The 138,776-nt window shown below is 52.8% G+C and overlaps 4 protein-coding genes across 7 annotated transcripts; 2 read left to right on the forward strand and 2 right to left on the reverse strand.

Moving 5' to 3' along the window:
- Positions 1-9,848: 9,848 nt before the first annotated feature.
- On the reverse strand, positions 9,849-14,900 carry Hrh3 (histamine receptor H3). 3 transcript variants are annotated; one of them, XM_032904931.1, is made up of 4 exons: positions 14,314-14,900; positions 13,149-13,315; positions 11,443-11,846; positions 9,849-11,298 (listed from the first exon to the last, which is right to left on the reverse strand). In XM_032904931.1, the coding sequence occupies exons 1-4, from the start codon at positions 14,561-14,563 to the stop codon at positions 10,926-10,928; spliced, it is 1,194 nt and encodes a 397-aa protein (XP_032760822.1). In that variant the 5' UTR covers positions 14,564-14,900; the 3' UTR covers positions 9,849-10,925. The 3 variants fall into 3 exon arrangements, with proteins under 3 accessions (XP_032760822.1, XP_032760821.1, XP_032760820.1); XM_032904930.1 differs by having other exon boundaries at positions 9,849-11,346; XM_032904929.1 differs by having other exon boundaries at positions 9,849-11,846.
- A 14,298-nt stretch (positions 14,901-29,198) lies between these two features.
- Positions 29,199-73,961, forward strand: Osbpl2 (oxysterol binding protein like 2). Of its 2 annotated transcripts, XM_032904932.1 has the most exons (14): positions 29,199-29,307; positions 47,578-47,711; positions 48,804-48,945; positions 51,590-51,665; positions 57,398-57,532; positions 57,942-58,039; positions 61,160-61,342; positions 62,893-63,000; positions 63,659-63,748; positions 65,863-65,986; positions 67,334-67,474; positions 69,525-69,648; positions 70,681-70,771; positions 72,748-73,961. In XM_032904932.1, exons 2-14 carry the CDS (start codon positions 47,675-47,677, stop codon positions 72,848-72,850), a joined length of 1,452 nt encoding a protein of 483 aa, XP_032760823.1. In that variant the 5' UTR covers positions 29,199-29,307; positions 47,578-47,674; the 3' UTR covers positions 72,851-73,961. The 2 variants fall into 2 exon arrangements, with proteins under 2 accessions (XP_032760823.1, XP_032760824.1); XM_032904933.1 differs by lacking the exons at positions 29,199-29,307; positions 47,578-47,711 and adding an exon at positions 48,457-48,672.
- Positions 73,962-83,063: 9,102 nt separating this feature from the next.
- Positions 83,064-87,765, forward strand: Adrm1 (adhesion regulating molecule 1). The gene is made up of 9 exons (XM_032904934.1): positions 83,064-83,178; positions 83,520-83,733; positions 84,358-84,474; positions 85,527-85,650; positions 85,932-86,018; positions 86,457-86,538; positions 86,721-86,953; positions 87,155-87,312; positions 87,418-87,765. The coding sequence occupies exons 2-9, from the start codon at positions 83,521-83,523 to the stop codon at positions 87,625-87,627; spliced, it is 1,224 nt and encodes a 407-aa protein (XP_032760825.1). The 5' UTR covers positions 83,064-83,178; position 83,520; the 3' UTR covers positions 87,628-87,765.
- A 98-nt stretch (positions 87,766-87,863) lies between these two features.
- On the reverse strand, positions 87,864-136,451 carry Lama5 (laminin subunit alpha 5). The gene is made up of 79 exons (XM_032904935.1): positions 136,140-136,451; positions 131,871-132,023; positions 121,071-121,188; positions 120,173-120,291; positions 119,918-120,088; positions 119,722-119,819; positions 114,856-114,971; positions 114,624-114,742; positions 114,439-114,529; positions 114,152-114,286; positions 113,929-113,991; positions 111,163-111,303; positions 110,944-111,081; positions 110,714-110,848; positions 110,493-110,627; positions 110,260-110,397; positions 109,741-109,793; positions 109,403-109,508; positions 109,255-109,304; positions 109,065-109,170; positions 108,454-108,553; positions 108,135-108,291; positions 107,847-107,985; positions 107,523-107,665; positions 107,339-107,445; positions 107,113-107,266; positions 106,644-106,804; positions 106,460-106,568; positions 105,946-106,043; positions 105,664-105,865; positions 105,394-105,520; positions 104,796-104,935; positions 104,280-104,395; positions 103,985-104,196; positions 103,437-103,641; positions 103,124-103,268; positions 102,796-102,936; positions 102,531-102,692; positions 102,193-102,294; positions 102,021-102,104; positions 100,563-100,793; positions 99,796-99,909; positions 99,499-99,626; positions 99,210-99,290; positions 98,912-99,126; positions 98,553-98,653; positions 98,029-98,209; positions 97,786-97,935; positions 97,108-97,259; positions 96,921-97,031; positions 96,622-96,733; positions 95,948-96,109; positions 95,555-95,751; positions 95,184-95,300; positions 94,871-95,025; positions 94,474-94,615; positions 94,262-94,364; positions 93,851-93,961; positions 93,780-93,790; positions 92,998-93,166; positions 92,765-92,913; positions 92,506-92,682; positions 92,270-92,406; positions 92,037-92,190; positions 91,779-91,912; positions 91,543-91,705; positions 91,304-91,426; positions 91,077-91,225; positions 90,724-91,000; positions 90,483-90,613; positions 90,192-90,362; positions 89,995-90,106; positions 89,751-89,896; positions 89,484-89,679; positions 89,210-89,374; positions 88,974-89,127; positions 88,757-88,890; positions 88,592-88,682; positions 87,864-88,498 (listed from the first exon to the last, which is right to left on the reverse strand). Exons 1-79 carry the CDS (start codon positions 136,449-136,451, stop codon positions 88,029-88,031), a joined length of 11,277 nt encoding a protein of 3,758 aa, XP_032760826.1. The 3' UTR covers positions 87,864-88,028.
- Between the last annotated feature and the right edge of the window lie 2,325 nt (positions 136,452-138,776).

Below are 138,776 nucleotides of genomic sequence, written 5' to 3' on the forward strand. Positions count from 1 at the left end.
AAGGTCCTGGCGTTCTGGAGGCCAGGGCGGGTCTCATGTCTGTGGCTTTTCTCTTTCAGGCCACCAAAGGGTTTTGTAGTCAGGCCAGGCCTGAGAGCATTAATTATCCACCACTGGCTTTCATCTTTGTGGCCGCTGTGCTCTGGAGACCTCAGAATGCCTCCCTAGGACCTGGAGACCTGGGGTGGGCTGGCTCTTCAGAACTGCCTTATGTCCTGGGAACCACCAGTAGTCCTTGGCTGGGACTGGGTCACACAGGCCGCTGAGGTCCAGTTTTGCTGACACCAGGGCCATGCTGCAGAGTGTCATCATCCTGGGACCACCCCCGGAGGGGTGTTTCTGAAGCTGGCTTCCCTCCCAGCTGGTGTTTTTGGACAAAAAGAAAAGTTGATTTGGTCTCTCCACAAAGCCACATGGTCCTGTCATTGGTTCAGGGATGAGTGTTTGCTCACTTAAGGTCGAGTTACTGCTGCCTGCATGTGGTGCACACATGTAGGGGAAACACCTATACACAAAGTAAGAAGGAGAGGGGGCTGGAGTGAGTGGCAGCTCAGCCGGCAAGAGCGCTAGCTGCCCTTTGAGAGGCCCTGATTTCAAATCCCATCACCCACATGGCAACCCACAGCAGTCTGTAATTCCAGTGTCAGGGGATCCAATGCCCTCTTCTGGCCTCTAAGGATACTGCATGCATATGGTACACAATCCTACATGTGCAGGCAAAATACCCATCCACATAAAATTAAAAACAAAAAACTGCTACTACAGGACAGGATGTGGCAGGGTGCCAAAGTGCTCACTTGTCATATGCAAGGCTCTAGGTTCCATCCTCAGCACGGCAACACACTGGTAATGAGGAGTGGTGCACACTGGTAGTATTTGGAAGGTGGAAACAAGCAGATCAGAAGTTCAAAGGTCGCATTCTCAATTACAGATACAGTATGAAGCCAACCAGAGCTACATGAAGGTCTCTTTCAATTTTTGAAAGAAAAACAAAGGAGAAAGAGCAATCATGTATATAAGGTTCCAGGGTTGTGCAACCATCACACAGACCTGCTTTGACCACGGTTCTATCTCCAGAATGGAATTCTGAAATATCAGTCTCCCTCCCCTGGTTGCTTACACCCCAGCCTCATAAACATGATCACCATGTAAGTACACCATCTGCTCCTACAGACTTACATCCTCCGGACTCCATACAAGTAGAAGCCAATAATGGCCAGGTATCTGTGCAGCACCCTTTTTGTGGGGAGTGGGGTTGAAACAGTTTCCGTGTAGCCCTGAATGTCCTGGGATACACTCTGTAGACCAGGCTGACTTCAATCTCAAGCGACCCACCTGCTTGAGTGCTGGGACTAAAGGTGTGAGCCCCGACACCCAGCTGTGCAGCAGCATCTTGATAGATAGGAGCTTACTGTACCGTTCCTAAGATAGCTACTGCTGCCTTAAGTCGCACAAGGGCCAAAGGCAGCATGGGACTGAGATTGCCTCCAGGGCAGGGCCTGTGATTATAAGCTATTCCCCAGCAACCTCAGTGGATCTGAGCCCAGCAAGGCACCTAGCTGAGTGCATGTGGATGTGGGATGAATGAGGGTGACCCGGCCTGGGTTCCTCTTCCCTTGAAAGACAGTAGCAGCCCTGCCCTAAGCTGGATTCCATGCATCTCTACTGGTCATTTCCGAAGCTGTGTCTGCTCCCAGTGACCTTCTAGGACATTGCTGGCCTTCCACCACAGTAGCCCATCATCCGAACAGGGAGCAGTGGAAGAGACTCAGTGCCAAGGCAGCTAAGCTGTCTTGAGCACACATCTGCCCTGTGTTGTTCCCCAATCACTTCTGTTTCTGGATTCCTCCCATCTTCCAACATCTGTCCCCACTGACTGGCGACATCTCCCAGACAGCACAGTCAGCCAGCTTCCTTCTGTTTCTGGGTGCTCTCTCTCCTGGCACATTTGCCTGTGGGGTCTAGCCTGCCCTTGCTGGGGCTCCACAATCTGCTTCCTGGTGACAGTCATCTAACAGTGACTGTGTATGGGCATCTGCTGCAGCTTGGCTACTCCCAGGCCTCTCTGGAGCTCAGGTCTGGGGATGGAGCCCAAGATTTGGGGTGCAGAGTTCCCCTAAGCTTCCCAGCTTTTGGCCTGCTCCCCACTCAGGAGGCCTGGCACACATTGATCCAGAGCTGTACTTTCATGTACTTGCTCCAGGAGTCGAGACTCCAGCTTTTTTAGGGTTTATCCTCACTGCTTCTACCAGGCCCTTCTTCCACTTGCCCTTCTCTGCACAGAGAGGTTCCCGTGCCCGATTTCTTTCCTGTTTTTGTTGAAGAAGACACTTGCCTTGTGCCCCAGGCAAACTAAAGGCTGGATGCTTCAGGCCTCCCAACCAGTTAGAACCTCAGCTTCCCTCCGTGGTGATTCGAGTCATGGGCCACAGCTGGATGGCAGGTGGCACAGAACTTTGGCTGCTGCTCCTGGTAAGTCTAGCTTGGCTCCCACCCTCCTTGTGTGGGTGCCTGTATCTACCCTGGCAACAAGAAGATACTGGCTGGGGGCTTCAGGGGCCTTTAGCTCACACTTTGCTATCTTGGTGCCACAGTGCCCAGCACATAGCCCATCCTGGGCTGCCTCTGATGGAGAAGCCTAGCAGTGGCAGAGACCCAAGAAGCAGGGTGGGGCAGAGACAAATTGTCTACACATAAAATGATACCAGAAATGTGGGATCCAGGTAGCACAGGACCTTGCTCTCTCAAGATACTGGAAAGGGTCTTTTCAGAGTTGGCTCCAACAGACCTTGGCTTATGCCTGCATTATACTAATCCCTGCTTCTGTTTTCATGGGAACATCTACCCACATGCTCCTCTATCCTACTCTCTCCCTGTTTTGTGGACAAGGTCTTACTATGTAGCATAGGCTAGCCCAAAATGCATAATCCTGCCTCAGTCTCCCAAGTATTCTAGATGTGGTATTCTAGATGTACTGGTATTCTAGATGTGGGGACCACATCTGACACTCTCTTTTTAAGGATAACCTCATCAGACTTAGGGCCCAGTCTGAATCCAGTTGTCCTCGAAATCCTAACTGAACATTGGAACTAGAGGAGCCCAGGTGGTGAAGGGCAGGCAGCAGGAGAGGTCCTCAGAGCCTATATGAGTGAAAAGCCACTTAGAGCCCCATGTTTGCCTAGTATTAGACACCAGTGAGGAAACCAGTATTCTCGAGAGCCAAGCACAGCAGAAACATACCTGCAGTCCCAGTGATTAGGAGGCTGAGGTAAGAAGATTAATCCTGGACTACATGCTGACCCCTGCCTAGAAATAAAACACGATCCCGAAGTGGACAGGGACAGCTGCACAGCATGAGTGCTCTTGACGCCACTGTGAGCAAACGGGGTTTTGTGTTGATACCGCACTACAGAGGGAGGTTAGCCAAGCGGAACACGCATGACCTGCACCTGCACAGAACGGGGTACATGTTAAACGAGGAAGCAGATTGATGTCAGTCTCCTAGCTTGACCCAGCAGCTGCTGGCCATTTGTCTGAGCCTCCACTAGGAACCAGGGAAAGGGCGCATGGACCTCTATATGTATCACGGTGGCATGTGGATCTGGAATGGATCTCAAACAGAACAGTTCAGTGAGGAGCTCTGGAAGAGGGCCCAGCTGCAGTGCTGTCACCGAGCCCTTAGCTATGCTTAGAGCTGTTTGCTGAGAGGGTGAGCCTGGGAGGGAGCCCAGGGGTAAAAGCTTCTTGCAATCAATTCCCTTCCCTGGCATCTGATGGGGTCCTCTACTAAGAGCCTGCCCTCAGGTTGGCACTCCTGGGTGAGGAGCCTCATGGGGACCATAGAGGAGCGGTTGGAGTTCACAGTGAATTGAGGGGTGTCTAGTTTATGGAACTGTAGAAAGTCTGTGGACTCCCCCCTCATCACTATTGTGTCTTTTATGATTTCAAGCAGTGGGGGACATTCAAAGTTATACTTGGTCCCTGTCTTCCTTTCTGTCTGCTTCCTGACTATAAATGACCCCCTTTGATGTCAGCCAAGGATAAGGTGAGAGAGAGACTGCACACTAAACTCCTAGAACTGAGACCTCTCTGTCCTTCCCTTGGGTGTTCTCTCATATTGACACAATGTAACTAATTTAAAAAAAAAAAAAAAAACAAAACAAAAACAAAACTGGAACCAGAGAAGTGAGGTCATTACCTTAACTAAACCTGCCCTGGAGCCTTCAAGCCTTCCGAGCAACTTTCTTGAGGAATAATTTACAAGATGTGTGCTAGAAAAGACCTAGATGCTGTAAGATGGGCTTATCTTGTTTCATTTTTTCAAGATGAGGTCTCAGTGGCTTTGTATCTCAACAAGCATCCTTCTCTTGCCTCTTCCTCCCAAGTGCTGCCCTTAGATGAGCCGTTGGGTCAGTAACCTCAGTTTTATCTGAGACAAGGTCTCACTAGATGGCCAGGAATTCACTATGTAGATAAAGCTGGCTTCAGACTTACAGAGATTCTTCTGTGTCTGTCTCATGAATGTGGATTAGATTATGGTTGTGCCGCAGTGTGCCCGGCTCTGAGTTCACCTCCCACTAGGCCTCCTGGTGAGAGTTCACTGGGGCAGAATGATGGTAGGAAGTGGGCAGAAAAGGCTGAACTGGTAATGTTTCAGGGAGAGATGAAGGCTACAGGGTCTGCACAAGGCATCATTCGTATGTGTCCCTGCTGTGCCCACAGACTTTATGTGAGGGTGAATTTAAAAATGAAGGGGTAGTTAATCAAGTCTCAACCCGAAAGGCAGCTCAGCCTTCGGGGTTGTGGCATGAGCATTGCTGGCTGCTTCTAGCCATGTTTACAGTGAGAATTTGGGGCTGGGGATGGTGACCTCAGCATTTGGGTGGCTGAGGCAGGAGGATTGTCATGGATTTGAGATAATCCTAAGCTCCAGAGGGAGACCCTGTCTAAAAGAGAAGAAAAACCTAAGACAACAAACATCCTACAAGAAGGCAATTGGGGAAGCCGCAAAGGTAGAACCCAAACTACTGAGGAAGCCCCAGGATTTGGGAGATGCCGGACATACGGACTGTCTGTCTGTCTGCTTGAAGAAAGGCACTGGCACTGTGTTGAGCCAGCCCAAGAGAGAGACCACGTAGGCTACAAACAGAGCCCAAGCAAAACTGCCCAAGTTTATTGTAGCTCATGTGAAGGCACCATGTGCCCCAGATGCCAGTGAAGCACTGGGAGTTAATGTTTTTTTAATGTTTGAGCTTCTGGGTTTAGGTCTTGTTTTATCCTCTCTTTGATTCCTTCCTTCTTTCTTTTTATCTTTTTTTTTTTTTTGAGACAGATAGCCCAGGCTGTCCTGAAACTCCCTATAGCCAAGGCTAGCCTCAAATCTTCCTTCTTCCTTTAGATTCCCAAGTGCTAGGATTATAGGCATAAGCCACACCTGGCTCCCCTTCCTCCATCTCAAGTGTAGTCAAAGATGACTCTGAATTTCTGCACCTCTGGCCTCTACCTCCCAAGTGGTGATTCAGGGGCCATCCCAAAGCAGAGTGACAAAGCAACATGAGGGAGGACCGGTTCTGTGGAGAGGAATGTGGCTCCTGAGCAGGACCTGTCAGGCTGGGCTCAAGAGGGATACAAGATGGTCCTGGGTAATAACAAACTGAGAAGTCACCACAGAAGGAGGCAGCTGCAGCCCAGCCTTTTACCAGCCGTGGGACGTTTTTGCCACCTAACCCCTCTTTCCCCCGCTTCGGCATCTGTAAAGCAAGAGTTACAGAAGCCACTGCATTTGAGAACTAGAGTTTAAGAAAGGGATGGACTGGGGGTTCTGTGCAATTGCCCAAAGCTGTCCTTGGTGTCATGCTCTAAGCGCAGTCCTTGAGCTGATACCATGGTCACTCTTCCCAGACAAGTACAGGGAACGTTCTGCTCAACCCTGTTTCTTCCCTAGCCTCTGTGCAGCCAAAGCCTTCTCCAGGGTCCCCACCTCAGCGTGTTATCATCCTAAGGCCTGGACTTCAGAACTGAGATGTCCTCTGTCCTCAACCCTGTCCTCATTGGACCCTAGGGAAGGAAGGGGCTCTTTGGTTCTGTGACTGAAGGACCTGCTAGGGCCACATAGCTAGAAAACAGCCGATCTCACCGTCCTGTCTCTCCTGTGCTTGCAGCACTGTGCAGGGACAGAGAGAAGCAGCAGGAAGGTGCCAGCTGTGGACCTTTCCCTGGCCAGTACCTACCCCCTGAAGCCTGCCTTCCTGCAGGGAGGTGAGACCCAGGCACTTAATGCCAGGTTAGCACAGCACTACCAATTGGCAGCAGGTGTGGGCACTGCCAACAGTGGAGCAATTGTGGTAATGACAGAAGGCCCACAGCGGCCCAAGTGCCATTTTCCGCCGGCGGGTGGGGTGGGGGTGGGGAGGAGCCCTGACACTCTCATTTAAATGATGCTGGCACCTGGCCGTCCCCAAGCCCAGCTGCGGAGCCTGCCGGGGAGCAAAGCTTAGGAATTCATGACACCCCTCCCCCACCTGGCTGTTCATGCAAACTGGCCTGGGACAGACACAGATGGTGTTCCCTTAAGGTGCCTGGGTTTTTACTCTCAACACAGACCAGTTGGGGAGGCTCGGACAAGTCTAGGTCTTCAAGTCACAGTGTTCTCTGAAGCACACTTTTGCCACTAGGGCAGCCTAGCCTCAAGTCCACGGTTCTGCTGGTCACAGTACTGACTTGGCAGCAGCTTAGGGAAGACAGGGACCGCTTTCCTGACTCCTTTTCTCAGCACAGTGGAGGGCATGCAGTGAGTGGCCAGCGGACTGCTGTTTTTCTTCTTTCTTTTTTTTGGTTGGGGAGTGGGTGGGATTCGAGACAGGGTTTCTGTGTGTAGTACTGGTCATCCTAAAACTCACTCTGTCGACAGGGCGGTCCTCTAACTCAGAAATTCACCTGCCTTCTGTTTCATGAGTGATGATATTAAAGGAATCGCCACACACTGTTTTGGTCTGGAGGGGGAACTCCGTTGTTGAGTGCTTGCTTGGTGTGCCTGAGACTCTGGGCTCCGCTCTTGCTTAGAATCCTATCGCTGGAAGGAAGGTAGAGGCGGGAACATGAGAAGTTCAGAGTCATCCTTGGCTACATAATAGATCTGAAGCCAGCCTGAGCTACGTAAAACCTCAACTCAAATTCTCCACAGCAAATGCTTTGTGTTAAGATCAACAGTACCAAACTGGGTGGTGATGGCACACACCTTTAATCTGAGCACTCAGGAGACGGATCTCTGAGTTCCAGGCCAGCCTGGTCTACAGAGTGAGGTCTAGGACAGCCAGGACTACACAGAGAAGCCCTGTCTCATGAAACAACAACAACAACAACAACAAAAAAACCAGTCAAAGAACAACAGAACTTGTCTCGGGCACCTTGCTTTCCTGCCCATTCGGGGGACCCCTCCCAGCCACCCTGTATGCAGGTGATAGGAGCTTGGATGCTGTTTTCCAGAAGGTCAGAGACCTGCAGAGGGACCAGCTCGGATATTGCTATCCGTGGTATGCAGAGTACAGTACTGCTCAGGAAAAGGAGATGGAGTGGAAGGGGCCTGGGCTCCACATCAGGCTTGGCTTCAAATGCTGGCCCCTTGCCTACCACCAGTGTATGATGTGGGGTGAGCCTGCAGAATGGAAATGTGAGACTATGCACAGTACCAGGGGGTTCGCTCTGAGGACATGGGGTGCTAACCTTGGCTCGAACCCAGCAAGAGCACTATTATTAACTCTTATTGACAGGTTCTGTACCCCCTGGAACCTATCCAGAAACTCTGGGATGGGACAGAGAACAGAGAAGATGACTCTCTTCTCCACGGTGCTCTGGAGGCCTTGCCAAAGAGACCCCAGCCAACCCCACTCACAGGCTTGACTCTGAATCATTTCTTCTTCTGTGGAGGAGGGGATTGGGTTTACCTGATGCCCCACCCCACCCCTGTAGCTTAGGTTCTTCCCTTAGGCTGTGGGGCATTCCCAGCTAGTATGTGTCAGGGCCTCTCCCCATGGGGCATCTTCAGACTCAATGCCAAGAGTTAAGAGATAACTGACTGACCCTGCAGCCAGGGTCAACACCTGAGGGAGGCCACTCCTCCGTGTGACCCTCAGCCTGGCCATAAACCTGACTTAGAATCCAAGTGGAAGTCTGTCCCTGTTGGTGGCCCCTGGCTTGTCCTTCTCCCAGGCCCAAGACAACCCTGATGGAGAACTGCTTATCACAGGGGTCCTTTTCCTGTCACCTCTGGCTCAGGGCCCACCTCTGTGCTGCTCTGCTGGCAACCCACCTCCCGGCACCAGTGCACAGTAGGTGCTCAGTAAACAACATCTGTGCCACTGAACCCCAGTACAGCTATGCCTCCTCCAGGCTGGGACTATGGGAGCGGCTGGCTGGAACTGCAGAAGGCCCCCTCCGCCTGTTTGTTTGCGGCAGACGCGGGGCCCAATAGACTCTTTCTTCTCTCTTCCTCCGTCCCCACACAGCGACTCCGGGAGCGGCAGTTTCCAGAGATTGAAGGCAAAATTGCTTGAAAGCCTGTGCTTTTATCCTCCAATTTGTAGCCATTTAGTAGGGCCGGGTGGAGGGGCAGCCTGGCCGCTGGCTATGCTGGAAGAGCCCGGTACTGGAGAGAGCAGTCCTTTGTCCTTTCCCAGATCACTCTGGGCTTTGGGGACAGATACCCACTGAGAAGGCAAGGCCTGGTGCAGGGTGAGGGAGCCAGTACCAGCCTGCTGGGGCAGCCACAAAACCTCCCAGCTCTCAGGGACAAGATGGGCAGGGGCGAGAGGATGGTGGGGGAGTGCTGAACAGAGGTGGCATCCACTCTCACCATTCCCGGCTGCTAGGAGAAGGCCCAGCTCAGGGCAGTGAGGCATTAGGAGCACTGACTGTGAAGGAAGACCCAGAATCCTCAGGTTCACTCCACAATCCAGTGACTGAGGAGGGGCCTGAGGGACTCGAGGGAGGAAAGTCCTGCTTGAGCCCAGAGGAAGCAGGACTCAAATCCAGGGAAGGACAGAAGTGGGGAGAGTCTCTGTCTTTTGGGGGTTGTCAAGTAGCTGGGAAAGACATGTGCTGGCACAGCTGCAGGGACTGCACATCTGGAGGAGGAAAGGCTGTGGGTTGCCTTCTCTGTGCAGCATGTGCGTGGTGTCCCTCACTGCAGTGAAGACCCCATGGTGCCTGGGTGTGGTGGCAACATCCCTCCCTGCTCAAGGGAGGAAAGGTGAAGTCTCTGAAGATCAAGGTCGTGGTAAGGTGACAGCCAGAGCCAGGCTGTTCTGTTCCAGGTGGCAAGGCTACCCATTAAGGCTGTCTGTCTGCTGAGGCTGGTAGCCAACCTTCCATTGGTCTTCTTCCTATACCATCCCCGACCTTCAACACAACCATTGCCAGACCTTGGCCTGTGCTGGTGACCCAGCATCTCTCAGCCCTCACAAGCTCAGCTGTAGTTCTCATAACTCCAGGGGCCCTTTGTGGCCCCACCAGCCCCTTCCTCGCCACTTTCCCAAGCTTCTCTCAAAGCATGAAGCATGGTTAAGGCCCTTCCTGGGGCTCATGTATTGGCAGCACATGGCTGGTTTCTCATGTGTAAGGTGAACCGTACAGTACCTGAAAGGGGATACAAGCTGGGCCTCCCCCTACAGGTCCTTGCGAGTCTTTTAACCGGGCACTGCTGGGAACAGTTCCATGTGGGAACTACACCCTGGCCTTTCTCCCATCTAGTCCCTCAGTTAGAATACCAAGGCCATACCCTCGACTCCACTGGACCTCCAATTAGAGCCCTGAACAATAGCTATACCCACAAAGTCCCCAAAAGTCAGCACCCGTAAAAAAATACACTTTATTGTGTTTTCACATTGGCAGAGGCAGCACACCAGGGCACAAGGGCAGCAGAGCATGCAGAAGCCTGAGGCGAGTATACAGGACGAGGCAAAGCATTCCTCCCAGGTGTCGCGGGCCTGCCTGCCCTCCTGCTGACTGTCCTATGAGCCTCAGGACCTTTAGGGCACAGTGAAGAGCCGCTCTACCCCACAACCACCCACCCCCAAATTCTGATTGTACAGACGGGGCAAGCAGGGCAGGGCCATCGTCCCAAGCCTGGGGGCAGGGCAGGCAGAAGCAGCTGGCGCGGCTCAGCCGGAAGCTGCAGCACTGAGGGAGGAGGGCGTGGGAGCCCACACCTGCCAATCCAGCCCCGAGCTCCTCGGCAATTTTGTCTCTCTTGATTAAACATCCAAGGAACATCAAGTTCACAGACGTGTTTTCTTCTCCTCCATCTTCCTGAAAACATCCAGAGTGGAAGGAGCAGAGAAGCTTCAAGTTTCCCGAGGCGCTCGACACTTTGTGGGGCAGAGTTGAAGGGAGAGTGGGGGATAAGGAGCCAGGCTCTGGGATTAAGCAAGAGACAGTGGCAGCAAAGGGCATCGTCCCCAGCTCTTCTGGGAGAGAGGAGGTGTTGCAAGTGTGTGGCGGGCGGGTGTTTGGCGGGTGTGAGCACATGCAGGGCGCACGCACGCATTGCCAGGACCGGAGCCGGGAGCACACACCGAGGTTTGCATTAGGGAGGACACCAACCACTAAGTATGCAAAAGGGGACATCACTGGCACTGCACTGTGGTGTGTGTGTGTGTGTGTGTGTGTGTGTAGGTGGAAGGCATGCCTGGGACTCCTGGATTGTCTCTTCTGTGGTGAAGGAGAATGTGGCGGCAGAGCTAACCAGCACACTCTAGCTCCACCAACTAGGGCTCTTGGCCCACCTGCCATGCTACCCCACTGCGGGGTTGATGATCTAAGAGGCCGCCATGGCATTTGGAGTGGAGCATGGACCAGGCCCCGCCCATGCTCGGGCTGCCCACTCAAACAAGTACAAGAGCCTGGCCTCAGAAGGGTGGGGCAGCTGCTCACTTCCAGCACTGCTCCAGGGAGCCGTGGGGCTGGACCTTGAGCTTCTGGGGGCAGAGGAGCTTGGTGAAGGCTCTGCGGAAGCTGTAGTGGCACAGTGGGTAGAGGACAGGGTTGACGGCCGAGTTGGCCCACAGAAGCCAGAAGGACGTCTCGTACCAGTAGTCGGGGATGCAGCGGCCATGGCAAGCAGCTCGGATGATCATTAGGAGCGTGTACGGCGCCCAGCAGAGCCCAAAGATGCTCACGATGATGGCCAGCGACTTGGCCACCTTCTTGTCCCGCGACAGCCGGAAGCGCTGGGTGATGCTCTGGGACACCATCTTCATGCGCTTCTCCAGGGATGCTGAAGATGCTGATGGCTTGGAGCCCCTTTTGAGTGAGCGTGGCCTCTCAGTGCCCCTTGAGGAGCTGCCAGAGCTGGAGGTGGGCGAGGCAGCAGCACCTCCACCACTGCCACCCCCGAGGGCAGCCTCCCCAGCCTCAACACCAGGGCCTGCCTCACCCACCCCATACCTGTGCAACGGCATAGCCTCGCCATGCCCTTTTGGCCAGCAGCCCCAGCAGCTGGGGGGAGCTGGAGGTGGCGAGGGCTGGGCATCTGGTGGGGGTTCTGGGCCAGCTTCACGGCCCCCATCAAGCCGAAGGCGGGTGCGCCTCTGGATGTTCAGGTAGATGCTGAGGTTGAAGAAGGTAACGCTGAGGAAGGGCGTGAAGAACTCGAGGGTGGAGGCCGTGATGAGAAAGTACCAGTTGTAGAAGAACTCAGCATAGCAGTGGCCCTCGGGGATGGAACTGCCACCAGACAGGTACTCCCAACTCAGGATGGCAGGCCCATACAGCAGGAAGGCCAGCACCCACACCAGTGCCATCTTCCGAACGGCCCGTCTCGTGTCCCCCTGCTGGGCCCTGTAGGAGACCTGCAGTGGGTTGTACAGATCAACAACAGGTCAGCAGCACTGGGCTGGAGGCTCAGAGAAGCCTCAGCTTCCAGGTCTGCCCAGGGTAAGGTGCCATATTCCTTCTCTCCCCTGCTTGTGTCCACTGCCTGCCTGATGCCCACGCACTCTTCCCAGAGCCTCGGAGCCTACCACGACCAGTCAGAATCCTGTCTCTTCACCATCCTCCACCAGCTCCATGGGGTCCCCCTGCCTTTGCTTGCACCACTGGCACTGGCCACACCCAGAGACCACACACAACTGTTTCTGATGTGAGGCTTCTTGCAAGGGCCAGAGAGCTGTCTTCAACGGTTTGCTGTGCTGAAAAGGAAGGGCTTTGTCCCGACTCTGCACCAGTATTTCCTTCCTCTCACTACTGGAGCTGAGAATACAGAAGGGAAACCTGCTGACCCATTGCTAGAGAGGCCCCCCCCCCCCGCACACACACACATGAGGGAATTAATGGCTAGAAAAGGTAGGGAGGTGGGGCTATCTAGTCTTTTCCAAGGAACAAACTAAGCTCCAAGTGCATCAAATAAGCAAGGGGCAGAGTGGCAGGAGGGGCCAAAAATCCTGCTGAGGGGCCTCAGAGGCACAGCTGAGACAAGTGTCCTTGACAGCCACCTTGGGAACCACAAGCTAACTACAGGTCTAGGGCACACCTGCCACATGCCAGCTTTGTACCGGGTGCCTCAGTCACAATAATAGCCCTGTGATTGTGTCACTGTCTTGCTGGTTCGCGGGGATGGTAGAAGGGACCTAGGGAAGCTCGAGAGGGCTCTGTGCTGGTGCTCTTTGCCACTGATCCTCAGGATACATTTGGACAAAGCCTGGAGTGAGTGAGCCACCGAGAAGAGTTGAAGAAGCGGCAGCTGAAGCCCCACTCCACGCCAGTGTCCGCTGACCCAGGGCTATCTTACAACAGCCATTTAAGGGAACTTGTGCAGCTAGGAGCTGTGGCTTCCTGGTGTTCTATGTGCACACCTTCATGTACACAAAAGTGGGAAGGATGAAGACCCTCCTTCAGTTCCAGGAACCCTGAACCTGCCCAGAATAGAGGTTGAACCCTTACACCTCTTCCTGCAGGAGTATGGAACTCCAAGCTGACCTCCTGTCTCATGCTAGCACTACTAGCTAGCAGTCAACAGTCACTGAAAAATGGCCCACATGTCAAAAGGGAGCAAACCCACCAGATATCTGCCTACGACCCAGGGGCAGCCATACCCTGTCCACTGCTCTCCAACACACAGAGTAAAACTCTAACGCCCACATCCCAGAACTCACAGCTCGAGTGACTGACAGGAATCGGTCATAGCTGATGAGTACGATGTTGAAGACCGAGGAGGCACACAGTAGGTAGTCTACCACCAGCCACAGCTTGCAGAGGCCCCGGCCGAAGGTCCAACGGCCGGTCAGCACATAGGGTACGTACAATGGGATGCAGAAGGCACCTATGGGAAAGCAGCTGTGGTGGGACCATGGCTCAGGATTCGGGATCAGACTGACCACATGGAGAGAGGGCAAAGCCTGGCCTTCATAGGGTAGCCACCTTTCTAGGATCAGTACTCTATCTCATTTATCCTCCTAGTCACCCTACAACCGGGCAGCTGCCAGCCTCCAGCCCACCAATGTCTTTCTGGACCTGGCGGCAGGAGGAAGGACCTCCATGCGGGGACTGCTGGGCACAGAACCTGGGCTTCTCCCAGCCCTACCAACCGCCAAAAGAGGGGAAAGGGATACATGTCCTCCCTGGCTTGACTGGCTCTGGAGCTGATCATCCAATCCCTACCCTTGCTGTTGGACAGCCTCCCTTCTCAGCTTAAAAACCGAGAAAGCTTTTCTCTTGGCTTAAAGGGTTCTTGGCTGCAGCCGCGCCAGCCGCTCTCACCGCCCAAACCGGCTTCCAGCGTCTGGTAGACGCAGCAGCTCGCAGCCCCAACAGGTGTCTGGCGCTCCGGCCCCCACCGCGCGCCCCGCCCCCCCTCCCCAGTTGGGAGCAGAGCTTGGACACGTGAGAACGAGCTCCTCGGAGCATTTCCCTCATCTCACCCCCGCCTTGCCCACGGTCCCCTTCCTCAGTACAGCTCCCCAAATCCCCTTTCCATGTCCCCTCCCCCCCAGCGTCCTCCCATCATCCTGAGTCCGGCGCCGCTGCCTTTGTTTGGTTCGGCGCAGGAGCCAGCGCTGCACCGGCGGTCGCTGCACCTTGCGCCTTGCTGAGCGCCCGCCGGCTGCGGCAGCCTCCCCGGGGACATCCCTACCCAGCCCCCGTCCTGCGGCCCAGGAGGCGAGGAACTTCGCCCGCGCCCACCATTCTAAGGTTTCTAGAGCTCCTCTCCCAAGGCCGAACCCCCGAGAAGCCACCCTAGGTCGAAGCGCTAAGCCCTATTGCCCAGCCCGGGCTCCGCGCCCCTGGACTCTGGCAGCGGACGGGGTCTGGGGGCTTTACCCACGAGGAAGTCGGAGATGGCGAGGTTGAGCAGAAAGAAGTTGTTCTGGGTGCGGAGGCTCGAATCCGCCACGAAGGCGAGCATGACCAGCGCGTTGCCCAGCACTGTGGCCACGATGAGCAGCGCCATGAGCGCAGCCAGGACAGCGGTCCAGGCAGCCGAGAAGCCGCGCGCCCCGCCTGCAGCCGCCGCCTCTCCGGCCAGAGTGCCCGACGCGTTCATCAGCCCGTCGGGCGGCGCGCGCTCCATGGCCCAGCAGGCTCACACGGCTGGGGGACACCGGGCAGGGCACGGGCGGAGAGCTGGGCGGCCGGGTGGGGCCCCCGCTCGTGAGCCTAATATTTGCCGGCTCTTCGCCCAGCCCGGTTTTCCGGGGGGCGCCCGGAGCATGGTCCGCGGGGCCGGAGCAAGAGCCGGGGCTGGAGTCTGGGAGGGCGATCCAGAGGGGGCTGGTGTCGGAATCTGAGCGGAGTGGGGCGGGCGGCGCGGCTGCTGCAGCGAGAGCAAAGCCGAGCTCCAGCCGCCCGCGGTGCGTCGGTGCACCCCTAGCTCAGCGCGCAACCGAGTGCGCCCCGCGATCTGCCCGCCGCCCCCCGCGCCCCGCGCAGAGCCCCCGCCATTGGCTGGCGCCCTCGCCCCGCCTCCGTCCCGCCTCCGCCCCGCCCGGCGCGGGCAGCACCACGGACAGCGCCGCGTGCCCGCCGGCCGACTAGAGCCCCTACCCGGGTGCGCACCGCGGCTGGCGGAGAGCCCGACTCGGGCAATAATCAGCTACAGGGTTGAGACCATGTCTAAGGTCGCACCTAGAAGCTGGTGTCTTGCCTATCCGTTTGCCCTCGTGCCCTCGCCCCTGGTGACCCTTACCCGACCCTTGTCCGTAGCTCCTAAGCTTGTGAGGACCTAGGACAGTGCCCGGGTGGGGTGAAGAATGGCTGCCTGCAGCTCTAGGGAACTTGCGCCCCAGGACTCCCTTTCGCATTTTGCTTTGTGCAAGTAGGTTTCTGGGGTAAAAGATGTCCAAAGAAGGATTGGGGAGGGGTCCCTGAAAGTGATGCCGGGAATAGGGGTTCTCTCCAGCCTTATATGCACAGAATCGTGGGTCTCAATCTCCACGTGGTTAGACAGAGCTCAAAACAGGGTCCAGGGTGACCTGCAAGGCACACACAGATGTGGAGTTACATAAGGGAAGAACGAGCCTGAGCGGACCCAGCCCAGAGCTGAGCACATTCACCCAGAACTCAGCAGCAGTGGGTGGAGGGGCGACCCACAAAGCAGCTTGGTTCAGGCCATGAGTGCTCCCTGAGATACCTCAGTGGGGTGGTCACTGCTGCAGGGGCCAGGTGAGGTCACTGAGTTCTAGGTGCAGCCAGGGTGGTGGCAGCTGCGTTAGTGCCTGTGGGAGGGGGAGGAGGAAAGCCGCCGGCCCCCCTCCTCTGACACAGATACTGGAGGTCAAGGACAGAGTCAGCAGCAAAGGCTCCCTGAAGACAGACAGACACACCTACGCTCTGACACACAGACATTCACAGTCACGGAAACAGTCACCCAGCATCATGCTGGGACCCACGAATAGTCAGACAGCAGACAGACAAGGAACAGTGCCCGAGGGAGAGGGAAGCAGTGACTGTCCTCTGTCACCAGCAGCACACATCAGTGGATACCTCAAAGTGGACAGAAATGTGGACTGTGTGGGTGTGGGGGGAGGGGGACCCCAGGCGTCACTCCAAGCACCCCATACTGACAGGCAGGGGCTGGTCACGTGAGGACCCGCCCCTCCCCCACCCCAAGTGGTTCTCTGAAAACTTTGGGCAGTGGGGACTGGCATTTCTCTGTTCCAGCCTTGGGGATGCTGGCAAAGAGGAGCCTCCACCCCATGCCCTCAGTCTCAGCCCCTCGAGGGCACCCCCCGAAGAATCTTCTATGGGGGAGGGGTGAATTCCAACATATCCTCTTCAGAAAACCTTTTCTGATCTGCTCTTACAAGCAAACCCTTAGGCTCTCCTCCACAGCACACGGACTTGTCCAGAAGCCGTGCTAGGTTCAGGCACTTAACTCCAGGGTGGCCACCGCACTGTGTGTGTCCTGGAACTGGACAGCAAGGTCCAACTGAGCTAGTGGGCACAATCAAGCTAGCCCTTTGAGTCTGCCTGTGGTCTGAAGTGCTTGGCAGGGCTCACTCTCCCAGCACTGTCCAGCACCTCCAAAATGCTTCTCTCCCAGCTGCTCTCTCTCATTCTTCCTGAGAAAGCGACATGTTGTTCGGAGCTCCCAGAGCCCTCAGGGAATGGGGTTGGGGGGGGATTTAAAGGGATCCTTAGATCTCATTAATGGCTGGAGCCTCAATGGTCCCATCTTGACACAGGATTGAGGGAAAGGGTCAATAAAAGTTTGTAAAAGTCCCTGTAAAGTCTCGGCCAGTCCTAGTCTAAACTGCCCTGGTATTGGTCATTACTCTGACCAGGTCTAGCAATGATGAGTGGAGGCTGTGACCCTATGAAGAGCTCAGGACTGTGTAACATGGAGGCCCACATGCTATGTCTCCCTTCCTTCCCCCAGACAGCCGCTCCTGGTGCTCTCTCACTATTCCAGCCACTGGGCGGACGCAAGTCAACCTCACTGCCCCACGGCTGTCTATGGTGCTGGTGTACTGTGTCATGGAATGCTCAAACATACATAAAACAAACATGCAAACCAGGCAGCATGCCCTTGTCCTACACGCCAGCTTCCTGCACTCTCGTAGGAATTCCGAAGCAGCCAAACTCCATAACGACACTCAGCTAGGGTCACTTCAGACTCTACCGCTGAAGGTTCGGCTGTGTGCTCTTGGAGGAAGCTACCCGAGCCTGGAAATCTCCCTCCACATATGCAGACCAGAAGAAGCAGGAAGGTTGAGTTAGCCCAGAGGTTTGATAAGGACAGCGGCTGGTGGTGATGAGTGCCCCCTCTAGGCCAGACTCACTGCTTGCAGGCATGACCTCATTAGGCCCCCCAGACACCCTATGTCAGTGTTTCTCAACCTAGGGGTTACGACCCCTCTTGGGGGAGGAGTCACATATCAGATATCCTGCATATCAGATGTTTACATTATGATTCGTTACAGTAGCAAAATTACACTTATGAAGTAGCAACAAGATAGTTTTATGGTTGGGGGTCACGGCAACATGATGGCATCATTAGGAAGGTTGAGAACCACTGCTCTATGTAGAGTCACTGGCATAGGGCCACACAGACCTAGAGTTCACCCTCTCAGGGGCCGTAGTCCTGGTTCAGCACTGAGACAGAGCTCCTGAGGCCAGCAGAAATACCAGTGTGGAAAGCATGCGGGCAGAGGGACTTGGCTGGCCAATTGGACCAAGGCAATGCATAAATAAGAAAGGTCATTATGAGGCAGCCTACCCTGGAGGATTTTCCCAAGAAGAGCTTTGTGTGGGAAAAGGGACACAAGGCCAGAGGTGATGACCACTGTCCTGGTGATCCAGGAGCTTTGGAGGGAAAGGCCTGTTGATGGAGATAGGGAACCCTGGCCCAGGATGATGTGGCGGCCATGCAGTATAAGCATGGCAATTTGTGTATCACACGTAGGCAGACGCCCACCAGAGTGTACCTTACAGACTGGCATGTTACCACAGTGCAGTGGCCACACTGGAGGCTCCTGTGGGCCCTAAGGCTGTGATCCCATATGCTAAACTCTTGTTTTTCTGAATGCCTGGCCATGGACCCATCCCAGAAACAAGCTCCAAGCCAATAGCCCTCATACCTGGTAATGAGCTAACTTTGTGGCCTCCTTCTCCTGGTTCAGGTCACCCTTGCTAAATCAGCCTATACCACCATGCAAGAGCTTGCAGAGTCCCCCACCCATGGGCACCGGTACTACATATGCAGCATCTAGCGGGGAGACCGGTTTCTGCAAAAGAGGCTAGGAGTGATCCCAGACCAGTTACCCACACCCCGAAGAGCAGCTGCATCCTAGGCTGCAGGGTCAGCCTCCTGTAGGCACAACAGGCTGGGGACAATGGCCTATAAAGGTACTTGCCTTCCTGTAGGATATATGGTATGGATCGGAGGCACTACTGTGGTACTGCACTTGCAGGGGACAGGCACAGTGTCTGGGAGCTGGAGTTGGTGACAAAACAATAGATAAAAAGCCACTCCTAAAATCCCTTCCATTGACCGACCCATCAGGGAATATGTTGTTCAGGGATCTTCTGGTATAGGAGTCCTCATCTCCGAAGCTCCTCAGGCCCAGGGACCAGCAGCTAAGGACATCAGGGAGTGGCTCTGGCCACCTGCCCAGGTCCTTTTCATAGGCCACTGTCTTCACCTCCAGCCCTGCCTTAGCTGGTGAGCCCCACTTCGACTGGGGCCAGATTCTGACTTTTAAAGGGATTCCCCAGTGATAAGAGGTCACTAGGTCACAAATGTAGAGAGGAGAGGAGAGGAAGGAAATAGAGGTTTGGGAGAGGGAATAGCGGCCAAAAAAAGGGTGGCCTAGTCTAACGCAGCCAGGCTGAAGCACAGAAAGGGGAGAGGCTTCTCATCTCATTCTGTGGACAGGATACTGATGTTTCCTTGGGGTGGGTGGGGAACTCCAAGAGGGTTCGAGAGGCATCTTAAAGGTCGTTGGCCACAGTGGGGTTAACTGGGCAGGTGGAGGGTAGATGCCCAGAGCCAGCTAGAGGCAGTTGTGTAATGAAGTCCAAGTGGGGACCTGAAGACTTTGGATGTCTTTCAAGCCTGGAATAAGCTGTGGGGGGGAAGGGGAAGAAAGGTGCAGCCTACCTCCAGAGTTCAGGGAGTGCAGTGTTTGCAGCCGTGAGCGGGGATCTGGGTGTTGGGTGTTACAAGACTGAGGTGCGGTCACACACAAAAGGATAGTTGGAACGCACACCTGGGGACCAGGGCCAGAGCAGCTCTGGGCTAAAGAAGCCAGTGCAGGTCACAGCCTCGGCTTGGCTAGCGCCATCCTCTGGCGCTGTCCCAAGTGGCTTTCTGCCTCTAGCTTTTTTCCTCATTGCCAGAAAAGACCTTTCTCCCTTGAACTAAGGGCGAGACCGGTGCTGCTGGCCGCGGAGCTCTCTGCCTGTGCTGTGTAGGAACACTGCTCACTAATGAGAAATAACGAGAGAACAGGAACCACCAAGGGCTGGTTGAAGGGCAATCGTCCGGCTTGTTGTGGGCAAGGCGCTTGCCAGGCCCTGGTCTCTAGCCGCTTCATTTCCTCAGTGGAACTGCTGTCTGCTGTCTCCTGCAGGAGCTTATTTGAATATGGGAATGCAGATTTTTCTTTTTTTGTTCCTTGTCGTCCCCCCCTTCCAACCCCCCATCCCGTGACATTCTGAGCCAGCTCCCGGTGCACCCTGATGAGCTCAGGACCCAAATGTGATTTAAAAAAAAAAAAAGGCATCTGAGGCCATGATTCAGAACAGACACAGGGGCTGGCCCTCTCCATGCCCCCTTTGGGGACCAGGTGTCAGGAAGGAAAAAGGAGATGGGAGATGGAGTTGCTGTTCAGTTGAACGTGGTGACAAAAGCCAACTGAAGAAGTCCTTCAAGAAAGACATGGCTGATGTTGCCTAGGGCTCAAAAGTCCAGGGAAGATGAGACGCTGGGTGCTCAAAGAACAACTTTCCTTTCCAGCCTGCTTCCCCCGTGTTTGCTTCCTTCTCAGACTGTCCCTGAGATCTCTCCCTGCGGCTCCCTGCAGTTCCTGTTCCCTTCTCCCTGTCTTAGAGTATGCCTCTGTGACAGCCATGGTGTGGGTGCACAATGGCCAGGGAAAGAACAGAGGAAGGGAGCGTTGGCAAACCCAGCTGCAGTCAGTCACCCTAGCATCTGCCCTCGGGATCACCATTCAACCAAGTACCCTGTGCCGGTGTCAGGAGCTCACACGCTGTCCCTCAGAGACAGGATCTCGACACAACAGGAACTGTAGTGGGGTTCTTGGGGGACAGCCGTGCCAAGTTTCCGAGAACCTGGGTCCACTCTGTCCATTGGGTAGAGTACGGAATAGGGTCATACAGAGAGTGTGACATCAGTCTCCTGATGTACCAGCGGACAGTGAGGCTGCTGGAGAGGCCGTGGTGGCAGGATGGTGGACTGTGTCTTGGAAGGCCACCTGTTCCCTGAGATGGGGCCACTGATGATGCTAGCTCTCATGGAGTCTGGGCAGGTGATGAGCATCTGTAGCCATTTGACCTCAGCTCTGGAACATGCAGACATCTTGTCCTTTGGGTGCTAAGTCCAAGGCAACCACAACAGGAAAGCCAGAGAGAAGTGGAGGCAGCCCTCTTCCAGAGACCCTTCAAGGCTCCCGGGCAGAGTGTGGGTTCCTGTGGGGCTCTACGATGGTATGGAGCCTAGTCCATGGCCAGAAGCCTCTACCCCTTTCCCCGGAGTGTTTGGTAGAGCCTCCCAGACTATGGCAACAGTATGCCAGTTCCCACCCTCCTTGTGCCAGTGCTCTTTTGGGGCCATTGGGCTATGGCTTGTTCTAGGCAGCTGTGAATGGTGAATGTCATGCAACGGAGGGGCACTGGCCAGCTCTCAGACTGCTTTGTCTCTAGAGATGGGGACAGGTGTTATGATGGAGGGCCTTGCTCTGGAGAGAGAGGAGGCGCAGCCCCTTGTGATCGTCTCAACTCTACCTGTCCTCACAGGGTCCTCTCCCAAAAGCCCAGATGGCACCCACACTAAACCCCTCCATGCCCTTGGCCTGGTTCCTGCTAGGTAGGTCTAAGTCGTTCCTCTATCTGGAGTCCTTGGGTGGTGAGAGGTTTGAGACAGGAGTTCCCTATATAGTTCTAGCTACCTGGAACTCATTCTGCAGACCCGATTGGTCTTAAACTGAGAGATCCACCTGTCTCTGCTTTCTCGGTGCTGGGATTAAAGGTGTGTACCATTATGTCCAGCCTCTGTCTGGACTCTTGATCTGTGGCTGACTGTGGCTGCTCACCTGCTGTCTGGGCTCCATACTCTGTACATCTGACTACCATCATAACCTTGTGTGGCCTGAATGTTACGTCACCTGATATCTCTGGGTTCCTGCCCTCTGTTTGACCATCTTCTGGACCCCACCGCAGTCACTCCACATATGACGGCACCATGACAAAGTGACTCTTGCCTCTGTCGTAGACCCCAGTCTAATGGTGCAAGACTAGATGGTCAAGTCGGGGGCTATCAATACCAGGCTACTCCATGTAGCCAACCGGTGCCTTCCATGTAGCACCTAAGATCATGGGAGGACCAGGCATCCCCTGTCCGTTCTTCCTCTGCTCTGGGTGTGGGAGAGTCTGCTGAACTGGCTCGCTGGCCTTGTCCTGGACTCTAACCTGGGCCAAAGAGCACTCCACCCCACTGGAGCATGGATGCTAGTGGGGGCAGGTGCTTATCTCTTCCCACACCCCATAGGAAATCCCCTCCCAGTCACATACCTTCAGGGTCAGCCCATCAGCACCCCAGAGGGTGCCCTCAGGCTTTTTCCAGGGTTCCCCATTGTGCCCTGTGATTAGAGTGGTGGCCGTACTTCTGTGAATATGCCCAGCCCCCAACATCCACCCCAGAGTTATGTGGACTCCCCCACTTCTCTTAGAGCCTTGAGACCTCTCCACAGCCCTCAGTCACACAATAAAACAACAACAACAAGAAAGGAAGAAAGGAAGAAAGAAAAGAAAGAAAAGAAAAGAAAGAGAAAAAGAAAGAAAGAAAGAAAGAAAGGGAAGAAGGAAGAAAGAAAAGAAGTTGAGTGAACGTCGGCTTAGGGCTGCTTGGAAGACCCAGCCCTCATGGAAGACCCAGCCCTCTGTAAGGTGGCTCTGTTTACTCGTGATGTCCCCTGGGAATCCAGGCAGCTCCTCAGGGGGAAGATAAAGATGAGACAAACTGCACAGGGTAGGGCTGTGAATGCAATCAATGCAGGCGAGTCCTTGGACCCTAGAGAGGGAAAGGATGGGGCCTCAGAAGCTCCCGAGGGGGTCGGGGGAGAACGTGTGTCTGGGTGTGGAAGCTGACCAGAGCTGTAGAAACAGGAACATGTGCTATTTCCACAGAGCCCTAGGAAGAAGGCTGGGTGGGTGTCTGAGATCCTTGTTGATACCTGCATCCCACACACACAATCGTCTATTTACCTGACAGGCTCACAGCCCACAGAGCCAGAACACAACAGGAGAACATAAGAGGATTCCTCTAAGGCCCCAGACTTGTCAGAGACAGCAGGGCTGAGGTGCTGGTGGTGGGCTTCAGAGTGGGGACACCTAGGAGGGCTTGCACCGGGTGCTGACAGGTGAAGCTGTAGTTCCACAGAACTCAGCCGGGTGGAGCTAGCGCTTACCTGTTCCGGCTGGGACACGGGTGTGGGTCACGTGGCAGTGCAGAACCTGAGAACTGAGGAGGCTAGACTCTGTCTTTTGGTTGGTTGGTTGGTTGGTTGGAGACAGGGTCTCTCTGTGTAGACCAGGCTGGCTTTTAACTCACAGAGATCCACCTGCCTCTACCTCCCTAAGTGCCAAGACTAAAGGTGTGCCTTACCATTCCTGACATTTTGAAGGAGGATCCCGGCCGAGCGTGCCCAGTGGAGAAAGTTAGCCATTTCATTCACCTTGTAAGAGTGGCTGGTTTTAGGAGCCTAACTGCTACCTGTGTCCCCTTGGTTCTGCTCTCCTGGTGAACCTCTCCCTCGAGTGTGGCACCTTTAGGCCCGTATCTCAATTCACAGTCCAAGGGTAGGTAGTGGGCTCTGTATTCAAACCCTGTTTCTGGCTGTCAAGCGTTTCTGTCTGAGGTCAGCCTGCTGGTGGGGAGGAGTGAAGGTAGCTCCTAGATGGATCCTGTGCAGATGACCAGGTGCCCTCTGAAGGGGTTTCACACACCTTCCAAGCCCCAGGAAAATGAAGGAGCACGGGCAGATGGCAGGTGAAAACCCGTGTGACCTCTGGGCTCTGTCCTACCTGGTTGTGTGGGTTCTACCTGCACCATCTCCTACTGCCAAGGGCTCAGAAGGCCAAGCTGCTCTTGAGGCAAGGGTACTGGGGAAGCCCTGGGCTAACTCTATCTTCCAGGGATGTTCCAGGTCTTCCCCACTGACCTGGGCTACTACCAGAAAGAAGGGCCCTTAGAGCCATGACTAAGGATGTCTTGGGTTTCCTGACCTCTCCCAGCCCTGGCGAAGAGCCCAGCACGAGGCTCTTTATCATCCCCTCCATCTCTTCCCCAAACAACCCCAGCCTGATGGCCTGGCCCATCCCCATATCTGGAGTGGATAAGTCACTGAGCTGGTTGAGGCATGAGCTGTCTGCCCAGCCTGCTCCTTCTATAGGGTGGCTGTAGAGTTTGCTAAACCTGCTATGGGAAGAAGACGTGGCCTAAGATTTTTAAGACGTCAATATCAATGCAGTAAATCCAGCTTGCGTCTCACACACCGGCATAGGTTTGTGCCCAGCGAGAGTATAACATGGTGAGAGACCGCCTCATCCTCTCCACCACAGGTCAGGGGCCAGGCAGGGCTCCTGACCTCTGTGGTACCCCAGCCTGGCACACAGGCAGTGGACACTAGGTCCTTGGCTGTGTCTTTCTCGACCACCTCCCACAAGGTGCGGTAAGGGTGCATACCCCCCAGAAGGACTCCTTTCCCCTATGTCCTTAGCTCCACCTTATGGAGGAAGTGTGCTGGTGCCAAGAAGGGGTGGGGGTGGGGGTGGCCTTGGCTAGCCTTCTCCACTGGCCTGGGACACTACCAGAAGGAAGAAACCTCCATTCTTTGTCCTGAACCTCATCTCTGCTATCCCTCCCAGCTCCCCAGGCATGTTTAACCTGCCCCTCCCATCCGGTGTGCAGCTTCCCTGGCACCGAGGCCCAGCCAGCGGCTCCGGCCAACGCATTTGGCTCTCACCAAGCTAAATCTAACCCAGCCCAGCTGTCGTTCCTCCAGTTCTCCCCCGCCCTGCCAGTTCCCTGCACGAGGATGTGCGTATATCCTTGCCACCCAACGTGGGCCCCTGGGAATGGTGGATCGGGGCCAGGATCCGGGACCTCTTTTTGTTCAGGTGTACCCTGCATCTGGGCTCCACTCATGCTGGGCCCCAAGGTCCAGGCCAGGGTCAGTGTGTGGCAGGTGCTCGGGGGTTACTGGGAGGAAAGAAAGACAGGATCCATATTGTATCGGTTCGGGTACAGCCAGGAAGAAGGAACTAAAGTTCCCTGGGCCAGTTTCTTGCTGGGCATGGAGTTGCCCTAAAGACTATGAGATGGAGTCCAGCTGCCAACCAGCCCACGCTGCCCTTGGCTCCATAAGGGTTATTGTGGAGTTCCATTGTTATGGGCTGAGGTGTGCGTGCGTGCGTGGGTGCGTGCCTGCGTGCATGCCTGCGTGTGAAGTCCCAGCCCCTGGGGCCTGGGTGGGTAGGCCTATCAGACAATCAACCACTGTAACAATCCCTCCTGAGTCTGTTTTATTTAGGCCAGTGATGCCCTCAGCTAGAATGCTTCAGCCTGGTCAAAGTAGCAGGGGATCGTGTCCTGGCCAGTGAGATGTGAGCGGAGAAGTGGATGCTGGGAAAAGAGAGAGAGAGAGAGAGAGACCCACTTTCCACCAGCCAGGGCACAGCTGGGAAAAGGGACACACTGGTTCATTGGCCGGGCATTCATCTTGGGGACAGGGGCAGCATTGCCATCCCTCCTCCCTCCTTTTGTCCTTCCTTTCTGGTTAGAGATGTATGTGGTGGCTAGAGAGAGCACCAGCCACTGTTTTTGTGCCATGATGTGACATGAGACTGGAAGGAACCCTAGCTGAGTGATACAGCAAGGCAGGAGCCAGACAGGGCTGCTTGGGCTCCTGTCACATGGGAGACAAGCACACTTCTATTTTGCTGAAGCCTTTGTTATTCTGGGCTTCCTCAGAAACAGAGTGCTTGCTAACCAATCCTGAAGGGCAGGCAGCCAAGTCGGCTCAAATGTTTCCTTCAGCAAGGCAGGATGCCATTCTAGTGTCCTGTCAGAAAATCTCAGCGTCCGTAACGTGCTAGGTCCACACACTCTGGTCAGCCTTGTGGGGGAGGAAGAAGCGTGCTGGCTTTGACCGGCTTTTCACACATCCCTCTGATCTCAGGAAGCAGTAGATAGCTGAGCAGCGAGGCCTCCTGACTTCAGGTAGGCAGGGTTCCTTGTGATCACTCATCTTGAGTAGCTGGGCATTTACCTGACCCAATCCACTCTAGGGCACTCAGCCTACAGCTGGGCACACGGCACTAGGAATTGAGAAATGGCCCAGTAACTTCCTTGGTGCTTGGAAGGGAATCTGTAGGGCCTCCTTTCCCACCTCCTCTGGATCCTCACTCCTTGACCTCTGCAGGGCCTGTCACCTGTCACTGGGTAGGTGGATAGGGTAGCTTTCCTGAAGAGGAAGGACTGCTGGGGTTGGCCTGGGACGACTTGGACCTTGCTGTCGAATGGAGAGAACTTTTGGGGTGAAAAGTTTATTGGGGAATGCCGCGTTTCCTGCTTCCTCTTGGCAGAGTTTAATGGGTGCAGCTTGTTCGTGTCCCAAAGCCACAGGGGGAAGAAGAATAAGAAAAAGCCCTTTTCTGCTGCTATTGATAACTTGTCTCTTCACGAGGCGGGTTCAACCTAAAAATACCCACCCTCCCCGACAGGGAAGCCAGCGTCGTCACGTTGCAGAGGAGACTTGAAAGTTGGCTGGGAAGAATCAGCCGAGCCACGTGAGCTGGTCCAGGCCTCTGTGGCCAGGCTGCCCACTGGCAGCCTACTTCCTGTCCCCACGGAAGATTCCATGGCATGGCTGAGAAGGGAGCTGGAAGTGTGCTCTGCCAGGGGCCTGGGGATGTGGGGAGGAGATGGCCTCGGGCTGGCTTCAGCAGCAGGGGCCAGGTGGGGCCACATGCAAGGCACCCCAGTTCCTGGATGCCGTGCCCTGGCCCAGCTGGCCTACAAACTGGCTGAGATGAAGAGATAGCACTCTGGCAAAGAGGTAAGAGTGAAGTGGGTGAAGGGCAGAGGGTGGGTGGCTGGCAGCCTGGCCCTGGGCGAGCTGCTGCTACTCTTAAGCCTTAGTTTCCCTTCTGGAATGGGGAACGATAACCTCTGCTATGTGTCCTTCAGGGGTGAGGATGGGGAACAGGATGGTGGGGTCTGTGTTGCTATCTGGCTGTGACCACCCACAGCACCAGCTGTGGTCAAGGGAGGCCTTGCGTGGGCCTTGCGAGACACAGGCAGATGGCCTGCCCATGGGGAAGGGGTAGTAAAGACAGACAGAAGGATTCTGTCAGGGAGCCTCTGCCCTCCATTCTAAGCCCTCAGAGTTGGCTTGGTCCCCAGGATTTATCCTGTGATCCCCCACCTCCATTCAGTACTTGGGACTGGATGTATCTTTTACTTACACCATGTGGGGTGGGGCAGCACCTTCATGGCGTCCCATTGTGTCCCAGGAGCTGAGCAGGAAGGAACACACTCTCCAAACAGTCATTTGGCACTTCTCAGATGCTGAGAGCACTCAAAGCTGAAGCTACTCTGGGGTCCTGTGATGTGGAATCTGATCTTGTGACCCTCAGCCATAACCCCTTCGGGAAGCTCAGGACAGATCCTGGTCTGGGGTCTGGGCATGGCCAGACTGTTGACCCATCAGACCTCTCTGTGCCTTGTCCCCAGGAGGCATTAACTGGGTTGAGTTCCATGTCTGACATCTGTAATGTGGGAGCAATGACGCACATCTCCCTGGTCGGCTGCTGAAATGGGGGAACCGGAAGGGACATCATGGAACACGTGGGGGTCATTTCAACTATCACTATCTGTCATGGCAAGATGCAGAACCAACTCTGCCTCTTTCTACACCCTACTAGTCCGTCCTAGAGAACACTGCCCCTCGGTGAAGATGGAGGAAGCCCCCTCCCCTACTGATGGAGATGCTGAGCCACCCAGTCCTGCACCTGAGAAAGTCCTGCCACCTGCTGAAAGACATGGCAGCCCCTAAAAGGGGCAGAGAGCCAGGCGTGGTGCTGGGCATCTGTCAGCTCAGCACTGAGAGGTAAAAGCAGGAGGTGAGGAACTCAAGGCTATCCTCATCCCCATGACAGAGCTGGAAGACAGGAGGTTGGAATGCCACCCCAGCCCCAGGGACCACCCTAGGTTAGCCCACCTACTCCACTCAGCTTGGGTGGTTATCCTGCCCAGATGGCAGGGCTCTGTAGCTCAAAGTAAAAAAAAAAAAAAAACAGGTAGTAAGCTGTGTCCTTCTGAGGCTTGTCCCTTGCATAGGGGCTGATCTTGGAGATTTAGGTGAGGATGTGGGTGGTGGTGGGTTTGAGGGACTCTGAGCTGGTCTTGGCCAGGTCCCCAGAAAAACTGCTGAACCTGGTCAACCTGACTATCTCCGTGGCAACCGGCTAGCCGTCCTTGTCCTGGCTGGGGGGCCAGCTGCCGCACCCTTCCATCAGCCCTCAGCGGACTGGAGTTGCTTTCTTCAGAGGTAACCATGGCAACGCCTTTGTTTCGGAAGCCTGGCCCGCCTCCCTCTGTCTCTCTCTTTAGGAGCAGAGCATGCAGGGGGCTCTTTTCCAGTCCCAGCACGTCTCCCCTGCGCCATTGAGAAGGGGCCACCAGAAAGCCAGGCTGTCCCCGGGGTGGGAGCCAGAGAGGCAGACAGGGTCTGCTGGGCCACAGAAGCTCATGCACTCACTCCATGTTTGCAGAGGTCATGAGCATCTGCAGAGTGGGCCACAGAGGCAGCCGGGGGAACCTGTGTGTGAGCACCACCTTACTGGAGGAAGTAGTGTGGCCTTGGGGGCAGAATCCTTCATTATGTGCTGAAGGGTCATGGGTCATACGTTACCGATTTCAGAGATTCAGAACCCCTTTGCCAAAACCTCAGACTGGCTCAGCAAAAAACCCCAAGTAGTTACTCAAGTAACTGGAAAGCCTAGGACAGATGTCAGGTGCAGCTGGCTTTGAGTGGCCTGGGGGTCTTGCTTCCTCCTTGGTTTTCTGCCCTCAAAGGACCAGACACCTACAGTCCTCTCACTTCACTTGCTTCTGGGTAGGTTTGTAAAAGACAGGAGACATCTGACTTGCTTCCCTCTGGTTTGACATTGGGCTGAATCTCCTGTCTAGGACTGAACCACATGCCCCATACTTTTGAAATTCCTGTGTCCTGCAAAGTCTAATGCAAGTCAAGTAGCCATCTTGGTTCATGTCACTCAGCCTGTTTCAAACCAGACCCTCATTCAAATGTGATGAGGAGGCTGGGGAGCCCTGGCTACAGAGTAAACTGAGTGTTCAGAAAGGTCAATTAGCTTTCCTAAGGCCAAACAAGCTGCAGGGGTGTCGTGTCCCCAGCGATCCCCAGTTTAACCAGGAGCCACTGCAGACCACAGGGCGCCTAAGGGTGTTAAACAGGTTGAACCGGCCAGGGAGGCAACTGGAGGGGTAAACTAGCCCCAGGGTATATTAAAGCCAAGATTGGCGCGCAAAGGCCGGCGGCGACATTTGCCTTTTGTCCAAACCCCAGCAATCGTAAGAAGCGTCTGCAGGGTCCGGAGCCGAAGGACAGGTCTAGCCCAGCGCCAGCCTGGGATCGTCTACGCCCAGCCACCTGACTCACTGTTTGTAAACTAGCCTCTCCCAAGGTCACTCCCCTTCCTCCTGCCTCCCCTTCCTTCTAGCTATAGTATCTGCATAAACCCACCTTTTCCAAGCGGTGATTGGCTGGGTGCGCCGCCACTCCCCCGTGTGAGCCAGACTCTGATAGGGTGGAGGAAGAAGCTGTGCGGAGAACGTGATCCGCATGGCCCCGCCCCCGGCGCGGCCTGCGGGCCGAGCGCTGATTGGCGAGGCGGCGGCTGACGGACGGCGCGGGGCGCGGCGAGCGGCGCGGCGGGCTGTGGGTCGGAGAGGCGCGGGCCGCACTTCCGCTTGGGTGTCAGAGGGTTGCTGGCCGCAGGCGGGGGCGGGGCGGCCGTGGGGGTCGGTGGCGCCGCGGGGACCGCGTTCCGGTGAGTGGGCTGTGGCGGTGTGGGCGCGCGGGGACGGGTCTCGGGAAGGCCCGTGTGACACCTAGGCCGCGGCAGGGCCCGGGCTGGAGAGTCGTGGCGCTAGGCCGCCGGGAGTGTGGACGGCCGCGGGAGGGACTGGGCGCCTTGGGGCTCGAACGAGGTCCGCGGTCGCGCGCGAGGGACTCCGGCGTTCTCGCCTCGCTGGGCGAGCCGCGCATCCCTTCGGGGCGCGCGCGGAACTTGGTGCCCGCGTGGCCTCAGGTCCGAGGGCCTGTGTCTCCACAGCGGAGTCGGAGCGCGCCTTCTGATCGCTCGCGCCGGCGAGGCAACCAGGGAGGTCTGCGCTTAGTGCAGCCGGTGGGCCCCGGGGGGACGCGAGGGCGGTGGCACGCAGTCCCCCTTGCTCCTCCGAGAAGCTACGGCCGAGTGGGGCACCTCTTGAGAGTTGGACAAGCTTTTGGGTTATGCTCTTTTGGATTGGCCTTTGCACATCTGGTTCAGTGGTTCTGTGGGTCTCCGCACACACCTGGGGGACTAGGCTCCATATCGTCAGAGATGTTGAAGGGACAACTCCTGAATGGGTTCCTCAGGGATGGGGAACTGCTGACCGCTCCTGCGGAGAGCCTGATCCTTGCTGTCACCCATCCTCTCTCCCACCTTCATTTCTTGTTTGTGGCTTGTGGCATCTGCTATTTCAGTAAAAGAAACATATAAGGTCAGTTGTCTGCAGTGGGCTCTTACAAGCAACAGGTGCTCCAAAGTGTTAGTTCACTGCCGTTGAGTGAGTAAGGGGACATTTGAGTGGACATATTGTCTGTCGCCTCCCAGTGCCTCTGATGGTGCCATCTAAAGGGTGACAATGAGGAAATGGGTGGCTGCATGTCCTCCATAGAATCTACCTTCCTGTTTGCCCCAGGTACAGTCAGTCTGTCAATAACAACTCTTATCTCAGGGGATGATAATTTTGAGCAATTATTTGTTCTAGATCATTAGAAGCACGTACAGCAGTTAGCACTAACATTATCCTTATTCCTGAGGAATACAGAGCTCAAGGAACTTCAGATCACATAATAGTAAATTAAGTAGCAAAGGTGCTCTCTCTCTCTCTCTCTCTCTCTCTCTCTCTCTCTCTCTTTCGGGATGGATATTGCCTTATGCATGTCAAGACAAGTGAGTAGCCTCTGCACTATATCCCCCAGCTTTAGTTTTCTCTCTCTCTCTCTTTTTTTTTTTTTTTTTCGGAGCTGAGGACCGAACCCAGGGCCTTGCGCTTGGTAGGCAAGCGCTCTACCACTGAGCTAAATCCCCAGCCCCCCAGCTTTATTTTTTATATTATAATATAATTACATCATTTCCCCCCTCTAAGTCCCCTAGTAAGTACTCCCTTTGCTCTCTTCCATGGCCTCTACTTCTTGGATTGTTTTTGTGTGTGTGTGTGTGTGTGTGTGTGTGTGTGTGAGAGAGAGAGAGAGAGAGAGAGAGAGAGAGAGAGAGAGAGATGTATCCTTAAATACATAAAATACAACCTGCTCAGTTTGGGTAATGTTACTTGTATGCATTATGTTTCCAGGGCCGATCATTTGGTATTGGGCACCAGTTGGTGTGTTCTTTACATTTATTTTGTTACTTTTGAGGAGGATCTAATGTAACTGGGGTGGGCTCAAATGTAGTTGAGCATGACCTTGAACTTCTGACCCTTTCCGTGTTCTGGGATCGCAGGCATGCATGCCACATAGCACCTGTCAAGTTCCTATTTTTGTTTGTTTGTTTTTTGAGACAGGGTCCCACTGTGTAACATTGGCTGGCCTGAAACTTGATTTGTAGATCAGACTGACCTCCAACTCAAAGATCTGCCAGTCTCTGCCTTCCATTTGGTGGATGGTTCGAGGCCAGTTTGAGGCCAGTCTGTCTATATAGTGAGTTCCAGGACTGCCAGGGCTACATAGAACAACTCTGTCTTGAAAAACAAAAACAAACAAAAATACTAAGCGAAAATTCCACGAGGTTTTTTTTTTTTTTTTGGTTGTCGTTGTTGTTGTTTTCTGCTTTGACACATGACTTACTCTGTAGCCCAAACTACCTAGACCCACCCCACAGTCCACCTACCTTATCTGGGATTGTAAAAACCTTATGTGAAAGTTAGGCTGGAGGTGTGGAACCCACCTTTAATCCTAGCACTCAAGAGGAGCCAGGTGTATCTCTGCAAGTTTAAGGCTTGTCTGGTCTACATAGTTCCAGGACAGCCAGGGCCATGTGAGAGATCCTGCCTCAAAAGCACTCTCTCCCCAAAATATACAGACAGACACACATACAGACAGACACACATATATCTACACACATATACATAACATGTGTGTGTATATATTCATAAGTGTATATGTGTGTATATGTATATTTATGAAAGTCAGTATGGACTGTCTAAGCATGTGTGTTAAGCATTTAGCAGTGCATTGTGGCATATGCCCTTTAATGCTAGCACTCAAACAACAAATCACCCTCTCACAAAAAGGATGGGGGCTGGGGATTTAGCTCAGGGGTAGAGGGCTTACCTAGGAAGCGCAAGGCCCTGGGTTCGGTCCCCAGCTCCGAAAAAAAAAACCAAAAAAAAAAAAAAAAAAAAAAAAGGATGGAAATGTAGCTCACTGGGAAGAGGCATTTTCTGCTAAGCCTGATGACTTAAGGTGGATCCCGGGTGGATAAGGCAGAAATCTGAACTATAAGTTGTCCACTGACCTCAACATGTACACTATGACTCCTACATGAGCACATGCGTGTATATGCACACACACACACACACACACACACACACACACACACACACACTTAAATTCTGGATTCTTTTTGAGACAGGGTTTCTTTGTGTAGCCATAGCTATCCTGGAACTAGCTCTGTAGACCAGGTTAGCTTTAAACTCACAGAGATTGCCTGCCTTTGTCTCCCATGTGCTGGAATTAAAGGCCTGTGCCACCACTACCCAGCTAAAATAAAAAATTGAAGTATAAGTTTAATAAGAATCTGTAATAGGGGGCTGGAGAGATGGCTCAGTGGTTTAGAGCACTGTCTGCTCTTTCAGAGGTCTTGAGTTCAATTCCTAGCAACCACATGATGGCTCACAACCATCTCTGCCCTCTTCTGCTGTGTCTGAAGACAGCTACAGGGTACTCACATACATGAAATAAATAAATCTTTTTTTTTTTTTGGAGCTGGGGACCAAACCCAGGGCCTTGCACTTACTAGGCAAGTGCTCTACCACTGAGCTAAATCCCCAACCCCTGAAATAAATAAATCTTAAAAAAAAAAAAAAAAAAAAGAATCTATAATAAAAAGAGAATGACAAACTTGGGGAGGTAGGCAAGAGAGGGTAACAAGGGGGTGAATCTGATCAGATTACGTTATATAACGTGTATGAAGGTGTTGGTGAAACTCATCATTATGTATTATTAATATATGCTAATAAAAACTGGTTATTTTTTGAGATAGGTTCTTTTCTTTTTTTTCCCCAAGCTGAGGGTTGAACCCCAGGGCCTTGCACTTGCTAGGCAAGCGCTCTGCTACTGAGCTAAATCCCCAACCCCTTAAGATAGGTTCATACTATTGTAGCCCTAGCTGGCCTAGAACTCACTTTGTAGATCAGGCTGGCCTTGAATTCAGATATTTGCCTGCCTCAGAATGCCAGGATCAAAGGTACACACAGACACCCAGCTTTATTCTTTTTTAAATATGTTAATATTGCCAGGCATGGTGGTAAACACCCTTTTAATGCCAGCACGTGGGAGGCAGAGGCAAGTGGATCTTTGTGAGTTGGAGGCCAGCCTAGTCTACAGAGCAAGTTCCAGGACAGTCAGGACTACACAGAGAAACCCTGTCTCAAACAAACAAATAAAGCCATTGAAACTTTGGTCCTCCTGCCCAACACTTCTGGAGATGCTATGAGATCTCCTTGTTTATAAAGGTAATTGAAAATATAATACTTTTTTTTTTCTTTTTTCTTTTTTTCGGAGCTGGGGACCGAACCCAGGGCCTTGTGCTTCCTAGGCAAGCGCTCTACCACTGAGCTAAATCCCCAACCCCAATACTTTTTTTTTTTAAGGATTTAATGTGTATGTCTTTGCCTGTCTGTCTGTCTTATGTGTGTACCCATTTCCCCATTTAAGTACCAGTAGAAGACAGAAGAGGCATTTAATCCCCCTGGAGCTGCTAATGGTTGCTAGAAACAGAACTCTGGTCCTCTGTAACAACAGCAAGAACCCTTAACCACCACCATCTCTTTAGGCTCTGTCCTTCCTTTTTTTGATTAGAACATTTTTGACCCATTTCCTTCTCCTGTGCTACCTAAAATGGAGTTTACTGCATCTTGGAAATTATTTCTCTGATGTCTGTTTGGACAGACAGCCTGGCTGCTATGTTGTAGCCAGGTGCACGGTGTGCCTTTGGGTAGAAGCTGTGTGACAGCCCTCATGGTGGTTGACTGGTGGTGTGGGGTTAGTGGGAAGGCTGTGGTAGGTTCCTGGGTCCCCTGTCTGGGCTGTTTGACAGGAGCAGTCACCATTTCCTCTTGCCTTCTGTGCCTGCCTGAAACGTGTTACTGCGAGGAATGTAGGTAAAATAAAGCTATATGCATGTGGTGTGCTATGAGGCAGCCTTGACCCTTCCACCTTCAGGGTGAGACGGGCAACTAGGATAATGTCACACATGACACACTGCAGGCGGAGAGGTCAGAGAGCCTTGGCCAGGCAGGTCTGTGCTCTGCAATGCATTGCTGTGGAACGAAGGCCATCAAGTGGGTATCCTATACTTGTGAAAACATCCTGGACACCTCAGGGTATGGTTACGCCAGCTTGGTGCATACAAGTCAGTGTCTCCTGGTCATCACCTGATTCCATTTGCATGTGGATATTTGATGAACTGTTTTAGCACTAATTGGCCAGTGCAGGGTTTAGTCCTAAATTCAGTATAACACATAGGTTGGTTGAAACAGTCAGTATTTGAACACAACTGTTAAGTACTTCAATCATGGGACCAATGAAATGGCTTAGAGGGTAAAAGCATCTGCCAGAGAGGCTGAGGGCCTGAGTTCAATCCCAAAACCCATGTAACAGTGGATGGACTGAACCACAGAGCTGTCCTTGAGCCATTACATGTGCCCTGTTGCATGCATGTTCCCTCCATAATAATGAATAACTGAATTTTTAAAATACTTCAGAGAACTGGAGAGATGGCTGAGAGGTTGAGAGCACTGACTGCTCTTCCAGAAGTCATGAATGAGTTCAATTCCCAGCAGCCATATGGTGGCTCACAACTATCTGTAATGAGATCTGGTGTCCTCTTCTGGCATGCAGGTAGAACGCTCTGTACTTAATAAATAAATCTTTAAAAAAACAAAAACAACAAAAAAACCAACTTTAGGACTGGAGAGTTGGCTTAGCGGTTGAGTGCTGATTGCCCTTACAGAGGACCCAGGTTCAACTCCCAGCACCCATATGGATACTTATACCTGCCAGTAATTCACACCTGATGTACAGACAAAACATCAATACATATAAATATAATTTAAAAAATACTTCAATCATAAGAGTTAATAATAGTTCAGGCTTGAGTTTGATAATGGTTTTGGTGTCCAGGTTCAATCCTGAATTTGTATCTGATGTCTAAGCTTTTTGCCTTTTTGAAATGTTTTGTTAACACATTTCCACTGCTGGTATTATAGCCTCATAAGACTACTGGTTTAATTTGAACCTGCAACCCTTTATAAACATGATCATGGGGCTGGAGAGATGGCTCAGCGGTTAAGAGCACCCAACTGCTCTTCCAGAGGTCATGAGTTCAATTCCCAGCAACCACATGGTGGCTCACAACCATCTGTAAAGAGATCTGATGCCCTCTTCTGGTGTGTCTGAAGACAGCTACAGTGTACTTATATATAATAAATGAATAAATCTTTAAAAAAAAAATGATCATGTACTCACTGTGAGGTGTCCATGAGCTTTGTTGACGCTTTCTGTTCTTTCCAAATTCAGAAAACAAAGTGGGGGTCGCTTGGCAGACCCTCCAAACAGATGTCTTTCACTTGGTGCTTCTGGTGATCAAACTTCCACTGTCTCAGTGCAGTGATGGTAGTGAGCCTCTAGCTCCCAAGCTGTGAGCACTGTTGCTGGCGGCTACTATATGTCTCTTTCTTTCTTTGCTTTCCTGGTTAATTTTGAGAAACACATTCTGAGTTCTTGGTCTGTGCTGAGGAAGGATGGATGTGAGTGGGATGTGCCTGACCCTGGTCTGGGTACTGGCATGGTTTAGACTTGTGCTAAGGTACATCAGGTAGGTAGGGTCCCTAGGGCTCTTGGCTGGTGTCTGTACGTAACAGTTTTTCAGAAGGGCTGAACTACTTACTGGTTTGGAAAGATTCCTCATAAGTATCTGCATTGGTGAATGCTGGAGTTCTTCGTATAGGAGCAGTTATGCACAGAGAACAAGAGGTCTGTTGGGAGCATGTGCTGAGTCTGCCCTGGGACCTGTAGAGGTAGCTGTATGGAGGGGGTCACAGTGGATCACCTGGAAGATGAATTATCTGGCTAAAGGTTAGTTGTAGAAAGTGCCAGCTGCAACCTGGCACCTTGTGTACTTGCTCTTGACAGAAAATGACAGTGCTTTAAGATGAGCATAAGGGTGTGATCCTGTGTCTGAGAGAGGGGAAAAAAGCACTATTGTCATAAGTGAGGCCACCCCAGAAACTGTTAGAATCTGGGGTATATCTCACTCCCCTGAATGCTCGATCCTAGTGCTGGCCTCTCCCAGTGGCAAAGACAGCACTCTAGACTTACTAGTTACATGCAGCCAGGAGGGGTTAGGCATGGGCTTGGAAGGGCAGAGGGGAGTGGTCTCAGCTCATGGTCAGCAAAGGTGGAACACATGTGAGCACAGCTTCTGGTGCAGTTCAGACCTTCTGATACTCAGAGCCCATTTTTGGATCAAGGATCTTTATCACTTAATCAATAGCTGAGTCACCTTTCTTCAGACAAAATAAACACTGATTGAATTTAGCAGCTTTTCTCTTTTCACTCCTCTTTTGTCTTTTGTCAGGAGGAATCAGGGTTTATGGATTCTCTGACTTGGTCTAACAGCTGTTCACCCTTGGCCCCAGTGCTCAGACAAGATCGTGGGTGGATGTGATGGGGTAGGTTTGGTTTTATCACGACAAGTTTTTCAGCACAGTAAAACCAGTTCAGGGACTGCAGAGTGGTGTTGAGCAAGGTGATGAGGAAGAGCCTAGAGTGGGAGAAGAAGCCAACCAAATAAAATGTCAGAAGGGCTAGGAGCAGGCTGATTCCTTGAGGACGTCTCACTCACAGGTGATCGAGGCTCATCCATCGGTTCTGCAGCAGCTCCCCTTTTCTTGGCTCTTGCCAAAGCTGTGGTTTTGATCATCAGATGATCAGCAAAGTAGTGGTGGTGTTGGGGGAAAAGAAGCCGCATATAGCAGAGGATTGACCACTTGTCTGATTCTGCTGTTGTCTCCATGGCAGACAGACATAAGCGTGAGGAGACCCATCCACAGCTTCCCCTCCCACTCTTGAGCAGCTTTTGAACAGTTCTCTTCTGTTGCAACATAATGTTGACTAGAACAAACACTTTTGTACAAAAGCACTGGGCTCATCTTGTGTGTACTGGAAATCCTGGATTATAAGATAATGTTCTTGAAGTGTGTGGTATGTTTCTGGTGCTTTCTTGTTAAATGTGATCTAGTGAGGGAAGGAACCTGTCATGAATAATGGACTTCAGGCTTCCCTTAGAGGTGAGAGTGTCCCCCCCACCCCCCAAGTGGCTGCTGCTGTTAAGGTACCTGCTGAGCACCTTCTCGGCCTGCAATTGAGGGCCACCCTGCTGGTGTGGAGAATGGAAGCAGCAGGCGATTGGTGCTGTTGCTTTCCCTGTCTTTCTCTGGGCCTAGACACTTCCCATTTCCTGCATGAATTCCTAATAAACTTAGAGTCCTCTGTGGTAAAACTTGCTCAGCAGGTAGATACTAACAAGACTTGCTGTTGCTGAATGGAGACTGGAGGCTGAAATCCGCTGTTCACTTACACAGCTCTAAGCATGGCCAGCTTTTACTTTGGTATGGACTGTGTAGCTCCTGGCAGAAGCCACAAATCTTGGGAACCTAAAGAAAGCTGAGGCTCTGGGACAGCTGAGGAAAGGCCGTTTGTCTCACCTTTAATGGCACCTCTTGTACAGCTGGAGTTAACTGTGTTTGGCTAACAGATCGGGAACCAGTGTTTAGTAAAGGTCACTTGTGGTTCCTTCCCTGAGACTGCCTGCCTGTGCCTAAAGCAAAGCTTGCACGACCCCTGTGCTCTCATCTTGACAGCTGTAGGCCAGGCCAAAGCCAGCCAGTGCTCTCACTTCCTTCCTAAAAAAGCTTTGGTTGTGAAAGAGTAGGGATTGTTTTTGTGATTCTAAATTTATACAAAATTTGTAAAAATAACCATTGCATATCTACATGACGAGGCTCTGCAGACCTTTCATGAACGTTAGCAAAGGACATTGTCCAGTGACTGTGGACTGAGCTGCCAGGGGGGTTGGAATGAGAGTGGGATTGGTCTCTCATGCTTGTCTCATCCTAGCACAGGCCAGGATTTATTGGGCTAGAGAGTCCTGTTCATTTCTTCCTACCTTTTGGGAGCTGTCAATTCTAGGGTCAGCAGGTAATGGTTTAGCCTGTGAGTCCCATGGGTCAGGCTGCCTCACCAGGCTTTTTAGAGTAGGTGGTTCATGGAGTCATGTTGAGCACTCCTTCCTCTCTCACTACATTTCCTGTGGCACAATAGCATCCTGGGTATTGCAAGATGACACCCACGTGACAGATGAAGACAGGGACTGAAGACTTGGCCAAGAAGGCAATGCAGCCAAGAAGCATTGTCCACTCAAAGTAGCCTTGCTGCATGGAGTAGAATGAGGACTCTCACTAGGCCTGGGACTGGTGTCTCTAGCCGTTGGGGAAGGGGTGGGGAATAGAAGCCTGGGCTCCAGCTGCCTCTGTGCTGTACTCAGGTTGTGGAACCAACTTTGTCTTTGTGGCTTAGCTTTGTCATTTTCCATTTCAGTCTAGGAAAGTTGTTTTTAATTTCTGCAGAGCTATTCTGACCATTGCAGAACATGCTCTCTTCCCAGCATTTCTGAGTGACTCTTCTTTCACATCATGCTCTGATATGTGTCTGAGGTCTGACAGGCCCACCCAGGATATACACCGGATAGTGTCTGCTAGGTCTACATGTTGGGGAAAGATCAGCTCCACGAGAATATGGTGGTGCCCTTGGCTGGGCTTAATTAGTTCTGTTATGCCTTGTCCTTTGCATGAGTTTATCTGTCAAGTCTGTGGTAGCATTGGGATGAAAGGTGCTATCATGATACTCATGGCTGCCATGTGTCTGGTGTATTTCTGGAATTTCTTTAGACTGCCTACCTACCTGTGAGTGAGGGTGGAGTTGTACATTTGGCCTTAGTTTGGCCATTGGTCAATCTTTACTGTTTGAGGATTCTTGTTCTGTGATGCTGCTGTGTGATCTCTTGGGACAAGACAAAATCTCCAGGAACATCTATGAGCTTCCTGTCTGGCCAAGTAGGGATTTTGAGGATTGGAAACTAACATTTTCCCGCAGAAACTAAATGGAGAGTTTCTCTGTGTAGCTGTGACTGGAACTCACTCTGTAGACCAGGCTGGCCTCAAACTCAGAGACCCACCTGCTTTTGCCTCCCAAGTACTGGGATAAAAGGTATATATCACCACCGCCTGGCTACAAATACGGTTTTGTTTTGTTTTTTTTTTAATAGATAGGGTTTTAAATGCACAGGCTGGCCCTGAACTCCTGATCTTCCTGCCTCCACCTCTCAGACACTGAGATTACAGATATGTGAGAAACAATAGCTTTAGAATGTATTTGTATTCCTCATGCGTGCTGTGCTGTGTAGAGATCTAGCTTGCCCCTCCTGGTTTTAACAGCAGAGCTTCCCATGACTAGGTTTTTCAGCAAGCTGATAGTGCCATTCCCCTGTTGTTCATTGAATGACTCATTGTCCAAACTTTAGATCTCTTCCTCCCCTCTCCTTCTTCCCTATTTGGTTGAGACAGGCATCATGTATAGGCCAGGCCGTCCTGGAACTCCAGCTTCTCCTGCCTCAGCCCCATATGTTCTGGGATCATAGGTAGGTACCAGTGTATCTGGCTCTATATCTATTTTTATAAATAATCTAAAGATATGTTGTAAGAGTAAAGTAGGAGAGTTCATGGAAATAGTGGGACACTTTGGGGTAGTGGGACACCTGATTGGTTCAGGTCCTCATAAGATGGAAGACAGCACATAGAGGGAGGGAGGGACCTTCAGAAGAGCCTGAGGGGAGGGGGGCACCTTCAGAAGAGTATGGGAGGGCCCTTTTTGAAGCAGATGGGCATTTATTGGGTAGCAGGACAATTGATGAATGTTCCAGATTGGGGAGGGGCTATGGTGATGGTATGCTTGGGGATCTGATGGAAGGAGAGAGCCCTGCCCCCAGCCTAGAGTTATTTGTGGAGAAGGTGGAAGGCCAAGATGATACCTAGTCAGAACTAATTTCCTGAGTTTTCTCTGGACCTCAGAAAGGGAAATACCTGACTAGACAGCATTGATTAAAGAAACAAGAACCCCAGAGCCCTTCCTGAAGCAGTCCCTATGGGTTGATTTTGAGAGCAGGAGAACCTGTAGGTCCATTGCTCAGGAGGTAAGGTCTGTCTTTCTCTCTGCTTTGTGTGTGGTCTCAGCTTTCTCACACACAACATAGCTCTTAGGCCAGTGAATTGATCAGTAGCTAAAAGAACATGTTGCCAAGCCTGTTGAACTGAGTTCCACCCCACATGCTGGAAGCAAGAAACAGCTCTACAAGTCATCCTCTGACCTCTATGTTTGCCTGTGGCACACATATACCTTCACCCCTACATATATCACAAGAATAAATGAATGGAAAAGAAAATAACCCACAGCCTTGAGGATTCAGGTTGTCCCAAGTAAAATGTCCCAATATGGAGGCAGTGTCTGTCGTGAACTTTGTGTGGTTGCAGAATGAAAGACAGACAGGTCTTTTACAGAGGACATCAGTGGGAACATGAGGCAGGTGGCACAGCGTTCTGCCGTAGGTTGTAGATACGGTGTTGCTGTCTGATGATGCTCTGGGGTTTTGGTTGGTGGGAGCCTGCAGTCTGTTAAGAATACATCCCAGTGCTTTACCCGTCAGTCAAAGGGGTGTTAGGTCAAGCAACTAAGTGTGGGCAACACGTGGCTTTTAAGGGGAGAAAAGATAAGCTGGGATAGTTTGGCTCTGGGTCTGCAACACTTCAGTTCTCCACAGTGGGATGCTCTGTTCAGAAATCCAGACTTAGTTTCCCTTAACAGAAGAGGCTTATTTGCCAAATACAACTTTGCATTCTCTCAGGGTTTTCTGCTAAACAGAAAAAACAGTAGGTTACTTGGACTTGGGAACCATGGTCTGAACCAGGCTCTAGAGATGATGGGACAGACTTGTAGATAGTCTGAGGAGTGATAGGTACTGTTCCATCCTGTGGGCCTGGTGTGTGTAATGGCCATGCCAGCAGGACTTGCCCCATCTCTGTCTGAGGCCCAGCTTCTGGTGGCTTAGATCTGCTGAAAACTAGTGCAGTGGCACCAGGTTTGGCCTGCCAGGCCCTTGAGCAACTTCTGTCTCCTCCTGCAACCTGCAGCCATGCCTGGATTTAGAGGTTAATGATAGCACTTAACAGTTGTGAGACATCCTGAGGATATGGGAAGATTGGGTCCTTGACCTTGTGGGGTCTTGTGAGGAAGGCCTACCAAGATAGGTTCTTTTTTTGTTTGCTTTTGTTTTTTTCCGAGATAGGGTTTCTCTGTGTAGGGCTGGCTGTCCTGGAACTTGCTCTGTAGCTCAGGCTGGCCTTGAATTCATAGGGATCCACTTTGCTCTACCTCCTGAGTGCTGGGATCAAAGGTGTGTGCCACCATTGTCCAACTCCAAGATGGGTTCTTGGTCACAGTTGGACACTAAGGGATATATGGCAGAGACTTAGGCCACAGTGATCATAGCGTCCCAGTAGCTGGCAAGTTTGTGTCTGGCCTCACCTTTTATGCCCTAGTTACAATGATTTTTTGTAATTTACTTTTTAATATCAGGGGTTTTGCTTTAGATGAGAAAGCATGTAAAGAGAGCAGACATGCTTGTAGCATGTTTTCATGGACCTTTTACAAACATAGCAGGAAAGCCATATAAGAGTCTCTTGTTTACCTGTGTACAGCCCCAACATCCACTACCCACACCAGTCCTGCCATGGGTTCTCCCTGATTCTTCTGAAGAGACCCATATGCATGGCTGTGTACGGCTCTAGAACATGAGACCCCCACCTTGAAAAACGCTGTCAGGACACTTACACAGGCTCTGTCCTCCTGCTGCCCGAGGTCCAAGAATAACCATGTTTGAATTTGGCTTCAGGTGTGAAATTAGTATCTTTTTATAAAAAATATTTTATGTGTAAGTGCCTGTATGTATGTATGTATGTATGTATGTATGTATGTATTATGTATGTATGTATGTATGTACGTACGTATGTACATGCACCACATGCATGTAAGAGGCTGCAGAGGTCAGAAGAGGTCAGGGCCCTTGGAACTGGGGTTACAGACAGTTATGAGCTACCATTCCAGTGCCAAGAACTGAGCCCTGGTTGTCTGCAAGGGCAGTAAGTGCTGTTAACTGTAGAGCCATCTCTCCAGTCCCCCATTAATGCTGCTCTGTTTTTGAGACAGGGTCTCTCCAGTCTTGGCTGTCCTGGAACTCACTATGCAGACCTTTAGCTCATAGAGGTCTACCTGCCTCTGCCTCCTAAGTGCTGGAGTTAAAGGCATGTGGGGTTTTTTTGTTTGTTTGTTTTTTTTTTTTTTTTTTTTGCTCTGTTTTGTTTTTTTTTGATTTTTTCAAGACCGGGTTTTTCTGTGTAATGTTGGCTTTTGGAATTTGCTCTGTAGGGCAGGCTGGCCTCAAACTCAGAGATCTTTCTGCCTCTGCCTCCCCAATGGGATTAAAAGGTGTGTACAACTACCACCTGGGAGTCGTTTGTATCTTTGAAAGGTAGCTTTTTCTCCAGGTACTAGGAATTGATCTCAGGTTTTACAAATGCTAGGCAATGTTTTACCATACAAACCACACCCTTAGTCCTGCTGCAAGATCCCTTTTTTTTAACTTGTGTGTGGATTTCTTTGGAGACAAGTCTCTTGTACCCCAGCTGTACTCCAACTTGCTTTGCAGTCAGGGTAACCTTGATTTCCTAATCCTCCTGCTTGTACCTTGTAAGTGCTGCGATTGTAGGCTTCATGGTAGCTTTTAAAGGGGGTGATTCATGTGTAATAAAATGTACACATTTTAAGTGTAAGGTTAAGATTTGAATATGGCTTTCTGTAGCTCATCATGTATGTTGACTTGTGCCTTCCTGTGTGTATGTCATGTCCCACCACAGAAATACTGCTGTTGGGATAATGTCTGTCCTCTGCCACTCTGTCACTTTCTTTCCTTTGTGACTTGTTTACTGGAGAAGCTTTCTCTGGCTTGGAAGTTTCCGGAGTCTGGGAGTTGCTGTTTGGGCTCCCACAGTGTCTAGCACAATCCTTTTCTGAGTATTTTCTTAAGTTTGTAGATTACCAGATTCAGGGCTGCATTTTGGCATGATTTTCTCAGCAGGATGGCATTAGTTGGCCATGTGGTGTTTTTCCCAGAATGCACAGGCACTGTGCTGTTGCTTTGATGGTCACATTTGATCTTAGTTGAGGGCTGGGAAACAGTTTCACCCTTTTTGTTAGTTTGTTTTGAAACAGTGTCATACATCCTGGGCTGGCCTCACCATGTAGCCAAGGATGACCTTGAACTCCATCTCTAGAGTGCTGCGATTACAGGGTTTCCATGGTACTGGGGACCAAGCCCAGGCTTCCCTAGATGCTTGATAAGCACTTTATCAACTGAGCCACATCCTCAGCTCTTTCCTTCTTTCCAAGATAATTCACTGGCTACTGGTGCCCAGTCGCCTCCTTGTTCCTTAGGAACTTGGGCCATCCATGTCTTTGGCAGGTCTGTTATGTGCATTTCAATATTCCCGTTGTCTTATCTTTGCTGTGGGAGCTTTGGATTTGCCTCTTGGCTTTGCCCATTTTGTGCTATTGTAGCGATACTGCAGACTAGGCAGTTTATAGTGAACAGACACACTGGCACTCAATTTTGGATGCTGGAAAATGCAACAAATGGTACCAGTCAGTATCTGGTGAGGTTGTTCCTGTGGCATCACCACTGTAGAAGGAGGCTGTAATAGGGCAAAAGGAGAGATGGTGCATAGGCAAGTGTGACTATATAGGTGGGAGCTGACGTAGCTGTCACTGAGAATCCATGCCTTCAGGATGGCATTGATAATTTTTGTTGTCTAGGATGGGCCTTTGGCCCAGTCACCTTGTAGAGATCTATCTGGAGGGACAGGCATAGCACATTGGTAGCCATGGATGTCTTACTGCCTGTAGGACAGAACACTATTCACTCTGAGTTTAGCAGTTTCTTTTCCTGCAGCTGCAGGTGGTTGAGGGCCAGCCCCGCACTGCTAAGCTTTAGAAGTAAGCACACGTCCCTGCTCTGCACAGCTCGTCCACAGCAGACCATGCAGTGAAGTGGCTGCTCTGCACAGTCCACAGCGGACCATGCAGTGAAGTGGCTGCTCTGCACAGTCCACAGCAGACCATGACCATGCAGTGAAGTGGCTGCTCTGCACAGTCCACAGCAGACCATGACCATGCAGTGAAGTGGCTGCTCTGCACAGGCCACAGCAGACCATGACCATGCAGTGAAGTGGCTGCTCTGCACAGTCCACAGCAGACCGGACCATGTAGTGAAGTGGCTGCTCTGCACAGTCCACAGCAGACCGTGACTATGTAGTGAAGTGGTTGCTCTGCACAGTCCACAGCGGACTATGTAGTGAAGTGGCTGCTCTGCACAGTCCACAGCAGACCATGACCATGTAGTGAAGTGGCTGCTCTGCACAGTCCACAGCAGACCATGACCATGCAGTGAAGTGGCTGCTCTGCACAGTCCACAGTAGACCATGACCATGCAGTGAAGTGGCTGCTCTGCACAGTCCACAGCGGACCATGTAGTGAAGTGGCTGCTCTGCACAGTCCACAGCGGACCATGTAGTGAAGTGGCTGCTCTGCACAGTCCACAGCAGACCATGACCATGTAGTGAAGTGGCTGCTCTGTGCTGCTTCACAGGTATCTGGCTCCTCAGTTACGTGATGCACTAGGGATGGAGCAAAGAAAAAGGAAGTACCCAAAACTGAGGAAGGGCTTGGCTGATAACCACACGCTCAGACCCTTATTAGTAAGCAAGGATTCCGATAAGGTGGGTATTACCTCTAGTACTGTGTTGGTCACTCCAAGGGCAGAAGCCATATTTATCACCTATGATTTTGCTTGTCCCTCAGGGCTCACAGGCAAATGCTCAGAGACTTTGCAAGTTACACGTGGCACTCTACTTATTTTCAGGAAAAAAATCAAACCTTTTGAAACAATTTGAAGGTGTTTGTTGTTTTCCTTTTAGACAAAAGTTCACCATGTGGCTCTGGCTGGCCTCAAACTCACAGAGATCCTCTTGCCTCTGCCTCAGAAGTGCTGGGATTGAAGGCATGCGTGCCTGGTTATAGGTTGAATTTTTGCTTTACTATTTTAAAATCCTATTTTAAATGCATGGTGGTGCACTTAACCTCAGCCCTCCAGAGGCAGAGACTGGTGGATCTCTGTGAGTCCAAGGCCAGCCAAAGCTGCATTCGAGACCCTGTCCTGAACAAAACAAGTGTTCTTCTCAACAAGAGAAATTACTGTACAGGAGTTCTAAAATGCTAAGCTAATCACTAAATTACTAAAAGTAATTTTGGGGAAAATAAAGCTGCTCTTTGGTTACATGATAGAACTAAGTTGTATAGTTGTCTTAATTCTCTGGCTTCGAAAACTGGTCAGGGCTGGGATGTAACTCACAGTGCAGTGTTTGCCTAAGTGTGTGAGGCTCTGGGCTCCATCCGTAGCACCACGGAGGAAGAGAACAGTTGGCATGAGCTAGATGAAAGGCAAATATTTTGACACATCGTTCCACTTCCTTGTTATCCAGCTCCTCATGACTCACAGCAGAGCCTCCTGAGGTCTGCAGAGCCCCATCTTCATGTTAACTGCCTGTCGAAACTACTCTAACTGCCCACATGTCTTCCTAAATTAATATTTTATCATTTTCCTGAACAACTACAAGGGATTATTTTAAAATACAACTCTTAAAATAATGATTACTTATTGATGTATTAGTCATTGGTTGTTATTAAAATTTTCCTTTTTACACTACTCACTGAAGATCAACCCCAGAGCCTTGCACATGCTAGGTAAGTGCTCTACTGCTGAGCTGCCTTCTCCACCCCTCCTCTTTACTTCCCTACATTTGTGTATGGCTAAGTGCTATGGCATGCATAGATCTCTCAGAAGATGACTTGTGGGGGTCGTTTCCCTTTTTCTACTGCATGGGTTCCAGGATTAAGTTCAGCTTAAGCTTGGTAGCAAGCACTCCTACCTGCTGAGCTTGCTTGTTACGTGAGACGAAATCCCACCAAATTGCTCAGGCTGGCCTGGACTTGGTTTTTATTTTTGGGGAGCTGGATCTTATTTCTTTTTCTGTTTTGTGTGTGTGTGTGTGTGTGTGTGTGTGTGTGTGTGTGTGTGTGTGTGTGTGTGTATGCACATGTATACATCTTTTCATGTGTGCAGATACATGTATATGTATGTATGTGTGTGCATGATTGTGGAGTCTAGAGACTGATTCAGTCAGGGTCTTTCACAGTTCGTCCACCTTGAGGAATTTTTCATCAAACTCAGAACTTGCTAGTCAACTTGCTCCAGGTTCCCACCTTCAAAACTGTAGTTAAGGCAGACTGCCTTGACACGTTTACATATGTGGGTTCTGGGTATCTGAACTCCAGGCTTGTGTGCTAACCACTGAGCAATCTCTCTGGTCTTAGGCCTGCCCCCCCCATTTATTTATTTTGTGTTTTGTTTATCTATTCTTTTTTCTTTACTGTGTGGGGTGGGGAGAGGATAGGAATGTACAAGGTCAGAGGACAGCCTCCAGGAGTCAGTGTCAGTTTTTTCCATCATACCAATACTTATCTGTCTTTCATTTTTATTTATTTATTTATTTTTTAAAAGATTTATTTATTATATATGAGTACACTGTAGCTGTCTTCAGACACACCAGAAGAGGACATCAGATCCCATTACAAATGGTTGTGAACCACCATGTGGTTGCTGGGATTTGAACTCAGGACCTCTGGAAGAGCAGTCAGTGCTCTTAACCACTGAGCCATCTCTCCAGCCCGTCTTTCATCTTTATATTAGGTCTGCATGCATCTTTTGATTCCTGCTGCCCAAAGAAGGAATTTGTTTTAATTAACTTTTTTCATTACTTAGACATGAGGAGATCAATTTTTTCTTTTCTTTTTTGAATTTTTTTTAAAGATTTATTTATTTTATATGAGTACGCTGTTGTTCTCTTAGGACACACCAGATGAGAGCATCAGATCTCATTACAGATAGTTGTGAGCCACCATGTGGTTGCTGGGAATTGAACTCAGGATCTCTGGAAGAGCAGACAGTGCTCTTAACCACTGAGCCATCTCTCCAGCCCTTTTTCTCTTTTTTTATTTTCTTTCCTTTCTTTTTCTTCCTTCTCTTCCTCCTTCTTCTTCTTGTTTTATTTTTCTTCTTCTTCCTTCTCCTTTTCTTTCTTTTTAGATAGGGTCCCATCATGTAATATTGGCTGACCAACAACTCCTTTTGTAGACCAGGCAGACCTGAACTCAGAAATCTACTTGCCTCTGCCTGGGGAGCTAGGATTAAAGTCATGTGCCAATGCGCCTGGCCCTTATAGAGATTGATTAGATCAATTTCAAATATGAGTATTTGCTGGGCATGGTAACAATCCTAGCCCTTGAGTTGTAGACAGAAGGATGTTTGAATTCTAGATCAGTTTGGTCTACATGGCAAATTTCAGGCCAGCAAGAACTGCAGAGTGAGATCCTGTCTCAAACAAAAGCCAAAATTAAAAAATAGGGGAGGAGGGAGGGACTTATAAGCTGTTTCTAGACCATAGACTTTGTAGAAGCTGAGTTCATTTCAAAATATTTCTCCCCTCAGATTTCCAGGATCTACACAACTTCTACATAAATATAGATCAGAGATGATCCAGTAGGAGGACCAAACCCCAGGACGGTGACAGCCTTGTCACTGAAGGATGAACGGGGAGGAAGAGTTCTTTGATGCCGTCACAGGTGAGCAACTACAAGAGACATGGCCCAGAGACTGCATCTAGTATAGGACTCTGTGGGATGTGGATCATGGGGTTTGGCCTGTTAGATTAGACCTGACAATGATGGCTTCTCTCATGAGGTGAACCTTGACTGGATCTTAAGAGACAGCCTGAAAGGACAGTGTGTGGGGGAGGGGGAGGGAAAGTGGGGGGGGGGTTGGATGCTTGAAAGAGCCTGACTGTCTCCCGAGTGCTAGGATTAAAGGTCTGTACCACCACTTCCTGGCTATTACTTCCATTCTTCTAGAATATCTGAGCATGGAGTGTCTGTCAGCCATTCACTGCTCAGCCTTGCTGCTGGCTGATCAGATTTGTGGACTTACTGAAATCCCAAAAGGAGAGACACTGAGCTCCTTTCCTTTTCCAAGGCTCAGTGAAATAATTTTCATTGTTTCATGACTGAGACCCATTGATTCTGTTTCTCATTGGTGTGTGCCTACAAGTGGAGTGTGCAGAACAGCCTCAGTAGCCCTCAGAGGAGGAGTCTACAGACAGGCAGATCTCCAGCCATACTCAGAAGGCCATGCCTACAGGGAGAGACCACCTCAGATGCCTCCTCACCCACACATCCCCTAGAAGTTCTCTCAGCCAGGGACTCGGTGTAGCAGATTCTACTCCAAACACCCCGGAGCTTTTGAATAAGTTTGTCTTGATATTTCCTGAAGATTTCTTCAGCCTTATTGATGTTGATGATCTCTGCCATCCTAGCCGACTGCAGTAGGCTGCAGAGGTGCTGCTGCACACAGCCCTCTGTGTCCTGACACTGAGGCACACCGTCACTTTGACTGAGTTGGGAACAGAGACGATTATTCTAAGTGTACCACTTGAAGATAATCAGATGGAGATGGTGGCACATGATCCCAGCACTCAGGAGGCAGAAACTGGTGGATCACTGTGAGTTCCAGGCCAGACAAAGCTACAAAGTAAGGTCCTGCCTCAAAATCCAAACCCAGACCAAAGATTTACAGATCTTTTGTTTGTGTAGTCATTCTTCAAGTAGGCTTCTACATCTCCAAGTCTAGAGAAGGTGACCACCTTTGCTTCTTTGTTGCAGGCTTTGATTCTGATAATTCTACAGGGGAATTTTCAGAGGCAAATAAAATTACTGAGATGATTGACTTGGATACCAGCAAAAGTACTAGGAGTGGAAAACATGGGGAGAGATCACCACAAGAGAATGGAATTCAGAAGCACAGGTATGCTGTCTTACTGCTGTCTACACACACTGTATCAAGGATCACCCTAATGTCCTATAAAGTATTCTCTTCAGTCTCGTGACTTGAGCTGGAGCACCCCTAGTTCCAAGGCAACTCTTCCAGGCAGTCTAGCCACCAGATGTCCTGTGAGATGTGATGCCTGTCCACGGGGGCATGGAGGTCAGTGAAGGGCAGGGTTTGACCCATGACCCACAGCTCTCTTACACTGACCCACAGGTCCACCTCCACTCCACAGGCAGCAGGTTAATCCTGTTGTTCCTTGTGTGTATCACTGAGATACTCTGGACTGTTGGGCTAGCAGGACTACTGACAGTTCTCTTGTACCTTCTGCACCTCACCGAGAAATGATGACCACTGGCCCTGTAGGGACTGACAGGGTTTGATTAGTTGCTGCAGCAAAACCATGTTCATTTGTGTACCTAGACTATGTGGTCATCACAGAAGCTTCTCAATCTAGGAAAAAGTGCCCGTGGGACTTAGGCTTCCTGCTTATATTCTAAAAGTTGGTTTTGGCCTCAGTGGACCCTCAGCCTCACTGCTGACCTAAGGCATAGCCCACTTGCCTTCAGGGCAGGCTTCCTCTGTCCAAGGTGCTTAGCTGTCTCCTGTCCTACATTCATATGCAGGAGTATCTCACATGGGCTGTGAGAGCCTGTGTAAGGAGTGTGTTCACTCTGTTTCTCACCAGCTCCCTCCTCAGTGTGCATCACCTTGTGACCGAACATCACAGTGAGTGTGGGACCACTGCCTCATTCTGTCCCCTCACCCAGTACTTGGGCGTGTAGATATACCTGGATCTCGAGGTTCTCCCATGTCCACCCTGCATTGAGTGTGCAGCCTGCCCTCATTCTTCTTTCTAGGCACAGTGACACTTAGCATACTGTTTGTGTCACCTCTGTTCTCTGCTAAAGCTCCTGTAGCAGGGACTCATCCCTGTCCCATCCCTCTCGACCCAAGCAGCTCTGAGTGGTGCTCCATTTGCTCAGATAGGTGTGGGTGGCGTGGTGGACATTGATCTGCATGGTCACGTTGAAATGAGGGCTCACACCTCTTTATCCTTGCACTCAGATCTGTCTTCATTCACTGTCCTGGCTCTGCCTCCCCTGGGCCTCTTGTCTTGAGTTCTGCATCTAGACCTGTATGTACCAAAGGTCCTCCATACTGTTGTCTCAGCCTGGGGCCTTGCCATCCTCCTCCATGTCTTTTCCCCTGTTGACCCTTCACGTCTTCGTGCAGCAGTAGTTGGGTGTTAGTTATTTCCTATTGCTGTGATAAACACCACAGCCAAGACCAAACACATTCATGTGCTTGGGAATAAAGGGGTTTGTCTGGCTCCCAGGTTACAGTCCATCATCAGAGAAGCCGTGGGAGGAACTGAAGCAGAGACCATGGAGGAGTGCTGCTCAACTGTTTGCTTCCATGGCTTGTCCATTTGCATTCTTACGCAACCCAAGACTATCTGCTAAAGAGTGATGCTACCTTCAGCTTCACGTGGGCTTGACCTTCCACATCCATTATTATTCAAGAAAATACATATAGACTTGCCTATAAGCAATTAGATAGAATATTTTTCTCAGCAGAGGTTCTTCTTCTCAGGTAATCCTAGCTTTTGTCAAGTTGACAAAAACTAGCACAGGGTCCTTGGGGTCTGACCCTGACCTTATATGGAACTATATCCTTATTTCTTGTGGCTCTCATAGTTTACCATAGGCACAGCATTCCAGCTACTTTCGGCAGCCCTGGTACACAGTGCTCAGTAAGTGTTAGATTTCTTTCCTTTTCATTTTGCCTCAGAGTTTTTCTCCCTCTTGTCTTGACTTAATGAACCTTTTCTGAGGGCTTACAAGACCCCAGCTATTACTATTCCAGATGAAAATGCCCAGTCAGGTTCCACTTCAGAGAAGCGTCATTGGGAATTCTACCAGAAAAACTAGGTTGTCCTCTGAGGGCCCAGAGCAGTCATGTGTATCTGAGGGCGGGTTCACTCTGATACCTTCTCCGCACTCCTGTGATGGCCACATTCCTTCCTACAAGCGAGGCAGATCTCTACTGAGGCTTCTTCCCACACATGGAGACAGTGTTTACTGTAGCCCATGGTTCCTAAGGAAGCTCTAGTCTTTCCTCAGGTAGCCAGAGCAGGAGTGAGGTAAGGTGACTGCTGGGCCATCGTCGGGTGGAAGGTGGCTTGAGAAGGAATGCACCTTGGGAAGCTCTTGTCTCATCTCCCTCCTGTTGTCTCTGCTCTGCCCACCGTCTGAGGTTGAGCAGGAGACTCTATAGTAGGAAGTAGGGATGTAAGGAGAGGGATTCCCTTCTTTCTCATTGTCACCTTTGCCCTGAGCTCAAGGAAGGATAGCAATGGCCTGGCTGCTGCAGAGTTGGGTCAAGACTCCAAGGCTGTCACGGCCAATAACCATTTCTAGGAGGACTTAAAAGCAATGGTGCAGAAGCCCTGTAGTGTCAGCTGTGACCTCGCTTCTCTCCCAGCATGCCATTGTTTAGAGACTGATGTTTCAGTCTCAAGCTCAGAAGATGATGTTGAACAGTTCCTATGAGAAATACGCCCGACCCCCTATATATTCCATTGGATAATAAGTTCCTATTGCTCTCAAATTTCTTACAGGACAGCCCTGCCTGCTCCCATGTTCACCAGAAGTGACTTCAGCGTGTGGAGTATCCTGAAGAAGTGCATTGGCTTGGTGAGTGCGGATAGGTCGTGTGAAGCATGGCGTTTAGATATTGATTCCTGTGAGGTTTGTACTGTTGGTATCTGAGAAAGTGCATGCTGTATATTTATAATGATCATGGAATTACCATGACAAGGCAGGAAAGGAACAACGGCCTAAGGGAAACATTAGATAGGAACAGCCCAATAGCAGTTTTGCAGTTAAGCAGTTAGGCAGGAGACATCTCATAGGCCTTTTTCCTGGTGCTCTGAAGTGTGCACCTTGCTTGTGGCCTGAACACCAACCGCTTGAGACCAGGTGGGGCCCTCGCCATACACTAGGCCTAGATGGCCTTTGTTCAGTACTGCAGCTTTGTGTCATGGGGATGGAGTGTCCAGCAGCCATACACTTTCCCTGTGGTCTTCTTCGACTGTAAGAGGCTAGTATACTCGTGTGTTCTCTGACACATTTCATGCACAAACCAGCACTTGGCAACCAGAAACCCAAGTCCAAGAGTCGAGAAGTACCTGTTGTCGACCTGTGTTCTTTTAATGCCATCCTCTTGTTGCGATTGCTTCTTTCTACACTGTGTTCCCTGAGCAGACACTTTCTTTCAGCCTTTTATTTGAAGTCCCTGTAGACGGATTGAAGGTAGGTAGGTTGGTGTGGGTCTGGCTTTGGGAAGCTGGAAGAAGTTGTAACTAAAGGTTCTTTTTTGGGTAGGAATACCCAAAGCAGGGAGCTCATTCAGAATTGCGTAGCATCCATAGGTCTTCCTAGGATGCTACCTTACCTTGATTTCTTGATTGTGTATCTGTGTCTCAAAGTTTTCAAGTTTTTTGTTAAAGATTTTTTTTTTAAATGAGTTCGCTGTAGCTGTCTTCAGACACACCAGAAGAGGGCATTGGATCCCATTACAGATGGTTGTGAGCCACCATGTAGTTGCTGGGAATTGAACTCAGGACCTTGGGAAGAGCAGTCAGTGCTCTTTTTTTTTTTTCTTTTCTTTTCTTTTCTTTTTTTCAGAGCTGGGGACCGAACCCAGGGCCTTGCGCTTGCCCTGAGCTCTACCACTGAGCTAAATCCCTAACCCCGCAGTCAGTGCTCTTAACCGCTGAGCCAACTCTCCAGCCCCTCAAGTTTTTTCATGAGTGATTGTACACGGGCCTGGGAGAACCATGTGGGTTCATCAGTTTCATTTTTATGTTTACAGGTTCCTTTTATGATTTTACTTCAAAATATGAGTTCAAAGTCAAATTCATTAAATATATGTTAATCTGTTTTCTGTTGCCTGTACCACAATACCATAGACTGGGTAAACTGTAGAGGAGAAAGGCTTACTCTCTCTCCTGTGTCTGGAGTTATAAGGCCAAGGGCATGCGTGGTGGTGACTTCAATGCTGGCAGAGTCCTGAGGTAGCATCAGTCATACAGGGAAAGGCAGGGAAGGGGCGTGCACAGCTGCCTGCCTGTTGGTCTCTTTTCCTTTTTCTTCTGTTGTTGTTTACAGTTCTAGGGACTGAGTCCAGAGCCTCAGCAGCATTCTACCACTGAGCTGCTTCATGAACCCTTGCTCTGTTCTGTAATATTACTTACATTTAGTTATGTCCACACATGTGCACGAGGAGATCAGAGGCCGGGCTGCAGGAATCAGTTCCCTTGTACAGTTGTGTCCACACATGTGCACGAGATCAGAGGCCGGGCTGCAGGAATCAGTTCCCTTGTACAGTGCACCTGCTCTTTCTTTGCTACCCTAATCAACTCTGGAAGCTCGCTCCACCCAATGATTTTACCCAATACTGATGGCTTTACAGAAGATTGGCATTAACACCATAGAGGATTAAGTGTCATCCTCGAATTCTTCAGTTAATTTGTTGAACCCTTGGGATACTCTGACCACATCCAGAACATGGCAGTCTTGGAAGCTCACTTCCTGTGCTCATCCCTCCGTACAAGTAACTGTCACCCATCCTCATGGCACCTCACTCCATGCCCCACACTTGACTTACAGAAGTCCCCCATGCTGTCAGAGAGGCTTGTCTTTATCCCTCAGCTGCCAATATCTAAGTGATTCTGTGACTACTTCAACCCTCTTTCTTGGTGCTTTTTCAGTTTAGTGAGATGATGCCCTGGTTTAGACATTAGACCGTTTCACAGTGACTAGCCCTGCATGTATATTTGCTGAGGCTCAGAGATGGGTGCCAGACATGGCACTGCTGGATCAAAGGAGAAGTGTTGCTAGCCTTAGCCAAGTCTACTTTGTAGGCTATGGTACTTACCCAGCAGCAGAGGTGGAGCCTGGCCTATGGACCCCAAGGCTGAGGGTTTAGAGCAGGTGAGCAGTGAGTGTGCAAGTGCCTGTGAGCCAAGCTAGCCTCCCTCTTGCTGGGGCCTTCTGTGTTTCTTCCTGCCCACTGCTGACCTCTCTGACCTCTTGCACTGTAGGTTGTGAGCTCAACTTCCCTTGCTTTTACAGGTATGTAATGCACAGAAGGTAGAGGAAGTCTTATCTTTTCTTACCTTTCTGCTACAGAGGCATCCCTATATTCCCAATATCTGAATGTCTCTCAGCTTGGCATGTAGTGTCTGAGAAGCCTAACTGACTCTGACTCAGGATCTGTGAGTTCAGGCTTTCCGTGGGGTCTCCCTAGATCATCGGTATTGTAAGCAAGGCGCTACCCTTTCCCAGAATGTTGTCTTGCTGGTAAATATGCTGACTATGCTACCTCCCCAGGGCACTCGATCAATCTCTAGTGACATTTGGGGCTGGTGAGAGCAGAGGGCTCATTTTAGCCCCCAATGCAGAGGCCTGCAAATCATCCTGAGAGCCAAAGCTTGTAGTCTATCCTTGTTCCTGGAGTGCCTGAGCCCACTCTGTTACAACAGCTTCACCTTCTTCTGACAGTCTTTCTTTCCTTCTTTTTTATTGGATATTTTCTTTGTTTACATTTCAATGTTATCCCTTTTCCCAGTTTCCCCTCCAGAAACCCTCCATAATATCCCCTCATCCCCTGCCTCCATGAGGATGGTCCCCCACCCACCCACTTCCTCCCACCTCCCCACCCTGGCATTCCCCTACACTGGGCCATCGAGCCTTCACAGGGCCAAGGGCCTCTCTTCCCATTGATGCCCAACAAGGCCATCCTCTGCTACATATGCAGCTGGAGCCATGGGTCTATCCATGTGTATACTTTGGTTGGTGGTTTAGTCCCTGGGAGCTCTGGAAGGTCTGGTTCGTTGATATTGTTGTTCTTCCTATGGAGTTGCAAACCCCTTCAGCTCCTTCAGTCTTTTCTATGACTCCCCAGTTGACCCCATTCTCAGTCTAATGGTTGGCTGTGAGCATCCGCCTCTATATTTGTCAGGCTCTGGCAGAGCCTCTCAGGTGACAGCTATATCAGGCTCCTTTCAGCATGTACTTCTTAGCATCCGCAATAGTATCTGGTGATGTATATGAGATGAATCCCTAGGTAGGGCAGTCTCTGGAAGGTCTTTCCTTCAGACTCTGCTCCACACTTTGTCTCTGTATTTCCTCCTGTGAGTATTTTGTTCCCCTTTCTAAGAAGGACAGAAGCATCCACACTTTGGTCTTCTTTCTTCTTGAGCTTCATGTGGTCTGTAAAGTGTATCTTGGGTATTCTGAGCTTTTAGGCTAATATCCACTTATCAGTGAGTGCATATCATGTGTGTTTTTTGTGATTGGATTACCTCACTCAGGATATTTTCTAGTTCAATCCATTTGCCTATGAGTTTCATGAAGTCATTGTTTTTGATAGCTGAGTAGTACTCCATTGTGTAGATGTACCACATTTTCTGTATCCATTCCTCTGTTGAAGGGCATCTGGGTTCTTTCCAGCTTCTGGCTATGATAAATAAGGCTGCTATGAACATAGTAGAGCATGCGTCCTTGTTATATGTTGGAGCATCTTTTGGGTACATGCCCAGGAGTTAGGTATAGCCAGGTCCTCAAGTAGTACTATGTCCAATTTTCTGAGGAACCTCCAGACTGATTTCCAGAGTGGTTGTGCCAGCTTGGTAATCCCATAACAATGGAGGAGTGCCTCTTTCTCCACATCTTCACCAGCATCTGCTGTCATCTGAGTTTTTTTTTTTTTTTTTTTTTTTTTTTTTTTTTTTTCCGAGCTGGGGACCGAACCAGAGCCTTGCGCCCGCTAGGCAAGCTCTACCACCGCTGAGCTAAATCCCCAACCCCATCATCTGAGTTTTTGATCTTAGCCATTCTGACTGGTATGAGGTGGAATCTCAGGGTTGTTTTGATTTGCATTTCTCTGATGTCTAAGGATGTTGAATATTTTTTAGGTGTTTCATGGCCATTCGATATTCCTCAGTTGAGAATTCTTTGTTTAGCTCTGTGATACATTTTTAATAGGGTTATTTGATTATCTGGAGTCTAACTTATGATAGTCCTTCTATCTTTTCTGCTAATGCCTTTCTCAAAGCCCTTTCAGGAATAGCTTCTGAAGACCTTTGTTCTCTATTCATGAACTCTGTGGAGTCAGGAGTTCCAGCCTCACTTCTGTCCCTTGGCGCTTCTTTACAGACTCTGAAATGGCTTCCAGGCAAAGCCACACTGTAGAAGGGCTTGCCTGCGGGCACCACACTGTAGAAGGGCTTGCCTGCGGGCACCACACTGTAGACGGGCTTGCCTGCGGGCACCACACTGTAGAAGGGCTTGCCTGCGGGCACCACACTGTAGAAGGGCTTGCCTGCGGGCACCACACTGTAGACGGGCTTGCCTGCGGGCACCACACTGTAGAAGGGCTTGCCTGCGGGCACCACACTGTAGAAGGGCTTGCCTGCGGGCACCACCCTATAGAAGGGCTTGCCTGCGGGCGCCACACTGTAGAAGGGCTTGCCTGCGGGCACCACACTGTAGACGGGCTTGCCTGCGGGCACCACACTGTAGACGGGCTTGCCTGCGGGCACCACACTGTAGAAGGGCTTGCCTGCGGGCACCACACTGTAGACGGGCTTGCCTGCGGGCACCACACTGCACCACACTATAGACGGGCTTGCCTGCGGGCACCACACTGTAGACGGGCTTGAAGGGCTTGCCTGGGCACCACACTATAGACGGGCTTGCCTGCGGGCACCACACTGTAGACGGGCTTGCCTGCGGGCACCACACTGTAGAAGGGCTTGCCTGCGGGCACCACACTGTAGAAGGGCTTGCCTGCGGGCACCACAGGTGCTTCCGTGTCGCTCTGGAAGAGGCCATGGATGCTAAGGATAGGTTTGTTTTGTTTTCTTTCCAGACAGGTTTTCTCTGTGTACCCCTGGCTGTCCTGGAACTCGCTCCATGGACCAGACTGGCCTTTAATTTAGAGATCCCCCTCCCTCTGCCCTCAAGTGCTGGGGTTAAAGGCATGTGTTATTACTGCCTGCCCATCAAGGGCAAGTTTTAACAATGGGAAGCTTGGAGCTGATACCACTCATCTAGAATGGATGAAGGGAGGGGTGTGGCTGTCTTAGAGCTCCTGTGATCTCTATGTGTTATTCAGGTTGGGGTGGCTCCTAGAGAGCTGCCGTTGCTGCTATTCAGGAAGACATTCCAAGTTGGGTAAGGTAGAAACCAGGACTCACAACAGATAGCTTGCCCATAGCGAGTTTCTAAGACCATGTCTATATGGGAATTCGAGGCTCTGAGACGTGACCCTCAGACCACTAAAGTAAAGTGGGATGTTTGCATCGGGCCACACCCAGAAGCTTCAGAAGCCCAACCAGATGTCTCTCTGGCTCCTCAAGGAACTGTCAAAGATCACAATGCCGATTGCCTTCAATGAGCCCCTGAGCTTCCTGCAGCGGATTACGGAGTACATGGAGCATGTGTATCTCATTCACAGAGCCTCAAACCAGTCCCAGCCCCTGGAAAGGATGCAGGTGGGTATTCATGTGACCGTGAGGACAGTCCGATGCTTTAGCTGTTTGACCGACTGACCCCGTAGTTGTAGGAACCCAGGTATTCTGCTGGTGGGCTATCTGGAAGAATTGTGTCTCTTAGGTATCTGCCCAGTCTAAGAACTCCCGCTGTCAGTCAATTCACAGGGTTGACGTCTCTCTACTGTCTCACATGTGCGTGTGCTTATGTGGGGGGGGCATTTACCTGTGCATTTATGTGTACGTGTGTATGTGTGCCATCTTTAAAAAAACATTGTTAGTCGAAAACTGAGAAGTCAGCAGAGTGGGCAGTGCTAACTGAGTGCCCTGGATACCCTGTGGGATGCCCTTTGGGGAGCAGCTTGGCTGTCTGGGCTGAAGCTGTTCTGATCCACCTTTGGATTGTTTGCAGTCTGTAGCTGCCTTTGCGGTCTCGGCTGTGGCTTCCCAGTGGGAGAGAACTGGCAAACCCTTTAACCCGCTCTTGGGGGAGACATATGAGTTGATCAGGTAAGGAGAGTCAATAATGAATCTTTTGCAGAAGGGCTCTTGGATGGACAAGAAGAGCTCAATTTTCTCTTCAGCATTGATTCCTCAGATTAGGATAGGTGCTTGGAGTTAGGAGCTACTGAAGTATTTGGAATGCTATGGGTGAGAAATACTCACATGGAGTGCTGCGTTACTTATGGGATAGAACCCTGGCACTGCATGAAGGTCTGGCATAGAGTCTTAGTACAGTGGGCTCATGGATGGAGGTCGTGCAGTGTAGACCGCCGGTGGTGTATGTGCATTACATGGCAGAGACTGGGGTAACTAGTTTGGGACCAGACATGGAACCAGAACTGATGAGTACGACTGTGTTTGTTGTAGAAGCACTAATGAGAGAGCAGTAACCAACGAGAGGGAACACTGTCCAAGTCAGTGTCATTCTGTGCCTGTGTTGCAGGGTCTTAGGAAAGAGCTAGCCCCACCATGTCTAGTCGGCAAGTGTTTCTGAATTCCCTCTGAGTGATTTCTCCTGGGTGGTGTCATGTCTCTTGGGACCCTGTAGAGCGTGAGGCTGGCAGGGTAGGGTAGACAGGGCAGACAGTGGCCAACACACATGAGTAGTATGTACCCTCCATTCTCATCCTTGGACCTAGCAGACCTGAGCCTGGACACTGAGTCCTAGTTAGTATGAGCTGTGGTGAATCTCTAGACGGCTAGGCTGGAGATTGTTGCTACCTACTTTGCCAATTCTGGGTCTCCTGCAGTTATGCAGAAAACTGTCTTGGAGATGCTGCCATGGTAAATACTCCTGGTCACATGTTACAGACTCTGGTGCGTTTTTGCCTTAGCCTTGCCTGAACCTCCAGAGACTAGTCACTGAATCTGCACACTTCCTATGCTCTCATTTGTGCTCTTCAGGATCATTCATAGTCAGCCTCTCTGCGACCTGTTCTGTGCTGCATGCATGGCTGCTATGCTGTGCTTATGCCTCAGGAGTGCAGAGCACAGCAGTGTGGTTTAGTAAGGAGACCTTTTCTGATGGGGGAGGAAGTAACTAGAAGGATTTAGATGAGGTATTCTCATTGGCTGGCATCATGATCATTCGCCACAGACTGTGGGGCTGCAGGCAGGATGGCCAGCTCCTGCTACCCTGCTCTGAGATCCTTTCTGTAGAGAGGAGTTCTGCCATGACAGTGCACCACTGTCCTGCAGTCAGGGTCAGCCGGGATCCTGGGGATTCATTAAATGGAGCTGGAGCCTGCTAGTGTTTTAGCCACGACAGTGTTCTGTGTAGAACATGGCATGCTGGAAGTAGAAAGCAGATGCAGCCCACCAAAGAACATTGGCTTCAACATCGTAGTAGCTTTTCTTGTGTGTGAGGTGCTAATGATGTCTTTTGCAGTGCATCATAAACGTTTTCCTTAGCCAGGCATGGCGGCAGATGCCTTCACTATCAGCTCTTGAGAGGCAGAGGCAGGGGTCTCTCTATGCTCAAGAGCAAGTCTGCAATTCAAGAGCTACAGAGTGAGCTCCAGGGCAGCCAGAGCTACAGCTGGGGCTACACAGAGAAGCCCTGTCTCAAAAACCAAAAAGAAGGGGAAAAAGGAAGTGGAGGAATAGGAGGAAGAGGAAGAGAAGAGAAGTAAGGTAGAAGGAGAACATTTCTGGGTGATTAAAAAAAAAAAGTTGTGTGAGTTAGGCATGGTGGCTCATACCTCTAAATTCTATCACTCAGGAGCCTTAGGCAGGAGGCCAGCTTGGGTTACATACTGTGAACCTGTCTCAACAAAATGGACAAATTCCTGGCCAGCCTGGGTTCTGTAGTGTGAACCTGTCTCAGCAAAAAAGAGAAGCAGCAGCGGCTGCAGTCGTGTGGATGCGGGGAGAACAGGAGCAGCCTGAGTTGCGGACATCAGACAGAGGCTTAGCCTGACTTGGGATTTAATTCAGAGGCTGCCAGGAAAACTCCCTCACAATATGTTCCTCTCTGAACCTGCTCGTTGGTGTCTCCACACTGAGCTTCCCCGACACCAAGTGGCCCTACTCCACAGCACTGCGCAGATCAGGCTGTGTCTCCCGTCTTCATCCCTTCCTATCCCTCTTGAACAGCTAAAAATACACTTGCCTTTCTTAGACAAGTATTCATTTTGTAGATTACATACCTTGGCAGGCAACCTTTTAAAATCTAATTTTTCAACTTTCCTTCCTCTGTAATGATTGGGAATTCTGATTCCAGCTAAGTTAGTAATTATGTGGTTTAGCTTTTATAATTCCTAATGACTACAACTGTAGGTGTATTCATAGTTCCGGAACAATTAAAAACTGACATTTTTATTGAATAAGGGAGTCTGCTAAAATCCTATTTCCTGGCCAGGAATATTCTGGGATCCAAGACCTTTCATCATAGAAGTTTTGGGAGCCTGTACAAAAGGCTGGACAGAAACATCCATTCATAGGGTTCTGAGTCGTTGGGACTACTGGTGCTTAGAGTTCCTGGGATTGAGGTCCTGGTTGATGGCTCAGAGGTTGAGGTTGTTGGTATCAGGAATTGCCCCTAGCTGTGACACCTTTTGGCCACTGTTGCCATGGCAATGGCCATACATTCCCAGAAGACCTTTTGGCTCAATTCACACCTCCACCTGGGAACCTTTATGTCATATTCCAAATAAAAGGCAAATTCCCTGCCCTCCAGGCCTCTTTTTCTCTTCTTTCTCTCACCCCTTCCCTTTGTCTTCTTCCCCCATTAAAATCTCACCACATGGAACTGTGTTGGTGCTCGTCCCCACGGGTGCAGTCAATATTCTGACATTTTTAATAACTGATATCTGATATTTAAATAACAACAGAGGTATCAGTGGGATGAGCAGTAGGACAGACAGAGGCTCTCTGTCTTTCAGGAGAGCTTCTGTGGTAGTGGGTAGTGTACTCCAGAGTGATGGTACACAGCCAGACGGGCCATCTGAGAGGTTGTTGCTGGGTGTTTTTGCCTCCTGTCATAGCTGGAGGCTCCTGGGCCCAGATCCTGTATGAGTGGCTAGGGGAGAGCAGACCATGCCAACTGGTGGGTAAGCTGATGGCCCTTTGTTATGGCTATCATTAATGTGACTTTTTCTCTTCCCCTTTTCTCATTTTTGGATCTAGGGAAGACTTAGGGTTCAGATTTATATCTGAGCAGGTCAGTCACCACCCTCCTATAAGTGCATTTTATTCAGAAGGTCTCAATCAAGACTTCATGTTCCACGGTTCCATCTACCCAAAGCTGAAATTCTGGGGCAAGAGTGTGGAGGCTGAGCCCCGGGGGACCATCACACTGGAACTGCTCAAGTGAGTGACAGGGACAAGCAGGACCAGAGCGCCCTGCACTGATTGGGAGGACACTATGGCTTCCACTTCTCATAGGGCTTCTTTCTGGGGAGATCCCGACCTTGTGTGGGCTGAGAGCCTTTCTGCCAGTGGCATTTCTGCTAGGCTTCCTGGTGGGGTGAGTTCCTGTGTCCACCGAGGTGGCTGAGTCACATCCCCTCCCACACACCTTAACCATCAGTTACCGCTTTAGGACAACCCCAAACCAACTGCTTCGCTTAGCATTTTATTTCTAGGCTAAGAGAGGCTGGCTCCAAGTCAGCAGGAACTTCACTCTCAGCCATAGACTCCCTCTCCAGGGCTGTTCAGAGTCAGGTACTCTCCTTTCTTAGGCAGTGGAACCCATAGCTTCCCTGTAGCCACATATACCTGCTTGCTGATGCTCACCAAGGCATGTGTATTTGTACATACAAAGCCGAGTGCCTGCAGGTGAGGACCGCTAGAGGTCCCTCGTAGAGGCTGTCCAGCCCACCTGCCATCAGAGATGCGCAGTCAGTAGCAAATCTTGAAACGCATTGCAGCCCCCACAGCCCAGGGTTTCAATGGCTACTGTGGCTCTCTAATGGGAGCCTGTTGTGAGGGAGTGTCTGTGCAGTGTTTGATCTCCTTGGCCATTCACCAGGCAGTTTTAAGAACCTAGGGGCAGGCTGGGTGTAGTTGAACACATCTTCAATTCCAGCACTCAGGGAGACTGAGGCAGGGGGATCTCTCTGAGTTTGAGGCCAAGCTTGGTCTACATAGTGAGCTCTAGGATAATCAAACCACATAGTGAAACCCTGTCTCAAAAATCAACAAACACTAAGAGCCTAGAGGCTGAACCTGCACAGCTTGCCAGAGCCCAGAGGCAGGCTTGAGGGAAGCTCCTGTGGTGGGCACCCAGCGCTTGGCCAGTGTCCTGAGAGTCTTTGCCTTGGGAGTTGAGATGGGGGAGCTGGGGAGCTGCAAATGAGTTTGAGAAGCTTGGACTCCACCTGGGCCGTTCGAGAGAGTGCAGGCATTTTTCCTCAGCCACACTATGTCGAGCTGTTTTTGTTCTCACTCAGGCTTCTCTGATGCAGCCTCCCATAGGCAAGTCTCGGTGCCACTCCATGTACCCTATGAGGCTTGTCCTTATGGCAAGGTCATTTCAGAGGATGGACAGTGCTGTGTGTTGTTGACAACAGCAGCCCTCTCCTGCACTCCCCACAGCCAGGCTGGGGCCCAGGACTGTGGTTTTAGAGCATCTTCCCTCTTGGAAGCTTCACAGGAGAGCTGCCTCTCTTTTGTCTCAGTCTTCCTTTATTGCTTATTAACTTGTCTTGACATTTAAGTAGAAAGCTTTGTTGATGCTACAAAGGAAAGGAGAAATAAATTTCAGATGCACACTAACTAAATCGCCTGCACTGGAAAGACTTCAAAGCACTGTCTTGCTCCCAGGCATTTATGGTCTGGTTTTGCCTGGTCATGGCCTTCTGGGTACCCAAGTTCTGAGCTTCATTTCCCTGACGTTTGTGCTGTATGTGTTTTCACAGACATAATGAAGCCTACACCTGGACCAACCCCACCTGCTGTGTACACAATGTCATCCTGGGGCAGCTATGGATAGAACAGTATGGGATAGTGGAGATCCTAAATCACAGGTAGCAGGTCCATCTGTGTATGTGGGGTAGTGATTCTGAGCCGTAGATGTCAGACAAGCCAGACCGTCGAGCTGATGGATACGAAGGAAGCTGTCTGTCTGCACTCCTCCTGTCTAGCCCTGCCTTCCCGTTCCTCAGCTTGAGTCCTTCCTGTAGAAGGACCCCTAGGCATTGTGTCTGACTAGATTTAGTTCTGTCAAGTGTAGAGATAATCAGAAATGCCGATGTTGATCGATTGTTTTTTCATTACCACTGTTAATTTCTTTGAAACTGTAAAGTGCACCAAAGAAGTGTAGGTGCCTGGTGGGCATGTAGTGAGCATGTCTAAGCTCAGGGCATAGTCAGGGCCTCCATTTGCAACTGAAGCTCATGACTTACTGGCTTTGCTTGTGAACACCTTAGTGATAATATAGTTGATAAATCGTAAAATTCACCCATTTTCCAAATGGGCACTGAAGTAATATTTTAGTAAATCACCCAGTTGTGCAGACAATCACCACGAGTCAGTTACACAGCCTTTCTGTCACTGAGCAAAGCCTCCTTGCAATGTTAACTGTCACTCATGGCCTCTATTCTTAGATGGCGAGTCCTTCTCCTCTGTAGCCTGGTTGGTTCTCTAGACATCTCACATAGCTCATGCCTGTGTTTGCTCCCACAGAACTGGAGATAAGTGCATACTGCACTTCAAGCCTTGTGGACTGTTCGGGAAGGAGCTTCACAGAGTTGAAGGGTACATTCAGGACAAGAAGTAGGTCTACTCAGTGATGCCCACTGGGTGTGGGTCTGCAGCGCCTAGTGCTGTACCTACCTGTGCTTATACACTGATGTCTGCTCCTTTAAGAAGAAAAGATGAGTGTTGAGTGTGGCCTCTGGTGATAGGACAGTGGAGTTTGTCCCCCTGGAGGACGAAGAGAAGTGACCTTAAAGAACAAGACATTTTTGCTCAGGGATAATGTGGCTTTTTCTTTTCCATTTATTTTGTTTCTGAGATGGGCTTGCCATGCAGTGCAGGCTCCCCTCAGTCCTACAGTCCTGCATCCACCTCCTAAATGCTGGGTGACAGCCTAGACCGCCTGCCTGCCATGTAGGAAATGGCCAATAGCACTGTTTTGACATATTTTCTGGATTTTTCTCCCTGTGGTAAAATTATGTTCTAGATCTCAAGATTTTATTTTATTTTATTTTATTTTTAGAGTAAGCCTGGCTGAGAAAAACCCCAGACTTGTCTTCCTTCTTTTTTTTTAACATTTATTTATTTATTTATTTATTTATTTATTTATTAATTATGTATACATCATAAAGCTTTCTGCCTGCATGTATGCCTGCAGGCCAGAAGAGGGCACCAGACCTGATTACAGATGGTTGTGAGCCACCATGTGGTTGCTGGGAATTGAACTCAGGACCTCTGGAAGAGCAGACAGTGCTCTTAACCTCTGAGCCATCTCTCCAGCCCCTCAGGTTTTTATTTATAACTAGCCACCATTTAGTAGTACAATGCCAAGAGAGTCTTTCAAGCTATTGACATCTAGTTCTAAATGCTTTTGTTCTCTCTGCCTATCTCTAGGAAACTAGAAACTCATCTGTTCAAACAACCTGTGTATTAATGTCAGACTTTAGAGTGATGAGAAATGTCAGGACCTCATACGTGTGCTGTAAAGGACACAGGTCCTGTTATGGTCAAAGTGGTGACCAGGGCAACGAGGCATCTTTTGAGACTGGCCTGCCCGCCATGGGTAAAGCAGGATGATGATTTTGAGCTGATGGTCTTGACCTTTTGGTTTTGTATCCTGGGTCCAAGCATGCTTTCCTTTTCCCTTTTTGTTTTGCTTGTGTGTGCTGTGTGAGTGTGTATGTGTTGTGCATGTGTGCTGTGAACGTGTTGGTGAGCATGCATGTGGAAGCCGAGGTCAGTGTTGGCTGTCTTCTCCCTCTGTCACTTCTCACATGTTTGATCTCTGAACCTGGAGGTCACTGACCCATCACTGACTTGGCCTGGCTGGCTCTGTCCCTCCTGCCCCCCAGCACCCGGTGTTACTCTAGGGATCTGAATTTGGGTCCTTGTGCTTCGGTAACGAGCTCTCACTGAACCTTCGCCCCAGTCCCAAGCAAACATTTCTCATGGAGGTAGAGTTGCTTAAGGAGCTGGGCTGAGCTACTGAGTTCACCCACCTTGCAAGTGCCTGACATAGACGAGTCCTACCTCACTCACTGGCTTGCTTGCTCGCAGACTCCCCTGTCAGGGCACTGCCCAAGGAGCACAGCCAGTCTGTGTGCTTCCCAGACAGGCAAGAGAAAAAGACTGTCCTGAATGGGCTCTGTCCATTCTGATAGGAGGCAGAGTCTGACTCTGCTGCGGAGTTTTCCAGGGATGCGGTTAGAGGAAGAAAGCAGTGATAACCAAAGAGAAAGCGAATCATGGGACCCTGGGAGGCATTATGGGCAGATTTGATAGGAAAGGATCTGGAAGTCTCACGGTTACCTGAAAGCCCAGTGTAGGATTTAAAAAGCAGCAGGCTGTGGGGTGAGGCTCAGTGACAGAGCACGCACCCTAGTAAAGGGCCTGCACATACAGCACTAGATGTGCAGATGTGCTTGACATACAGCACTACATGTGCAGATGTGCTTGACATACAGCACTACATGTGCAGATGTGCTTGGCCTTGGCCTTTGTTTCCTAAGGCCCTGAGGACTCTCAGGCTTTTGTGCCTTCATTTCCTGTTTGGCATCAGGGAGAGGAATACCTTTTCCCCAGCAGCGTGAACAAGGCTCTGACACACGAAGTTCCTTTCTGCACTAAGGTGATGGATGCCCTGTTAACTATGGTGATGGTCGTTAACTGTGTTTTAAACTCCTTTACTGCAGTAGGAAGAAGCTCTTTATAATGTATGGCAAGTGGACAGAGTGCTTGTGGGGCATAGATCCTGCTTCATATGAATCCTTTAAGAAGCAAGAGAAGAGAGGTGACCATGCCAGGAAGGCCAAGTCGGTGAGTGCCAGCTGCAGCCGACCCTGCTCAAGGTGGATGCGCCCTCCAGGAGCACGTGCTTCTGTGGCCTTGGTCAGGAGGGGTATAGAGTGGGTGGAATATGTCTGTCCAGCCAAAGCTGTCTCTGTCTAGGGTCTGGTATCTGGACAGAGGTGTTTGACTTTGTTCTGCTCATGTTGAAGCTGCTGGAGTCTTCACATTTTTCTTTGTAATATGTCTCTCATTCTGCCTGAGTTAGCTCAGGCCTGCTTAAGAAGTCAAGTGAATCTCATTTCTGTTTTCTCAGCTCTTGAATTCTCAATAATATATTCAGCAGTCAGGAAGTACTGGCAAAGACGTTCCTCTAAGAATTTGGAATGCTGATGACTATAAGTTATTCTTAAGCAAAATTAGAATTAAAAGTGATAGTTCAAAAGAGGTGCCATGCTTTCTAGATTAAAAACAATCACCATGTTCTACAGCAGAGATGTTCAGTATTTATTTAGATGTTTGACCTCATCCAGGTATCTAGTTGGGTTTTTTTTTATGTTTTATATGTGCTACTGGACACCTTTTATAATAATTTGGTTTGTTTGTTTGTTTTGTTTTTCAAACCTGGATTTCTCTGTGTAGTCCTGGCTGTCCTGGAACCCACTCTGTAGGCCAGGCTGGCCTGAAACTCAGAGATCCGCTGGCCTCTGCCTCCAGAGTGCTGGGATTAGAGGTGTGAGCCATCACTGCCCGCGGTAATTTTATTTTTTTAAAAAAGGAAAATTTCATCATCAAGTGTGGTAGTGCACTTATGCAAACACGGGAGGATACGTGTGAGTTCCAGGGCAGCTTAATCTGTACAGCAAGTTCCCAGCTTCCCACAGACTACAGAATGTTCAGGTTCAGGCAGCTTTGCTGCAGGCAGGCAGAAGGGCCCAGACTTTGATCCTGTGTCCCTGGTGTTCTCACGCCACAGTTGTGTCCTGTGGCCAACTTTAAAGCAAATCAAACAGTTGCCCCTGTTAAAATGGGATGGGCTCATGAGCTTGCCCAGGAGAGCAGATGGCATCGGGAGGCCTTTTGTCTCAGGTGATTGGTTATGGGTCCAGAAGGAGGGCAGGCACATGGCCAGGCATTTGTCAGGGAGGACAGCGTTTGTACCTGCTGCTTTTCAACATGTGATTCCCTTCTCTGTGAGAGCGTAGAAGTCCACCCTGGCACACCTCTACAGAAAGCAAAGCCACAGACACAGTTTGAATTTTTGTCTCCTCAGTTAGAAAAGGCTTTGGCATTGCACAGGGCTTGGGTCTTGAGTCTTCAAGTGCTCTGGGGACCGGTCTTCTGGCCAGTGGTCATACTGAGGCATCTGTGTTTCAGGATGATGCCCCAGAGAAAGTTAACAGTGATGTGCCTGGCAGTATGGCGGATGATGTTCCTGTGGCTCAGGAGACTGTGCAAGTCATCCCTGGCAGTAAGCTACTCTGGAGGATCAACAGCCGGCCCCCCAACTCTGCTCAGGTTTGTTACCCCTCTCTGAGGCCAGGCCTGTCTGCTGCAGGCTATTCCTGTTTGTACCTTTCCAGTCATGCCCACAACTCTGTCTCCAAGCAGACAGGGAGGCTCCATCACATCCCTATAATCCTGAGGGCCCTTACTCCCTAGAGCTACCTTGAGACTTATGCTGTGGTCCAGCTTGAGAGTAACTTCTACCTACTGCTATGCCTATGTGGGACCTGGGAATAGGTGGGTAAGGCAATCCACCTAGCAGGTATATCTTGATGCAGAATTCACTAGTGCTTGGTTATGCCTTCCAGCCCTGTCCTGACCATGTCTCATCAAGAAAGCTCCAGGAGCTAGAGAGATAGCTTAGCCTTAGGCATGATTACTGCTATTCTAGGGAACCCAATTTCAGTTCTCAGCCAGCATCCATGTCAAGTAGTTCACAACTGACTGCAACCTGGGAGACCTAACACCACTTGCAAATTCCCATACATAGATATACACACATGCATATAACTAAAATATAAAAAAAATAGCCAAGGTGTGGTGATACATGCCTTTAATGACTGGGGAGTCAGAGTCAAGTGAATCCTTTTAAGCTATAAGTCTACAAAGTGAGTTTCAGGACATCCAGAGCTACATAGTGAGACCCTGTCTCAAAACAAGCAGATAGGATAAAATGAATGAACGAATGAGTCAGTCAGTCAGACCAGGCAGTCGGGGTGTGCACGCCTTTATTCCCGGCACTCAGGAGGCAGAGGCAGGTGGATCTCTGAGTTTGAGGACAGCCTGATGTACAAAGTTCCAGGACAACAAGGGCTACCCGGAAAAACCCTGTTCTCAAAAAAGGGGGTGTGGGGGTCTCAAGACTTGCGCTGTAACTTGGTGATAGAGCACCTAGCGTGCACAAGCAAGGCCCTGCATTCTGTCCCTAGCACTATGCCAGCATTTAGTTTTTGAGGGCAGGCAGTGACATGGCTTCAGTGGCTAAGAGTGCTTGCTACCTAGTCTGACAGCTTCACTTTGATCCTTTGAACACATATGGTAGAAGGAAGGAATCAACTCTTACAGATTGTCCTCTGGTCTACATGCATGTGCCCACACACATAATGGCACATGCCCAACCACACACGTACACAGAGTACATAAGTATAAAAAGAAGAAAGTCCTGCTTACCTGTAACCACGTTGCCTTACTGTATTAGTTTGCTTTTATTGCCGTGATAAAACATTGACCAAAACTAATGTGGGGAGAAGGCCTGCACTTCCAGGTAGTAGTCGGTTACTGAGGGGAGCCTAGGCACAACTGAAGCAGAGACAGTGGCAGAGTGCTGCTCATTCCCACAGACTTGCCTGAGGCCACCAAAGGAGGCAATGTCTCGGCTGAGTTCCCTTTCCCCAGAGCTCTAGCTTGTGCTGAAGTCACCAAAACAAAGCAAAGCAAATGAAACCTATCCGGCACTCTCGCTGTGCCGCCGTGCCTGGTGCAGCATGAGTGAATGGAACAGGATCCGTCCGGATCATTTTTGGAAGAATAAAGTCCAGGGGTATTTCTCTTAAGAGGAACTCTTGTTCCTTTTCGGTTCAGTGTGCATGAAGCCCTCGTGTGTCTTTGGGGTTTGGTGGATCTGGGGTATTGGAAATGGCCTGGAAAGACAGACTGCACACATGTGGGGGTGCTGGGCAACTGGTTCTAGGGCAGGGAGGCTGTGGTAATAAAGCAGGGTCTAAAAGGAGTTAGGTGTGACCTAAGGCTACCTGAGGACCATGTTGGGAAGCCAGATAGATTCTCTTAACACCCGATAGACCTCAGGTCGGGTCGTGGCAATATCTGCTGTTTTCTTTTCTTTTTTTTTTCTTTAGTGATGTCAGTATCCTAGGAGTCATTTAAGTCAGGATGACTAGAGAAAATTTACATTCCTTGTGGCCCTTGAACCACATGCTCAAGATGATATCAAGAAAGAAGAGAAGGCCACCTTGGGAGGCAGGATAAAGGTCATGGGTTTAGGGAACCAATGGGTCGTTTTCCTGCAGCCGTTTGCAATGATGTTTCTGTGCTTCTCCTGCAGATGTACAACTTCACCAGCTTCACTGTGAGTCTCAATGAGCTGGAGTCAGGAATGGAGAAGACCCTGCCACCCACAGATTGCCGCCTCCGTCCTGACATCCGTGGCATGGAGAACGGCAACATGGGTGAGTGCTGGCCCCTCAGAGGGCTCATGTGGGTAGGCTTAGGCTTGCTCTGTGAGAAGGATGCTCAGACCTTTCATCAAGGTGGCTTTATAGAGCAGCAAAAGGTGGTGAACAGCTTATCTTCCAGCTAGCCACAGACCAGTCCTTTGTAAATGTGAAAATTAAATTAAAATGAGTGATCCAGGCATGGTGAGACATACCTGTTATATCCCAGTACCTGGGAGACCGAGGCAAGAGGATCAAGACCGGCACCTGGCCAGTCCTAGCTGCTTATGAGTTCCAGGCCAGAGTGTGCTAACTAGTAAACAACACAACAAAAAGTAAATGAGTAGGGGGGAAAAAGAACAAAATACAAATCCCCAAACTTTATTGTTTAATCCAATGGGTGTTAAAATTGCATTTCAAAAGCTGGGTATGTAGCTCAGAGGTAGTGTTTGCATTTCGGGACAGACTTCCATCAGAAGTTATGAGCAGACACGGTACCAAGTGAGCGCTGTACTCGGGTTTTCAGTGTGGTTGCTTGCTCCTTGCTTACTAAGCTACATCAAAAACCAGCAGAGCTCCCTGTTAGGGAGGCCTGTGGAAAGAAAAGTGTGCTCAGCGGGAGGAAGAAAGACCTGAATGTCTTGAGGCCCACTCTCACCTGATCCATGCTGGGCAGGTGGTGCTCCTCCCTCCAAATTCACCCTTTCTCCTTCATCAGAAGCCACAGTTCAGTTCATCCTGCAAGTTCAGCAGATATGGGATTCTTATACCTTGGGGTTCTTGCTATTAAACTGCCCAGCACATCACAGAACACACTTGGAGGAATGCTATGGTCTACTGGGATGCCGCCCATCTGCGTGTCTTGGAGAAGGGGCCCTGACACATCTGGCAGAAACAACTCACCCTTAACAGGTGGCTGACTGGAGCCAGAGTTCACGCCCCACACTTTCTCATCAAAGTGGGACGAGTCCTCTAGGGTCAGGATGTGGGTCTGGCGTCTCTGACAAGCTGGAAGTTTCAAATGCTTGCTTACTTGCTTGGACCTAGATCTGGCCAGTCAGGAGAAGGAGCGACTAGAGGAAAAGCAGCGAGAGGCCAGAAAAGAACGTGCCAAAGAGGAAGCAGAGTGGCGGACCAGGTGAGTCGGAACAGTGAGCCTCCACGCACCTGGGCAGTGAAGAGACCACACCACGTCACAGGCAGTACTGTTTAACTCTGTCCTCCCTGCCTAGCTAGCCACTGTGGGCATAACGATCCCTACCCCACCACTGCTACCTAGTGCTGTGACTCAACTCTGTATTGAAGGCCAGAGTGTCTGGTTAGCACATATGCTGCTTAAAACCATTTACAGGGAGTTGCCTAAGACATGTCACCTGGGGGTGCCCAGGCTTTCTGTTCTACTTCACAGTCTATTTGACCCAAAATGGCTTTTCAAATATGGCCAGGTTAAAGGAAAAATGTAGCCTGAGTCTAACTGTTCATTTAAACAATTGGTGAGAATTTCGTGGTTCCCACATTTATCCACTGTGGTAAGGTGATGCATACACACACAGCACCTACCCCGTGCAGTGTGGTGCCAGGCTGAAGCCCAGGTCCTGCTGCTTGCCCACTGTGGCATCAGGAAAACCTCTATTGTGGGTGTGAAGATGTAGCCCTAAAGTGGGCCCTCTGCTGATATGGGGCCATATGGAGGATGTGTTGTGACTCGGGCCCACACCAGCCGCCAGCAGCTTTAGCCTTACTTCTGACTCGGGTTTCTTACACTGGTTGTGTTTTCTTCAGTAGTCAAACTAAGCATCAGCAAGACACACACCTGTATGAGTGCACACAGCATCTCTAGTCTTGTGTAAAAATGTCTCTATGTTTGAAACAGTTCAATTATCAGGTTGGTGATTGTTTTTTGGAGGGGGTTGTGTTTTTCAAGACAGGGTTTCTCTGTGTAGCCCTGGCTGTCCTGGAACTCATTCTGTAGCCCAGGCTGCCCACAAACTTAGCCTTTATATAACCCCCCACCCCTCCACCCCCACCCCATAGGGATTATAGGCCTGTGTGTCACTACTGTCCAGCAGGTCTGAGGTTTTGAAATAAGTTTTTCTTCACCACCCTCTCTGCGCCTTCCCTCCTGTGCTGTGATATGGAACCTGTTATGTGTGGCAGACACTTTATCAGTGTGCCATTGTGCCATTCTCTGGGGCAGTTGTTAATGCATGGGCTTCTGATGTAATACAGTGCTTTGAATGTACATGTCTTTATTCTAGAGAAACACTGGAAAATAATCTTCTTGCATTGGTCTTTTAAACAATTAAAAAACATAAGCCAGATATAGTGGCCTACATCTCTAATTCTAGCATTCTGGAAGCTGAGACAAGAGAATCTGAATTTGAGGCCAGCCAGGGTTTCAGGCAAGCCTGAACTATAAAATGAGACACTGTTTCAAGAACTAAGTAATTAAAAATAGATAATCCATGCTGGGCAGTGGTGGCACATGCATTTAATCCCAGCACTCAGGAAGCACAGACAGATGGATCTCTGAGTTTGAGACTAGCCTGGTCTACTGAGCTAGCTCCAGGACAGCTGGGACTACACAGAGAAACCCCGTCTCAGAAAAAAAACAAAACAAAACAAGCAAACAAACAAACATCAAAAAGATGATCCATTGTAAAAATGACACTTTTTCCTTGAAAGATAATTATTGCTACTTTTTTTCCCTTTGTGGTTCTGGGATGAAACTCGGGGCTTTGTGCCTGCCAGGCACACTACCTGACCACTGAGCTGTAAAACCAGCCATCACTCTTTTGGGAGTGCGCACATGTGCTTCCTGTGCACCCTGATGGCCTTAGCTGCTTCTGTTTGGTATTGTGCAGCTGCAAGAGTGCAGCCTGAACCCAGTGAGGTTTGACATCATGGGGACTCTCTCCTCTGAAAGTTGTCCTGAGGATTGAGTTTGTTGGGAAATAGTAAAGTTAGGTGTGTGAGTGAACCTGGCCACAGGGAAGTTGGTCAGTCACTGTTGTGATGGTGTTCCTCGATGCATTTCTGCAGTGGCACACTGCTGTGAGAAGGCTGACTTAGATGGATCCTGCCGTCTGCTCACCACCTCCCTTGCATTTGCAGGTGGTTCTCTCCAGGCAATAACCCCTACACAGGAGCTCCTGACTGGCTGTATGCCGGCCATTACTTTGAACGTAATTTCTCAGACTGCCCAGACATCTACTAAGTAAGGCCTGTGAGCCTAGAAGGAGGCCTGTAAGGTTGGAATCCTCAAGTAGCATGTGAGCTTTATGGTGGCAGACACCAGCTTTTCCAGCCACAATTGTGGAGGTAGCCTCGGACGTGATGGAGGACCTCAGTGAGCCTCTGGTTGCCCAGCGCTTCACTATGTTGCAGCCCCTTCATGAAGCTCCAGTTGGGTCCTCACATTCACCGAGACCTCAGAACTCCACAATCCTCTCACAGGTAACAGAGTACACACGGCCAGCTGAGCTGGCAGCACACTCTGTTACAGAATGTGTAAGGAAGGAAGAACCAGCAGGGCCTGTGTGCTCCACTCAAGGCTGTGGCGTGAGTTCTGGAAGAGTTTCAAACCCAGACCCAAGGAGGGGAACAAAAGTATCCTGTGGCCAGGGTCCCCTTTGTTGTGGAAAGCACCATGGAATGAAGTGACAAGCCTCCAGATTCTGTATTTTCTACCAATCTTGAAAAAGGTAAAGATTACTTTAGAAAATATTTAAATTGAAACTACTTGAATGATCTGCTAAAGTGCAGCACACACATAGTCACCACTGTGTTCTGTCCAAACAAAGTATCCCCGTGCCAAGCCAGAGTGGCAGGAACACTGTGACTTAGATGACGAACGCCCTGGGCTACTCCAGCCTTGGAGGCCCTGCCTCTAGCCACAGCACTCCATAGCTTCACTGTCACTGTGGACCACGCCTGTTTCTAAGGTCATTTCTTCACTCACCTCGCCTGTGTGCCCTCCCTCTCCCCCAAAGTCTTGTGTTTGGTTCCCCACTGTGCATGTTTCAGTCCAGGCAAGTTACATTCGGTTGTGTGCAATGGAAGGTCAGAAGCAAGATCTACTTACCTGATGTCATTAAAATTGTTTTAACACAAGTAGGGTGTGTTCACCTCTGCGTTCCTGTCACATGATGGACTTTATGTAAAAATGGTGACACCAAGGCTCACAGTGGAGCTCTTTGCATCAAAGATAATCTACTGTGTACACACGTCTGTGCGTTCATACAGTGTGCCCTTGTAAATGAGAAGGTATGATTACTATGTCCAGGCTTCCAAACAGCCTCTGTCATTAAAACACTTTGAAAAGCCAACATGGGTTGAAGGTTGATTTTATAGCTGTGGAAACTAAAAATAGGTATTTCTGTGGCAGCCGGGGGACCTCCCAGGACTAGCATCTCTGCTCTGTCTACTAAGACCCCTTAACAAAGCTTCTGATGGCTGTGAGATACATTTGAAGGTTTATGGCTTTGTCATCTTTCTTTCCAAGAGGAGATTGTGAAGTGTCTGAGAGAACAGGGTAACCTGCATGCATCAGAGGGGGACATTTGCATTTCCAGACCCTGGCAACCCTCACACGGCTCATTCCCCCAAATTGAAGGGCCTGAGGAACACTTAAAATGACTGTTTCAGAAGCCTGCAGCCCTCTCACCAGTGATTCTGACTGCCTGAAATAACAAGCCAGTGGATTTGTATCTCCATGTCATCTCCTAAGGCAAGGCTCTGGGTGTTTTAGGGTCCATCACCATGTACACAGCCCCCAACCCAGGTCCTGTGTGCATTTACCTAAACCAGAAGTATAGGAGGAAAGGGCGAAGGGACAGCTGTGCCAGGTGATTTAACAGTGAAGGTTTCTCACAGCATCTCTGCCTGTACCAACACATGAAGAAGTTGCCACTCGGACTCCTCGCATTGGACAATTCCAGAAAGCTTCCATAATGAGCTTTCCCACGGACGATACACACTGAAAGACAGCAGTGGCATGTGAGCACAGCCTTGCATTGGGCCTTGGTGCTTACAGAGTAGTCCTGTCCCTTGAGAATCCTCTTGGGAGGAAAAGAGCAACAGCCTTTCCCACATGTAATATTCTCAAGTCAGGTTCAGTGATGCGCCTATGATCCCAGCATTTGAGTTTAAAAGCAGGATGACCAGTAGTTTAAAGTCATCCTTGGCTACAAAATGAGCTGACTAGCCTAGGATGTATGAGACCACGTCTCAAAAAACAAAAAAAGAACTTGCGCCATCAGAGACCTCATCTCCTTCAGCTCCCCTCGTTTTGTTTCTATTCTAATTGAAGTTAGAATTGAGTCACATTTCTACAAGTCCAAGGAACATTACTACGCTCTATTAGAGATTTAGAGGTGAGAAGATAAACATTGGTAGTGTTTTATGTAAAATGTCTCTTTTAAAATGGTTTGTGACTGGTTGTATCTCATTACTCTGGTGGTTCTCTGGGGTCACCAGCATCCACATCCTCCTGCTAGGGCTTGGCTAGAGGTAGGCCTGGCCCTGATGTACATCATGAACCTGCCTCTTCAAAATCCAGTTCTTCAGTCCTGCAAAACAAACCTGGGGAATCCTTTGGCTGAGAACCTGCAATGCTGTGGGAGCCCAGCACTCTAAGGAGGAGCGATGACACCCACATGCACATGCACGGGTGTCAGTGTGCTTTCAGGCTGGTTCCAGTGGAACAGCTCCCTCCCACTGCCACTCAAAGCTTTCAGGCCTCCGGAGCTTACAGTGATTACAGTGTCTGTCAAAGGGTCAGTGCCACACTTCCAAGTCTGCTGCAGGCTTAGCTCCTAGGAGGACGTCACACAGCTCCAGTGGCCCTGAGACCTTCGTGCTGGGTTGGACCAGCCATCTGGAGAGCCATACTCATGCATAGAGGATATGCCCTGTACTCCCTGCGTGCTCATAGTTGAAGCCTGGTAGCCTTTTCTGTCTGTCAGTGAACCGGCAGCCCCATGAAGGAAGGTTCCTACCAGACTGCTTCTACAGAAAGGTTCCTACCAGACTGCTTCCACACAAAGTTTTCCCTCTAAAAGGGAGTTACAAGTTTTATGCCTTCTTACCATCTCAGCAGACTAAATGTGGAGACACCTCTCAACAAGTAGTGGGCACATGGCATCCCAGGTCCTTGGGGTATGAGGCAAGGTTTGTAAGTAACAAGGCATCCCTGATCTGGTCAGCTAGTTAGATTCTAGGCTCACAGCAAAAGGGACTGTCCTGCTTCAAGTTCTTGGACCTGGAAGAGTTGCATAAGACGTCCTCAGAGCCATGACTTCCTCCTGTCTCAGCCTGTAGACTTCCTTATGTCTAAGTACCAAACATGGGGGCCTGCAGCCTGTTAAAACAGCTGATCTTGGGTTGGGGATTTAGCTCAGTGGTAGAGTGCTTGCCTAGCAAGTGCAAGGCCCTGGGTTCGGTCCTCAGCTCCAGAAAAAAAAAGAAAGAAAAAGAAAAACAGCTGACCTTGCCAGGCAGTGGTGGCACAAACATTTAATCCAGCATCTGGGAGGCAGATGGATCTCTGCCTGGTCTACAGTGTGAGCTTCAGCCAAGACTACAGAGAAACTCTTAAAACAAACAAAACCCCCAAACCCACAACAAAGCCAGCTGACCTCAGAACTGGTATCCCTTTGGCTCCTCAGTAGCCCCCATGTGCTTGGTGTGAGAATTTTCTCTGTGGAAGTCAGCCTTTTGCTCTCAGAGTCAGCTGCTCTTGTCAGATGTTGGGGAAAGCACAGCTACAGAGGACAGTGACATTTCCATCCATTCTGGCTTGGTCCCTGACCTCAGGCTGCCCCAACGATTGCATTCCTCTTCATGCCTATGGGTAGCTGCCCCTTTAGCTACACCACCCACTCACACATGGAAATGTCAGGCAAGGAAATGCACTGGGGACAGGTTTATTTTCGTGACTGCCAATATCACTTATTTAGCAGAATCAATCCTTTCTGGGTTTTGGTTTTGAGGTTTGTGCACAGATCTATGAGTATATAAATGTTAACTTTCAGGCCTGAATGGAGATTCTTAGGACATGGCTTGTGGTTGACATTTGTTTTGCATTGGATAATTTTTCACTGTCTCAGGGCTCTGATTTTTCTGGAAAGAGCTACAGGCAAGTTCTCGTACCCTACTGGGGTAGATGTTTGGACTGGGTTTTCTATAGAGCTGGCCTAGCAAATGGGTTATGTCTTAAAATGGCTTGTCTTGGGGGGGGCGGGGACTCGGGTAGCGTGTCAGGAAGGGGGTTCAGACCTTTCGAGTTGTAGTGGCTGTACTTATCCTCTCTCCTGGGGACTAGAGGTTGCTGTTAAGCCATAAAACAGCTGGGCTAGGGGCGGCCTGACTGCTTGGGAGGAAGCCCACAAGTTTATCCAGTATCACGGCTCTGTGGATAGAGGGACGACAGATGGCCTTCTAGAGTTCATGTGCTTGCAATGCCCGGCTGTGCAGGGCAGATGGCACCACTGCCACAGGTGCTCAGTCACAGCGTCTGACTGGACACACACATCTGCCTCTCACTTCCAGTCTGACCCCAAGGAGTAAGCACCAGAAGGTGGGGCTGCCCAGGGCTCACACCTGCTAGGGCCTCCTCTCGAGAGGTGCAACCTATGAGTTCCATCAAGTTCATATGGTCACATGGCCACTTGTTGCCAAAGCTCACTGCAGAAACCATGTAGGTGCCTATTAGGCTTCCCCAACCCTGACCACCCCCAACTGGCTCTGTCCCCAAGTTTCTTCCCTTACTTTCTGTCTGGCTGTTTTCATTTTTAATAGTTCATTTGGATGTCACCGTGGGCATGTGTGAGCCTGAGGTGTTTTTTCCATTCGTAAGCACTGAGGTGTCATCTTTTGTCCATTTACCAGGCTGCTTCAAATTTGTGGCATTTGTGAGGAGAATCCCCAGATATTTGTACACAGGTTTTTCTGTGGACTTATCTTTCTCTCTGTTTTGTGTACAGAGACTAGAGTTCAGCCTTGGGTGTCATTCCCATGAGCTATCCATCTTGTTTCTGAAATTGTCTGGGACCTGAAGTGCATGATTAGCAGAGACTGGCTGGTCAGTGAACTCTAGGAATTCCCTCCCCAGTACTAGATCTTCAAGCACATGGTTTTCTGTGTCTTTTTTATGTGGGTGTTGTAGCTCAAACCCAGGTCCTTGTGGTGTAGACTTTAACAATTAAGCTATCTCCCCAGACCTTCTTTTGGTTTTTTTTCCCCCCTTGTTGGTGGTGGTGGTTTTGTTTGTTTGTTTGTTTAGAGTCTCATGGAGCTTGAAACAGCTACCCTCAGCTTCCTCAGGGCTGGGATTACGAGTGTGAGTCACTAACCTAGCCTGTCTGTCAGCTTACATCTCTCAAATGCCTGAGAAATACTAGCTGAGTCACATGGCAGTACACTTACCATCATTAAAAACAAACAGAAGCATTGCCACTTCATCAATAAGGAACCGTAGGTGACAAGTGAGACCAGGGTGTGCTCAAGTTATCATAAAGCATTAGGAAACTGCAGCCCGGAACAGGGAACACCACAGACCCTGTGACACATGCTGAAGGTTGACACAGAGCAGCAGGGCAGTGCTGGGGCGTGCAGAGGCAGGCGGCAGGGAATTAGACACACCTCTTTCTTATCTCTGAGTTCAAGGCCTGCCCGCTGAGTTCCAAGACAGCCAGGGCTACACGGACCCTGTCTATTAAAAGAAGGAAAATTGACCAGGGCTTGCCCGTGGTGCTGCACACCTGTCGCCCCAGCTTGGAGGGGAAAGCAGTAAGGTCTTGGGTTCAAGATCAGCCTTAATTACTTACACAGTGAGACCTTGTCTCCAAAAACAAAGCCCAAGTAAATACAGCCCTGCCACAAAACTGACAACCAGGCTTTCATATTTATCTACACAGACCTGTGCACACGTATATAGTAGCTGTGTCCATACGAACCTGCACACGGAGGCTCATAGTAAGTTGCTGGAATTATGACAAGTGAGTGAACAGAGGTGCACCCAGACCATGGAATGTCTGTTAGAAACAAATGAAATTTCAAGCCATAGGAGGACCTGGGAGGACCAGAGAGATGGCTGAGTGGGTAAAGGCACTACTTGCCCCTTAGCCTTGACCAGAGTTTCATACCCAGGATCCACAAGGCAGAAGAAGAGACTTAACTCCTGAACTTCTGGACGTTGTGCTCTGACTTCCACACGTAGGCCTCAGCACAGCCACACCAGTAAAGGGTGGGTAGCGGGAGAGATGACTCAGTAGGCCATGATTTGGTTCCTAGCACCTCACAAGTACCAAGAACTCTTAATTCCAGGGAATCTGACAGCCTCTTCTGCTTGCTGCAAGGACCAGACTCACACATGGCACACCTACATACATACTAAAGAAGGTTCCTTTAAATAGGCCATGGTGCACTAGTACAACATGGTGTTTTGGAAACAGTGAAAGAAGGGCTGGGGTGCAGGTGAACCATGACCTTTGTCAGTAAACGGACCATGCCAGGCACGGTGGTCTAAGTGTGGTGTACTTACTACCCAGAAGCATTCAGGAAGCTTATGCAGGAAGATGAAGATTTGGAGGCCATTCTGGGGTGTGTAGTAAGACTCTCAAACAGTGCATGTGAACTGTACAGTGTTGGTAGGGTTTAACTGTACCCATGTACAACTCAACACTCTGTGATGACGTTGTGAGGCAGGACCCGTCAGAGGCGAGGAGGCCTCGGGGACGCCTCCCTCATGCACGATGGGATGGAGCCCTTATGAAAGCCCTTCTGTGTCCTGCCACGTCCCCCGCTTGCCCGGCCTCTTTCACTATTGAGAGACCTTTGTTCCCACTGAGACAGCCCCACTAGACACCGAAACGGCCCTGCTTTGACCTTGGTTTTCTGCTGGAAGCCGATTCGTGTTCATTTAGAGGTACAGAATAGCACCCGCCGAGTGAACCGCGTGTACACTGTGGACTTCTGAGATCATGAACTTTGGAAGAAATTTTACTGGTTCTAATAGACCCACCGGAAGGTGCAGCCCAGGAGGCAGGGGGCAGGGGAGCGTGAGCTGTCTGTACTTTGTGCTCAGTTCTCTTGCGAACCTAAAATTATTCTGAAGAATTGTCTATTAATAAGACAAACGGAGAGAGAGCCACACCTGCTGAAGTCATCTCCCCAGTGGCTTAGCCACTTTGCATTTCTGGTACTAGAGACCCCCAGCCCTGCTGTCACTGCTTTTTCTGTGGACCTGTTCTCAAAGGCGACTGTCATCATCTGTGGACCTGTTCTCAAAGGCGACTGTCATCATCTGTGGACCTGTTCTCAAAGGCGACTGTCATCATCTGTGGACCTGTTCTCAAAGGCGACTGTCATCATCTGTGGACCTGTTCTCAAAGGCGACTGTCATCATTTGTGGACCTGTTCTCAAAGGCGACTGTCATCTGTTTCCTTGTAAATGAACATCTCCTCAGATGCCTTTGCCCTCTGGAAAAACGCGCTCTTCCTCCCCAGGTGAAAGTGCACAGCCACACCAGTGCCCCTGAGCTTCCATGCTCAGGGCCGTGAGCCAGGATCTCCCCCACCATTAAAGGTCAGATGTCACAGGGTTTGTTGTGTGCAGTGGGGCTTTTGTTGTTTGTGTCTACAAGTGCTGGGGACCACTCAGCTACTGGGTCTCATCCCCAGCTCAGGGCTGTGCTTTTCTACATGACTGCTTGAATTGACTTCCCCGTGGAAACTGAAGACTACACAGAAAGCATCCACAGTGTAGTCCACACAGGTCAGGAGCCAAGGTGACCACTGCAGCCTACCCAGTGTTCCCCTCCGTCTCCTCTGAGACCTTCACATGGGTTCTACTACAGGCTTGCACAATTCCAAGGATTGTGTTTGTGAACTGCAGTGACTGTGGGGACCAGCGTCTTTGCCCTCAGATGGAGTGGGCACACACACAGTCTCAGCATCCAGCCAGGCTAGTGTGCTTTCCACTACAGAATGCTTACTAATGGAAGGGATGGGAGGAACCATTCCCACTGGGTCTGTGTGCAAAACTGCACGCTTTCCTGGCTCATGAGAAGACATTGGCTCCAAGTCCCCTAACATTCATGACCTGGAAGAAGCCCAAGTCTCCTGGCTTTGAAATGTGGGTTCCTTGTCACCTCCAATGGCAACTTTGATGGCTTTGCTTGGGGTCACTTGCCAGAGAAGCCAGGTTAGATTTTCTTATTTTTCTCTTTGGCTGTTTCATGACCAACTGGGCTACAGTGTGAGCTCCTGATACCAAGCTCACCAAGCCTGTGCTGACTGAATTCCACCATGGCCCTCTGGAAACTAAGATTCTTAGAAATGAGGAAGGTTGCCTTATGGTGTACAGCACCACACAGAAAAGAATTGTCAGTTGCAAAGTAGTCTTGTTTGTATGGGCTTTAAACAACCCAAGCTGCTCTTCCAGAGGACCTAGGAAGGTTCCCAGCACCCACATGGTAGCTTACAACTGTCTGTAACCGCAGTTCTTAAGGATCACAGATAACCCTCTTCTGGGCTTTGCAGGCGCCAGCATGTGAGTCTACATGTACACTCGGGCAGAACACCCATACACATACTACAATAAAGACCAATTACAGAATCGAGCTGGAAATGTGACTTGGTGGTAAAACATTTAACCAGGAATGCACAGGCTGGGCTGGATGCCTAGCATGGCAACAAACAAAAATAAACTTTCCGTTTCTGAACATAACATTTTAGTGAAATGACAGCTCTATTTTCCAAGCTGCTCCCCAATCAATTAGATCTTAAATGATTTAAAACATTTTATGTGTGTTTTGCCTGCGTATGTATCCGTGTGACCGTGGTGCCCACAGAGGCCAGAAGAGGGCATTTGATCCCCTGGAACTGGAGTTAGAGCTGTGAGCTGTCATATGGGCGCTGGAAATCAGACCTGGGGGCCTCTGGAAGAGCTGCCAGTGCTTTTAACCACAGAAGCATCCTCTAGCCCCAGTGAAATCTTTTAGATTGGTTTTGAACACTTGGCAGCTCTCCTACCTCAGCCTTTTGAGGGCTGGGATTACCAGGCGTGAGCTTCCACACCTAACCAAATTCAAAGGTTTTTGTAGTAAAGCTGGAAACTGGGCCAGTGAGATGACTCAACAGGTAAGACTGCTTGCCAGGCGAGCCTGGCAACCCAAGTTTGCTCCAGGAGCCCATAGTGGAAAGAACCAAGTTACAGAGTGTTGTGTTTTGACCGCCACACGGGAGACACACACACACTTTAAAAAGGAAACTACACAGGGCAGAGTCCAACAGAAAGATGACAGACAGATGCAGGCATGTAGAGCTTCCTGCATGCATCGGAATTCCTGACAGGAATTAAAATGAGTGAGCCATGGTGGCAACAGACCTGCATCTTAGAGGGGGGTCTCCCTCCAGCTTAGGCTGGCCTGGAACAGGTTTGCGTCGGCATCAAGCAGTAAAGTGGAAAAAACTACTTTGCACCTTTGTTTCAGAAAAAGGCCGCACACGTTTCACACATACACAGATGGTAAATTGTGAAGCATGCCAAGGGAAACTAGAGATTCAGCACTGTTTAGTCCTGGAGAGGGGTGGAGGATGGGCCTGGGACCTACCAAGCTGGACTGCTGCTCACTTCCTCAAAGCTGTCATAGAGGAAGCGAAGAAATGGAAGTGGTGTGTAAAAGAAAATGTGAGGACTCTTGGGCTTTACATTCTGCAAGCACCTCTGCCCTAAAGGAAGGCGGCTGCACTCCACCTGGATAGCTACAAGCAGCCCCTAGACCCCATCCATGGTGCTTTGTGAACCTGCTCTTACTGCGCCGAGCAACCCCATGCTACCTGCTCCACTCCACCCCCCAACAAACCCCCCATCCGTCCCGAGCAGCCGCTTGTACTTTGCTATAATGTGTGTCAAATTAGCACAAGATGTCATGAAGCTGACAATTTCCTCGTTCAGGTGTCAAGAGACTACCTCCTACCTTTTAAATCATGTGACTGTTTTATGTCTTAGGCCCTGACATCTCGCTCACCCAATAATGCAAACCAGACAGGTTGTCCTCCTGCGGTGTGGAGAGAGATGGGTCCATTCAGAACCGGGTGGATAAGACAGCACCGTCCCGGGTGCATGTCAGCCCCACTGGCACGTTTGTGTACAGCCCAGTGCCCATCGCCCTCATCTCGACCTCTGCAGCGCCGCCCGGCGGAGACCCTTCTGCCTGTCCAGGCGGCTAGGACGCTGTTCCGGGCGCCGCCGCCAGGGGCCGCCGCCGCTCCCCTATGACACAGCAACAATAGGGGCCGCTCTGGCCCGCGCTTCCGCCGGAAACAGGCCGCCGGCGCGGAGGCGGGCCGGATGCGACGGACGGCTGCCAGGGCCAATCGGAACCTGGTCGGGGCCGGCCGCGCGGCTGACGGAACTCAATCGGCGGCGAGAGCGGCGGCGGGGCGGGCCGAGCACGGGCTTCCGGCGAGGCCCGGCAGGCGCCGAGGAGGAAGAGCGAGCCCGGACGGTGCCCCTAGGCCGAGTGTGAGCGCGGCCAGGTAGGGGCCCGGTGGCGGCAGCGGCGGCATAGGGGCACGCGGCTCCAGGCTGGGCCGAGCGGCGGGAGGACGGGACGCGGCAGCACGCGGGACCGAGTCAGTCCAGGCCGGCCGCCGGTGCCCCAGACGCACCGGGGCCGGGCGCAGCGAGGCTCCGCACGGGCGGGCAGTGACGTCGCGGGAGCGGGGGGTCCGCGGGGCTGCGCTCGGTCCTGCGCACACCAGCTGGCCTTGCGCAGCCCGGCGCGCTCCCGCTCCCGGGCAGCCGCGGGCTGACCAAGCGTATGGGTGGGACATTGCGCACGCGACGCCACACGACGGGCCTCGCTCTGTTTTTTCAGGATGACGACTTCAGGCGCTCTGTTCCCAAGCCTGGTTCCCGGCTCTCGGGGATCCTCTACCAAGTATTTGGTGGAGTTCCGGGCAGGAAAAATGTCATTAAAAGGAACTACGGTCACCCCAGATAAACGGAAAGGGCTCGTGTACATCCAGCAGACCGACGATTCCCTTATTCACTTCTGTTGGAAAGACAGGACCTCTGGGACCGTGGAGGATGTGAGTGCCTGTAGCCAGACCAGGCCATTGGGGCAAGAGCTGGGAATATGGCTTCGCCTTCAGTGGATTGGTGTAGGGGTCGCAAGGTTGGCAAAGCGCTCCAGTCACTGTGAAGCCATGCACCCCGTAGTGACCATGGTTTTTAAGGTTTTAGCAGAGACAGCCTGCTGGCAGGGTGACAGAGCCATTTGGTGACATCGTCCTCAGCCCTGGCTTTAAACCTCCAGTCTTGTGGAGGAGTGTGCAGATATGATCCTCGCCACAGCTTCGGGTAGTTTAGCGCTCTGAAGAGGCTGCTTTCCTTAGGGCTCTTTGTCTCTCAGAATACAATGTTCTTTGTTACACTTAGGAGCAGCCAGACAGAGTTGGTTGACTTTTACTTCTTGGAGCACAGTTCCAGAATGTTTCTGTTAAGTCATCTGGTCCTTAGAGAACACTTTCTATCCCACCACTCTGGGCCCTCTTCTGTCTTCACTGTGGTTTGAGACTTCTCGATTCCACCCTGCTATTGGGTCCTGCAAATTTTCAGGGGACCTAAACCTTGGTGGTGCATTACTTGAATGCATGTGTGTATGCCTGTCTGTCATCTGTCTGTCTGTCTGACTGTCCTCCTTGTGTCGCCAGGACTTGATTATCTTTCCTGATGACTGTGAGTTCAAGCGGGTGCCTCAGTGCCCCAGTGGGAGGGTCTACGTGCTCAAGTTTAAGGCAGGGTCCAAGCGGCTGTTCTTCTGGATGCAGGTAAGAGAGTGGTCTTCTCTGTCTTCCCTTGTGACACACTTGAGGTGCTGACCTGGAGGGCCTGCTTTAGCTGAGTTCCCACCTCTGTCCCAGAGCCCTGCCCATGGACTCACCCACAGGCACCCAGCCTCAGGGCTTCGGGTCTCCACTGCTCCCTGGCCAGAGGTGCCGCCCTCCGTTCTCTCAGCTGTCGAGTTTTCCCACCCACTCCCCTTAAGCTTTCCTGTGCAGTGTCGTGGCGCCTTGCATCTCGCCTACATCTGTAGTGTCCCTCAAATGCAGACTCCACATTCTGCCACCTGTTGGAGGCCATTGGCATATTTGTGTTTCTTATGCTATTAATGTGGTTCTGCTGTGGTATGGGACATGGGCTCTCTCTTGGGTGTATGGGTCCAGTCTAGAGTCAGGGCTAGACTTGGGGTATGTTCAAGGGTAGGGCACATGGCCATTACCACTGTCATCCTGTGAAAAGGGGCAGCAGCTGTGTATCTGCAAAGTGCCAGGAGGGGAGGGGCTTCCTCTCAGCCTGGGTCTGGTCACCTGAGCACAAGGATCCAGAACAGAGAGGACAGGGGGTGCGGCCATGTTGCAGAGGTCTTTAGTTGGAAACTTAAGGTGGCAGTCCTCACTGCAGAGGCTTTCTCCACAGTTCTGAACATTGTTAACAGACCCCCAGCACAGCTACTCTTCAATTTTCCTTTCTTGGAAATGCCTTTCTTGCCCCTTTGCTGCACAGTATTCTTTTCTGAAGTTTTGGGGCCAGTGGTTGCCCGGGCAGTGGAGGACACATTACCCCCACAGCCCAGGAAGAGCCATACTCCGAAGGCCCTGAGGCTTGGCACTGTGATCACTGGCTCTGTTGCCATTGCTGTCATTAGAGCTGGGAGGCTGGGAGGTCCAGTGCTGTCACATTTGCAGGTTACTGCCTCTCCAGTCACTGTGTGGGCTGAATCAGGATAGTTGGCCGTGTGGGTGCAGGGAAGCCAGCAGGCAAGAGCCAGCTCCTTGTGCAGACTGCTCAGCCTTGGCTCTTTGCGTATTCTCTCTGCCAGGAGCCCAAGACTGACCAAGATGAGGAGCATTGCCGGAAAGTGAACGAGTGTCTGAACAACCCCCCCATGCCTGGGACACTGGGAGCGAGTGGGAGTAGTGGCCACGAGCTTTCAGCACTGGGCGGTAATTATCACCTAGACCTGTGTGGGACAGTGTTCTTCAGTGACCGGGAACATTGTGAGGTGGAGCCTTGCTTAATAAGTCCTGGTTCTTTCTTTCCTCCCATCCACACAGAGCTCACCTGCTCCCTGCCATCTCCTTCCAGAGGCCACTATATCCTGAGTGGCTCTGGGGTGGGGCCAAGGCCAGGCTTCTGCCATAGTCAACAATGTGTGGTGCTCACGGGGTCTAGGTCTGACCACGGCCACCACAGCAGGCCCATGTCTGGTCCCTGTGTTCACCAGGTGAGGGTGGCCTGCAGAGCCTGTTGGGGAACATGAGTCACAGCCAGCTTATGCAGCTCATCGGACCAGCCGGCCTCGGAGGACTGGGTAATACCCCGCTGTCCTGTCCCTGCAGGGCTCTCTTACTAGGGTTCCAGCCATGTCTGTGTGTGTTTGTGCCACTCCTTTGGAAGATGCTTGTCTGCTAGGTGGGCAGAGAGACCTGGTCTAGTGTGTGTCTCTGAAGGTCACCTGAGGTCCAGCACAGATGTTAGAGCTACTTAGAAGGCTCTGTTCTGGCCAGGCTGAGGCCTGGAGTGAGAATGCGGGTGGGGTGGAAATGACCTAATGACCTAACTTAGCTTTTAGAATGCAGGCCAGCATAGTGTGGCCACTTCAGCCTCCTGTGGCTGCCTAACCCTCCCTGTTTGTTCATCTCTTGGCCTTGGTACTAGAACGTGTAGCTTTTCTTGCTGGAGGACATGGGTTAGTGCCTTCTCAGGTGTGCTGGGGGTGTCTCTAGCTCACATTTCTTTACTCTTGTAGGTGGGCTTGGGGCCCTCACTGGGCCAGGCCTGGCCAGCTTGCTGGGGAGCAGTGGGCCTCCAGCCAGCAGCTCCTCATCCAGGTGAGCTTCCCATCCCCCAGCGCCTGCCATGGGCCAGTATGTTCTCCTTTCTGGAGACCCCACTTAGGGTAGAGGGCCCCATTACCCCTCAGCTTGTTAGCAGGGGAGGTGATCCTGGGCCTGAGGAGTAGCCCTGACTCACAGTGGGCCTAGCTGCTCCAGCCCTTGCTCCCTTTCCCCAGCTCCCGGAGCCAGTCGGCAGCCGTCACCCCGTCCTCTACCACCTCTTCCGCTCGCGCCACCCCAGCCCCTTCTGCCCCAGCAGCTGCCTCGGCGACCAGCCCGAGTCCCGCACCCAGCTCGGGTAATGGAACCAGCACAGCAGCCAGCCCGACCCAGCCCATCCAGCTGAGCGACCTCCAGAGCATTCTGGCCACTATGAACGTCCCAGCAGGGCCAGGAGGCAGCCAGCAGGGTGAGAGCTGTGGGTGCTCACAGGGTGGAGGGCTGCTGCCCATAAACTGGGTGGCTTTTTGAGATGTGGAGCTGGGTGTCCATGCCGTCCAGCCACACATGCCCACCTCACATCACCCTGCCAGCAGTCTGCTGCTCTGCTCTCAGGGTGCCTGGGCTAGTGCCAGGCCACTGACAGCCACGTTGCTTGTGCCCTACGTAGTGGATCTGGCGAGTGTGCTGACACCAGAGATCATGGCTCCCATCCTTGCCAACGCAGACGTTCAGGAGCGCCTGCTGCCCTACCTGCCCTCTGGGGAGTCTCTGCCCCAGACTGCAGAGGAGATCCAGAACACATTAACCTCGCCCCAGTTCCAGCAGGTGTGTATGGACGGTGTCCACGGTGCTCTCTGCACCTGTGACTTTTAGCATCAGTAGGTCTGGTGCCCCAGGTACCCAGCTCTGCATGTCTGCTCCTTGTTGCAGGCCCTGGGTATGTTCAGTGCGGCCTTGGCCTCAGGACAGCTTGGCCCTCTCATGTGCCAGTTTGGCCTTCCTGCAGAGGCTGTCGAGGCCGCCAACAAAGGTGATGTGGAAGCATTTGCCAAAGCCATGCAGAATAATGCCAAATCGGACCCCAAGGAGGGTGACACAAAAGGCAAGGAAGACGAAGAGGAAGATATGAGTCTAGATTAAATTATTCGCTGTCCTTCCCCAGTTGGATTTCGTAGTTGTGTGATTCCGTAGTGGTGATTGTGATTTGTTCCTGCCCGCCTCCCCGCCCCACCCCACCCTACCCACCTCACTAATAAAGTCCTCTCTTGTACCCGTCAAGTCTGGTCTTGTCCTGTGTTACTTGGAACTGGGCTGGTGAGGAGTCTGTTGTGGTGAGGCTAGCTCCCACTCGGCCATCGCTCTGTTAAAACCCCACGCAAGTCAAACAAGTCACTTTAATTCCATACCCACAATTTTACAGATCTCAGTACTGAAAGCTGTCGGACAAGAGGGACAAAGTATAAATATGTCTGTTCCGCAGTGTAAACCAGAAATGACTTGTTAATCATGGAAAGTGTACGCAAACACTAGGTCTGGGAACCTCAATGCCAGCGTAGCGGGAAGACACTGGGGTTGGCCTGCCTCTGGGTCAGTGCCTTTCCCTGCTTGGAAATTGCTAGGGTTCCTGAGGGGCATCCGCTCATCCCCACTGCTCCCTGGATGCGTGCAGAAGCAGTCATGTTGACAGGGACCCCGTTGAACAGCAGCTTCCTCAGACATCCTCGGTAGGCAGGGGGCTCTGGCCAGGCAGCTGAAGACTCTGAAAATACAGAGGGGCCAGAGGAAACTGGTTTGATGGCCGCTGGGTCCTCTGTCCTTGCATTAGCTGCTGTCAACCTACCCTTGTGAAGGGTGGGAAGATCCCAGTCCCCACAGAGCAGTCCACACTTACTGGGCGGGCTCCCAAGGTGCAAAAGCGCTGGAGAATCAGTCAAGGTCTCTGGCAAACGGCCTGTGGTGTGGTTGCTCTGTGTGTCGACTTCCAGCCGCAGTGTGTTCCTGCCCTTGATCACTGTGGAGCAGATTTGTGTCCCCAGCCAGCTGACCTGCAGTGTCCCTTCCACAACCCACCCTTCTCTGCAGAAAGGGAAAAGGGTCCCCTCACCTGTTACTCGGTGCCACCGTCCATCACAAAGCTTGGGGTAGGTCACCCACGTGGAGAACTCCCCTGCCCCATCATTTGCCCGTAGCAGGACCTGGGGTGAGGGACAGTTAGGCTCTGCCCAACAGAGGCCACAGTGAAGAAACCCCAAACGACAGCTCTGCTCACCTGTTCTGTTAGCAACTGCAGCTGCACGTAGGGAGTGGCCTGGGCCTGGCCCAGGTGAAAGATGAGGCCAGCAGCAGCCAAGGGCCGCACCTCCAACTGCAGGCTCACATGGGGCATCTTGGCCTTGGGGAGCTCTGTGGGGAGGGGCCGTGATGGGAGAGGTCCAGGGCCTTGCTTAGAACCCCTATTCCCACAAGACCTCCCTTGCCTCACACACCTAATGTGACGGCTCCCTCACTGCCTGGGAAGAACAGGCCATCTTCCAGGGGGCCTGAGATGCAGGGTGTGACCCCCACCATCCTTGTTGGGGCCCTCAGTGGCCGCTTATCCAGTTGTAACTTCTTCATACAGCCGCTGAACCCCACAGACACCTAGGAGGAGCGGATGGATAACATCAGGCTTAGACGGCTGAGGGTGGGCATCCAGGCCAAGGCAAAGCAGTGTGGTTCTCACAGGAAGCTTGGAGCTGTAACTGCTGGCAGGGAGACCTCCTACAAAGAGGGTGTAGTGCTGTGGACTCTCTGCCCTGTGGACCCGGCGGTGGGGTGCCTTCTGGCTCCAGGTCTGGCTGCCATCCACCACAAGCTGGACCTGCTGCATTCCCCAGCGGACAGACACCTGGTGTGGAAAGAAGCCTGGTCAACGGTATCCCAGGACCCTGGGAAGAAAGGAGCTTGAGGGGCATTGCCTGTGCCCTGCCACCCACCCTCCCTCCTTAACCTCTTACCCTGTGCCACTGGCCAGCCCGTGAGTGCTGGCGACTCTGGGCCTGGAGCTGGGGCCCAGGGCCCTCAGTCTGTGCGACAAAGCGTCCATGGTTTAGAAAGAGTACCAGTGAAGGACTGTGGCTCGACAAGGGGGCTACATAGAGCAAGAGGCCCTGGGAAGCCGCATGTGGGCGGACGAGCATCGAGAGGTGGAGCCTGAAAGCCAAGCATGGTGTCAGCATGGGTAGCAGTTCAATCCCACCCAAGCCTGGCCTGGCCAACCTTACCTATTCCTGTGGGATGGGGAGACACCCACAAACTGCAGGTAACTGGGCACGGGTCCCCCAAACTGGTACGCATCCTGAATAGTCCCAAGGAGCCAGGGTGTCATGCAGGTGAGGTCCTGGCTGGGTTGGCGACTGCGGCGGGAAACCTAAGGCACAGACCAGACCGCAATGCATTGGCCAATTGCTTGATAGCCAGAGTCTCAGCTACCCAAGTCCTGCCCACACACTACTGTGGGTCCCCTACCTTCTGAGCTGTGGCCCTTGAGGTCTGGAGTTGGGCTGGTGTGCAGCCTACGCTTACGTTGACACTCCCCATGTTCTGGTGTAGGTCAAACACACGCTGTGGTCCCCGAAGTCTGTGGTGGGGAAGGGGTTAGATACCCGTCAGTGACAGGAATCCAGGGTCAGCTGGGACTTCATCCCCAACACCCACCAGCTCACCGCTGCACAAAAACGTTGCTGATGCAGCCACTGAAGTTGTGGAAGGTACCAGACATAGGCAGGCCTCCCAGGAGAAGCCGTGGGGGCTCCTTAGGCTGTAGTTGGAGCATGGGGGTTGTTCCCTCACGGGACTTCACTGGTTGTAGCTGGTCATCCACATACAGCCATACCCTGAGAAGAAGACGGTGTTTCCCAGCCCAGTACATTCTTCCTGAAGGGCCACGCCTCCCCCCAGGCCCTCCTGTAGGGCACACTAGCCCTCCTTCCCTCTCTGCCTGAGGCGGGACTCACCTTGTGACATTGCTGTAGAAGGCAACATAGTGAGGGGCGCCATCAGCAAAGACCCGTTGAGTTTCCACCTCTCTGTTCATAAACTGGAGTGTCACGTGACCCCCCCTCAGGGATACCTGGTATGGCCCATCCTAGTGACAGAGGCAAGGTCACTGGCTAGGCCAAGAGTCCAGACTCATCCCTTCTTGCCCCAACAGGCCCAGACTGTGGCTGCAGCAGAACCAAGCTACTACCAGCTTACCGGGGAGGTGCGGTAATACAGCAGGTTGTCATCCTGAGTGCCACGAAAGCCGAAGCCAGAATAGACCTCTCCAGTGATCGGCGCCACATCGGGAAGTGCCAGGGGCAGGAAGCCATGGCCGTGGAAAGTCATGGTGCGTCCCATTAGCAGGTCAGCGGTGCAGCTGAAGCTGATGCCCGTGGTGTTCAATCGTTTGAGGTCCACGTACTTGCCCAGAGCCTTGATACCTTTGATACAGCCACGGACAGAGCCTCCCGAGGGGAAGAGCCGCCGTAGGCTGCAGGACACAGATCAGGTCATGAGTAGCTGCCCTGATGGCACTGGGACCCCACATGCCCAGGGCCCATGCTCACCTTGGGGGCAGCTCCTCAGGTGGCACACCTCCCAGGTAGTAGGCATCAGCCATCTCCAGCTCGTTATCCTGATCGACGCTGAACACAGTGGCCCGCTCCACACGCACCAGCACACGTTTGCGGGCGCCAGCCAGTAGAAACACTTGGATCTGCAAGGGATAGGTAATGGGTCTCAGGAAAGCCAAATTTCTCGGCTGGTCCTCCTGTCCCCAGGTCCCTTGCCTCACCGCCTTGCTGGCTGCCGTCAAGGCTTGTGGGGGCTGCAGTGGGTCTGCCCTCTTCAGGCCGGAGCCGAAGTCATAGAGGAGTACAAGAGTGCCGTCCTGTACTGCCAGGCACAAGAACTGGTTCTGCAGGAACAGGGCAGAGCAGGGTCAGCTCGGGGATCTTAGGAAGGCTCACATCAGGGCAAAGCCAGAACCGGGAGAAGGCACAGAGCAGGACGGGGCGTGGGGGTCAGCCGTGCCTCTTGCTTGAGGAAAAAGATGATCCCGTTGTAGGACACAAGACGCAGCTCCTGTTCAAAGCGTTTTGTGTTGCTGAACTGCTTCTCAAAGGTGATGCGGGCAAAGCCACTGCCGTCCAGGTAGGAGCCATCTGTGAGCCATGGGTCACCGGTGGTCTTGGAGCTGCAGGTTGGAGGCTTCAGGTCAGTGGAGGGTGGGTGAGTGGAGACACAGGGTGCTGCTGGGCCTTACTTACCGAGCGCAAGGCTTTTCCACCGCAGTGGCCAGCTTGAAGGCCTGCTCAAAGTTGTAGAGGCTGACCACCTCCTCATTCAGTGTGTCCATCTCGATGCAACCCAGGTAGCCAGGGAATCGGAGGGGTTCAGGGGGCTACGGGTGAAGTGCACGGTCAGGGCACCCTCCTACCCCCTAGATGCCAATCCTGCTCAGACTGCAGGAGAATGAACTTAAAACCAGATGAGGACCCCCGCCCCCGAGACTGAGCCAGGCCCACCGTGAAGTTGCTGGGGTATCCTCCCACGTAGAAGACAAAATCGTCAGGATTCAGGTTGAGTAGTCCCTCCCTCCCAGGGGCCACTGTGTCCCCCTTGATCTCATGAACCATCTGCTTCTCCACCGTGACAGACATGTGGCCAAACTGGAGGGTCCTGCAAGCAAAGGTGAGGGGTGAGAGGCAGACGGGGCACTTGGATATACAAGCCTAACCTCTCTTCAAAGTAACCCTACCTGTCGATGCTGACGGCTGCAAACTGCTCCCCGATGTTCTCGTCAATGCTGAGAGTTGTGGGGCCAGCCTCGCCTAACCTGTACACCCAGTGCACCTTCTGATTACGCAGAGACACTCCCATGTAGTCCCCGGTGGCCTGTGGCGGTGGCCAGAAGGTGCAGTTAGGATGGGGCTCAAACACCATCCATTTCTACCCCGAAGTCCGGTATGGCCCATCCTCCGTCCTGCTCAGTACCTGGCGGCTCCCCATGTACAGAACAAAGTGGTCCCTAGTGTTCTCGCCAGGTTCAGGCGCTGGCACTGGGCTCTGGATGTAGAACTTGAGGGCGGTGTAGGCAGCAAGGTCAGCGAGGTCTCGTGGGGTGCGCAGCCGTACCCCCGAATGCCCGTTGAACTTCATGGACACCTTGACCTGGGAGTGTAGCACAGGGCAGTTTACCACCCAGCTTCTCCGATCTGCTGCCCCTGCACATCTCTCTAAGGTGAGCGCCCACCTTGTTGGCGGCACTCCGAGCCTGGGCAATGAGCTTGCGCACACGACCGATGTTGGCAGACAAGGCCAGGCTGGCGTTGTGCACTCCACGGTTCTCCAGACGGCTCAGTTTGGCCAGCAGCTGTGGCAATGTCTTCTCCAGGGTGGACACTGCAGGAGAGTGGGATGAGTGGGATGAGAGCCTTGGCTCCCACGCCTCGGCCCCCTAGGCAGGCGAGGACCACTCGCGCTCACCTGAACTGCTTGCATCCCGTTCCGCCTGGCTCAGGTCCTGGCCTCGCAGGCCCCCCAGCTGGCTCTGCCACCGCTCCACATTCTTCTGCATACCCTGAAGCTGAGACTGCACATGGGCGGCCGTGTCGCGGGCTTCTGCAGCCACAGCCTTGGCGTGAGCGATCTCTCGCTGGTCTCGCCTGTAACAGACGGAAGCCATGCCCAGCAGGAGCCAACTTCATGCTCCTGGGGCCCTCGGCTGCACACGCCCGCCCCTCTGCACAGCAGCTCCACACTTGCGGCTCGATACATTCAAAATCCTACCCACTCTTCTCTTCTTGGCCCTGTAATCCTCCCACCCAGGGCCATTATCAGGAGTCTTGCCCTGCCTGTTTCTAGGTTTGTGGTCAGGTGTGCCTGGGACATTTTGGTGGCCACAGGAAAACCTAGACAGCAGGGTCAGACCACGTTGTCAGTTCTGAGCCCTCTTGGAGAGGCAGCCAGATGAACCCCATTCTGACCTCTGTGCTCGCTGGTCAGCAGGTCTTTTCCAGGAACGCCCTCCTGGACCAAGGGGCTCTGTTGGACGCGCTCCTACATCCTCCAGTAACTACCCCACTGAGGCTTGTCCCGTGCCCGCCCATAACTTCAGCACTGTCCAGCACTCTTGTGACCTGCTCATCGGTGCCAAGTGCCTGCAGGGCCAACTGTGCCGGTGACTTGTGCCTCAGGGGTCAGGGGCACAAGCCCAGAGTGCTGCTTAGCCCGGGAGCCTCCTCGGACACATGGACCACAGCACGGACTGACGTCTGCTCTCACAAGGCACCGCTGAGTGCGGAGGAGGGATAGGCAAGAGAAGGGAGAAGTTACGCACTTGTGTCCATGGCCAGCATGGCTTGTGCCTCCTGGATCTGGGCGGCCAGCTGGTTCTTCTTGGCACGGACATCGCGAAGCTGGGTCCCCGCGGCCTGCAGGCGGCCATGAGCTGCAGAGAGGAGGCAGCCTCAGTGGCAAGGAGTTCTACCCAAACCCTCCTGGCCCACAGATGGAGTGAGAACAAAGACAGAGGCCTTGAGCTTCATCCATCCTCCTCCGGCTGTGGTCCCTTTGCACACCACCAAGACAGGCAGACATTACACCCCAACTCCCGCCCACAGAGTAGACCCCATGGCGTAGAAGCCACCCAGGGCAGGCACACTTAGGACCTATTGATTCTCACACCAAACAGCACTAGAACCATCCTGAAGCTACAGGGACATGTCCCAGATATGTCACAGGTACTCACCAAGGCCCAGCCTCTCCTGGTGCCCCAAGATGGTCTCCACCAAGGCACTGCTGTTGGCTAACAGCTTCCGGGCTCCAGCTGCTAGGCCCCGCTGCACCACCATCTGCAAAAGATCAGGGGCTGTTCACATGGGGCTGTTCACATGGGGCTGTTCACACCACTGGGCCTGGGGAGCAGGGCTCCGGTGGGGCCACAGACGCTCAGAGCCTCACCTCCCATGTGCGGCTGGCCTGCCTCAGCGCGTGGCCTGCGGCATCTTCGGCAGCCTGAACGGCCTGCAGGATGCTGCTATAGGCATTGGAGGCTTCCATGGCCCTCTGGATGAAGCGGTCCTGATTGATTCCCTGGATAATGCTGCCAGGAGAGAAGGAGGATCATGGGATATGTGGTTGGGTGTGCCGGAGAGCATAGCCCGGCTGGCCGAGTCTCATGGTCCCTCACCCCCTTTAGATCTGCTCCTTCCTGCCAAACCCTGGGCCCCCAACTTCCCCTGAGGCTACAGAAAGCCTGACTTCTCCCTCCAGGAACCCTCCCAGGCTTGTCACCCTACTGCAGGCCAAGTGTACCCACAGGCATCCCGGCTGCACGCCTGGGGTGCCTCACACATACCCAGACAGGTTGATCGCCAGCTGATTCAGCTTCTGAGCATGGGCCTCGGCAGCCTCTACTAAGTCCACCTTGCTGCTGGCGGGGGAAAAGGCCTGCATCCTCTTCAGTAGCGGTGTCCAGGCTCCATCCAGGCTGGCCGCCAGGTGCTCTAGATCCTGTGACGGCAGTGGGCTTTATTTTAATTGCCCTCCTAATTCAGGACCAGGTAGTGCTATGCATGCGAGTGATAGCTTTAAGCTGGCAGCAACCAGAAATCTTAGAGGAAACTAGCCAGATGTGACTGAGGTGCAGGGTGGGGGGAGGGCGTATTTACCTCCTTAGCCTTGTCTATGCCCTGCAGAAGCTCAGAAACATGGGCCAAGGTGAGACTGGCAGCTTGGAGAGTGGCCTTTAGGGTGGCGTTGTCCTGGGACAGCTCCTGTTTCCATTGCTTGGGACAATATTTTAAGAGAGGCTATAATGAGGCCCTAAGCACCGTAGGGCAAGGGGAAAAGGCGGGAGGGACTGGGTTTGAGAGAACATGGGGGACAGTCAGAAAAGACCAGGTAGAGGAGGGGAGATGTAGGGAGAAGAGGGAGAATGGGGAAAGAGTTGACAGAAGACCAGGGCCTGGGGAGGAGGCAGCCCAAGAGCAGGAAGAGTGGGAGGCGACAGGGACACAGGACAAGAAGCGAATATACTCACCAGGGCTTCTCTCAGCCGCTCCTCGTTGCGGCTGTTGAGTTCATCAGCCTCCCGGGTAGTATTGACTGCATGGTTCAGGGCCTCACGGAGGTCCATGAGGCCAGACTCGTACTGAGCCAGCTGGTCCCGAATGTGTGTGGCCAATGCCTGGTTCTCCTCCCAGAAGCCAGTCAGCTGCTCCTGGACACGCGCCATCACTGGCCAACACCAGAGTAGGAAGGCGGTCACCATGCTCCCCAGAACCCTTTGTGACCCGCCCCCCGTATCTGCCCAGTGACCATCTAGTCCTCCTCTAAAGCACTAAACTAAACTAAAGTTGTTTTAAATTTGGCCCCAGAGCTCCCAGGCCATGACCCTGAGCAGCCCTGCCTAACAGGGTTTGACCCTACTCACGCCTCTGGGCTTCTGCCAGTTCAGCTTCTGCCACTGCCTGTGGGGCCCCCAGGTCACGAGTCCGCATATCCCAGAGTAGCCGCTCCACTTCAGCCAGTGCCCAGCGCAGCTGCTCGCCAGACGGTGTTGTGGCATTGCCTGGAAATCCTTGAGATGCCAGTTCTACAGAGAGGGGATTGTCAGGGCCTGGGGCTAGACGCCACTCATCCACTTCCAAGCCTGAGACCTGCTCAGGGCATTAGGCAGGACACCAGCACATATCCCAGCAGTACTTCACAGGCTCTTAGAGCCCCCAAGATTAAGACGCCTTTCCGCCTTTCTCTCTTCATCCTGACACACGGTTCATCCCAATTCCTCCCCATCCCCCAAGCAGTAAGCTCACCCCCTCCTACCCCCATCCCAATCCTTTGGCTATGCCAGATCCAGTCATAAGATTGGGAGCCCCAGGTTCTTTTCAGCTGTGGGTCTGTCCGTCACTGAGGAGGTATGCTCGTATTCAGTGGTGCTATGAAGGTCTAGCTCTGGGATCCAACAGACCCTGGCCAAACAGCCACTTGCCCAGAGACCAGAAACTTACAGGACTCAGCCAGTTCAAGAGGAGACTTCCAGGAGGCCCCGTCCCGCCCCTACAAGCAGCTCACCCTATACTGGGCCCAAGCATCAGCCAGCCTTACCATTCAGGGCACGGCTCACAGCTTGCACGATCTCCAACAATTTCTGTGCCCGGACCAGCGTGGACTCCGTGTTGTCTAGCAGCTGGCCTGCCCGATCTTGGACCCCTGTGGCCTGTGGGTACAGTTCCCTTCAGCTGTGGTGTTTGTGGGTGCATGACTGAGGTAGGGCAGGATGAAAAGGGTGGTCCCAGGGATGGGGGAGGGTGGCTTTGGTGTCAAGGACTGGGGAGTCATGGGGCCGAGGGCTTCCTGAGGAGAGGCCCCCCCACAGGATACTGGAATGGGATCACAGGTCTTGCCTGATTGCCCAGCCTCTCTGTATCCTGTTGAAGGCTTATACTTTGCTGCTCTAGAGTCTGTAGCTGCTCTGCTGTCTGGTTGTGGGGTCCCAGTGAGCTCCGGAGCTTACTCTGTAGGGGGGGGCGGAAGGTTAAGTACCACACGGTCAGCTAGAGGAGGCAGGGCAGGCAGGTGGGCATGAAATACCTTCAGGTCAGCAATGGAGGCATTCAGCCTGTGCAGCCTGGCCCAAGCCGTGGAGCTGGCATTGATGCCCCGCAGCTGCTCATGGATGGAGGGAAGGAGGGCACCAGCCCGCTCGAGGTCATCCAGAAGCAGGACCACACAGTGGTCACACACTGTAGGCAGGGGAGAGTGGGTCCGGAGGACATGGGTGAGCCAGGGATCACAGGACAAGCAGATTGGCCAGCACCCGGGTTACGGGTAATACGGAGTGAGTGGGTCAGGGCAGAAGTTAATCGGGAAAATGGGGTCAACTGAACTGTGTCAGTTACATCAAAGTTATAGGGATAGGAGGTCAGCAGGGGCACCCCAGGGTCAAGCGGAGGCCCCAATCTGGTCAGGAGGAAGCTGGCCTAAGGTTATAAAACACTTCACTGGGGAGAATCCTGCTCAGTGAGATCCCCCGAAGGGACAGTGGCCAGTGTTGGAGCAACAGCCCCAGGTGGAGTCTGAGGGTGGATATCAGGTTAGCACGACGTTGTGGAAGTCCTCAAAACTGGACACTGGAGCTGGGGTCCCTCTGGGGTGTCAGGGTTACTTAATACAGGGAATAAACACTAGGCCATCAGGACTGGGAACCCCAAGTACCAGGCAGAGTAGAAATGGCAGGGGAAGAGCGAGAAGGGGAGAGTGAAGGCTCACCCTCACAGTGTATGCCATGGCTCCCAGGCCTGCCCGGTACAGGCACCTGGTGCTGCTGGCTGCAGGTGTCACAGCGCTCCCCACTGAGCCCTGGAGGACAGGTGCAGCGGCCTGTGTGTGGGTCACAGTGGCCTCGTGGACATTGGCAGCCTGCAGCAAGAGTACGGGGTAGGTAGATGTGACCGTAGACATCCAGGGATGCCTGCCTCTCTCCACCCTGATGTCCCACACTCCTGTACTCACGCCTGCAACCTTTCTCCGGGAGTCCCCAGTAGCCAGGAGCACACTCAAGGCACTGGGGTCCTGTGGTCCCTGGCCGGCAGTGACACTGACCAGTCTGAGGGTTGCACTCAGAGCCCTCGGCAGCTGGTCCACAGGCACAAGGGTGGCAGCCCTGGCATTGCTCAAAACCGAAGTGTCCTTCCTGTAATACACCTCTTCGTCACAGTCTGCCCAACCCTCAGCATCACACTTTGCCAGCCCTGAGATAGAAACCTGGGCTATCTCAGGCTCACTTCACCAGCCCTGGGCTATCTCAGGCTCACTTTGCCAGCCCTGGGCTACCTCAGGCTCACTTCACTAGCCCTGGGCTATCTCAGGCTCACTTTGCCAGCCCTGGGCTATCTCAGGCTCCTCAGGACCAGCTGAAGCTCCCCCCATAGCCCATTTCTCCACAGACCAGGACTCTTCTCTCTCAGTACACTTTCTCCACAGGCCTGGTTCCTTCCTCTAGTCCGCCCCGCCCTCAGGCCTACACCCAGCCCTACCAAACAGCGGTCACAACGTTGTCCAGTCACGCCTGCCTTGCACAGGCAGCGCCCAGTCTGGGGATCGCAGGTTTCTGTCCCGCATGGGGAACAGTCACACCCTGCAGAAAGTAAGGGCTATGGTTACTGCCCTGTCCTTCCAAACCTAGCCCGCTACCTCCTGCTGTTTTCCCCATTATTTTGGCCCTAGCCTCTCGCACCCCATATTCACTGGTCCAGTTAGGCTCTTCTCCTTGCAGCCCCACCCTGAAGGGGACACCACAAGGACAGGGGCAGACCGTGAAGCTGGAGACGTGGCCTGCTCACACCGGCATATAACCTGTTCTCAGGGTGCACCCAAGATCCCACTCGGAGCTTACGGGTGCAGTTGCCTGGCAACAAGGCATTGCCGTAGAAGCCAGGGGCACAGCTTTCACAGCGGGGCCCGGTAGTATGACGGAGGCAGCCTCGACAAGTGCCTGTCAGGGGGTCGCAGTCACTGAAGATCATGTTGGGGTCTCCATTACCGCTGCAGTCGCAGGGCTGACAGGAGCTGCCTAGCACCAGAGGGTTCCCAAAAAAGCCAGGTGCGCACCTAGAGTAACAAGGAGCGGTCAGGGTCTGGTGGCCCTGCTCTGGGCACCCTGTTGTCGGTGGAGATTCACCCTGCCTAATTACCGTTCACAGGAGGCGCCGGCATAGCCAGGCCTGCAGAGGCACTGGGTTCGGCCATTTCTTAAGATGCAGCCGTCTGCAAAACTGTAAGGATTAAGACAAGCAGTTGTTACACAGCAGCACCTCTCGGCAGGGCAGCCGTGGGCTGCAGGGGTTCCCACCCTCACCTTCAGGGCTGCCGCCCACTGCGGGATTCCCACCCTCACCTTCAGGGCTGCTGCCCGTTGCGGGGGCTCCCACCTAACAGCCTACCCCAGCTGCTTGGGTGCTGCAGAGGGGACCGGCTACTTACTTATTGGAGGGCACCGCCAAGGGGCAAGGGCAGCTCACACAGGGAGATGCAGGGTCACTGGGATCACTGCTGACGAAGCCAGGCCTGCAGCGCTCACACTGGTCCCCTTCTGTGTTGTGCTGGCAGCCCTGGGGCACGGTTCATGGTCAGTGCAGAGAGAAGCAAACACGTCTCCATCTCACCCCAACTCCAGGGACAGCTCTAAGCCAGGTAGTATGTATTCTGGATCTGGGGTCTGAGTTTATCTGGAAGCACAGGCCCTGGGGTCTTCCTGGCCACCCTGCTTAGAGTACTCACCACACAAGTGCCAGAGCCAGGAAGGCAGCGGTCTGAATGCCCATGGCACTGGCAGGGGACACATCGGCCCAGGAAGAGACCCTTGGTGTCCCGGTAATAGCCAGGGGCGCACTCCTGGAGAGAGGCAGGTAGGGCATTAGTGATTGGACGCCAGCCCCAAGGCTGGGCAGACCAGGTGGGCCACTCACACATCAGCCTCTGGGGACCTTCCTGCACTAGCAGGGGCTTCAGAGACAGCACACACCGGATCATAGCGAGTTGGATCCCAGAACTGCTGGCCATGTCTGACTGTTAGGCCTCTAAACTTATGAACACAGTGCCAGACATGGATACCACAGCTCAGGAATGACCGGTCTGTGGGACTGGTGACCAGAGCCACCTTCTCTCCACCCTGAACATCGTTTTCTAGCGGCGGTCCGTCACAAACCTTCCCTGGGTATCACGCTGGTCCACCCAGATCCCCAGGCAGAGAGGGAGCAGGGAGTGGGAATCAGGGTAGATGCTGGTTGTGTGGGTCCTGGGTGAGCAATGGACAGGGTTGCAGCAGCTGTGTGTGTGGAGGGGTAGACAGGAGTGAATGCTAGGACACCAGGTTAGGACGAGCAGCCACCTGAGCGAGTACAAAGGCTGCAGGGTAGCAGAGAGGAAGACATTCAGGGGCAGACACGGCACAGGGTAGAAAGTAGATGCTGGCAGAGCGTGCTCGGGGAAGGAGCTACAGGGGGTGGGGCAACTTCCTGGCTAAGCGCCCACCCTCACCCCTTTACCTGGCATGAGTCCCCTCGGTAGTTGGCAGGGCACATACACAGTTCCACATTGCTGGCTGGAGGCCCCCCGCCAGCCTCGCTGGCCACCTCTAGTACCACTCTACGCAAGGAGACAGTGGAAGAGGTCTGTGAGAAGAGGGCACGGATCTGCAGCTGCTCCAGGCCGGCCAGCACCATCATGAGTTCCTCTCGGGACACTGGGTTGTGAGTCTCCAAGTGCCGGAAGTTCCCCTGCGGAACCAAGGTTAAGACCTCAGCTGGGGGACGTGGGGGAGCACAGAACCGACCCCCACGGAGAGGACAGGGTGCGGGCATGCAGATCACAGGAGGAGGGGGCTCCAGCAGGCGCCCGTGCTGACAGTTCACGGTTGGGCTCCTACTTCACACCACAAAACCGACTCCACCTACATTAAGAACTTAAATGCACAAAGAAAACAGTTCAAGTTTTAAAAGGACACATAAATGGGTCCTTTCTGACATCAGAGAGGCAAATACTGCCGCAAACGAGACACACAAACCGAATAAACTTGGTAAACTTCCAGATATCGAAAATCTGTTCACCAAAGGACAATTTGAAAGCTCTTTTTGCTTTTACTTTTTTTCTTTTTTTCCTCCGGAGCTGAGGACCGAACCCACGGCCTTGCGCTTGCTAGGCAAGTGCTTTACCACTGAGCTAAATCCCTTTTTGTTTCTAAAGATTTATGTATTTCATGTATACCAGTACTCTGAATGTACATGTGGATGGTTCTGAGCCACCACATGGTTGCTGGGAGTGGAACTCAGGACCTCTAGATGAGCAGCCAGTGCTCTTAACCACTGAGCCATTCCTCCTGGACATTTTTTTTTTCTTCTTCTTTTTTTCAGAGCTGGGGACGGAACCCAGGGCCTTGTGCTTGTTAGGCAAGCACTCTACCACTGAGCTAAATCCTCAAAACCCACCCCCTCTTCCTGGACATTTTTAAAAAGAAAGCTACAAGGCCATGAGACAGCTCAATGAGCAAGTGCCTGCCGCCCTCAGGCCGAGTTCAATCCGCAGGACCTGCCTGGTAGAAGAGAACCAACCCTTGCCGAGTCGCCCACTGATTCCATGTGCATGCCTGTAATGTGCATGCATGCGTGAACATGTGTACATAACACAAATCTAATAAAAAAAAAAAATACAACGTAGTGAACTAGAAAAAAAAAAAAAAGATCAAGTTACAAACTGGAGGCGGCTCTTGGTGTGTCTCGAGTGAGGTCATCTGAAAGGTAGAAAGCCCAAGGGAGAGACACGGAGGGGCTCCTACAGTGCCCGAGAGGCCCCTCACCCACTGTGCTCGAGGGTTTTAGAACCAGAGACCCATCACGGATGGTCAGAAAGGAAACCCGCCGAGCTCTGTCTCCTACTGTGGAGACCAATCAGAACAGTGACGTCACCGCCTTTGGGCCCTTGCTGGGCTCCAGGCCAGCTCTGCTCACCTCTACCAGCTGTAGCTGCCCTCGGTGAACCTGCCCAGGTGAAGGGTACGCCAGCTCCAGGAAGGCGATGCTCATTTGGTTGCCCTGAGAACCACACAAATGGACCAGGTGAGGGCTGGCAACTGGGCTTGGTCCACTATCCCGGTTGGCCGTGCCCACCACACTCCACAACCTGCAGCACGACGTCCGGCCGGCTCTCGTAGGGAATGAAGACATCACCTCGACGGGTCTCTGAGTGCAGCTCATAGTGGAGGGTCCCACCGTAGGATGACACCTGGAGCCAGCACAGTGGGAACGGTGTCTAGCTTTGCCACACCCATACTTACCGCAACCTCACCCAGGCACCTCTCCGGCTCCCTGTACAATGTAGCTCCAGGTTCCTGGCATGCGACTTCATAGTCACCCACTGAGGCTCCCCAGCATGCAACTTCATTGTCACCCACCGAGGCTCCCTAGTGCCCCAGGGCACTTCCTACCCTCCGAGTACAACCCCTCAAACCAAAGGCTCACCCTGTCTCCCAGGTAGGAGGGCGGGGCCTGCCAGTACAGCTCTGGGAAAGTGTCGGCCACAAGGCGCAGATCTGCGTGCAGCAGCTCCATCTCGGGCCGATGCTCGTGGGGTACAACCTGCCGGTCGCTGCTCAAAAGCACCCAGCCCTCCATGTCCATGAACTGTGAGCACACACATGGGTCACAGAGTGGAAACTTGGCCTTGCCCTGCACTCCAGGGCCCCTCTAATGGCTTCCGCCTCAGTCCCAGGCTAGGGTGGGATACCTCATGGCGGGCATAGTTAGAGTTTCCACAGCGCTCTGTGGCCCCGAAACAGAAGCAGCGGGTACAGCCCTTGGGGTTAGCAGCATCCAAGGAGAAGGTCCCCACGCGACACTGGTCACATCTGGAGCCCTGTACATTCTCCTAAGGGCAGGGGACAATCAAGGCCGGTGTTGAGAGCCAGACCTTAGACCTTTTTGAGCCAGACCTTAGACCTTTTTTTTTTTTTTTGCTTTGTCCCCCTAAAAGCTTCCAGGAAGTCCATGGGTCGGCTGAAGCAGATTGTAGGAAGGGGCCCGTGAAGGTGACCTGGACATAAGCCCCTGCTCACCTTGCAATGGCACTGGCCTGTGAAGGGGTCACACACACTGGCCATGGTGCCTGCCTCATGACAGTCACAGGGGCGACAGCTAGGATAACTATAGAAGCCTGGTGCACAGGTGTCACAGCGACGCCCGGCTACATTGGGTCTGCATCTGTGTGGACAAAGACTCCGTGAGTCCCCCTCTAGCCCTGGGTCATGCAGATCCCACAGGACCCCGGCCCCTACAGTGTCGTCTGAGATGAACAGGAGTGGGGTGTGAGAGGTGATGCTCTCCCTGACCCGAGATCCCGCAAGATTGTGGGGTGCCGTCTGGACTCGCCTGCACTGGCCGCTGTCCATGTCACAGGTGGGGTCCGTCAGCTCCTGGACGCCGGGCCCTGAGCAGTTACACTCCTCACAGCCCACCAAGGGGTGGCAACCAAAGCTCTGTGGCTGGCAGACCAGGCAGTCGGGGGGCACAGTGCGTGGAGGACAGATACACTGACCTGTGAGCTCGTCACACAGGCGGGCTCCGCAGTCACAGGCTGTTGGGGTGGACAGTACTAGTTGACCCCCCCCTGCCACATTCAAACCCCAGATGCATCCCATAAGGACGTGGTAGGGAAGGGCAGGGACACTACCCTACTTCTACCCCTTCTGGGCTCCTATGTGTAACTGTCAGGGCTACCTGCTGCTGTTTCCTAGACTCTGTTAGACAAGCCCACAAAACAGTGCCCATCACCCAGGCTACTAGCTCCCAGAGGAGCACAGACAGGAAGTGACGTGCAGTCAGTGAGGCTCCAGAATGTTCCCTTGCCTACCACGCCCCCGGGAGAGTCCTTGGGATTCAGCACACTGGCTCTGATTCTCCGAGCACTGGGTACTCACGCCTGCAGTTGGGGAAGCCCCAGTAGCCGGTGGCACAGCGGGAGCAGTCACGGCCAATGACGTGGCCCCGGCAGGGGCACTGGCCCCCGAAGGGTTCGCATGTGGGGCCTACGGCACCCACCTCGTGGCAGCCACAAGGGAGGGCCCCATTGTTGTAGAAGAGAGACAAGGAGGTGGCAGCGTTCCGGCAGAACAGAGACGAGCTGCTGGGGCTGTGTGGAAGGAAATGGTGAGCCTGGCTCCTGGCCTTACCCCTGAGACCCCCCACCCCACTTCCCGCTCCAACCCAACCCACCTAATGTGGTAGCCCTGGGTGGCGCAGTGGCTGATGAAGTCATAGGATTTGTCCAGGGGCTCCTCTTGGAGGTAACTGGAGCTGTAGGCATCCTCAGGGACGACAAGTATGTAGTCCTACCGGACAAGACCTGGTCACTTTTGCAAGGGCCCAGCAGAAGGGCCAGGCTGGGGGAATATGCACAGAGCCTGTGCTCTGTGGAACAGGTAATGGTGCAGCCCCCTCAGACTGGCTAAGGTCAGGGCATGGCAGTCCTAGTCTGGAAGACAGTGAAGGGACAGCAAGCCAAGTGTCCAGCGTTGCTCATGCCCTCGTCCCGTTACCCAGCCTGCACTTGCGCCCACTAGCTGGGCTTGGTGGCTCGGCTCTCAGGGAGCCTCTAGAGCCTCCTATGGTGCACCCATGACAGGGGATGGCCTGACAAGCAGGTGACATACTCAAGCTGAGAGCCACCGATATGGGACGGGCATAAAGGGAAAACCACTCTGGAAGTGTCACACCAGCCCTAAGACTCACCAGCCAGAGCCACCGGCCTTCTGGCACACGCACGGTCACGGCGAGTTCGTTGTCCGTAACATCCAACATTGTTTGACCCTCGCATGACACCAGGGTACGGCAGCCATAACCATGTGGACAGAAGCTGGCATTGGCGTGGCCTGGAAGGGGGTCAGAACAGGAAGGTCAGGCCTCCAGTACTGACCACTCTAGCTGCATGGCTGATCTGTCCTGGGTGTAGGACAGTTAGAGATATAAGGGGACACAGACAGGACAGGTCTTGTGCTAAGAACTTCAGGCATGTCACAGGCAGAGAGCCTACCGGCAACCTTTGAGAGCAGGCCTCATTCTTTGCGAATGATACGTAGCCACACATGATCAAGTGTCCTATGTACAAATGACCAGGCCCTCCAGGCACCTTACAAACAAACATTTGCCTCACTACTCCTGACAGACATGAAGAGCTCTAACACAGGGAACGGGTTTTGGTAAAAGGATTCTGAGAACCGGGGTAGGTAAGGTGGAGTTACCACTCACTGAGACAGTAGGGCACTTTAGTTTGAAAACTGACAGCATATGGGTTTTCTCCCTTGTCACTGTGGAACACTTAGCTGCTCACCCTGCCAGATGCGGCCACCGTCGATGAGTACCTCCACAGGGAAGGAGGGGTGGACCGGCTGGTAGCTATGCAGCAGGAAGGCGTAACGGCCCAGGGTGGGCACCTGGGTGGTGAAGACCACCGTGCCCTGTTGAAGAGAATCTCCAATGAGTGGTCAGAGTGGGGAACAGTTCTGTCTGCAGCCATCTGTTATGCGGTGGCAGATGACGGGGACCCAGAGCTCTGCCCGGCCTCACCCCCATCCCTGGAGAGGCTGCCCAGAGCCCTCACCTGTGGGTGGCGTATCAAGGTGGGTTCTGCATTAGGATCCACCGCGGTTGGCGGCCGAGGCTGTGGTCCCACTGGAGGTGCTCCCGGTGAGAGCTCCTGAGACTGGGTCAGAGGCAGGTCTGGAGGCAGTGGCAGGACCTGGCAGTCCTTAAGGACGATGGGCTGCGGTGGCTTCGGGAATCGGGAGGCTAGACAGGCAGCGCTGGGAAACACCAGGAATGAGAACACTCTCCCGGCCGACAGCTCCCCGCTCCTCACCCTAGCCACGCCCGGCCCCAGTACCTGCCGGGGTTGAACATTCCATGACTGCTCACACAGAAGACCCGGGGCTCCACAAACTCGGCGCTGAACTCCTCCACAGGTATCAGGGTGACACTGTGCTATGGGAGGAAGGGTAATATGCTGCCGTTACCTAGGCAGCCCAGGACAGGAGGGGCAGCGGAATCTCGATGGCTGATCACATACGCTGGCCTCCAGGAATCCTCTGAGCCTACACCCCATCACTCTTGCCTTCTGCCTGGAGCCCATACTCGGGTGCAGAACTGGTGACAGTTTCTAGGGTTGTTCCTCAACCCTTGTGGTGCCCCCCCCATCTACTCGTCTCCACCCCACCTGTCTTGGGCTCTTGGCTTAGAGGACAAGAACACGGCCAGATCTGCATAAGCCCCTTCACAGGAAAGTGCACCACAGCCCCGCACTGCAGGAGCTCCTGGGACCCAAGGCTCTGTTCTCTTTTATACATACTTAGAACACGCTAGAAGAAGCCACCCTGGGGCAAGGGTGCAGGGGGCTTTACCAGGAAGAAGTGAGCCTGCTCAGCCGTGAGCCGGATGCTGGCCTCAGAGTCCAGGTGAAAGACGGCTAGATGATGCTGGGTATCCCGAGCCGGACCCCGGCACAGGGAGCTGAGGGAGGGATGGACTGTAAGTGGAAAGGCCTGGGCTGGTCCTCCCACCCGCCCTTTCCTGTTCTAAGCTTACCTGTAGGGACAGGGGTGGAGGTCGATCATCCCCTGCTGCGGGGCTCTCTGAGGGGTGTGCACAGACACTCCCATCTCCTGGTGTGAATACTCACTGACGTACTCCACCACGAGAGCGTATCGGCCTGGCCGAGGCACCGCCATCTCAAGCTGGATGTCCACCTGAGGGAGGGCAGAGTGACCAGAGCCCCATGGTCCTCATCCTTCCCGGCAGCTGCCTACAGCTACACTTGGAGCCCAGGGCATCGCCAAGCAGGAGAGGGCCAATCCAGGTGAAGGAGGAAGCAGAAGCTAAGTGAGCTCCTGCTTTACACCCACTGTCCACTGGGGACAGCAGCAGCCACTCTGGGCCATGCACGGTAGTGCCACCATCTCACCACCCTGCCTTGCACCCACTCCACCACTGACAGGCCCCTCCTCCAGTCTAATGTCCACAGCAACCGCTCCCACACAGGCCCTCAGGTACCCACATCACTGCCGGCACAGGTCGCCAGGGGTGGGTGTAAGGGGCTGAGCTGCTCTGTGGGGCAGGGCCGGGGCAGGCTGTTGTCATGGCGACACAGGGCCTCAGTTCCAGCAGCGGAAGGGAAGCCATCCAGGGGTAGGTGAGCATAGAGGAGACAGCTGGAGAAGAGAAGCAGAGGTCAGCACAGGTCCACGCAGGATCCAGCCCCAACTCATCCTGCAAGACCTTACTTCTCTGTGGGGTGCAGGGCTGAGGGATGGTAGGTACAGGCCTCGGTTACTCGATGCTGTAGGAGAGCTGCCTCGTAGTAGGTGCTGGGCAGGAGGACCACGTAGTCCTGAGAGAGGTGGGGGGTGAGTACACAGGCTCTGGGGACCATGGCCTACCCTCCCCCTGCTGTGGCCCTTGCCTCACCAAGAGTACACCTTCAGCCTCAACCAGCAAGGCCCAAGTGCCGGGGTTCAGCACAAAGGGCTCCCCAAAGCCCCTCTGGGGCACGGTGACAAAGGCAGGCTCTGTGCTGGGTGGGAAGGCCACTGGCTGGCTCTGCTCTGTGCCTGGGGTGGAGAGGGTAAGATGCTCAGGCTCAGTCCCCAGACCACCCCCGAGTCTGCACTTCACTCACATAACATACACCTCCCACGGGGCCAGGATGAAGGTGACACAGGCCGGGTCCACCACCCGCATGACTTGGGAGGTGTGGGGTAGAAAAGGAAGGGGTAAGAAGACCCCACTCACAGTTGGTACAGCTGGAAAACTTGCCCTCTTCCCGAACAGAGACCTGCCCATTCACGCTGGTCGATCCACGGTTGACATATCGGAAGACCAGCCGAAAGAGGTCAGGGGAGGTCACGTTCAGCCTGGCCACGATCCGGGGCTGCGGTGGTGTAAGACAACAGTGTCACTCCTCTGACCCTGTACTGACCTGGGTCCCCTGATCCCGGTGCTGCTTGTTCTGCCGGCACCCCCAGAGTCCCATCAGCTTCCACCTCTGCACCACGCCCGGGGGGGGGCACCACAGTCCACCTGGATAGCCGTCATATGTGCGTAGCCTCTCCAGCTGAAGTTCTCAAACTCCAGGGGGTTGAAGCCAAAGCGGACGGCATGGCCCTCGGGAGTGGCCGCCTCTTCTAGTTCCAGCCGCATGTGATGCAGGTCTGGCAAGTAGTGGTCCTTCGCTGGCCTGCCAGGGCACAGGTGTCTGAGTGGACGGACAGACACTGGCCCTTCATGGCCACCCGGACTTCCCAGGGGTATCTGGGTACCAAATGGGCTCCTGGCAAGGACACGGGGGATACCATTCTACTGCCTCCCCAGCCCAGGCCCACTCAGTGGAAGGACTTACTCGCTGCAGGTAGGGCCCTGGGTGTTAGGGCGGCACCTGCAGGCACCTGTCTTTGGTTCACAGCCCTGACCCAGGGCACCTCCAACATCACACCTGCAGCCTGTGTTGGAAAAGAACAGGATCAGAGGCTACCTGGTCCCTACCACTCTCAGGGGTCCCTCTCATAACCCTCCAGGTTAGGTCCCATAGGCAGGTCCCTACCAAGCCCAGAGAGGGGACAGCACGTCCACCTGGATAACTGTCATGTATGCATAGCCTCTTGCATCTACTACCCTCAATAAATAAACTAACATCAACTCTTAAGGTCTGCTTGGGGGCAGGGACATGGGAACTGGGATGGATTAGTGATGTCTGCTATGAACACAGGATGGGGAGCAAAGGGTCATGTGTCAGAACAGAGATACTCTCAGCACAGGCTGGCTGGCTGGCTGGCGTGTGTGTGTGTGTGTGTGTGTGTGTGTGTGTGTGTGTGTGTGTATACATCTGCTCCTCTTGCTGTTGTCAGAATGAGACCCCTCCCTGCCTGACCCACTTGTACTTCCCTGGGCCCCAGACTTCCAGTGTGCATAACACAACACAGATCATGGTGGGGGCGGTGTATAAGCACTTACTACGGCAGCCATAGTAGTCAGCATGATCCAGGCCAAAGAAGCCATCCTTGCAGGCTGCACAGGTCTTGCCACACACATGAGCCTTGCAGAAACACTGCCCATTGCCCTGGGGAGGAACGGGAAGTGAGGCTTGGTGAGGTGATACACTTGACCCCAGACCCCAACCCAATACCCAGACACTCTGACGTACCTGGCACTCAGTAACTCCACCCAGTGTGCCTCGTGGGTCACAGCTGCAGCCTGAGGAGAACGGAGCAGGATTGAGAGCCCTGGGGGACAGGATGGGGGGGGCAGGTCTACCCCTTAAACCCCTAACCGTCCCTCTAGGGCAGACTCACGTGTGCAGCCTTCAGGGTTGCTGGAGCTCAGTCCCCAATACCCAGGTTTACAGCGGTCACAGCTTGGCCCCTCCACATGAGCCCGGCACGTACAGGGAGCCTGTGCCTGGGAGAGAGTAAGACTATGGGACAAAGGGGGCTGAAGCCCCTCACCCGCCCTTACCCCATGCTTGGCAGCCACCCGGGATGGAGATAAAGGACCAGCAGAAGGAGCAGCTGGGCCCTGAGGTTGCCACAGCAAGCGAGCAGCAGGCCGGAGACCAGGGCTCCTCTGGGCTTCAGACTTGGCAGGTTGGGTCCCCTACCTAATCCTCCACCACGGGCAATCCTGTGCTTACCTCAGGAAGGGCAGGATTGGCTGGGGCCAGACCAGCAGGATGACAAGAGCCAGCTACAAAGAGATAACCAAGTTTCGATCACTCCTCGGTGACAGGGCTCAAGGTCAAGGGCTCCCCAGCCCCAGACGGAACCCAAGACCCTCCTGCGGTTGTGAACAGGTGTGAAAACATGGACTCCCCATCCCCGCCACCAAGGCAAGGGCACACGTGTTCCTCCCTGATTCTGCAGGTGGCCACGCAGCATGCGACTAACATGCATGAGTACACACGAGCACTCGCCCACACAATGAATGCATACCACATGCACACAGAGCGATCACATGAGTGATTCACAGAGCAGGGAACACATGCAGCACATGCAAACATCACATATGAACACAGCACACGAACAACCTTAAAAAGCACACAGCACACAGAACACAGCTACAGAACACAGTCCCTGGGTGCACACCTGAGCTGACCTCTGACTGTGAACAGTACACACGACAGACCACACAGGCAGGCCCACCACCAGCTCACCTTCGCAGTAGGGGAAGTTATAGGCCCCCGGCACACACATATCACAACGAAGTCCTGTCACTCGGGGACGGCACCTACACTGGCCAGTTGTAGGGTCACAGGTTGTATGCATGGAGCCATCGGCAGAGCAGTGGCAAGCTGGGGGGGGGGGGTAGGAGGTGGGGAAGTCAGCTTGTAGGTACAAGGTAGGGCTAAGGAAGAACTGCACACCTCCATTCTCCCAAGAAACTTACGGATGCAGCTGGGAAAGCCGTAGAATCCGGGGCTACATTCCTGACAAGTGGCGCCTGTGTAGCCAGGATGGCAGCGGCACAAACCACCCGCTCCACACTGTTGATCCAGGGACCCCCGAGGGTCACAGGCACAAGCTGTGGGCATACAGGGAGGGGGTGGGGATCAGACCCTGCTCCTGTGGGGATGGCTTGACCCCTTCTTGCTTTGGTTCTCTGCTCACCATGACAGTCAGGGTACCCATGGTATCCTGGAAGGCAGCGGTCACAGTGAGGACCATCAAAGCCAGGTCGGCATTGGCAATGGCCAGACTCGTCACAGCCTTGAGGCAAGGTCCCTGCTGGGCTGCAGCCACATACTGCAGAGTAGAATGTGTTACCGGGATCCTGACAGGAGCGGGCTGTCCCTCAGGCACCCCAGCCACCTATGCCCACGTGCAGGGATGCCACTCACGCTGACAGAGAGGGAAGTGGAAATAGCCAAGGGCACAGTGGTCACACTTGTCCCCCTCAAAGCCGGTGCGGCACGTGCACTGGCCTGACTCTGGGTCACAGAGGCCATTGGCTACCCCAGGACTGGAACACTGGCATGCTGCGAGGAGAGAAGCAACTGATCGGTTGGTGCTTACTTGGTGCAGGAGCACCTCACGAGAGGATGGGGGTCTATACTCACGGTGGCAGCTAGGTCCGTAGAATCCGGGAGCACAGAGCTCGCAGTGGTCGCCCTGGAAGTTGGGTTTGCAGACACAGCGTCCCAACCGTGGGTCCTTCCGGCAGGCATTGCCCTGGGTCCCAGCGGCGTTGCAGTCACAGTCTGGGAGGGAGGTGAGGACAAGAGGCTTAGAAACAGGCAGACCCCAACCCTCCTGCCAGAAAGAACAGCCTTTTTTCTACAGAGTAACATTCTTACACATTTATGTAGCACAAATTAGCATCTAAAAAGGAGTAAAACTCCAGAAGCTGTAGGAAAACAGTGCTGAGCTGCAGATTCAAACCACCTATCTGGCTGGGTGTGGTGGCCCATGCCTTTAGTCCCTACCTTGAGGAACAAAAGCAGGTGGATCTCTGTGAGTTCAAAGCCAGCCTAGTCTACACAACTAGTTCTGTGCCAGCCAAAGCTATACAGTGACACCCTGGGCTTAACACAAACACACACACACAAACACACGCACACACACACCACTACCACCACCACCACCAACAACAACAACATAGCTGTTAATTTGTCACAGTTTTAACAGAGGCTCCTAATTAACAAAAGCACAAACGCAGGGAAAACAAGACTAAAATGTCAAGCCAGACAGAAACTTCTGGATGGATCATCACTTCTGGGAGTTGGGAAGAAGGAAGAGAAGTGCAGCAGGTGCTCAAATCATGCAGCCAAGAGTACTATGAACAATTATCTTTCGATCGCTGGTCCCGACAGGAACAGTAGCCTGGGTTGGTGGAGAGAGAGAGCAGCCGTAGCCAAGTAATCAGAATACAGACAGCAAGCCACGTGGCAGCGGTGCACGCAACTCAGAGGCAGGTGGTTGGATCTCTAGGAGCCCAGCCTGGTCTACATAGCTAGTCTCAGGGCAGGCACGGTTATGCAAGAAACCCATCTCAAAAACAGAAACAAAACAAAAGGTTAAAACTCAAAGCCACCAGTGAGGGCATCGCCTGACAGAAACACACCTTCCAGCTAGCAAAAGTCCAGAAAGGAAAGGTTAACAGGAAAAGAAGGAAGGACAAGAGGACAGGTGAGGCCCAGACTGACGTCAACAAGGGGCAGTCAGGGGTCAGGTTACTGCCCCTTCCCTATGCTTCCCTATGGTGCCAGCAGAGTTACAAGGAAACCCCACTGAGAGAGAGAGAGAAAGAGACAGAGACAGAGACAGAGACAGAGACAGTCAGTCAGTTTCCAGGGCTAAAGAGAAGACGGGCAAAGAAGGTGGCTGGATAAGTCAGGAGGAAGGGGACTGGAAGGTGAGGACCGCAGGCATTACAAACCAGCCCAAGATATCATACACAAACACGTAGGGCCAGGCTACTGAAAAACAGCATCTGCTTCTGTCCTGCCCTAAAAGGACAGGATCCTGCCAACAGGACAAAAGGGAAAAAAAATCCATCTAGTGCTGGAGGGATGGCTCAGTGGTTAAGAGCACCGACTGCTCTTCCAGAGGTGCTAAGTTCAATTCCCAGCAACCACATGGTGGCTCACAACCATCTGTAATGAGACCCAATGCCCTCTTCTGGTGTGTCTGATATGTGAAATAAATCTTTAAAAAAAATCATTTAAAAGGTGCGACCCCAAATAAACAATAAAAAGTTAAACAAAACGAAAAGGGGTAACCCCATCCCAGAAACACTGAGAAGGGGGTCCCTGTCTCTGCATTAGGAGGGAGGTCTCCGCTTGAATGGAGAGCAGAGGCTACTGTGTGGGTCGGCGCTATGCACACAGCTGGTGCACCAATATCGCTGTCTTATGTTAGCGAGCTGACTTGGCAACCGGGCAAAAGGCCACCACATATGCAAGTCTGCTAAGCCAGAGCCTGCTGACGGCTGGGAAACACCCTGTGGAGACGAGACCATGAGACATTGGATCATGCTGGGACGGGATGTTTGTTGTAGCATCTTTCTGAAGGAGGGCGGGCTGGTTACTCCCATGCCCCATCTGTCCATATAACAAAGCAGTGGGAGGCCATGTTTACACAATCATGGTAGAAGACACAACCCCTAAACGGGTGTGTGGTTCACTGCAGCGTTTGTAGAGAATGGGCGCACGCACAGGGTGCAGGGAGAGTGTTGTTTGCCTTCTGTGTTTGCTGAGGAGCCCAAGGCTTTGCGAAAGCCAGGCCATTTACTGCACCACAGCTACAGCCCTGGGCAGAGCTCCTGGGAGAGTTTCTCATGTGACTGTGTTGGACATAGGCTCAGCAGTCAGGAGCACCGGCTACTCTGACAGAGGAAGGAGATTCAGGGCCCAGCACCCATGGGGTGGCTCAGAACTGTAACTCCAGGACCAGACGGATCCAACACTCTTTCTGCCTCTATGGGCGCCAGGCAGACACACACACACACACACACACACACACACACACACACACACACACACACACACACACGAGCATGCATACACATGAAATAAAAATTAACTTTAGGGGCTGGAGCGATAGATGGCTCAGCAGTTAAGAGCGCCGACTGCTCTTCCAGAGGTCCTGAGTTCAATTCCCAGCAACCACATGGTGGCTCACAACCATCTGTAATGGATCTGATGCCCTCTTCTGGTGTGTCTGAGGATAGCTATAATGCACTCAAATATATAAAATATTTTTTTTTAAAAAAAGAATGTAGCTGCTTTAAAAAAAGTAACTTTAAGAGTTAAAAACTAAATGAAAGGTGATTAAGGTAAAAACTGGCTTTGTCCTGTGGGTCCTGACGACCTCAGGGTACTTACTCACGATCTGTCCGGCAGGAAGCACCTGTTCTCCCGTGTCATTGTGGGGAAATGAAGGCAGAGCTAAGGGAGGAGATAGCAGACTTGTCAACTAGGTCTCCAGGGCCCTGGGCCCTGGGTCTTCCACCCTTCCTAGGCCCTTCGATCCCCTCAGCTAGCGACCCTGGTCCTTCCCAACCAACCCCTCCCCGCCCCCCAGCCCGAGCTCCTGGCTGGCCCTCACGGTAGCAGTGCGGGAAGTCCACGTAGCCCTCAGCGCAGGCGGAACACCGCTCTCCTGTGAAGTTCGGCCTGCAGTAACAGCGGCCCGTCAGGTCTTCGCAGGTCCCATCGGTGAAGTCTGACTCACAGTCACAGGCTGAGAGGAACAGTCAGCGAGAAGAGGGGTCACAAAATACCAGGGAGCTATGGTCTGGCCTCATGGGGGTGATCCGGGAGATACGGCAGGTGAGACAGACAGACACTAGGGCTCACACAGCCTCCGAGGTTTAGAAACGCAGCTCTACTTACGCTGACAGACATGAGGCGAGTCCAGTGGCTGGTCAGGGGCGCGGTAGAAGCCAGGAACACAGCGCTCGCAGTTGATACCCGTGGTGTGGTGCTGGGGGATACAGACACAGAGCTCAGTAGTCCAGGCATGTCCCTAGTTTGATCATACGGGCCATCTACACTGGGTTAGCCTTTGCCTGGCCCACCTGGCAATCCAGGCAGACACCTCCGCCCTGGTACACGTTGTCCAGGTTCTGGCTGGCGTTGCGCCGGTCCACCTCGGGGTCATAGTAACAGTCGTAGGCATGGCCGTGGCAGTTACAGGCTGCGGAGAGAGGACCAACGGTTAGCATGCCTCCCGTGGATGGCCCTGGAACCCCTGGGACATATTCCGTGAGCCCTGTTTGTGGGCAGCGAGTATTAGTGTGGCATACGCACACTGGCACTCATTGGCGCTGTCCGTGGTGGCGGGCTTCCACGGCTGCTGGTTGAAGCCTGGACAGCATCGGTCACAAGAGCCTCCACACGTGTTGTGCTGGCAGGCACACTGCAGCCTATGAAGGGACAGAGAGCAGTCAGGACCCACTCCGGCGTCAGAGGGTTAGAGACGAGGTGGGTGGTACATGCTTGGCCACTGCTGTCCTGCTGTGTGGGCGCAGGCTCCCCTCCCCACAGTTCCCCAGCTGTCATGCAGTTAACTCTGGTCCAGACTTCCAACTCCCATGGCCTGAGCCTTCGAGATCGGACAAAGGGAAGGAGACAGACTCCCTGAGTCAGCAGAAAGGGATGGGGGATTTCAGTGACACCCGCAGGGTATGTATCGATGTTGGGGTGGGGCCTAGGCGCTAAGGCAGGTGGAACCTTGGCCCTCTCATTACCGCCTGCACCCAAACCCTGATCCAGTTCTAAGGGAGGAGGAATACATTCATTCCTCAGAGACCTGGATCTTACTCAGCTCGTGATATCCTGTCAGCCAGACGCCCCCATCTATCTAGTGCATCTCCCCAGGGGCTAGTGGCCAAGAACTACTTCCTCTTTTCCAAAGGCTGGAGGAGGCCCGCCGCTGTCCCAGTGGGCAGGGGGACAGCTGGCTGGAGATGAGCGTAAGACTGGAGCATCTGCGTTGTATAAACCAACACCTCCCACATTCTATCAGCGTGTGGCAGGGTCACAGCCAGCCCGCTCAAAGGGGCAGCACGCGCATTTCCTGAGCAAGAGGCCAGAAGCCTATCTGTGCGCGCCAGGAACTCAGAGCCTCAAACCATCGAGCTCTAGTCAGGCTGATCCACCACCCCACCCCCATCAGGGGGTCCCAGGACCTTGGAAGTCAATTCTGCTTCCTGTTCCACCCCAAAGGCTTCTGGGAAAGTCTCAGCCTCAGTGTAGGAGAAGGAATGAATGACCAGTCAGGACAGATAGGCAGGAGCCCCTGGCAGAGCCACGGAGATTTTGAGCAAATCTACATGTTTAAGAGGCACCCCTGGGGTAGGGATTTAGCTCAGTGGTAGCTCAAGGCCCTGGGTTGGTCCCCAGCTCGAAAAAAAAAAAAAAAAGAAAAAAAAAAAAAAAAGAGGCACCCCTAAGCCAATAAGGGAAGAAGGAAGTTATAAAGGCTGGCCGACGGGTAAAAATCCCTACAAGTCTGCCCGGGGGCCTCTCCCTAGTTACAGAACCCTCAAAGAGGCCTTGCAAAGGAAGGGTCTGCAGATGCCACACACAGAAGACTTGGGCCCAACTCCACTTCATGAGGCAATGCTGTAAAAGAAGGTTTCAGAATGACTATAAACAAAGGAATCTAAAAATGGGCAGACGTGAAAAAAATGACTACTTAGAACTTCTAGAATTGAAAAAAATGAAATTATTAAATTATTAAAGAAAGAAAAAAAAAAGCCAAGCCCAGTGTGGTGGGGCTCCCCTTTAATCTCAGCAGTTGGCAGCAGAGGCAGGTGGATCTGTGAGTTCAAGGTTAATCTTGTGTGTATAGTGACTTCCGGGCCAGCCTCATCTACAGGGTGAGCTTCGGGCCAACCAGTGCTGCACGGCGAGACTCTGGGAACAAAGACTAGGGCTGAAGAGGTGGCTCGGTATTAGCACTGGCTACTTTTCCAAGACCAGGGTTGGAGTCCTAGTACCCACATGGATCTGACACCATCTTCTGGCCCTCCTCCTCAAGTACAAGGCACACACGTGGCACACATCCATACATGTAGGCAAAACATTCATACATACAAGAACTTAAAAATATTTTGTTCTTGGGTTGGGGATTTAGCTCAGTGGTAGAGCACTTGCCTAGCAAACGCAAGGCCCTGGGTTCGGTCCCCAGCTCCGAAAAATAGAAAAAAGAAAAAAAAAATTTGTTCTTAAAGGAAAAAGAAATGAAGGATTTTCAATGGAGTAGGTGAATAACAGAACAGACAGAAGTAATGGGGACACTCTCTGAGGGGACACTCTCTGAGGGGACATTGTCTGAAGTGACATTCTGAGGGAATACTCTCTGAGGGTACATTCTCTGAGGTGACACTCTCTGAGGGTACACTCTCTGAAGTGACATTCTGAGGGGACACTCTCTGAGGGGACACTCTCTGAGGGGACATTCTCTGAGGTGACATTCTGAGGGGACACTCTCTGAGGGGACATTGTCTGAGGTGACATTCTGAGGGGAATACTCTCTGAGGGTACATTCTCTGAGGGGACATTCTCTGAGGTGACACTCTCTGAGGGGACACTGAGGGAACATTGTCTGAGGTGACATTCTGAGGGGACACTCTCTGAGGGGACACTCTCTGAGGGGACATTGTCTGAGGTGATATTCTCTGAGATGACATTCTCTGAGATGACACTCTGAGTGAGGGAAAGGCCACTGAGAAGACAAAAGGAAAACATGAGGTGTTCTCAGACAGGGATCATTGTGTAGGAGCACAGAGGACAAGGAGGACTGTAGCCACCCAGTTAACAAAGACACATGCAGTCTGAGATCTCAGAACCAGAGACATGCCCTCCACACTTCTGACTTGATCCACAGGGCGTATAGGCAGAGGTCATAAAAACATGGCAGCTATGCCGGTGGTCAGCTCAAGGGATCCTGGACCCGATGAGGACCTAATGCTGACCCAGGTAAAGTACTCTGCCAAAGGTCTGAAGGCATAGTCATCAAAAGAAGAATCAAAGCCATCAGCAGCCTCCAAAATGACTGGCAGACGGTCACCACTAAATGGTGCACTACGGAAAATGGAAATTGGCCCAGCAGAGCAAGGGGCCTGAGAACAGGAACCGGGAGCAAGAGGGTGACAGAGGTACTGGATAGAGAGACAGGTGTCCCAGGTGGGGCTGAGGACCAGGTCACATGGGGAGGAGCCAGGGTCTCTCTGCACATCTGGGTTGACTGGAGCCAGGCAAACCTATCACCGGCTGCCAGGCCTCGTGGGACACCCTGTAATCACAGCTGCTCTGGAGGCTGAGACGCAAAGTCTGCCCAGACTACAGAGTTAGTTCAAGACAAGCCTGTGCAAAACAAAAAGCAAGAACGCTGGGCCGGGGCTCACTGGTACAGTGCTGGCTTAGCACGCACAAGACTTAGTTCCTTCATCAGAGGCAGGAGCCACAGTACGAACAAGTGGGGGTAGGGACCACACTGGATAGACAGGATGAGGGAAAGTCAGCAAGGAGCCAGATGCGGGAACAGACAACCTCGTCTCTAGAGAGGCAGCATGTGATGAATGGAAGAACGCATCGGCACTTGAGAGCACAGGCTGGAGCTCTGAGGTGATATTTTGTTGAAGTCTGTGGCTCTGGGGAAAATGCCAGCATATGCCATTCCTTAAGCCCTGAAAGGAGGGCTGGGCTCAGGTCAGGCCTGAGCATGTGAGACAGGCGCAGTGGTGAGCCTCTCCCAGCAGGTAAAGGCGAACCCAGACGCTGGGGCCCCACTTCCTCTAAGGCTAATTTGGTTTACTAATAGGCTCCATCCATTCCTGGCCAGAGGGAGTTGTACTCCCACTTGGCATTCAATTTCCCAGGGCAATTAGCAGTGCCCAGAGCTGCACTGCCAAAGACTCATTCCCACAAGTGTTCCCAGAAGGCTAGGACTGCAGCCTGCCTGCCTGAGTCCTTCAGCCGGGGACACCATGCCATACCTGTTTAAGTTGCTCTGCAAGAGACAGCTTCGTGTGTGTGTGTGTGTGTGTGTGTGTGTGTGTGTGTGTGTGTGTCTCATACATGCAAGCTCACCCCAGAGTCTCTGGAGCCTATGCTAAGGCTGTAAGGCCCCAGTAGAGGCTGGATACTAAGCTCAACTCGAGACTTAGGACCAAAAGCTTTGAGGCGATGGAAGTGGCAGGTAAGCTGCTTACACCTTGTGGGAGTGTTCTGGGGCAGGCTGAGGGGATGGAGGAGGGGGCTGCCTGGCCAATGTTCTGGGTAGGACATGAGTGTCTCATATGGGCTACCCATTGCCAGCTTCACCCTGCGGCTCTATCCACTCCCGTCCCTGCTTTGTTCTGACTCGTGGCTCGTGGAGGTGGAGAGTGATGGATCCTGGCTACCTCCTCAGAGCAGCTGTGCTCATGCCCGCAGGGCCTTGTCTGTTAGTAGCTCAATATTTGGCTGCTGCAGAGGGGGGGAGGGAGGAAGAGGAAAGGAAGGGCTGTGCCCTGAGAACAGTTTCCAGGCAGAATAAGGGCTATGGTGCCAGCCTCCAGGAGCTCTGGACTCAGATACAAATTGTGCGATGGTATCGGTAGTGGGCGGCAGGTAGATACTGGGTACTTCCTGCCTAATCAGCTGGCTCTGGGTAGAGCTTGGATGTCAGGCCCAGGACCATGTTAAAGTGCTACTTTCTCACAAGAGGTCAGAGCTCTTGGCTGGCCTTGGCTGCATGGGCACTGGGTACATTAAATGGGGAACACTTGCTGCTCCTGTCCTTGACCCTGGCCCTTGCTCTGAGTGGGGTAAACATCAAGGATGAAGGCAACATCTAGCCTTTGTGCCCTGGGGAAGGTTAGGGGAGCTGGGGTGGGCTGCCTGGACAAATGCTACATAGCCATTTAGGGGTACAGGTGTGAGCTAAGGAATCCTGTCTATCACTGAGGTCCATCCCAAAGGCCCTGGGTCTGTGGCATCAGGTAAGTTGCCACCCAAGACCAGGACAACCTGAGAGGCTCACATAGCTCTACCCCTTCAGATATGGAAACAGAGACTTAGAGTAGCAGCCAGTGCAGGCCCCGTGGGAAAGCCAGAGCTGTGACGGGTAAGTAGGTAGATGAGGACAGACAGACAGACAGACAGACAGAGAGCCACAGGTCTCACCTGAAAGGATCCGAGGGGTCCTTAGCGTCACAGACATCTGCGTGGCCATGACAGACGCAGCGGCCGCCGATGCTGATGTCTTTGATGCTGTAATAATACTACAGTGGAGGCATGAGAGCATGAGGTGTCGCCTGACCATGCCACCTGCACCCGCCCACTCCCCAGAGCAAGTTTCCAGCCACACCCACGCACTCACCCTGCGGGTGACGGTGGGGTCCCGCAGCGCCTTGCCCATAAGGTGGCCCAGGAGCGTGTTGGTTCGCAGAAACCGCAAGCGGATGTTGGTGGCCTTGGTGAAGTCTCGAAGTACTGGTGAATAGGAGAAGTTCCTGGCCCCAGGGCGTCCGTTCACCAGGGATACCACGATCTGCAGAGGACATGGACCATCAGACTGGGTTTGGAAACAACAGGGGCCCACTAACCCCAGGACCAGCAGGGCTGTGCACCCCACCTCGCCGTTCTCCAGAGGCACTATTCGGGAGTACTCTGTGGTGCAGATGACATCGTCGTCCTGCGTGATGCGCTCTAGAGTCCGAGGTCCAAACCGCTCCAAACAATCCCTCTTGGAGGCTGCAGGAAACGGGCAAAATGGTAAGAAGACAGGTACCAGAAATAGACACCCATCCCGGGCCCCAGCCTAGCATCCCGTGCTGCCTACACGCTCTGAAACATAGATTGCTGCCCTGTGTTCTACTGACCAGCAGGAGCTATTGAACAGACAGCAAACCCTGGCTTAAGGCAGAGGGCCCTTGCCTCAGGCAGCCAAGCCAGACTGGACTGCAGGGACTTCACTCAGGCATTCAGGGATTTCACTCAGGCATTGCTCAGGCCTAAATTTTCCCGGGACATGCCAGAGATTGGGCGTTCCTTAACCTTTCCCCAGGCATGGTCTGCAGCCGGCCACCCCATTCCCACTCTCTGCTAGGGAGTTTTGGGGGATGTGTCATCAGGCCTATCTAATCAGAGTACCCCCACTCCGCCAACATAGCTGGTCAGGTGGCATGCGGCCAGGCCTGCCAAGGACTCCAGCTGTCTCCTGCTGCAGGCGGTGAGGTTGGCAGGAGGTAGGCCCACAGCTGCCAGGGCTGCTCTGTTACCACGGGAGCCGCCTGAGCTGAAACCTATCTAGAGGAGCCATAAATGACCCAAAGATCCTGGTACCACCAGTGTGACACCGGTTGCATCCAATGTTGAGTGTGGGAGTCGATAACCTCCCATCTACCCCTAGGTGGCGCCATCAGCCATAAGCCCTAAAGAGGCCATCATGGGGTCCAGGCTTGGCATCAGGGGCCTTGAAGCAACTACAGCCCCATCTCGAGGACCCTGGTCCTATAGCTCAGGACACTCACAGGCAAAGAACTGCCATGGCTGGTAAGTGTGGCCGAAGTCTGTGGACCGTTCCAGTACCCAGAGGTCAGGCCGAGGTGAGTTAGCAAACTTGATGAGCACATAGGCCACGTGGAACACCTGCAGGGGTACAGAGAGTGTGATGTCAGACGCCAGTCAGACGCTGGGCCTCTCCAAGTACCTCCCCGCCCTCTCAGGTAGGAGGTGCCGCAGGGGATGCTTGTCTGTGATGAGCTCAGGTCTGACTCTGAAATGCCTTCCCCAGCAGTCTCATGGTTTGAAAGCTTGGTCCCACATGATGGTACCATTTTGGGACACGTGGAACCTTAGGAGGTGAGGCCTAGCTGGAGGAAGTGGGTCACTAGGAGCCTTGAAGTCCTCGTTCCTGTCCGCTGTGAGTCGGACAGGCTTTCCCAACATGCTCCTGTCACCACGACCCGAGGGCACACCTTTAATCTCAGTGCTCGAGAGGCAGAAGCTAGAAGATATGAGTTTGAGGCCAGTCTGGTCTACATAGTAAGTTCCAGGTCAGCCAGGACTTTTACACAGAGAAACCCTGCCTCAGAAAAAAAGGGGGAAAAAAAAGCTGATACCAAAGTCGTCAGGCCACTACAGTCACTGAAGCTAAACTAATCACATGGTCCCCAAACTCTGGAACTGGTGTGGAAGGAAATGTGGAAGACTGAGAAACGAGGTTAGAAAAGTCTAGAAGCAAGGGGTTGGGGATTTAGCTCAGTGGTAGAGCGCTTGCCTAGGAAGCGCAAGGCCCTGGGTTCGATCCCCAGCTCCAAAAAAAAAAAAAAAGAACCAAAAAAAAAAAAAAAAAAAAAAGAAAAAAAGTCTAGAAGCTGGGAGAGATGGCTCAGTGGTTAAGAGCACTGACTGCTCTTCCAGAGGTCCTGAGTTCAACTCCCAGCAACCACATGGTGGCTCACAACCATCTGTAATGGAATCTGATGCCCTCTTCTCTGATGTGTGTGAAGACAGCTACAGTGTACCCATGTAAGTAAAATAAATCTTAAAAAAAAATATTAATAGATGATAGGTAAATACATTTTAAAGAGGAATGATACTGTTACTTTATATTGGCCGTAACTTCTAGCTCTTACAGACTCAAGGAGTCTGCCTTAGTCCAGAGGACACTTTAAACTTTGGATCTGCGAAGTGTTTGAATTGTTTAACTCTAACCCTCAGGGCCTGGATAGGGCTCCTTCACAGCACAAGACAAGCTGTCACAGGACACTTCCTCAGCAGAGCATTCTATGGACCAACAAACCACCTCTGCCCTGAACGTCCCAAGAGCCGTCGTCCTCTCTTCACAGGCTCCTGCCCACCACCGTCCCCAACCTACCTCACTGCCTAACTCTACCAGCTGTGGTCCCTCCTCACCTGAGGGAGCCCAACTTCACTGTCCCCTCCAATCTTAACTCTGCGAAGGGTCACTTGCAGTGTCGGGTACGCGCAAACTACCTCAGCCCAAGGGTAAGACGAAGCAGGAACTTTCTTATTCATCTGTGCTGAGTACTGGCCTGTCAGAAGTGAAGTCCTTGGGAAAAAGGCATTGCATGGGCAATTTGCCCATTTAGCTGCCCGGGACTGGGCTACATCTAGATGCTAGAGCATTTCTCAAGAATATATAAAGCCTTGGATTCCATCCCAAGAAAAACACACACCCCAACACTCCTCATTCGCTCTTGGCCAGCTCCTAGATGTTCCATACCACCCGATATGTATCTGCAGGCCCAGCTCAGCCCACAGTGCTGACAGGCCAGCCTCAGACCCTTCTTCCTAAATGCCTCAGGAGTATATCCCAACAGCACCCACTCCAGGCTTGCCCTCTCCTGTGCTGAGGAAGGGGAAGGAGTGGTTTCCACAGCCCATGCCCAAATCTGAAAGCTGAGAAGAACATACTCCCCACCCCCACCCTCCACCCCCACAAACAGGTCTTGGAGACCAGAGCAAGATGAACAAGAAAGGAGAGAAGCCATTGTCGAGGCTGGGATCTGTTCCAAGCATTGAAACTAAGGAGGCCGGTGGTGCGAGCTGGCTGGACCTGGCCTGCACAGGGGTAGATCCTCCTGCTATCTGCTGCCCCAGCTTCTCACCAATAGCAAATGGAGGACCCCATGGGAGAGGGGAACCTTTACTCCAGGCTGTATTAGCTTGCTTTCTGTCACTGTGATTAAGCACTGACGGGAGGCAGGAACTGAAGCAGAGACACGGAAGGACGTTACTTATTTTAGTGGCCTGCTTCCCTTCTGGGTTACTTTTTTGTTTTGTTTTTGTTTTATTTTTATTTATTTATTTAGTGTATCTGAGTACACTGTAGCTGTCTTCAGACACACCAGAAGAGGGCATGGGATCCCATTACAGATGGTTGTGAGCCACCACGTGGTTGCTGGGAATTGAACTCAGGACCTCTGGAAGAGCAGACAGAGCTCTTAACCTCTGAGCAATCTCTCCAGCCCCCTTCCTAGATGTTTTTTTTTTTTTTTCCCGGAGCTGGGCACCGAACCCAGGGCCTTGCGCTCTACCACTGAGCTAAATCCCCAACCCCCACCCCCTTCCTGGATTTCTTAAGCTTTCGTTCTGAAATAACTCAGGCTCACCTGCCTAAGAGTAGCACTACTCATGATGGGCTAGGCTCTCCCACCTTCAACCATGAATCAGGAAAACATCACACAGACACTCCCACAGGCCAGGTTGAGGGAGGTAATTCAACCGAGATCCCCTCTGTCCAGCCATGTTTAGGTTTGCATCAACTTGACAAACAAACCATCACTATTAAACCATAACCTTTGTTGTTTTTTGTTTTGTTTTGTTTTAAATGTATTTATCATAAATGCAGAGTTCTGCCTGCATGTATGCCTGCAAGCCAGAAGAGGGCGCCAGACCTCACTATAGATGGTTGTGAGCCACACTATGTGGTTGCTGGGAATTGAATTCAGGACCTCTGGAAGAACAGTCTGTCCATGCTCTTAACCACTGAGCCATCTCTCCAGCTCCTTCTTTTGTTTTTGGTTTTTTTTTTTGGAACACAATTTCTCAGTGTAGCCCTGGCTGTCCTGGAACTCACATAGATCCATCTGCCTCTGCCTCTGCCTCTGAGTGCTGGGATTAAAGGCATACACCACCACCCCCCCAGGCTAAAAACCAGATTCCTAACTCAAAATACCACACACATGACTCCAATAGAGTCTGCAAGGGACTCTCAAACTTCCCTCTGAAACCTCACAGGCCAGGCCTCCACTGCCCACATGCTTCTCAGCATCCTTATCTTCAAAGGCCTCGCCGCAGTTCATTAAGCATGAGCCCGAAACTCCAAAATTCTCCTCCTTCTTCCCACAAAACACAGACACGAAAAACAACACGGTCGGGTCACCCCAGCAATGCCCTCTCCCTACTGTCAGCTTCTCTCTTAGTCTGCTCTCTGTCACTGTGCAAAAAACCAATAGAAAAGCAACTCGGGGAGGAAGGGATTTACTTCTTAATCTTACACTGAAGGGAGCGGAGGCAGAAACAACACTGCTTCCGAGTTGGAGCCCCTGGTCTGCCCAGCTGCCCTTCCTAAATAACCCAGGCCCCCTGCCTAGGGACAGCACCACCCCTCCTCTCGGTCTGGGCCCATCCACAGAACTCATTAACCAAGAAATGCCCCACCGTCCAATCTGAGGGAGGCAATTCTTTATCTGAGAAGCCTTCTCATAGCTGCGTGGCGGTACGTGACTTCAATCCCAGCTCTCGGGAGGCAGGTGGATCCGAGTTCACTGCCAGCCTGTTCTACAGAGCTAGTTCCAGGACAGGGGGCACTACTGAGAGAGAGGGGATGGGGGGCAGATAGACAGAGACAGAAACAGAAACAGAGAGTCAGAGACAGACAGACAGATACACACACACACACACACACACACACACACACACACACACACACACACACACACACACACGGACTGACCAACTCCAGGCAGGCAGTGCACCAGGACCCCAGACACAGTTTGAGCTGTCCTTGCTGAGATAAAAGGGTGGGACCAAGCACAGCCACTTTCCCCCAGGGTACAGGCACAGGCCTATTCACGGGCTGCCAGTTCTGAGGTCATTGTCCACTTCCCTATGGGAGGGAGGCAGGGCGGGAGATACCCCACCCAGCTGGAGGACGGATTTTGGCCTCTTCAGGGACAACTTACTTTGCACCCTGACTCATGCCACACACTGCCTCTTGTGCCCTGTGGCCCCAAATTGGAGGTCCAGCAGGTCTGGGATTATAAAATGACAGAGAGACCCTTGTGAAGAAGACAGGCCAGGGACAGCAGGAGGGAAGCTTAGGCACAACAGAGAGGGACACTGGCTGCCCCTGGGAGCTGGCAGCCTGGCCCTCATGAGTCCCTGGGGCCCACCCCCGCCTTTCCCTGGGCCCGACCCCAGGCTGCACCCTTGCTGGAGGCTCTGGCCTTCCCCAGTCAGTCGGCCCTGCATTTTTCCCAGCTGAGAGCACTTTTACAAACACTAAATCCAAGCTGCTGATGGGCAGAGTAAGGACGAATGGAAACTCCTAACCCTGGGTTGGGATAGGACGCACTTACCCCCAACACACCTTCTGTCTACCTGTCAAGCTAAGCCTCTGTCACATGGTAGCCTGAATACAAACTGTCCTCAAGGGCTTGCTGGCTGCAGACACTGGAGGGCAGGAAGGCTGTGCCCTCGCACCTCCTGTCTGTCTCCAACCTGGTCCCTGCTCCCAGGACTACAGCAATGCCCGCAGTATGACCCGGGAAGGGGGGGGGCACAGACCCCTGGCTTCAGCCCCTCCCCCGCCACGCCTGCTCCTCTCAGCTGCCAAGGCAACCTGACCTTTCTGCTTCTGCATAGCTCTTTGCAGAGGGGAAAAAAAATGTCTTTTAAAACAAAAAGCAAACAAAAGCTGCTGGTTATTTTTAAAATTCTTGCTATTTTGGGGCAGGCACGTCTCCAGGGCAGCAGCCGGGGCCAGGCTCTTGGCCCACCATACCTCCTTACCCCCTGTCCGGCCAGATCTCACAGGGCCAAGACTCCAAAAGAGGGCCTGTGCCCATAACCCTGCCTGACAGGACTGGCGAGAGTCCCATGAACCAAGTTGGCCATCCAGGGTGGGAGTACATGGCAGGTTCTGGGTTCAAGGAACCACGTGGCCCCGTGAAGCTACTTCTCCAACCTAGGGAGAGGGAAAAGGCACACAGAGAAGCGTCAAATACTATAACTCCGTGATATGAAGGTCCCAGAGCCCCAATGAGAAGATGAGATTTGTCTCCTGGATAGACAGGTAGCCAACCCTAGAACCACCTGGCCCAACAGTGGTGAGGAAAGCCAAGGAAAAAGCAAGAAGGCGGTTAACTCGAACTGCTCTTTCAAAGTCCAAGGTTCAAATCCCAGCACTCACACAGCAGCGCATAACTGCCTGTGACTCCAAGATCTGACACCCTCAGGCAGACGCACATGTAGGCAAAACACCAATACACAGAGAATGAAAAGGCAAGTGGGCTTGGACATCATATAGGTGAGGGTGAGAGGGGAGCTGGCGGGGCCTCCCAGGCCTTGCGATGTGGGCACGCACAAGCCAAGCCGCCTGGCTGACAGCATCTTAAACACAGATACCGCTTTACCAAAAGGGAGGCTACAACTGGCGCCTCCAGGGAAGGATCAGTATTCTGTCTGGAGCCTACAGCTTAGCTCTCCCCTAGCCTCAGGGTCTAGGGAGACCCAAGCAGTTGTGACATGTCCTGGGCTGAGGGGACCAACCCATGGTTCTAGTGGAATGACTCAGCGGGTGGCCTGTGACTCAGCCTGGACCCTGCAGGAAGAAGGCCTATTGCCAATTCCCGGGGACAGGCCAGGGTCCCAGGCGGTACTGGGCGGAGGCAGGAAGCCCTTCCTAGCCCCAGGCATCCGGCTGATGCCCTGACCACTCCCTTCGGATCAAGCTCTAGGGCACCTGGACCTTCTAAGCCCTCCAAAACCTTGAGGAGGCCAGTCCAGCCCTCCATCTCTCTGTCCTTCTCCACCTCACCTTGAAATCTGCTGCCACCAGACGGAGCTGCATTGGTACAGCTGTGATAGGGTCTGCTCGGACTAACAGCCAGGTAAACAGGCACAGCCATCCCTTCAACAGACCAGGGAGTCCAGAAACAGGCGATGTGTAGACTCTACCCCCAAGAGATGGGGAATGGAAAAGCCCAGGGAGCTGCCAAGCAAGCCCACCACTCAAAATCAGGGAAAAAACAAACAAACAAACAAACAAACAAACAAAAAAAAACAAATAAAAAAGGAGCTTGGGTACACAGTTTAGTGATGGGGTGTTTGCTTACTGATGTGTGAGAGCCGGGGCAGACTTAAAGAGTCAGATAATGTGGTGAAAGGAAGGGATGGACGTTGGGTGAGGTATCTCTGCCAGTTGAGGTTGAGGCAAAGGGTTCAAGGTCATCTTTGGCTACTTAACATGTTCAAGGCCAGCCTGGGCTACCTAGCATGCTCAAGGCCAGCCTGGGCTACATGAGATGCTATCTAATAAAAATGACAAAAAAACCAAAAACTGTAGTACACACCAAGAACAGACGGCTGCCTGGGGCCACAGGTGTGTTGTAAGCACAGCAGAAAGACCTTAAAAGAACGGGCAGAGGGGTTGGGGATTTAGCTCAGTGGTAGAGCGCTTGCCTAGCAAGCGCAAGGCCCTGGGTTCAGTCCACAGCTCCGAAAAAAAAAAAAAAAAGAAAAAAAAAAAAAAAAGAACGGGCAGGGGGGACAGGAGGTTGTCAACTAGGGGGTCTCAGCTAAGCAGATGCCAAGCAGCCCTGAACACCCCAGCTGGCTCAAGCTCTCTGCCCCTCCTACCTGTGGATCAGCCTGCTCAGGCCAGAAGGTCATCGAGTGGGGCAGAGGAAGTAGAGCTGATCCAAGGGGGACACCCCACGGCTGAAACCCAAACAGTTTAGTCTCCACTGAGAGGCACGGTGAGCTCGAGAGGCCGGCACAGTGGAGTTTGTTTAAAACCACAGAAAACAGGAAGGCTTTGGGGGCTGCCAGGGCACCGGGGGGTCAGAGAGGGGGACTTAGGAGTGTGCACCGTTCTAACCTCCGTGTGAGACAGCCGTATGTGGCCACTGAGAGGCAGTGTGGCTGCAAAGGAGCAGCCAGAATACCACAGCCCTGGGCCTGGTCCTCTTCTGAGCAGTGGGGAGTGGGAAGGGGGAAGGGGAAGGAGACGGGAGGCCACAGATGGCAAAGGGGACAAGAGAGGTGGGGAAGGGAGTTGGATAGAGACCTAAAGCGAGGCAGAAGGGGTTGCGACAGAGGAAGGTAGCTGGAGATGTGTGTAGTTCGCGGTGTGAGCATGAAGCAAGCCAGTGAGCGAAGGAAGGTGGCTCCAATTCAGTCTGAGGAGCTGCCGGCACAGACCCCTACTCTACCCTACCCCTGGGAGTCCAGCTCAAGGAGTCAAACTGGCACAACCCTGCACCTGTCCTGACCACTGGACTCTGTAACTTGTAACCTAAGCCCGGCCATGACTATACTTCCTGCCACTTCCCTGGACAACCCAACTGGTCTCAGGACATTGGCCACATGGCTGTGTGCCCAGCCAGGCCCAGGGAGCCATGCCAGAAGCTTCAGCCTCATGACCACTAACCAGCAAGCAGCCCGAGGACAGCAGGAGCCCCAACCTGAGGGAAGCAAGACAGGGCGAGCCTGCAGGACACCTGACAGCCGACGGCCACCATGACACGGTGCCTCAGTCTCTTAGTCACAGAAATGACGACTTGGGGCAGGAGACAAGATCCAGGTCATAAAGCCATCCCTGGGGCACAGGCCCTTCACCCTAGCGTTACTCGGCTTTAATCGGCTCGGCTCTCATCCTAAGTGCCTCCCTCACTGTCCCTGTCTAGACCATCCCTTCTCTGCCCCTAGTCTGGCACTTCTGGTGCATCCTGCAGCTCAGGGCCTTCAGGGCTGGGACCTGCATAGCCTGGCAAGAGAGAACGAAGGCCCTATCAGGAAAGAGACTAACACTCCTCACCTCTTTGAGCTGACCTGGAAAGGGGAGCTGACACTACAGGTGAAGAAGAACTGTGCAGCTGAGAGCCTCGTGTGGCCAGGTTTCCAGGCGGAGGGAGATAGAAGACAACACAGGCCAACTCGTCCCTGCCTGCTGGGGGTTGCCATGGGACTTCATCCTGGTTCCCTGGTACAGAGTCGGACTCTGGAGAGAGGCTAGTGGGGGCAGCAGCCTGACTACTGGACCCCAGAAACTTCCAGATAAACACAAGGAGATAAAAGAGTCCCCCTTCAACCCTTGGCAAATCAGGCTGGGTTTCGGGGGAACTTCCTTTGTCCTCAGCTGAAAAACCTCTTCCTGGGGTCCCTCCCCAACAGAGAGAATCCTCTTTCAAGCTCCAGTGAGTGCACAGTCTCTCCTGGCTGCTCCCAGACAGGTGTCACGGGGAACAGCCTCCAAATTCAATGCCAGTTTTGGACCCACACACCAGGGCATAAGATCCAGGGCGGCCCAGCAGCCCAGCCTGTGCACCCTCCCCAGCCGGTGAGGCTCCCTGCCAGCCACCCCCACCCCCTTCCCAGGGCATCCGCTTTCACCAGAACAAAGGCGCCTGGCCAGGCGCTTCCTGATGCTTCCTGAAGGAGCCACAGCCCAGGGCTAGCGCCTTAGAGGACCTCCCAGGCCTGCAGCTCAGAACCCAGGAAGAACTTCCCTATGAAAAGCTGGAGCCAGTCTGCCTGCCCCAATCCCAGAGCTTCCTGCCCCTGCCATGGCTGGGCCAGCCGTGACAGGGGCTGTCGTGGACAGAGAGAGAGAGAGAGAGAGAGAGAGAGAGAGAGAGAGAGAGAGAGAGAGAGAGAGAGAGAGGGGGACTGGCCGTGGGCTCTTCTCAGATGTGGCTATAAAGACTTTCCTTCCCCTGCCTCATGGTACAACTGAGGCTTAGAGACAAGATGCCCATGTATGAAGCTCTCTCTGAACTTGGAACAAGCCAAGGCCCGAGGGGCAGATGTGAGGACGGCTCTGGGCCCTAGAGGAGGCAAAGTCCACACTTTGTCAGGAAGGCAGCCCACCGCTGTTACTCCTCCCACACAACATTTGGGCATCGTGCCCACTGGCTGACGTTGCCATGGAGACAGCCCCCCCCACGCTACCCCACTCTTGCCTCCTAAGGTGCAGCCAGGCAAGACTGGGAAGGAGAGATAGGTACCCCCTTGCTACCTCCACACCAAGGGACATTTCGTACACACGCCCTCCCATGGGTGCCCCACTTCTGTGCCAAAGAAGAAAGTGGCTTTGGGTTCGAGTGGCTCCGGAGAACCCCTAAGCTGGGAAATCAAGACCAAACCAGGCAGCCCTGAGGCAGTGGCCTCCCCACTTTCCCCTTCTCTACACTGGCTGCTGGAACACTGTTATAGATTGTTTTCCCCTAAAGATCAAGACCATTTGCTGAGACCCAGTCTGCTCTGCAGCTGCCTGTCCACAGGTAGGAGGCAGGTGCCTTCCCCAACGGCAGCCCCTAGAGCCTGGCTGTGGAGACCTCTCTTACTCCATTCCTCCTCTCATCCCCTCCCACCTCAGGTGGCAGGAGGCACAGGGGCCCAGGAAGGATCAGTGGCCAGCTGTGTTGTGATAGGCATGGAGACACAAGTCTCTGGTCTGGCAGAATATAAGTGTGCACACTCAACCATGTAGCTGTAGCCAGCACCAGCCCCACCCCAAGCCCAGCCTCAGCTATGCACCCCCACCCTGGTTCCAAGGAGCCACAACATGTCCGCCACTTTCACAAGGCAGGATCTCAGTGAACGAAGACGCGGCTATGTGAGTGTGGCCCAGTCCTGGAGTGACACCAGCGTCCCCAGGCCCTGCTCACCTTCAGATGGCTTGAGCATCACTGGGAAACAACCTGATCTACCCTCCTGCCTGAACAGGACCCTGAAGGGCCTATGAGGGTTCAGAGCTGGCAGTGTGGGTTCAGTCACTGATCCCCTGACCTAAAGGTGGTCACCAGAGCACAGGTATCTCAGGAATGTCCATTTCCACCAGGTTCCCTCCACATTCCTGCACCCCTCCCATCTCCACCAGGAATTCCTCAGAGTAAACACCGGGGAGCCTCTCAGGGCACCAGGGGCCCTGAGGCAGGTCTGCCACACCTCCCTGTGCGGGCAGCACTTCTCCCTAGCAACTCTGGTGTGGCCTCTGGTGGTGTCCTATTCACTCCCCAATTTCCAAGCCGTACATCCGGGGACACTGAAGAACAAAGATGTCCACTGTTGGCTTACAGGCAATTCCGAGAGACTCCTCCCAAGGACCTAGCAACGGGCTTAGGCAGACATATCTAGACATTATCAGCCGCCAGGTGGAGGTGGCGCTCTGGGCGGCATATAAAAGGACCGCTTGCTACCCCGCCCCCTTTTCCTGCCCTATTCCCTTGTGTTCCCAGCTGGTCTTTCTCTCTTTCTTTTCCCATCTTTCTTTCTGTCTTTTTCTGTCCCCCATTCTCTGCCCTCACGGTTCTGCTCCCATCTGTCTACCTCTACCAGGGTCTCACTCCCCTCCCCCAAATAAACCTCCCTATACCAGGTCTGCCGTGATTTCCCAGGGGACACCTTGGCATGGGCCCACCAGGTACCCACCCCATGCCCACAGCCATTATAACACCCTCCGCTGGGCCTTTGCCTGGGCTGGCCCTGCTCCCAGCAGCCCTGTCTTTGTCTCCCCGGATGGTGACCTCACCAAGCCCATTATCTTGTACCCAAAGCAAGACAAAAATGAACCCTACCTGGCCCAGGTCCAGTGTGACGTTGACCTCATTGTACTCCGGGCCACGGGACAGGGGTGGGCTCTGCCACCAGCGCTCCGTGCCATCGATGGCGTTGCTCACAGGGTGTGCCTTGTTGCTGTTGGCGGCTATACAGATGTCACAGTACTGGCCCTGCAGGGAGAAGATGGCCAGATGACCAAGAAGGGCTAAGCACCCCCTTTCTCCTCTAGAGCCACCATCCTGCTATGTGAACCCTGGGTCCCGAAACATTGTTCTCTATTCACGACCTTCAGCTCCTCACCTCTCAGTCACTACATCAGTTCAAGGGGTATGGTTCACACTGCAGGAACAGTGAAGGCTTTAGGTGAGAAAAATCAAGGCAAGCCTCGATGGGAAGGTAGCTTCAGAGGCCTTCGGGATAAAGGGAGTATGCTTTCGGCCGAGAGCTGGCTACTGGAAAGGTTCCAGGATTGATGCAGAAGAGCACAGGGGGCAAAAGCAGGTAAGATCTCTCCACCCCTCCCACCTACCTCTCTTTCTGAGGGTCACTGCATGGAATCCCACAAAGGGCTGGTAGTAGGAATGGGGGATGGGGTTGATAGTATGGGATAGGAGAGGGGAGGGGGTTGACTGTGTGGGATGGGGAAAGGGGATGGAGGGGCTGATAGTATGGGATGGGGAGGGAATGGGGTTGACTGTATGGGATTGGGGGAATGGGGTTGAATAGTATGGGATGGGGTGGGGAGGGAGTTGACAGTATGGGATTGGGGGTTGGGGTTGATAGTATGGGATTGGGGGGATGGGATTGGTAGTAGGGATGGGGAAGGAAATGGAGTTGACAATATGGGACTGGGGGTGGGGTTGAATAGTATGGTATGGAATGGGGAGGGGTTGACAGTATGGGATTGGGGTTAGAGTTGACAGTATGGGATTGGGGGATGGGACTGGTAGTAGGGATGGGGGAGGGGGATGGAGGGGTTGATAATATGGGGGCAGGAATGAAAGCGTAAGAAAGGTAGAGCTATCAGGAAGAAGAATCATATAGGGAAGAGGGTTCATGGGGGGAATCAGACATTCCCCCAACTCCCAGTCTGTGGCTGGAGACACACCCCAGCCATCCAGTACCTCTAGACTGGGTCCCCAGAGATAAGAATTAAACAGGTTTTAAGGGTGGGGGGTGCAGCTAGCGTGTAAATATTGTCGCAAGTGACAGTGGCAGCAGAGCCTGGGGCTCCCAACTGCCATTTCTGCCCGCAGGGACAAAGCTAAGTCAAGGCGCCCTGGGAACCTCAGTGTCCCCATCTGCAGGGTAGGGAGACTGTTGCACTGCTGAAGATGCCACCTCCATGATCCCACACAGGGCCTGGCAGCTGCTTCATTCACAGCCTAGCCACCTGCTGGAGCCTGTAGGAAGTCCCAGCACAGTGAGTGCTGGCTTGGTGGGGGAGGGGAGGGGAGGAGAGGGGGGTGAAGGGGAGGGGACAGGCCATGGATCCTGGCCAGGAGAGCCCCAGCCCCTATACCCCAGGGAAACCAAACCTATCCTACACAAAGACAGCACTGGGGACTTGACTGGGGCCCAGAAAGAGACCCTACTCCTCCCAGACTGAGGTTGTGGTGCAGAACTTCTTTCCGAAGAGGCTGGAGGGTGTAGGAGAACCCTGCCCCGACTGGGAGGTCTCAGTGCCAGAGCCTCCAGCCTCGCCCCCCTGGGAGTCCAGCTAGCTCCAGACTTCCACCTTATGTGCCCATTCCTAGGGTCGTTTGTGGGTCCCCAGACCCCAGGTGTTGACCTCTGGGGAGCTCCTGCCTGGTAGCCTATAGAGGTCACGGTTCTCTTCTGATCTTGCTTTAGGTTTCAGCCCCTGGGCATTGTTCTGGACCACCCAAGCTGACTTGCACCCTGCCAGGCACTGTCTGCTAAGTATCCCATAATACAAACTATCTGGCTAGTTCTCCTAGGGCCCTGAGAGCTCTTTGGTGTTAGACACACCTTCCTTGCTCCACTACCACCACCACCACCACCACCACCACCACCACCACCACCCACACATACCCCCACCCCGGCTGTGGCTCAAGAGGAGCTAGGACAATAATGACCCTAAATGAGGCTGTCTGTCAACCCTAAATGATGACCCCTCAACCTACAACCTGTGTCCCCAGCTCTCAGAGTCACAGGATGGAGCAGAGTAGGGCCCTGAGAGGACCCCGCCCCATGGATGTCAAGCAGGGTTGGGTGAGCATGACCCTTAGGGAGGCTTCTTGTAGTCCAGACCACGCAGAACGTGATCACACTGCCCCAGCAGTCAGGCTCAGGCTCAAGGTTACAAGGTAGACCTCCAGGAGCCTAGCAGCCCAGGGAAGCTAGTGTGTGCCTCCTTCTAACCAACAGAGAGGGTCTAGAGAGTTAGGAAACCACGGTGAGAATCTCCAATCAGCTACTCAGCTAGCAGTAAGCCACAAGCACCCTTGGTGGCCTGGATTTCCCCCACTGACCTCTGGCTCACAGCAGACAGGGCTGGGAAACTAGGCTTCCTCCACCCCCTGCTGCAGAGGGTCCTGCCAGGAACAGAACTAGGAAACATAGGAGCTGATTAGGACTTTCCCTTCCACTGAGTCATGCCCGACGTGGCCAGCAGAGTTGTGATGCCCACTGGGAGGGCAGGAGAACCAAGCCACACTCCATCTTGCTCAAAGGCCCTGTTGGACCTGGTTCCCTCTTCTGTTGCCTTAAAGGGTCCCCGACTCCTTGGGGCCAATCTGCGAGTTTCAGGCCTAACCCCTTGATACGGGCCATTACTGAAGCAGCTATTTCTACTTCCTCACCAAGGAGGCGCAGCAAAGAGGGGCTGTGACCTTTACCACCATAGAGAGGTAATAATAGCTGTACAGCACCAGATCCATCTGAGCCAGTGACCCTCTGAGAAGGCCTGTGCACAGGCAGAGCCGGGAAAGGTGGTCCGGGATGTGCAAAAGGACTTGAGTCCAGGAAGTAACAATTACTGTGTAAGCAGAGATGAGGGCCCTGGAAGCCCAGGTGATCCCTCTGAGTCAGGACAGAGCCCTGAGTCCTGAGACTCAGCTCCCTGACACAAGCCAAGAGGTACCACTCTTCCATCTGCTCCCTGAGATGGATCCTGCTCCAACTACATAAAGCGTCAAAAACGGGTGTCTGTATCTTTCCAGGCCTCAGTTTCCCTGTCTCTGAGTCTGTCTCTGATGGACCACACCTGCTCTTGTTCTCCGACAACAAGGGAACCAGAGCACAGGGAGCCGGGCCCTTCTCAACCCCCCTCCTCCCCACTTGGAGGCCCAAGGAAGGGCAGAGTGAGCAGACAAGGAAGGTGGTGGCCAGGTAAGCCAGTGGACAGAACTGAATCCCTTCACCGCTCCTCTTTTCTCCACACCGACCAATCCGTTTTCAGCTATTCTTTCCCTCGCCAGCCTCCTTCCAGGAACGTGGAAGCAGGTCCCTAGGGCTAAAGTTACCAGGCCCTTATGGCTCCCAACTCTCTTAGGTCCCTAACAGGAGGTAGGAGTCCTACGGCGGGACAACTTGGCCCACCTGCAGGCTCAGCCTGAAAGGCAGGGCTCCCGAGAGACTTAAGGCACAGGATCCACAACTCCTGGAGGCTGAAGCCCAAACAAGGACCCCACCACTTGCTGGGCAGGGGGCTGCCCTACGGTGGCCCACAGGTGTTAACGCTCGGTTAAAACTTTGCCTGTCTGCTCGCCTCACCTCCCTCTGAAGCTCCCAGATCCCAAGCAGAGAAGGTTTAAGTTTTGGCTATGACAGTGAGACCCAACACCAGGAGAAACGGGCGATGGCGCGGCTTCCGCGCTTATTCCGTTCTCATCCGGGAGGCCAACAGGTTCCAGCCTGTCCCGGGGGAAAAAGGAGCTCCCGCCCCCTCCTCACAGTCAGCGGGCACCCAGGCCAAATCCCGCCCACGCAGGGATCCCGGACTTACGGCTGCCGGGGACTGATCACCGGTCCCCTCCTGCCTAGGTCACCCCCCCACCCGAACTTCACCGGCCCCAGGGGCCCTCGGTCCGCAACCCAGGCACTTCATTGGCTCTTCCAGAGGCACGTGCAGTGCACGAGTTTTGGTGGCCGCGTCAGGGTCCTTCTAAGTCCATCAAAACATGGGACCAGGGAGTCTTGGTGGGAGAGACAGTCCGTACTTACTTTCCCAGCACCGGAAGCCCCTATGAGATGGCTGGGTTCCAGTGCGAGGGGTGGAACACCACTGAATGGTGTAACCAGCTCCTCCGCGCCGCGCTCACCTGGATTGTCTGGTTGGGATCTCCGCCGGCCACCGGACCCCCAACCAGCTTGCAGTAGAGGTCCTCGGTGGGGCGTGAGGCACTGCGCGTCGGGGCCTCCTCGCCGCAGGTCGCGGACGCGGTGATGCGAGCGCCCTCCGCCAGGTTGAAGTAGGGCGGGTGCAGGCTGAAGCCATCGCCCCCGGGAGTGCGCGCCTCGCCTACCAGCGCCAGCCCAGCCAGCAGCAGCAGCAGGGGCAGCGGCGCGAGGCTCCGGGGGCCACGAGCGCCCGGTGCGCACCCCACGCAGAGCTGCCCTCCGCGCTTCGCCATTTTCCTCCTGGGGGCTGCAGCTCTAGGGACAGCGCGCGCCGCAGGAGCCCGGCAAGTCTAGTTTGGGGCGGCCGGCCCGGCTGGCCCCGCCTGTCCGAAGACGTCAGGCCCCGCCCAGGCCCGCCCTGGCGCCCGAGCCTAATGCCCCGGAGAGGGGGTTGGGGGAGGGCACAAGAGAGGGGGCGGCCTGGGGACCTTAACCCTTCAGACCCCGGCCAGACCAGCGTCCTGGAAAGGGCACCTGCTGGCCCCCGGCCAGACCGTGGGAACTTGGCGCTACTGAGCCTTTCCTCTTCCCCAGGTCGTGGCTTCGATTCCCACGGAGACCCCTTGCTTTTACTCTGGATGTTCAGGACCCCAGCACACCGGGCCTGCCTCTACCCGCCCAGCGGCTCCCCTTTTTGTTTCCCTAACTTCAAACAGGTCTCAGCCACCTGGCGCCTCCCTGTTGCCCTAGCCAGTTACTCTCTTCCTTCCCTGTTGGTGTTTGTATAAACTGTGTAGCTGTGGGTGGGGACATAGAGGGGATGTGATCTGCAAATAGTGGGGGAGAGGGGAGAGACCAGGCAGAAGGAGTTCCCCCCAACTTCCTCCATTGATAGGTCGGATTTAGCCTATTGGGTTTCAAACTTCTCTACTTTGGGGGATCAATACAGGAGCAAAGAAATGACAGGCGCCCACCCACGGAACATGTCCAAGGATGCTCATTAGTCTATAGGTGCCAGCCAGCTAGCTCTTTGGGAAGCTGAGACTTTGGTTAGACATCTTTTAAGCAAGCTGTGCCTCTAGCTCTTTTGTTTCTGGGGTGCAGTGGGCTCCAGTTGATCTGCCAGGCTCTGAGATGCAAACATTGAAGGGTCCTAGAGGCTTAACTAAGATGATTGTGTACCTCATTTGTCTAAAGACACAGCCGCTGGGTCACCTCCTCTTGGACTCTATGACCAAACTAGTCTTCAGGAAAGCCCTGGGGGATGTAGGGTTGGACTCCACAGCAGTGCTAGCAGCTCCCTTAGTCTCGTAGCCAGGCCACCATCTCATGTCCTGGACGGGTTCTAACCGGTAGTTGTCAGGAAAGACTGTACCACCCTCACGCCCTCCTGGCTACCACCCAGCCTTCTACAAATCTTAAACCCCAAGGGGCTGGGAAGACCCCAGTCTCAGTTGAAAATGTGAGGTCAAGACAAGCTGCCCTCCCTGGATCCTTTCCACTTGCCCTCCCCGGAATTCCTCTGTAGCCTCACTATTGGTTTTCCACCTGGGGGAGGAGGGCAAGGCAGCCGCTTCCCTTTGCTTCCAAGGCTTGGCGTGGGGGAGGGGCTGGCTCCAGAGAGGGCGGGAGACAGGGAGGAATCTGGAATTCAGTAGAGTAGGCTCAGAAGCTGATTTATGACCCCGTGTGAGGCACAGCTGGGGCAGTAGCAGGTTCCCAGATGGCTGGCCCCACCCTGCTACTGCCTAGAGGTCCACCATGCCCATCAGGAAGCCGTTCCCGTTCCTGCCTCTATGCCCTTTGGCAGCTGGGGGTCTAATAGCCTGAAGCTGAGAGATACATTATTAAAGCGTCCGACCTCCGGGCTTGATGGCCTGCTGACTTCTGAGTTTCCTGAGGGTCGAGAGGGCAAAGGTTGTGCCAGGACTCCTCTGAGCCCCCTAGTGGCCAGGCAGGGTGTACTTTGGATTGGTCCCAGGGGACCGGCCAGTGGAAGAGAGAGGGGCAGGCAGATGACTGAGAACGTGCTGAGTCAGCCCAGCAGCCAGCACCCGGAGGGTTAACCCCAAGCTAGCTACTTCCCAGCAGACAGCTGCCCTGAGAGCAACTGGTGACGGACCAGGGCGGATGGATGATGCGGGCAGAGAACTCTATGGCACAGGACTGGCGAAGTGTACACACACTAGCCTGTGGCAGCTGGTCCGCCTGGGCCAGGAGGGAGCAGCTGGATCTGGAGCTAGGGAATGGAGCAGGAGGAGCTATCCCACGAAGGTGGGGTCTGCCCACTCCACCTCTGGGCCCATGCCCTGATGACCAGGTTCAGTTTCCAGTATCCACTACAGTGGGCCAGTATCTTCCTTTCCCCTCCTTTGACAACACAGGCGGTTTTCTACCTAATGGATGGGCAAACTGAGGTCACAAGGATGGATGTGGTAAATAGCACACCGTTCTAAAGAGAAAAGGCGTTAAATCAGCTACTTCTGTTCCCAGCCATGCCTTTTGGCGTCTTTTGAGTACCAGTTCTCAAAGCTGACCCCTTCCTTCAGACAATCCAGACAGCACCAGAGGGGCCTGTCCTTACCTCTAGAACGAGGTAAGGAGTAAGATGGCCAAGA

Source organism: Rattus rattus, chromosome 5, assembly GCF_011064425.1.
Source record: "Rattus rattus isolate New Zealand chromosome 5, Rrattus_CSIRO_v1, whole genome shotgun sequence".
NCBI classification, from domain to species: domain Eukaryota; kingdom Metazoa; phylum Chordata; class Mammalia; order Rodentia; family Muridae; genus Rattus; species Rattus rattus.

What these genes read in the sequence shown, in the direction of transcription:
- Hrh3 (XM_032904929.1), bottom strand. Translation starts at nt 14,563, where the DNA reads ATGGAGCGCGCGCCGCCCGACGGGCTGATGAACGCGTCGGGCACTCTG. An exon ending in CATCTCCGACTTCCTCGTGG is followed by an intron (nt 13,316 to 14,313) that starts GTAAAGCCCCCA and finishes GCTTTCCCATAG; the next exon opens with GTGCCTTCTGCATCCCATTG. An exon ending in TCCTGTCAGTCACTCGAGCT is followed by an intron (nt 11,847 to 13,148) that starts GTGAGTTCTGGG and finishes AACCCACTGCAG; the next exon opens with GTCTCCTACAGGGCCCAGCA.
- Osbpl2 (XM_032904932.1), top strand. Translation starts at nt 47,675, where the DNA reads ATGAACGGGGAGGAAGAGTTCTTTGATGCCGTCACAG. An exon ending in GGCCCCCCAACTCTGCTCAG is followed by an intron (nt 67,475 to 69,524) that starts GTTTGTTACCCC and finishes CTTCTCCTGCAG; the next exon opens with ATGTACAACTTCACCAGCTT. An exon ending in GAAGCAGAGTGGCGGACCAG is followed by an intron (nt 70,772 to 72,747) that starts GTGAGTCGGAAC and finishes TTGCATTTGCAG; the next exon opens with GTGGTTCTCTCCAGGCAATA.
- Adrm1 (XM_032904934.1), top strand. Translation starts at nt 83,521, where the DNA reads ATGACGACTTCAGGCGCTCTGTTCCCAAGCCTGGTTCCCGGCTCTCGG. An exon ending in CCTCTGGGACCGTGGAGGAT is followed by an intron (nt 83,734 to 84,357) that starts GTGAGTGCCTGT and finishes TTGTGTCGCCAG; the next exon opens with GACTTGATTATCTTTCCTGA. An exon ending in AGCCGGCCTCGGAGGACTGG is followed by an intron (nt 86,019 to 86,456) that starts GTAATACCCCGC and finishes TTACTCTTGTAG; the next exon opens with GTGGGCTTGGGGCCCTCACT.
- Lama5 (XM_032904935.1), bottom strand. Translation starts at nt 136,451, where the DNA reads ATGGCGAAGCGCGGAGGGCAGCTCTGCGTGGGGTGCGCACCGGGCGCT. An exon ending in GCAGCCGTCAGCATCGACAG is followed by an intron (nt 92,191 to 92,269) that starts GTAGGGTTACTT and finishes CTTTGCTTGCAG; the next exon opens with GACCCTCCAGTTTGGCCACA. An exon ending in GTTACAGCTCCAAGCTTCCT is followed by an intron (nt 89,128 to 89,209) that starts GTGAGAACCACA and finishes CGCTCCTCCTAG; the next exon opens with GTGTCTGTGGGGTTCAGCGG.